Raw genomic sequence first — 138,181 nt, forward strand, 5'->3', positions numbered from 1 at the left:
CACCAGGGGGGCATCCACCTGCATTGCTGTCAGCTTGTCACCCAGTAGAGCTGGACGTATGGTGTTGAACGCACTAGAGAAGTCAAAAAACATGACCCTCACAGTGCTCACCGGCTTATCCAAATGGGCGTAGACACGGTTGAGGAGGTAGATGATGGCGTCCTCAACTCCAAGTCGGGGCTGATAGGCGAACTGGAGGTGGTCCAAAAGTGGCTTGACCATGGGCCGTAGCTGCCGGCCGGACATACAGTCCACTTTAATCTCAAGGAGGTTGGACCAGTAAAACCATTGCACAATAGCCTATAAATAACAAGACCTAGATATGTTTCCCCTTCTTTTAGTGTAAGGAAGTACATTTTGAAGATAGATCAACAATATGTCTCAGTTTTTCCACATTCAGTCTGTCGACTACTCACTGTCATTACATGTACATTTAGCCATACATTTCCACTCCTGTGTAGTAAATACTGGTGTCACCACACTAATCTACAGTGGAAGCTATTGAGGATGCAGGTTAAGTTAAATCATCCCCTGCCTTACAAACCATTTACAAATCTGAAATTTTTGCAGTGCCTCAGGGTTCCTCCAATAGTGTCCAACACAGATTCTTTTGTACTGAAGCTGCTGATCGATAACATTTTGCACAGTGTTCACTATCTATATATATATAGATATATATACTGGTCAGGGTGAGAAAGTGTCTGGAGCAGCTCCTGAAACCTGCCACCTCTAAGCTTGACAAGGGCATCAATATTAGATGTGCAAAGTCATGCAGTGGCTGGGATTGGACCCTTTGGCAGGCTGGTTCTGGCTTTGTGCTAGACTGCAGTACTATCATGCAACACTGTGCTAACTGTAATCACAACAAACAGATGAACAATGTTTGATAAACAGAAGAAGAACATTATTATATATACAGAAGATACAAAGGCTCTGTCCTTGCAGCAGCAGCAGCAGCCGTGGGTTTGATTCTAACATGTGGCCCTTTATTGCATGTTGTCCCCTCTCTGTCCCCTTTCACACTCAACCTGCTCTAGCTAATAAAGGCACAAAAACGATAAACAGAAGAAGACAAAGGTTTTTTTTTTTCTTCTGTCAGTCAAAAATGTGATCCACAGTTCTGCTTTAGCCCAGGCGAGCAGGAAGGAGGTTTGTCTTTGAAGTCAATTAACAGAACAGAGGGATGATGAAGCAGAACAAACACACAACTGCAAGTCTATTGCTGGTCCCAGCTGGTGCCTTAAGTAACTTAGTTGTGGTTTTATTTTAATTTACAGTACAAAAAATAAACCCTATACATGTTTTTTTTTATTTCAATTTGACACAGAGATGATAATTACAAGGATTAATTACTGGGCAGCTGGTCACAAAATCAGCACCACGCCACTGTTGTGAACCGTGAACACAACAGTCAGGTCAGGTCACGACCTGATGTGACTCTTTTCTTTCATACATTTATGACTACATTGTTGTATTGTCAAGTCGAACTGCTGGGGGAAACTGCAGCCTGTTGACTCACAAACAAAAAGACCACTAATGACATGTTTGTAAAAAAGCAACCGTACATTGGCTGAGAGAGCATAAAAACAGTGATGACACTCGGCTCCTGGCTTCCCTGTGGGGATCAGCAATGACTGAGTTTGCTTCTGTTTCTGCTCCTCACTCAGGAACAACAAAGATGTCGTGTGTTTCTTATTTGCTATGTGCACATCTTAAATGAATCAGGCAAAGGATGAAATATATTAAATCTTAACCATTTATTCAGGAATGCACAAAATATAGCCGTTAACATACATCTGGGTATACTTAATTCTTCAATTTTACAAACATTAGCAACAATATTCTTTTCATAAAGTATAAAATTTACACATGTTGTACTGTAACAATGGATTTGCATCGAAAAGCACCTTCAGACTGACATGACGCCACAACAGCAGGACACAGAGTCACACTGAAACTCAGGTCGTTTTACATACAAGGACATTTGATTGTGCTGACAAGGCTTCCACAGAAGAACATGTCCTTTATAATATCTGAAACACATCTCACCAAAAATGCACTTGTGCGCTCCCTCGGGTTCAATCGGACCAGAAAATGCTGATGTTAGCGATGAAGTTATTATTACATGATGAACTCACTGCTCACCAAAACACAGACCTTCACCGTAACTGCAAACCCTTTATAACTCACTGTTGTTAAGGAAAGATACATACTGTGTACAGTACACTTTGGCAACAGAGTTTGGAAACAACTGCATGAAGGGATTTTTTTTTTTTACAAAATAGACAAAATAAAGGCACACCAGCAACATTTGGGCTCACACACAAAATATGAATACAGTCCCGAAATATCTACATGGCAACGACAGAATGTGTTTCTGACTTTTCCAGCACTCAAACGCAGAGCGAGAAAATTAAACATGGCACATGGTTTAATATTACAGTATAATAAGAGCAAGCTAAAACTTTGATTTCCACCCATCCTTGTCAAAATGTTATCAGATGAATAAAATATTACAGAACAGGATTCAAGATTCTCTTAAGTGCTTTTCGTATTTAACAATCCCAGAGATTTATGGTAGGCAAAATGTACATGATGTCAAAACTCTGTGGTTTAACTTCAAACTGCATAAGTGAGGACTTCAACACACACTGTGTATGTAACCAGGTGAAACACAGGCAAACCCAAAGGCAACTTAAGTAATATTACTTACAGTTCATGTGCTGATGAAAGTAGATGTCAATCGAACAGAAGAATTGGCAGCAAGAAATATCTACAGGCCAGAAAACTAATACACTATGATCAGTTTAGGCACTCAATAGAGAGATTTGTCCTTTCTGAAGACTGTATCATCAACACAGTTAATTGTAGTGTAGATGCACTGTGCTTAAAGATCTGTGCTGTGTGCCCACATCGTCTTTCCCTTGGTTCCCAAGTTATTTCCTACAGTTTTGTGTTAAACTTGCTGTATAAAACAATAATGGAAATTCTTCGTCATAGAATAAATGCACACACATTTCAAAGAAGAGGATCAACACTTAAAAACTGATGAATCTTTAACCAATAAAACAAGCCTTTATTGTAAATCCTTAACCCTAAGTGACCCGCAGGACCACCAGCGATCGCAACCAATATTACTGTCTTAAAGAGGCTGTGGTGTGCTCATTTTGTAAGCTAGCATGAAAGTGCTATCATGTGAGACCAGACAACCTGAGGCATCTATTTGTACCAACCACGTCATGCTATCCTGCCGGGAATAAGGTTAAATAATGCTCCAATGTTAGGCTACATTTGGTGAGAAAAACCACAAGATATCAAATAAAAATGGGTTCTATGGGTACCCACGAGTCTCCCCTTTACAGACATGCCCACTTTATTCTAATTCTGTGTAGCTTTTGGCAAAAACCATGCAGTTTTTTGCATGCAGTATAAATGAGTTATATTTGCCTTTTCTAAAAATGTTGTATATGAATATCTCTGCATACCGGGACACCTAAACAGTCTTGGAATTGCATAAATTGGGTATGTGTGATGTTAGCCCCCATAGCAGCCATTTCATTGTGAGTTTTGAAACGATGTTTTGTGACCTCTAGGGTAATCACAGCCTTTAGGTTCCTAGCTTTCTAATGATGTATACCATTTTCATCATATACTGTTGACCTGCTATCTCCCCCTAAAGATCACTTGTACCCCTCTAAAATAGACAGAAAATGGGTCTATGCTGGGTCTCTAAGGGTTAACCAAAGATCAATAAATCTCCTTCAAAATAGTTAAAACACACCTCGTGATCACGTTGTGCTTCTTCAACTTCCATGACATGATCAACACTATGAATTATTATTGCTCTGGTTTCATATTTCCGTCTGAAAAGAGCAACCGTTCTGTGATTCAATTGTATTTTTCCAAAAACGTATGAGCTGTGAGAAAGAAACGGTTGACGTGTGCTTGAGTGTGATCATGTACAGTATTTACATCAATGTTGCTGTGAGAGTTTGATTAAAGGCCTCTTATTCTGTTCCCAGTTTGGCGATCAGTTCATCACAGATCTTCGTGAGCTCCTCGATCTCTTGATTCTGGGAGAGACAGAGAGAAAGAAGTTTAAATACTTTAGATGATGATGGATGATAAAGTAGCGATACAGATTCCCAATATGTGGTCAGTTTATCCAAATAATGCATGTGACTTCTTCGGAGATGTGAGAGCTGCTGACCAGCAATCAGTCATGAGATACTGTCATGTATATATAAGAGTGTCTGTTGCTAATGGCATACTTAATCACTGATTTAGTAGACATATGCAACATAAACAGAATGATTATGCAGTAGGCAGTACATTAGTAAGTGATTCTGAACACAGCGATTTCTACTTTTATTTCAGTAAAGGATCTGAGTACTCCCTCAATTACTGGCACTAACTCATCACAGAATGAGTCGGAAAGGACAACACTATTTTTGGGCCGATGCCCATCAACGAAATGAAAATAAGAACAAAATAGCAAAAAATAACAGTAATCATTTAAAAAAACAAACTTGGGTTTCTCTATTCAATTTTCATTTCTTATTTACTTGTTTATTTTCAAGGATTGATCTTGGAGTTCTGTGTCTACTTTTTCCCACCAGGCTCTGGTTTAAGGAAATGAAACACTGCTCCCTAGTGTTAGATGTGTACCAGTGTGTTGGCAGACATGCATTTATAAAATCTGTGCTGAATGCCTGCACATGATGAAGTACTTTACAGTGATTTTACAGATTGCTGTAAATAAAGCATTGATAAAATCACTGTAATGCAACATCATTAATCAGCATTTCATCACTGTAAGACACATGGGTGGGATTTTTCTATAAACACGTATTGAATCTAAATTGCTCAACACAAGAGAAGAAAGGAGAGCAAAACATTTTAGGGGGATTAAACAGGTAAAAAGCTGATGGGAAGACACATGTATATTTTTTTACTAAACTTAAAGAGAAAACCAGACTTGACAAAGAAAATGCAGACATTAAGGTCATCTTACCACTGCTGCGACATAAGACCTACAAATGATCTCAACTGTGATCTTATTTGATTAAAGTATTAATTCCATAATATTACATAGATGTTTAAACAGACCTTCTTTAGCACCTTTTACCAGACTTCCAACAAGAATAACACAAACTGAAAACTCTCCCACTGAAGAGGTTTTAACCTCAATTATCCAGAGTGTCTTTTCAGCATACCCTGCCCCGCACTCACACAGCATAACACTGTGAATCAATTTTAATCATATTTGCCATCATCCTACCTTTTGAAGGACAGCTCTTTCAAGTGACTCCACCCTCATCTGCTCCTTTCTCAGGCTGGCGCTCAGTGCGACACTCTCGGCGTTGGCCTTGGCACGTACCTGGGCTATGTCCTCATTAGCCCTGTTAGAGAGGAAGGAAAGGAGACAAGAGAGATTGTCAAAATGTTGTCTACCCTTGAAATGCAAACTTTTTCCAGTATTTAAAACCTGTCATGGCAGCTTACTTGTCCAGTTTCTCCTCGGCATGCAGCTTGAGGGTCTGGTATCGTTGCTCCTCCTGCTTGATCCGCATCAGGTAGTCCTGCGCACACTTTTTCAGCACCTCCTCATTCTGGAGAGACACATGTACAGAATATCTAGTGATCTAGGTGTGTGGTAGTGGGCTGGACAGCATCTCACGAGGTTCATACTGAAGCTCTACTGACCTTCTTGAAGCCCTCCAGGACTCCCTTCATGTTCTCATACCTCCTGAAGAGGTCAGCAAAGGAGCGCTCCACAGAGTTGAGGTCAGCAATGGCCTGATCTCTCTCCATGGTCAACTGCCTGACTGACTTGGTGCAGGACAAGGACTTCTGCTGCTGCTCGTCCTCTGCAACCAACAAAGGTAAGATATTAAGGAGGTAAGGGCAAGACGTATATCACATCTTTAAGTCAAACAGAAGCAGCACTGTCAAATGAAACCTTGAAGCGTATATGGGCACATCACCAGATGAATCACAACATTTCAGTGCATAATTCCACACTGTGTAGATGTTATATCAAATAACAGTGCAGTATAAGCTATCAGAGCAGTATTATGTTTTCCAGTGTTTGGAATTTGTAGGCTGATGACAGTTACTACAGTCTCACTCTGAAAGGAATGTAAACACTCTCAGTATAAAGAAAACAGATAACACCTTAACCTCATTGCCATGGTTTCATTTTAAATCCAATATGACAAAAATGCACAGTGCCGTCTGACTGCACTATACTATATGCATTTTAAATGCAATGAATCCTTAAAGGGACAGCTGGCCCTAGAATCAATATATATATTTCCTCTTACCTGTAGTACTATTTCTCAGTCTAGATTGTTTTGGTGTGAGTTGCAGTGTTGGAAATATCGGCCGCAGAGATGTCTACCGTCTGTCAAGTATAACGGAACTAGATGGCATCCTGCTTGTGGTGTTTAAAGCGCCAAAGGAAAAAAAAACATATGAAAATCTCAGCAGCAGTGTTTCTTTTTAGAAAAGTTACTCCATTTACTAGTGTGAGCAGTTTCACATAGGAACTAATTTCTTTCGACACACATCAACTGTATCGGAGCACATAAGGAAGTGTGCATCTACTGCTAGATCACCTAGCACCAGTGAACTAGCTATTGTTACAGCACAGTGGTGGAAGACACCATTAATGTTTACATCTCAAGCTCTTGCAAGCACGAGCCCCTCATCCATGAGTAGATGTAGTTTCCATCTGTGTGGCTGACAAGTTCAACAGTTGACAAGTGTAGTTTTGTAGAAAGAAAGTAGTTCCCTTATGAAACTGCTCACAACAAGGTCTGTGGATTATGTTGTGTAACTAGGTCAAGATTTCTGCAAAGAGACACTGCTGTTAAGTTTTTCAAATATATTTCTTTGATGCTTTGAGCACCACATCTAGTGCCACCTAGTTTCATTATATTCGAGGGAAGACAGACATCTCTACAGCTGGTGTATCCAACACTCAGCAACTCACACCAAAACAGTCTAGACTGAAAAATATCATTAGGTAAGAGGAGAAATATGTATTTTAGATTTTGGGGTGAACTGTCCCTTTATAATTTAATGACTCCTGAAAGTGTCATAATCCTGGGGGAGCAATCGTGAAAAACACATGCTACTTACTGTGTACTATTAACCACCACCAGGTGGCAGCAACTTACCAATCATCTGTGCAACTGTTTTCTCATACTCTGCAACTATTTTCCTGTCAAGATAAAATATAGAAAGCGCACCATTTGTCAGTGTTGTTACTCTAAATTAGTATCATTATTATTTTTTGCACCATAATTTTTTTTAAAATGTGAGGCGAGGTTCTAGAGAAACCGTGATGCTTCATACCTCATCTCCACAACCTCGGCTCTGCTCTCTTCATACTTTCTCTTCCACTCATTGACCTCAATCTCTTTAGTGATGATCTGATTGGAAGGCAGGGCATTAACAGAAAAATGTTCAGATCTAAGACATTAATCATTAGCAGGTTCACTTTATAAAAAGGAGCACTGTATTTCTGAGTGTGTGGCAGTGACGTACCTCTTCTCTGATCAGAGTGAGCACTGCGGCCTTGTCCATCTCACTCAGAGGTATGTTGTCCTGGGACAGGGCTGCTGTGTCTGTGACCTCACTGCTGGTCATCTTTGTTGTTGGGGTCATGGATATCTCGCTCTGTGGAACATGAGGAAAACATACTGTCTATCTGACAAGAACAGGGTGAGGGTTCTGGAGCACCTTCACTTACTTTCAAGGTGGCAGGAGAAGCGAGATAAATACATCGCAACACATTGGTCTTGTAATTAAGTTGTTCTAAATACTACAAATGTTGCTGGAGTTTCGATGACTGTCTGACAAGATCATCCATGACCTTAACATTTTCCAAGAAGATCCCATATGGCATGTCAGATCACATGATGTCTTTTCAAGGTGTGCTCTGGGAAAACTATTCACATGTGTGTTGATTTTATTAAGCAAACATTTGTATTCCCTCAAGGTGCAAGTTTGGTTATCTTAAACAAATACTGTGTGATTAAAAACAATCTAATTACTGTAGCAAAAATAGATACTGGGGCATAAGAAATCTACAAATTCCCAGTATGAAATTAATAAAGCAGGACTCTAATTATGGCTCTTCCCAATTGAGATAAAGAGCAGTTGGTGCAAAACAAGCCAGTCATGTTTAAATATTCATACTGCACACTCCCTGTGGTTCTATAGTCTACTTACAATATCTTCTTTCAGACTGCAGGTATCCTTCTCCTCCAGGTGATCTACAATCTTAGTCTCAGGATCTTTGAGGAGAAAGAAACAAAATGATTTAATGACAAATGTTGATTGCAGTAATTCCCTAAATATATCTAAGTTTCAAAAATAATGCACACAGTAGCCTTCCTGTGTTCAATGTCTCATTTACCTCAAGTTAAGCTTTAAGAATGTTTAAGAATTGTTTCTGTGATGAAATCATGGTGCGATACTTGCACCACTGACACAGACTTGTTTTAATGCACCACTGTGGGAAGCATTTGTTCCCTAGTGTAGCATTTTCAACTTTCTTGTATCCAGGACAGGGTTTTGCTGAGCATGCATGCTCCATTTTTTTCCTTCATAAAGCCTGACACATTCTCAGAGCTCTGCAGAGTCCAGTACTCCAACAGTAGTTAGAAAATTACATAACTGACCCGCTCTCTTTGTTCATGTTTTCCAATTCACCCTGGTGTTGGAACTGGCACCTTTCTGCTAGGCACACCTCCTGTTTTAACACCATGCCTGACGCATACACTTTTTATATGCCTTATAAAATACTATTAATCTAAATACATCACAAGTAAATTTCCAAGTTCCCAGCTTTCAGTTGATGTATACCACTTTCATCATATGGAAGCATATGAGTAGCATGACTGAGTAATTACCTTACAACTGTCTCTATCTGTGGAGCCAAAACGTCTTACTATATGTTATTGTTCGTTTTAACTTCAAACACTGCTTTAAATTCTTCACACAGCAGAGGATCCAAACATACCTTCCATGACAGATACGTCATTGACTGGCTGTTTCTTCACAGGTGCTTTGATGCATTCAGGCTCTCCTTTGTCCTCCTGGCTGTCTGTTGTCAGGTCCATGATGCCGGTGGAGGCGAGCTTCTCCTCATCAGTGGCATGATGAACTTGCTGAGTGATCTCTGGGGTCTGAGCCACCACCTCGTCCTCCTCCTGGAGACAAGGGAGGAAGACAGAATCCACACTGTACTGACATTTCATTTCATACTTAAATATCAAATATGAAGTAGAATTAATTAGAAATATAATATAGAACTCCTTACAGTAAGAAAACAATCATTTAGCTGTTTTAGTAAAAAACTTTTTTTTTTTACATAGGAAAGTGTATATGTACCATGTGGATTGCTAAAAGAAATGTTTGCTCCCTGTGTGTTTCAACCAAAATGTTTTGCACCGGTCAGGGATTACTTGGCTGAAAAAAAATTCAAAGGGGGAATATTACTAAAAAAAAGTCTGAGAAACACTGACTCATCACAGTCACAAAAATCCAATTCCGTTTCATGGGCTTTGACAAACTTTAGTACAATAAGTTATCACAGAGACACTTAGGCAGTAAACAATGTCTTGAGGAGATCTCTTGAGGACAGAGGAGGTGATATACTGAGGGCACATGGCAGCAGCAGACTAATATTTGACTGCAGAGTGATAAGTCACAGTTCTGTCACCATGCCAAGCCACCACTGCAGAGCTGGAGCCTCTTCTGATGCTCCTGTCAGCCAGTGTCAAAGTGTTTTTGTGTGCATGCATGAGTGTGTGTGTGTGAAGAGGAGAGGCCGAGAGGTGAGACAGCTGCTGAATAATGGACGCTGCAGTGTCACTGCAGTAAGGTGAACCATTTCAGCTGACAAAACACACATTACCTGATTGCACACGTCGAGCACCAGGGACTGGCTCTCATCATATTTCTGAACTTTACAGGAATTCCTACAAAACAAGCACATGATGACAACACACGTGTCAGAATACACAGATCCAAAAGCAGAGATCCTTAAAAAGTTTAACTTATCTTCCTCCTGTTCGTACAACCATAGAGATGAAAACATTTCGATGCCCTTTGACCTGATTGCATTGGCCCACAATACAGCTACATACATAGCTAGTATAGTTAGTACAATAATTCTAGGGCTGCTCAACTTCTGAAGGGATCACAAGACGGGACAAATTAACTTGATGATGTATGGCCTTGTGAGTTGAGGTGAAACCTTCACATGCTCCGTCAACAGTCAGTTCTGGCACAGCACATGCCACAATGAGAGTAAAATGGGAAGCCGGCATGCACGAAAGAAAGAGAGCGTCGATAGTGAGAGTACTTACAACAGAAAACAGAGAAACTTGGCCTGTTCAGATGTCCTGGAGCTAATAGAAGTGGACGAAAGCAGAGGTTGGAGAGGGGTTGCGTGACAGACAAGAGGAAGGAAGGATGAAGGATGAAGGAGAAATTGATTAAGGGAATGGAGAACAGATCAGGGAGGAGGAGACAAAGGAGAGCGTGTGAGTGACTGAAGGTGCTCAGCTCAGCATGTTAGATCGTTTAAAGGTTGTGCATAAACACGAGATGCCGACAGACCTGGAGAAGCTGAAATTAGTCCAAACCCCTGCTGCTATAAGCACTTTTAACAGCCTATATATAACCTGTGGGAATTGCATCAATGGCCAGTATGCAGTGTTAAGTGTTTGCCATGTGTTCAAAGCTTTGTTTGGTGGGTATCCAACTACTAGAGGATGTAAATGCTAACACATCCTGCCAAATACAGAGCAAGCTCAGTGGGGTGAAAGTATAAATTAAATAAACTGAAATCTGAATTTGTGTTGTTGGTGATAATGTTAAAACCTCAAAATTGCAAACTCCTGAGGCAAGGAAGACAGTAGACTTACGTGATTGTCCTTTCTTTGCTCTTCTTGGGGATCTGCCTCACTTTCTTCTCCCCGGCTGGCTGCCCTGCTTTCTGTTTGCCTCCGTCTTTTACTTTTTTCTCCGGCTGAGGGGCACTACTAGGGGCACTACTGGATGAGTCCTCCATGCCCAAGGTTTTGGAAGGTTTAAAAGGGTCCACAGAGTCATCGAAACTGTCTGGATCAAAACTGTAGGAGCCCTTAGGGAGCACTGGAGAGCTGCTCACCTTGCTATTGCTACCAAACGGATTGAAGTTCGGGTCGTCCCACTGATTGGGATCAAAGTTATATGTTCCCGACTTAGGAATAGGAATATCGTCAATGTTCAGAGGTGCAGTGGAGTCTGTGACTGGCAAAGCAGTTTCTGGAAGAGGATCTGAAACTGGTTCTGATGCTGGTTGAGAATCTGTTTCTAACACTGTGGGTTCTGGTGCTGGTTTGCAGGAAGCCGCTGATCCTTTGGCCTTTTGCTTCTTCGCTGCAAGTTTGCTAGTTGTCTTTTTACCACCTAATTTCCTTGGGGGTGGCTTGCTGACTGTCCCCTCGTCCAGACTGAACTCCAGCATAACAGGCTTCGCCTCTGACGATGGCTCCATCACCTCTGCTTCTGCTGGAGCTGCTGAACTGGCCTCACACACGGGCATGGAGCTACCAAGTGGCTCAAGTCTGGGGAGAGAGCTTGCCCCAAATGGTGGGGGAGAGTTCTGGATTTTGGATCCGCCGCTCATGAAGGGGTTAAAGCTGTCATCCAGCTGATCAGGGTCAAAATTGTAAGTGGCCTTGGGTACAGGAAGTTCTTGTTCCTCATTTGTTTGGGCAAGCTCATTCAGCGAGGCTTCCACCTTTAGGGGTGGAGGCTTAGACTTGCTGGTTTTAGTGTTTTGAGGAGGCTTTGTCTGGTCGAGGCCATTGCACTGTGGTTCTGGTTTCTGCTCTGGGGGCTCTGGAACTGGGCTGTCTGTAGGTTCACTGATATGAACTGAGTCTGGAGCAGGAGCAGAAACTGGAGCAGGAGTAGGAGCAGAAGCTTCAGCAGGAGCAAAAGCCTCAACAGGAACAGAAGCTTCAACAGGAGCAGAAGTTTCAGCAGGATCAGGGGGAGGAGCTGGAGTTGGAGCTGGGGCAGGAGCAGAAGCAGGGGCTGGGTCTGAGGCCAACTCCGGGACAGGATCTGAAACTAGGACGGGGACTGGGGCTTGGGGTGGCTCAGAAGGTGTTGCTGTGCATTCAACTTCTTCAGGCGCTTCCCTCACTGAGGATGAAGCAGGGACAGGCACAGAGTTCAAGGCTTCGGTATGATTCTCTGTTTGTTCTGCTTCCAGGGTCTGGATGTTTACTTCCAACGGGCCACCCACAGCGGCCGCAGGCTCATCCTGACCCATGTTGTGGCGGAGTAAAATATCCTGATCCCAAACAGGTGCAGTCACTATCAGCTGCTCCTCCTGATCCACATCTGAAGAATAAGAAAACACCAGAATTAACCATAAAACATATTCAAAATACAGAAATAAAACCACATGCACACATCTTTTTATGATTCCCTATCTCTCCAATCAAATCTGAACTCAGATGTAGGTGACATCTGATTGGTTCCTAGCCAGCCAACTGCTCCAATTGCTGCTGTTGCCATGGCAATGTCTTACTATGAGGGCCATGACATTTATAACCAAGTAGTGCATCAGAAGAAAAGAAAAAAGAAATAAGAGTTATATGATTGATTTCATGTAGCTGACAACGGGGACAGCGGCTGTTGAGGAGTAATTATTGTCTCCGGGGGGACATTTTGACACATCAACATGTTTCAGTGTGCCTGTCATGCTCGCCATATTCATGTAATATTATGTTGCTAGGATACTAGCACAGCCTGCTGTGTTTCTACCTACTTCCACTAGCATGTCGCCAGAGTGCCATTTTCAAAGTGCTCCTGCAATCAACATGCCCGTACAGACATCAGTATCAACATGCATATTCAGTAGAAAAGTATAAGAATCCCCATTTGTTCTCTCACTCTTGTGTTTATAAAGGCAGAACGTGTCGCAGCAGGGATGAATCTCACTCAGCTGTAGTGCCTGATTGTAATAATACGCAAAACATGGTCTAATTTGAATAGTAAAATGAATTGTTTTGCATTTGTTTACCAGTTTTTAACGATACACTTCATTGTTTTAGTATGAGTAAAAAAAATACCTGTGCATAGTAGCTGGTTTAAATCAAACACACCTATATTTTCTATATATTATTATTATTTTAGGGACTATCCTGAATTTCAGGCAGTTTTTTCAGTGTTTTGAAAAACCAAAACATTGCAGATAGTTTGATAATGAATTGCACATGTATTTTAACTCAAGTCGAATGTCAGTTTATCATGAATTGGATGGACTGATCGATGGATAGATCCATCCAGGAGAAATACAAAGCAACCCTCATGTATCCATCTGTTAATGTAAGCAAGCTAAAGGAGCTGTATGGAACATTCAGAACATTAATATAGCAGTAAACCACTACTTGCAATGTAAAGATATAGTCGAATAATGGCATCCTGAGCAGAAAATGGAGGTACGCTTTCCCTGTGTGTGTTCTTGTCCGAGCTTCTCTGTCCGTTGTTGTGGTAGCCTGTCCAGCTGAGCGTGCATGTTAGTGCATGTTTTGTATGTGTATCCTACTGTCTAGCTAATCAATGATACACCATCCCGACCTCCAGAGGTTGAACAGAGTCGTGGCAGAGGCATAACACCCACTCTCTGGTTTCACCCCACATTAACGCCATTAGCTCTCTCAGCACTGTTGCCGTTGTTAACACTATTGACTGAGTAAGCACCATTAGCTGCTAGCTGCCAGTTAAGCCACCTCCATACTGAGAGCTGTGAGCAGACAATCTCTGCTCAGACTGTGAACCATAGATATGCTCTGATTGTCACATGCGACCCCTTTACTGTTAGCTGCCTTTTTGGCTCTTCAGCTGTCTGTTAAATATTTATAAACCATCCTCATGTACAGAGTGACACTAATGAAGTAATGGAGGCTTTGGATGGGCACAGACAAACACAGCTATGAGCATGTTTATATTCAAAGAGGTTTCTAGAGGCACTTCAACTCCTGCCTGCCAGGATTCAAACTTCCTCATACACAGCTGCAGGGAGGGATGTTTGTGGTTGACACAAAAGTGAACTCCCTCCTCGCTCTATACTGGTCGACCTTCACAACGTACACTTTGGGAGATGTTGTCGGAGCTGTTTTACAGGAAGGATATATTCCAACCAAAACAGTAACAGCCTCCCATAAACACATGGTCTCCTAAAAACCTCCTTAAAAAGTCAGCTGTGTGATGGTTTCAGCCTGATAACAAGCTTTGTTTAATCACTCCCCTCATTGTGACCTCTATCAGTTACCAATACAAAACGGGGCGACTCAAAGCTTTTGTTGAACCTGTTGAATTCCAGAGCAAAGGCCATTCCCACACTCTGTTATAGGCTCCTCCTCTCAGTGATTCATATGACAGCGACAGCGCCATCATCACACTCAAAACCCACCCGAAACTCAGTGTGCATACCAGCTTACATACCAAGCATGCAGGACATGTTTCACTGCTGAGGTGTTAGTTACCTTAGGTACCTGTAATAAACTGCTGTGATTCAACACATTTGCTGCATGGTGCTTATAGTTAAAAAGGGCAGGTGAAGTACAATTTAAAGCTAAAATGCAGTAGGTTGGTACATTCCTGAAACAGTCAGACTGCATATGTATCCAATTACTCTGGCGCGGTGAACCTAATACGCCACGCACACAATTCAGACACAGTAGTGGAGTTCATATTTGCCCAGATGTGCTTATCATATAAAGATGACTTAGTTAGTTGATGCATTTTGGAAACATTTTTCTTATGCTGGTCCAAGACAAACACATGCACACACACGTGATGTCTGAACATTTCGAGCAACATCAAAAGACTCTTGTTTCCATGGCAACTTTAAGGAGGGACACTCTTTCTTTATTTGCTGTGTACTTGAAACTCCTGTGATCTTTCCTGTATTTGTAATGTTAATGAGAACCTTCAGCCACCCCGAGGTGTTAGTGCAGTGTGTTTACGTCTTGACCAGCATGTATGCCGACTCTGCTTCTGTTTCTCTCCCTCTGTGTTATTTGCTCAACAGTGGTCTCACCTGTTTGGTCTGCATCAGTGTTGTTGTTCTCCAGCTCTCCTGGGAAGGTCGGAGGGGCGCGGACAGGAGTTGCTGCCTCAGGAGTGTCGAAATGACCCTCTGAGTCGGAGCTGTGGAAGCAAGAGAGGGACAGGGAGAGAGCATGAACTTTCCAAACATTCAAAACATGAGAAAACAGGAGGACAGAATTATCCTTATGTAACTGAGGAGTAATGATCGAGTTATAAATACTGGAGCTGTGTACACTCAGAAGCAAAAGGCTGACTCAGCACTGTGAAAGAAGACTTGCGTAAACAGAACTGCATTAAAATGTGCAATATGTGCAAGAACAAAAGCAATTTACGCTTTCTATCCGCTCCGTCCTGTCGCATGACCCTTCATCATGATACTTCAACTTAAGAGTGATGTTCCCTTCTAATGACTTATTTGAATACTTTTTTTGAGGCCTTAAGGGGTACGACTATGTTTTTCTTTGGAATAAAAAAAGCAAAGATCAGACAATAGCATGGATGATACTACAAAAGTGCCAGCGCTGTTTTGGATATAAACCTGTAGTGTACTGAATATAATCATATACACATGTTGATACTTCTATTATTATGTATCATGCACAAAGAAAACTTTGATACACCTTTACCGGTCTCTACTTTCCTAAAATCCATCTATATTACACTTTCTCCTCTGATGTTATGCTTTGGCAGCGCTCAGCAGTGTCTGCACTCATCATTTGATTCATGGCAGTAACTGAGAGTAAGAGAAAGATTAAGTAAATGATAGAGGAAAAGAGGAAATAGGGCAACCCACTCTTTCCTGTCACATCTTCAGCACTACACAGAACGAGGTACTAGACTACACCACGCAAACTACATGTGTATTTTAAAATAAGATGTGAATACTACAACTAAAAACAACATTTAAATGTGATCTGATCACATCAAGAAGCCACATCACAGTCTGGTTAGACATTAATAAGACTCTGGTTAGATAACTGCTGTGATAGTGAACAAACATGGCTTTAGGCCTCGTGGTAGGGCAGTGATACATTATCTGCTCAAAGAAGTAGTTGTGAATCTTTACTTGGAACAATGGCCAAGATAATGTGGTCATCAAAGCAGACACGAGGAGCAAAGAGAGACAATAAGGCCCTAACGTCTCGAACATGTGTCATGTTTGTGAGCAATGATTACATCATTAAACTAGGTGCAGTGTGTGTTATTGCTGTGAGGCCACAGAAAGGAGGATGTAGTGTCATTTAGGCTGAGAAAAACATTCAGCTCAAACACCGTGCAACCCAAACCACAGACACACCAGAAATGTGTCACCACTGCGCGACAACATGACACATCTGACATTTCTGCATGTAAAAAATGCAGATAAGACATCAGGGTTTCCATCTAACTTTCATAATATTAGATTCCTCAACCTGACAGGTGGACACACACATGAACACATATGTGAAAATGCCCCCTCCTCCAGTCCAGACAGGGTGAATCACGGATTCAGAAGTCTCAGGGCTACAGCACAACACTTGCCTGCAGCCTTGAGATCTCTCCTCCTCCTCCTCCTCTCCTCTCTCTCCATGTTGCTCCCTCTCCTCGTTGGCCTCCTGCCCCTCTTCATCCTCCTCTCCCCCTCGCACTGCCGTCCACGTCCATTTGGCCCATGACACGGGTGACAGCCAAGACATCACTCCTCTTTCCACGAGGCTTCTTTCAACTCAAAGACTCACTGGACTGGTTTCCAGAGCCTCGCTGATCCTTTTCTGTGTGTTTCTTCCTCAGATTTCCACCCTGCCAACAGCTCTCACATCTTTCCACAGAGCCTCTCTCTTCACACGACTTCCCAGGTTCCCATGAAAGGACAGAGACATTTCTTTTCCACTCTTCTGTTTGTAAATTCTCCGTCTTAGAATCACAAAGACTGCAGCTGCTTTCTTTTATATTCTCTATTCTTTTTTCCAGTCACGCTCCCTCTCCCCCTGCCTCTGTGGCAGAATACCACTGCTCTGATCAGCTGGGTTTCAAAATGCTGTTCTCACTCTCTCCTCTGCTGAGCACCCCCTCCCAAACTCCCCTCCACCTCGAGACAGTCCACTCACAAAAACACAGGCGGGGGAGGCAGGAAGCTCAAAGCTCTTAAAAAGAATGCTGCTTCTAGTTACTCAACTACATGAGTTCCCCTGTGGTTGGAGAATGGTATGATCCTGTCAGGCCGCTCTTCCACTCTGAAGCAAAAGGAGGGAGTCAGAAAACAAACACAGAAGGTGGAGGAGGAGCTGGACTGTTGGGGCTCCACATTTTATAGCCTAGAGAGAAGTTAGGAATGTGGGGCTGGATTTTTAAGCCTCCTTTGCTCCCCGGGCTGCTAAACAGTTAACTGTTTCTCCCATCCAGTGGCAGGCATGCATGACCAGGGGAACCTGTTCTGTGTGATAGCCCCAGGATACCTACCTGGCTGGCTTCAATTTGTCTGCGCTATCAGTTCAGATAACTGAACAGACAGGGAACTACAACCCTAAATGCACTAATTAAAGGATGGTTAAAACCCATTGTTGTATATGACACCGGTATTGTTCAATGTCGTCAGGGAAAAGAAAGCATGACATAACCCATGACGTGTGTCTGAAATACCTCAACAGTACAAGAGACTGTTTTCTAAAATAACTAATGCTGCTTAAAAAAAGCCAACGCCATTCACTAATATCAACAGCGGGCTTTCCATGTAGACCAAGAGACCACTGACATAGAAAAGATAAACAGCTTCTGGAAAAAGACTCTAGTCTAGACTCAATCTATTACTAACAGCTGATGCTGGTGATTATGCTATTTAAATTTTACTTGATTACAGCTCTCCATTTAATACAGTTGATGGTGCGATTTTGTTTTATCACCATGATAAACGGGCCAGCCTCAAGTGTACAATCACACATGGTGGGAACTCCCTTTTTAGTGACACCTCTGACCAGTGGTGTTCCCCAGGGCTCCATCCCTGGCCCCCCGTTGTTCTATATACTTGCTCCCAGTGGTACATGTTATCCACAAACACAACATTCATTCTCCATTGTTGTAACATGGGTAAAACTCAGATCTTTATCCCAAACCAGTGAAGGCCAGTGATATAATCTAATGTCTTGTGCATCAGAAATCAAAACTGGATGTCCCCAGACTTCCTCCAGCTGGTCCTCCAAGGTCCTCACCCTCTCTACAGAATACTCTTGGCGCTCTGTCTACAATTTTATCCTAGTTATACTGCTGAATTGCTGCTCCCCTATAAGCCAGAGTGCAACCTCGGATTCTCAGGCAGCTCTCTGCTGGCTCAAAACTAAAGGTGACAGGGCTTTTGAGGTCAGGGCCACTCAGCTGTGGAACTTCCTGTCTGTGGATCTACATCTTGGAGAATCAGTAACATTATGAATAACTTCTTAAAACTCATCTTAATAATCAAACACAAAAACAATTTTATAAATGTCATCAATTTGTCACATTACTTCTAAAATGTTTTATTTGTTCTATTTGTTTATTTCACACTTTTATTATTTTACTATGTATTTCATTCTTTTTCTGTACTTTTAGTTGTGTGCTTATAGGGCTGAATTGTTTTGTCTTGATTTGTCCATGTATAGCACTTTGTAACTTTGTTTTGAAAAGTAAACTTATTATTAACAATTAGAATTTTAATATGTGAGTTTTCAAAGCCAAATGAAACACATATCAGAGCCTCAAAGCAGACACTGCTTCTGTTCTTTGGTAGATTTGATATTTTTATTTTGGGAGTCTTGTCATTTAACATGCCTGTGCATCCTATGTGTATTGTTTTCTAATACTGTACTCCCCCTCCAGTAACTCCTCCAAGGTTTGGTTTGGCAACGCAGCAGCTAAACTCCTCCCAAATTCCGATGGAGGAGCAGAGACACACGTGCCTCAGTCAGGCTCAGAGTTTCCACACTGGACCAGAAAGGGTGGAGTTTGTCCTCTGCCCACTTATTTACTGTCTGGGTCTGGTGGAGCTTGAGGCTGGGGTGAGGGTGAGGGGGATACCTGCTTGCATTGATAATATACATGTAGTCCAAAGAGAATATCACTTGAGCAAGAGGATCAATTTGTGCCTTTATTCTAGGGTCAGTATTGGTTTCTTGTCCGTAAAAGGTTAGCTCAAAAAAGCACTAGGCTCTCCAGTTTTTTAAGTCACGAAGCCACAGTGGAGACCCTCAGTACATCAGGCTTATTAGAGCAGAAGATTACTGTCTTTTCACACGTTATGAGCTGCAATCCTTGTCCACTGGACAACACTTAGGCAATATTTCATCAACAGACAGAGCTACAACACATGAGAAACACATGAGAATTAGGAAGGCATGATAGGGGAGTGTTTTCTTCATCTATCAAGCTTTTTTTTCCCCACAATAAATTAATGTTTGCAAGTGGAAAGAGCATTAAACTCTTTGTTTCCATGGATTCTCTGTTTATTCTAAATGGCTCACTGAATAAGTGGTGAGCAGTGAAGACTCATGGTAGCCAGGGATAAGTGGGTTACATAAGACAGGGCTCCTATTACCATCCCTAACATAAAGTCATAACAATTCTTTGCCAGTTTTCTTTTTACAAACATGCTAAAAAAAACTTAACTGAGCACCATTATCTTTTCCACTCCTTTAAAAACAAACCAGTCGTCCTCACAGATGACAGCGTTATGCATGTTTTCTAGTCTAAAAATGGCATCAATAAACATCAGTATGAGGCAGCTGTGTGTGTCTCCAGATAAAAGACCAACCCATTTTGCCATCACCACCATAGCTACAGCCACAAGAGGTCCTGCCAAGAAGTCTGACGCTCCACCAAAATCCAAACACAATCTCAAAGGAGCTCCGATTTCAAACACAGTGGGAGGAACCCAAAGGCATTTTTGAGAAAACAAAGTCCCTAAAACTAGAAGGAAAACAACTCTAGCCTTTTCTGAGTCAACACAACAACTCAAATTCTGCCTGTCTCTGCACAAATATGACTAACGACACAGTTATGTTTAGACTCCATGTCAGGCTTAACATCCAAAAACAATATTTTACCGACAAAGCTGCCCTGTAACTTCATGGCTCAAGTGTCTGAAAGAATGCAGAGGTACAAGCTGCACATAAGCACATGATATATTTACACTGTGTCTCCAGTATCATACTTTAAATAAACTCTCTCCATAAATAGAGACTGCATTTCATTTTTAGAGGACAATAGTGGAGCCACATCATTATGCTACAGCCCTTCCACTGGAGCCTGAAATAAGCGTAGACACAATGAGGAAGGAAGGCAATCAAAATGTGACCAGAAGAATAGTGATGTGTGTGTTTGAGGAACAGATGAGGAAGAGGAAGGACAAGTGGAACATGAGCCATTGACAGAGATGATTTGTGCAACAACTAGCCTATGTTAGCATAACTGTCCTGACTTTCCCCTGTGAGGGAACCAAACATCTCAGTGGCAAACTGAACAGTGTGAGATGAACATTCATCAACCAGCAGCAGCCAGATTTGACTTGAACTTATGACCACATCCTGCCAGATATGAGTAACTACCTTCTCAGGCCAGACAAGTACCCATACATCAAATATTTACCTCAGTTTCACTGTGAGCTGTCAAATCACAGACTCAGTGTGTTGCAGCAACATCTAGTGGTTTAAGTGCAAAGTGACATTTGAACAGTGCACCTCAGATGAAAAAAACATTGGTGAAAATGCTGTTTACATATCTGATAGCAATAAACATCATCAGTTTGAATACTTAGTTGACAAAGTTCATACACAAACCTAAAATTAGTATATGGCATCTATTATGTGGTACACCTTTATACAGTTCAAATTTCCCTCATAATTCAAGATGCTAACTGTTGCACACCAATAAACTGTATGAACGTGCACTGCGATGACATGTATAGTTTATGAGTTATATAAAGCACAATGCAAGTACACAGAGGCTCATTCATTTCCTTAACTCAGCATTCACACTTCATTCATAATGTTCATTAGTGCACATAAGTCGTTCATGATGGCATGTCAAGGCCATGAGTTATAAAATGTATAAAAGACTTTGGAGTAGAGCTGCAACAGTTAATCGATTGGTTGTCAACTATCAAATTAATCGCCAAGTTATTTCTGGAAATTGATTAATCAGTTTGAGTAATTTTAAAACAAACAAACGAAGTCAAAATTCTCTGATTCCAGGTCCTTAAATGTGAATATCTGGTTTCTTAACAGCTTTTTGACAGTAAATTGAGTATCTTTGGGTTGTGGACAAAACAAGACATTTGAGAACATCATGTTGGAGTTTGAGAAACACTGATCGACATTTTTCACCATTTTCTGACATTTTATAGACCGAACAACAAATTGATTAATCTAGAAAAAAATCAACACAATTGATTGACAATGAAAATAACCGTTAGCTACAGCCCTCCTTTGGAGCCCATTTCACTTGCAATGTATTTAAGCTACAACTCAGCCTCAACATACAGCACAAACTTCATTTAAATCTCAATTTTATTGTTTATTTAATTTGCATTGTCATGCTATGTCCACCATAAACAAGCAATTGGGCTAATGCCCTAACGTCTTTTCAGGCCATGATACGTAGTGTGTCATTAATTTAGGAATATGCAGCATGTAAGCACTAAATGGTCCCATTCAAGACCATCCTTGAAACTCATTGAATGTTATTCAATTTTGGGCTGTGGTGTTGCATATTCCCAAACAACTTTCCATTTTAATTAACACAACCTATTTGACCCACTGGAAGCCTAAAGCTTTCGAGACCTCTGGAGTACTGGGGCCCTGGCTTTTTCTTTACTGGTAATCAGGCTCTCTTCCATTTACTCCCCTTGAATTTGTAATTAGCAATCATTATACTACACTAAAATACATTCTTGCAAATTCACTGACAGATCTGACAAAAACACAATTTGATTGTTTTTCAGGGCTATAACTACATAACTAAAACAACTTTGTATTGTTACTATGAGAACAGTTAAAAGGGTGGTTTGCCAATTCAAACACAAAATAAAAGTGTAAGAAGAGATATTTTGAGGAATAACATACATCCCCAGTGCTTTGAATAATGTCAGTTGTTAGCTGTTAGCTTAGACTAACCTAGCTAAATGGTTAATTTTGGTGCAGGAGCCGTGGTAGTCTGTTAAAAACAGTTTTCGCCTCCTTCCACAACTTGACAGTGCCCTGTCACTCACTGCTTACAGGAGCTAATGATGCAAAGCTATTTCCACTATGTATAGTTAGCAGATGATCTCACAGTAAGGTTGAGCCCTTTGACAGATAAATGTAAATCTTGCGAAACATAAATAAACTACTTTGAGTACAAATGAATCAAGCTTGGGAACCCCTGAACATCATAAGCAACAACTACTAATTCAATTTAAAGTTATCTTTATTAATTGCAGTTCTAGTTGTGATGCACTATGTGTGTTAAGTCCTGCATGTCACTTCTCTCCCTCCTGGCATCTGTCACATCCCTGACATCAATCTTATGCAATGCTGCCCTCTGTTGGTAACAGTCACGCTTCTGATCAGCATTCCTCATAGTAGCTGCAGCATAAAAAATTTAGTATGTGCAAAGTTTAGCATGTAAATGTATGCACTATTTTTCTTTTGCCCAAAGAGCAAATCAACAGCAAAAAATGTGTGATATATTCTGTTTTGATTTGTCATGAAATGTTGATCTGTAATGGTGTGCAGAGTGTTAATACCTTGCATATCAATTTTAAAAAACATAGTGGTGCCATTATCACTGAAGGACTTTGCATTTTTTTTAACCTCTGTGCATGTCATCTTTGGTTCAAAGCAGTCAAATGTCACGTACATTCACACATGGGTAGGTCTTTTCCACAAACATGGCATTCATTTTATATTATATATTGTTTGTGGCATGTAAAATTGTCTCTGTATCCTGCCTAAAAAATATGTACGTATAAAGTGCTATGCATGACTGTCTGCAACAAAATTTGGACACAGGCACCTGCCGGTAGATGGTCCCAAACACCAGGTTTTTGGTCAGATGGACCTGTACAGCTCCACCCATAAAATGTTTCAATTTGAAATTAATAACAAATAAAAAACATCATTTTAAAGCAGCAGGGATGTCTGTCAGATTCAAACATCATCAGAAAAGCAGCCAAACATGATCTAACTGTGTTTGTTTGTTTTGCATCCTTCCTCCTTGCTTCCTCATCTTTCTCTTCAGTCATTTGATTCCATGTTAATATTCAAATAAGGTATTTTGCCAGACCTGCAGCTCTATGCAGAAGCACAAAAACCTGGTAGCTGCATCAAACTACAGTCCCCAGCAAACAAGCTCAAAGCAGCCAAAAGCAAGGTCATAAACACCAAATGGCAGATGGCACATATAACCCAGTGACTGCTCAAGAAAGTGTCACATTTGTGACACTGAAATGCCGCATGACAAAACCCTCTAAAATCTAAAAAAAACATTTGGAGGTCAAAGACTTTTAAAAAAAAAACCAAACCAACAGCATGCCAGTCCACTCCTTTGTATGTAACCTTAAAGTTAACATTTTAATTTTATTTAATTATTCAATTTAAAGCGGAGTGCCTTTGTGAGAAGTGAGAGCAGATGGAGCACTGTGTGCTGTTTGCTTCACTTACCGGGCTCCGGAGTAAAGAATGTTGTGGTCAACCTCATTAAACAGAGAAGTTAAAGAGCAGAGAAGTTGAGAACATGTTATTTGAAAAAAAGATAAGGTGAAAAATAAAATAAAAAGAACTGGATATACTAGTTTTTACTGGTACGCCATGAATATCGTCAATGGGCGGCAGTAAAGTTCCTCGCATTCTAAATGTGTGAAAGAGGAGAAGAAGTCCGCCAACCCTGAAGAAGAAGTACTTCCGTTGTGACGTAGACAATTATTAGTAAATGGCGGTTGCGAACAGGGTGGACAGTAAACATTACAACGGTTATAACTGTAACTGTCTAATTATCATCAAAACATGTACTGGAGTGTGTCGGAAATACAGAGTAGTTACAAAATGTTTATTCTCAACTTTCAGGTCGGTTCATGTGTCGTGCTGACAGGAAATTCACTGCCAAAGAGACGAAAACGACGTAAACGGTAGGAGCTAATGTTAACATAGCCAGGTTAGCACAGATAGGGATAGCTGTCATTAACACACGTGTATACACATTTATTTAGCAAAAGTGCTGTGTTGAAAAATGTATAGTTACTTAGACTTTCAATGACAGTTGTGCTATCTGCTGCCTTTGTATAAAGAATTATCTTCATCCTGAAACTGATAGCGTTAGAAGTGCTAACGTTAGCTTCTATGGCTGATATTTCCAGGCAGATGTAAGTTACAAGCTTGACTGTTGCTGTCTCCAGTTGAACTAATGGAGAACGAAGATGGAGAAAAGGACTCGAAGTCTGAAGAAGCAGAGCTCCGCCTGAAAGTAGAGTCTTTGAAGCAGGACCTCTATGAGTGCACAACAGAGCTGGCCAAGTTGCAGAAACAGCTGAGCCAGTCCGAAAGACTTCAGAGGAGCACAGAGAGCTACAACGAAGACCTGAGGAAACAGGTCAGTGCATAATAACACTGACCATTATGACCTTAGCACAGGTGGTCTTTATTTTAGACGAGGTAGTCTACATCTATTTAATTGATTATTTGCACCAAACAAGATTTGAAAATAGAGCCAGTTTCACTTGATGGCCACACTTAAAATATCTCTGTAAGGTTTTTGTATATTTTAAGGAGTATTTTATCAAGAGATGCTCACAGCCACTCAATCTTCACAGGAAACATGGTGGCCTCAGCAGATTTTAGACCTAGTGTACAAAACTATGATTGAGAAGATTTAAAGGGATAGTTCGGGATTTTTGAAGTTGGGCTGTATGAGGTTCTTATTTATAGTCAGAGTATTACATACAGTAGATGGTGTTTGGCAAGCCCCCAGTTTGGGATAACATGCAGGAGACCCAGCAGAGAAGCTTAGCAATACCTTGCTGTGGGTGAGGGTTGACATCAAAGTGTATTTTGGCCACCTTAAAAAAAAAACAACAATCAGTCTACATGGACACTATACTAAGGATTATTTCACCGCTTTACTTCCCCGTCAGATAGCCTTTTTATTTGGCACTACATTTTCTCAACTGCAAAACTTCTGTTTTACTGTGCTGACACTGCTGCGTACTATAGAATGTATTGCTGAGATATCCTGGTGCCTGGTACGGTCAGATAAATTATACATTTAAGAGAAAACTCATTAGAATTGGTTCAATGGTAGGTAAAATAGTTAGCATGCCACAAAAGCCCTTGACTCCACTCTTTACAGAGAGGAGTAGGAAGAAAGCGTGGAGTACCCTAGCAGATAACTCCCATCCTCTCGGGAGCCAGTTTGAGCTCTTAAGCTCCTGAAGGTGCTATAGTGTCCCTCTGGCCATTAAAGACATATTTAAGAAGCCCCTCATCCCTACCATCAGCATTCTTAACTTAACAAAATGACCGATGAGTTAACCACAGACACTGACATGAGTCAGATTTTGTGTTTCTAATGATATTATCAATATGTTTGCTTCACTAACTGCTCCTCTGTTTGATTGTTATATTAGTCTCCTGTGTTTGTGCGCCAAAGACAAATTTCCACCCTGGTGGGCAATAGGTGTATTCTGTCTGTTATAAAACACAGCAAAAAGCCCTGAATTAAAACAGTCTGAATTTGTAGATCATTGCAATCCTATTATCTAGTTATTACAGTGGTTATTAAAAGGATGTCAGCCAATTGAATTTATCTAAAATATATTGTTTCAGGTTGACAAGCTGAGCGCAGAGATTCATGAGCGGAAGAAGAGAGAAAAAGACAAAGTCGACAGTGAAACTCAGACAGAAGAATATGTATGGACAGAAACTGGTGTGTTAATTTTGTATTTACATGAAGTAAATTGATGATCATTTCAGTCAGTCAGAAAGTGAGTAAACTGTTTTTAATTTGCCTTTCCAGATTATTACAACTACTACTATGGAGGCTACTCTCAGAACCCAGAAGGTCCAGAAACTCAGGAAGGCCTCAACAAAGTAGCAGCAGTGGATGCAGCAGCAGTGGACACAGCAGCAGTGGACGCAGTTGATGGCAGTGAGGCAGCAGATGTTTCAACAACACCAAATGAAGCAGCAGATGCTGATGCCAATTTTAACCCTAACCCTGATGACAGTGTTGCAGTTACGACCGAGGTTTGTTTAATTAAAAAGATAGATTAAAAGATTCAAAGTTTTCTTTTTACATAACAAAGGTCTAAAACAATCATTATCAAATACAGAAATTAGGTGATGTTGATATGAATACATCAGATTAATTTATTAGGCAGCAGTAGCTCACTCTATAACGACTTGACTTGGGAACCAGAGGGTCACCGGTTTAAGTCTACGTAAGGACCAGGTGTGGAGTGTGGACTGGTACCTGGAGAGGTGCCAATTCATGCTCCTGGGCACTGTCCAGGTGCCCTTGAGCAAGGCACCGAACCTCCAATTGCTCGGGGCGCCTGTCCACTGGCAGCCCACTTGCTTTGACATCTCTCAATTTAATGCATGTGTATAGGCCCTGTTTGTGTATGTGTGTGTATATTTTGGGCCTGCGTATATGTAACATGTAAATAACAAGAGTGAAAAAATTGACTTTCCCCTCAGGGATTAGTAAAGTATGTCGTCGTCTTCTTAAATTGGAGTTTTTATGACCAATAAATGGTGCTGTCTCTTTCAGCAGGGCGATGCAGGATCCATAGCTGATATGTTGAGGGCCACTGCTGAAGAAGCTATGACACAGACTGGGTTTGTCTTTGATGAGACTACTGGGATGTACTATGACCACAGCACTGGCTTCTACTATGACTCGGTTTGTCAAACACCCTTTTCATTAACGTTATAGCAGAATTACTTTAGAAGCAATGCACTTTTCTTTCCTGATAGATTTTGTACCAGTATTCTGATCTTATACATGTTTTTCTCTTTCACAGGCCAGTCAGTTGTACTATGATGCCAACACAGGCATTTACTACTACTATGATGCAGAGAGTGGGCGATACCAGTTTCATTCCAGGATTGAGGTTGTTGCTGCACAAACTGCTGCAGAGCCTTGCCAAGACAAGAGCACTGGTGAAAAGAAGGGCAGAAAGTTAAAGAAAGGGTCTAAGAAAACCACCTGCCGGGATGATAAGGTATGTAACACCTGCACCTTTTTACTGATGCACTACATACATTATATACTTGGTGACTGACAGCTGGCTTTTGACTTTGTAGTTCCCCTTAAAATCTGTTGTTTCAAATACTCGTGACTTAATTGGTTTCAGTTTTCAAATGCTTTTTTTTTTTTCTTGTATAAATTTGAGGCTAGTCGACTAAAAAGATTATCCTCTGACCTAGGTGCAAGAGGTGACTAACTCATTGGCTAAAATGAAGATTTCTTCTTACCGGAATACTGCTCACCACAGAGGTACATCTTTAATATCAACATGTAAAGCAATTGAAAAGAATAGTTAAAAATGTTTTTAACATGGGCTTTAATTCAATAGTTTTGCCATCACAATAGGAGGAATACATACTGACAGATCAGCCATATAGTTCCAATGAAGGTGCCAGGTTCTGTTATTCACACAAAGCAACATCTTTAAAGTATTTGAATGTGATGTGATGATACACACAGTCTTGTGAAGGCATGTTCCCAACGACTAATTTCCCTGCATGATCTTAATAAAATATTGGGCCTCCCTGATAGATGATAGTGTAGCCTTTCCATGTCAAGTGTGCTAGTAAGTTTACCTAACCAGGCACTGCATCTTTGTTTCCTCTGGGTATCTAAATAATAAGTTAAATTCACTGGTATTTCTGATAATGACTACTAAGGGTAGCAATGTTAAATCAACTAGTTGACTCATGGCGCACATCTTTAGTCTTGTTTGGTTTATATATCAAGCTTTAAAGTAAGTGATGACATTTTGACAAAATCAATAATGTGATGGCCAAACTAGGAAAGTAAAGCCCAAGTGAAAGCGAGTTGGAATTTGATTCATAAAGTGTTATAGACCACAAATAACTCAAGGATTTGGCTGCCCGTGCTTATAAATCTGGGTGCAAAGTAATATTTACATCACTTGAAGATTTCCCTGGGAAAGTGAATTGTCTTTGAAGACTGAAACCATGTACAAAAACATTGCCAGACATGATGTTGTTATGGGGTCTACAAAGCCAGCTTGCCCTCTGTCAGCAAACATCACTGGATACAGTTACATCAGTGTTTACTGTCTGATGACAGGAACTCTTAAATGAAGAGGTAAAGATGGAAGAAGAAGAAACTGAGTGGGTCGAACGGCAAACGACAAAGAGGACCGAAGAATCACGAAAACTGAAGCGAAGGTCTCGCAGTCCAGATGTGGCTCCACATAAAAAAGACTCTTCTAAATACAGAGAGGAGAGTGACAAGTCTTCGTCAAAGAGGAAGAAGCAGAAAAGCAGTTCACACGATGATGACGATAAGAGTAGGTCGAGAAAGAAGAAGAAAAAATTGAAGTCAAAAAAGCGAAAGAAGAAAAAGAGCCCGACTCGTAGCGATGACTCTGAGGGGAACAGTGAACCAGAAGAGGGTGAAATCACAGAGTCGGAGAAAGAGGAGTGGGAGTCCACTCCTTCATTCTCATCATCTCCAAGCAGCTCCTCCTCCAAGGAAAGCCCAGAGTCAGAAATGGAGACTCAGAGTCATGAAGGTGAGAGTGAAAACAGGCTGAATTTAGAGCTTGTTCAGGGCACACCTCCTTCACAAGTAGTTGTTGGGCAAATTAGTGTAATCTGATAGTAACTTTATGCTAGTTAGATCATCGCCTGTCATTTGTTCCTAACACTAGCTTTGTTATTTTTCTTGCAGCCAGAGACATTTGGCCGCCCTGTGTGAGAGTGACAGTGGTCAGGTCTCCAGTGCTGCAGGTGGGCACTCTGTTTATCATCACAGCTGACTCTCCAGCCACCATTGGAAGGTTTGTGCTATTTTCTCTCTTGTATGAGTTACATATCAGTAAAAGGTTTAAAGAGGTCATACAGAGTGAGTGCATATTGTTTTAGGTTGCCACAGGGGAAATGTTAGTGCTGAAGCCGCAGTACCAAAAAAACAGAATAACTTTGATTTAAGTAAGAACTGAGAAATGACCCCCCTTTCAAGGCTGCAAGTAGTGTGTCATTTAGTGAAAATATGAGAAACTGACTTCTCTGTAAGTCATAAAGAAGACAATCTGCTGTCTTTGTGTTGCAGAGAGAAAGATATGGACCATGCCATCAGAATACCAGAAATGGGAGTCAGCAAGGTACCCATCTCCACTTCTGTTTTTGTCCAGGGATTTTCTTAATTCATTTGCAAATTTGATGTTTCAAACTGTGAACTGTGTTGTCTTTCCAGTTCCATGCAGAGGTGTACTTTGACCAGGAGCAGCAGAGCTACATGCTGGTGGACCAGGGAAGCCAGAATGGAACGGTCATTAATGGCAACAGGATCTTGCAGGTTAATATTTTGTCTTAGTTTGTTGCCTCAAAATAAAGCAGTAAAACGTGAACACAGCAGTGATGTTATCAACGCATCTTTCCCCTGCAGCCCAAAACCAAGTGTGAGCCACATGCACTGATGCACGGGGATGAGGTGAAGATGGGAGAGACTGTGCTGTCCTTCCATATCCACACGGGAACTGACACCTGCGATGGCTGTGAGCCCGGTCAGGTGATGGCTCACCTCAGCAAGTACAGGAGAGAGGAGAACACAGGTGAGCCAGCTCAACGCGAACAGTTTATATTCATGAAACAGCAGTGATATATTGAGTCTGTTGAGTCTTTAAGCCATTCCTCAAGTACTCACTAGTTGTGCTCGTTTACCATGTCATGAGAAGAAAATGATTTTAGAGTGAAAGATTCGGCTCTACTGTGTTTCCCTAAAGGCCCCACTCTAACCAAAGAGGATAAAGAAGCACTGAGACAAAAGGAGCTGAAGCAGATGAAGGCCAAGTATGGCCTGCAGGTGAGTGTTAGGACTAGCAGCCGCCAGTGTAAGTTTTAAACCCTCTTCTTCTCTTTATGCAGCCAGTCATCTCTGTGCTTTTCTGTATACAGAGCAGTGAATACGAGGAGGCCAAAGCCCTGAGGAACCCCAAATACACGGACCGAGCAGAGTCTCGACGACAGACGGTTGGCAGCGAGGGTGTTTTCCAACGAGATGATGCACCTGCTTCTGTTCATCAGTAAGCATATCGTCCTTAACTGTAACTGCTAAAGATGGAAAATAACGGATGACGTATGACGGATGTCTTATTTGTATTCTTAAAGGGAGATCAGTGAAGTCAATAAAGGACGGAAGATGCTGGAGAAGATGGGCTGGAAGAAAGGAGAAGGTCTGGGCAAAGGGGGGACTGGAATGAAAAACCCGGTAAGACAATCTGGTGATGTTCTGCTGGCAGATTCTATTTTGAATGAAAATGTATTGTGAAGCAACAAAATGATTCGATTTCCTTCTCATTCCTTTCTTTACAGATTGAACTGAAAATCAGAAAGTCGCAGTCAGGTTTGGGGGCCGGCGCTGCCATGTCTCTAGATGCCGTCTCCATGACCAAATCAAGGTCCCAGAAGAACTGGGAGAAAGCTCGGGAAAGATTTGCGGATTCGTGCCAGCCTGACATGCTGTCACCTAAAACACAGAACAAGTCACCCAAAGCCTGGGTCAAAGGGGAAGAGACTGAGACTACAAACACACCAGCAGGTGCTGATACAGACGGACAAAGTTAGGAATAACTGAGATACAGTATACTGTAGATTTAAACGCTCGGAGGTTTGATGCGTATGAGTTTCTCTACTTTCTGAGGAAATGTGATGCACTGTCTGTAAATTACAGTAAGCAATAACACTATTTTCATCATAAGGAAGTGTTATAGTGTTATATTACTCTCACGGCCCTCAGCATGAGGAAACATCGTTGAAGACTGCAGCAACCAACTGAATCTGAGCTGCTCTTGATAGAAAGAGAACAGAAGGGGACCGCAATCATGTCACACTGTCTGTCAACCAGTTGTCCAGTGCTGTGCATTAACAGAACCTGTAAATGTCAGTATCTGTGGTTTTAGAGTGTTTTTTCATCACCCACATCAGTGAACTGTGTGGAATGTTTACCCTCCAAAACACTCTGAGGAGCAGCAGTGTGTGCGTTTCACGGTCCAATGTGTCTGTAGTCCAACCTACAGGGAGTCGCCACTGTACCTCCCAGAACAAAGAGGACGTGAATTGCCTCAAGCAAATATTGACACGGCGAAGCTTTATTTCTCACAATGAGATCATGCTACGATGAGGTATCTGTGGATGTGTTTCGACAACTCTGTAACTGATCATGTTAAACCAGTCACAACTGCTAAAACAGAAATGTTGCACATAAAAATGTGAACTTGATCAGCCTTTTACTTCTGTTTGATTCTTTGCCTGTTGTTATTATTGTCATTAGTGTGTTTGCCCAGAAGCAAATGGGCACACATGCACATACACGTTTAACAGTCCGTGTGTATGCAGTCTTTATCTGTGGGTTCACTTTGAGGGTGTGTGAATATTTGCATGTGTGTGCGAGTGTACGCTTGAACAGAGGCCACTGTCACACCAAATGGAAAAAGAATGCAAATCCAAGTATAAGTTTTCACCGTAGTAAAATATAGTAGCATGTCTCATATTCTCAGTGCTACTGTATTACTTTAACTGCATACAACTTCACAAATAGTAACTAGTAATATGGGAGAGGTATAAAGCATCATTCATCACTGGTTCAGCCGTAGGGAATGCAAGTTTTAAAGCAGTGAATTCAGATGAAGCGACAGTCAATGTTTGCTGTAAAATAAGCATCAAACAGGTGATCTGACTCACGGGACGCTGTTGGAGTGACTCCTCAAGCTGGCTTGCTTGCTGCCTTTCCTCTGACTTACAGTGCCACCCATTTTGACCTTCCTTCTCGTCAGTCAGTAGATAGACTTTGCCACCAGTGTGTTTCCCTTAGCTTGCAGTCATACTCCCCTAAACTCCTCTGAGACCGTATCAGTGGTGCAACGCTTTCAGGTTTCGTCTCTCTTGACAGGTGGGCCCACCCTCAATCTCCTCCCTCCACTTCACTCCACTGACGAAGTAAACATTGAGCAGCTGATACTGTAGTGTAATAAAACTGGGAGGGATCAGCTTGTGTCCTGTTAGCCGCTTGTACTGGGTAGAAAGTCTCAGCCATAAAAAGATGTGGTGAGTCATGAGATAAAGTGGGAATTCATTCCTCTGTGAGGATGTGGCTCAAGGCTTTTGAGAGATCTGGCTTGACTAGTTCCTGACACTGCGAGAGCATTCAGAGGAACACTGCGCCACTGTTTCTTTCAAGTGCAGGCTCTTCATGATGTCATTTCGTCATAAGTTACACAAAGGGTGAAGTGATTTTAAGTAATTTAGGGCAAAATCAGCAGAATTTAGTTATTTTCATGGCCTGTTAAGTGAAAATGACCAGAATTTCTTCTGTTACTGAAGTGCATCTTTCCAGCTGTCAGCTGAAAACTGGAGTGCTGACACAAGTTGTGAAATCTGTGCAACAAAGATAGTGCCACTGCACATTCACCTTGCAGAGAGAATACACTTTCAATTGTATCACTGTGAGAAAATGTGACTATTCCTGAGGCAACTGTCGGGCAAGTGGGAACAAGTTCTCTTTTAGTTTGGAGGCGAAAGTGAATCAGGGTTATGTGACAGACTAGAAGTAGGTTACAACTGTTCAATACTAGCTTCAGGCTGAATAGCAATAAAACATATGTAAAATATAAAACATAAAATAAACAACTGGGGGTTAAGAGAGGGGAAAATGCTTTTACTATTTCACCACATCTGTATTTTAGGACCCAGAGTTTTAAAACTATTACTACTGTTTTTATAACCAACTGAAATTTTTACACAGTGGCTCAAACTTGCCACGGCAATGTCTGGCCCTCATAGTGACACCTTGTTTTCCACCCCTTCTAGCTTTGGGCTGCGAACAGGTCAGAGGTCAAGGAGCAAAGAAAGGTCATCCTCTTTTTTTCATACCACGTCACATAACATACATACATGCACTCCGTCACACACACCTGAGAAAAAAATCACTGTTGTGAGCTGCGTTTTAAAATAAGATCAAACAAAGGAGAGGGAGCGTCTCATGTCTGCAGATAACAGCGGTATGTTTTGACTGTGAATAGTGTTTCAGGTATTTAGATATTTACGTCCTCACTCGCAATCTTGATTGTTAAAATGAGTCAGAAGTTGTTAATGGAGGAAAAGCATTGTCTTGCTATAATTTGCACTTTCCATGTGAGGCTTAACATACAGTTCAAGATTCTTTACATTAAGTCTCAGGCCATTCTTAAAATAAAATGATAACGGTTATTATGATATGGTTACATTACACACTGTGTTGTGTCAGACTAATAAAGTGCACTAAAAGAGAGAAGACATTTAAATAACTAAACTGAATTATATTAAATAATTAAATAAAGTAAATTTAATCAACTAAAATATATTTAATTAAAGAAAATTATATTAAATTACACAAAATGGACTGAATTAAAATAAATCTACTGAATTAAAGTTAACTAAAATAATTAAATTAAATCAGATAAAATCAGACTTTATTTATGAAACAAAGTAAAATAGGTGGAACAGTGGTGCAGTGGTTAGCATTGTCACCTCACAGCAAGAGGGTTCCCAGTTTGAACCTGGGGTAGGGGAGCCCTTCTGTGCAGAGTTTGTTCTCCCCGTCTCAACGTGGGCTTTCTCTGGGTACTCCAGCTTCCTCCCACAGTCCAAAGACATGCAGGCTAGGTGAATATAGTAGTATAGCTGTGAATGGTTGTCTGTCTCTATGTGTCAGCCCTGTGATAGTCTGGTGACCTGTCCAGGGTGTACCCTGCCTCTCGCCCATTGTCAGCAGGGATAGTCTCCAGCCCATCGTGACCCCATCACGATAAGCGGTTACAGAAAATGGATGGATGGACAAAGTAAAATATCAGCTTTTTTGTGTGAGAAAATGTTCCTACCTCATCCTCTGATTATGTAATTATACATTTAGCCATACTCTTCAGATAATCAGTCTGTGGCAGTGAAACTTTATTCAGTTGGCGATTATTGGTCATTTAATATACACTTAATCAACTGTCAAATATGGTCTCTAAAATTCCTGTTTCTGAAGGAAGATTAACTCTTTGGTTGGGCGGCCCAGGGATCAGAAGTAGACTTTGTTCTGTTTTAAGGTGTCACGAACCAGAAGTTTGAAACTACAGTGTGACTGAATCATTTCTCACCCCGCTCTGCCACCCTGTGGAGGCTGGGAAGGAAAAGTTGTCCAGACATGCAGATGCCATCAGTTGAAGCCTGACATCAACTGGTAGACAGTGAACACTACTACTAGAGTCTGTGTGCTGTAGACTTTGCCTGCTGTGTGTCACCGTGACCACACAGTAATAGTAAGAGAGCGACTCCTTCATCAACATCATTCATAGTTTCCCTGCACGGGGCAGGATGTCATTCATTTCCATCATGGTCAACGGTTGGGCTAGGCTCACTGAGGTCTGTAATTTAGGAAAATGCACGTCATAAATACAGTTTAGTTAGAGACGGTTTCACTTTTTAAAGACTTGAATTGCAGTTGCGTGCGTTCAGAGCCTGTCTGGTGTGTTGCGTTGCTCGGTGCTGACCACAGCTTGTTGTACTTTGAATTGCCTGTCACAATGTGTTTATCAGAGCGAGTCAAACAGTTGTGTGGCAGAGTGAAGTTTTTGTGTTACATACAGTGTACACACAAACAGCCATGGGGTCATGTGAGCGATCACAGCCACTAAATGAAGACAATAGCTTTACAGACTCATGGGAGTCCTCTCTTTGTAGTCCACACCGCTGTAGTGTGTCATGTGTCACTACTGCCAAAAGGTTTAAATGTGCTGCATGGATCAGGAGGTGAAACAGGAAATACAATATACAGTGTGAAAAATCTGGATAAATGATATTCCAAATAAAGGACGACACATGCATGGTTTTGATTGTTAGGATGCCTCTGTGCTTTTTTACATGTTGCTATTGATGCAGTGCAATACAAATTCCACCATGAGGAACGTTACATAACAATATGTGTTTCAGTTACACATGTTTCCAGTGGTGGAATGTTACTAAGTACATTTACTTTAAAGTACATGTACTTTACTTGAGTATTTCTATTAGCCTATATGATGCTTTCTCCTTCTGTTCCACTACATTTCGGAGGCAAATATTGTACTTTTACTCCACAACATTTATTTCACAGCTTTAGTTACTTTGGAGATTTAGATTTTTAATACAAAATATAAATCAGATAATAAACTATGATATATATATATTATAAATGATACAATGGATTAATTATCCAGCAGTATATAAAGTAGCCTAATTTAGCCGCACCTTTTCCAGCTGCAACATCAACATGATGCACACATAAATGCATCACTAATTATGATAAAGTAATAAATTCTGATTGTGAAATGGGCCATTCTGTACAATGAGTAGGGGAGAGTGGGGTATGATGAGACAAATTTTACTTGTGTTGACCTCTTTGCAAGAAAAAAAATTAGACAGAAATACAGTGAAAATATCTACCTATATTTTAAAATGTGTCCTATCAACTGAAATTATAAGAATGCATCTATGACAGAGGGCCCTGAAAATATGACTTCCGTTCCTAAGGTAAAGGTGATCCAAGTCAGTGGGTACGTTGAACCATCTCGAGGTTAACTGACCATCTAACTTTGTAAGCATAATTAAAAAACCAAAAAAACAATTGACCTTTCCTTTTCCAAATAAGTCAGCCAGGTTTAAGTCAGCTTTAAGAAATAAGCTGACTTAAACCACATAAAACCAACCAAATAATGTTTAATATTCCAGATCTTTTAATGTGTGCCATTAGTGAAATAATCTTAAAAACATGCTAAATGATGGTAGTCGTCAAGATTAAAAGGGAAGCTACTGTAGTTTTGATGGGCAAAAAAGTAAATTATTTAATTTAAAAAATCTTGACAAAATGATGTAAGAGTCACATATAAAAAATGAAATGTTTGGCAGAAAAAATTGACACGGATAGATTGTGGTGTGTCATGAACACCTATGAGAATATAATATAATTCATTCTACACAAGATAAGTGAGCATTTGCTGACTCACTGAAACATGTTTCCTGCACACCCTACCTGCTAAAGCCCAGTTGTCTTTGACAGGAATGTTTGTTTCTGACATTGCAAATGCCAGTTCATGGCATTTCCTTGGACTAAGGCAAAGAAAAAAGTCAGCCTTTTTGATGAGGTCTGCAAACTCCTTCTCTGCAGCACCTCCTCTGTGAAGATCCACTTCCGCTGTTCCACTGTACCTCACTGTTTTTACTCCATTTACCTCCTTTTTAATGTACCTCTGCAGGGTTGACCTGTCAGTACTTTTGTCCTCTGTCACTGATGTGATATTCCAGCCTTGACATCAATGGCTGCTCTCTCCGTCTCTACAAGGGGTGTTGAGCCCCATTTGGTTCTTCTAATGTAGGTACTTGGCGTGATAGCTTTTCTACAATGTTTAACATATAATAAATCAAAGCAGCTGTGCAATACAATATTGAAATACCATTTTATACTTCAGCAACTGTATTTAACTTTAGTGCCTTAGCAAGACTAAGTTTGATCACTGGATTGATTTACTCCACAGCATTTGGCTCACTTTGCCCCATAGCTGCCATTTTGGAAAAAAATACCCAGTTTTGCAGTTCTTAGCTAATCTCTGGCTAAAAGATTCAAGTGGTTCTTTATGATGGCCAATCACCAACATGTATAATACACATCTATAGACCTGGATAAATTTGCTTTAACAAAACAGTCATTATACCTCACATGCTGAAATGTTTTTTCAACAAGCACAAACAGGTTTTTTGTGTGTAAATTCCTACCTATAATAATCCCATGTGCATCTCTTCATCACAGCCAGATCATGGATGTATTAGGAGACCTGGATACAGCATTGGCAGCAGGGGTCCTTTCATTCCTATAAAAGTTGCTCAGGGGCGCATGAAGCCAAAATCGCGCAATGTCCATGTTAGGAAATTACCCAGATGATCAACGCTGCTTCTACATTGTTCTGCTCATGGAGCAGGTTCACTAGAGACTTATGGCCATCCATCGTGGCCGGAAAGGCCAAGTTCCACCGGTCAAGTGGTTGTCTTCCTGTTTAGTGTTCCGCTAACTTGAATGGGAATAAAATAATTAAATTTTGTGGCTCTTCTAAACTTTCCAAATGTTACTGGACCAAATGGATTAAATCTTGATAGTAGGATGGATCATTTCACTGGGGTTGTGACACTCAAAAAATGTATCCATTGATTTATAGATGTCTTTATCCGAGTGTAAGTCTCTGGAAAAAAACATTTTTGGGCCCAGTGGCATCATGTGATGGACCACGGAAATTGCAGTATCACTGTTTGGCCACTATGAAAATTGGCTTCAAAGTCCGGCACACCTCCTAGGGGCCTGAGCCAGAATTAAATGACGAGTACTTCCTAAATTTATGGTCACATGACAACAAATGTGCACAGTAGCCTAGAAAAAGTGGTACAGTTTAACAACTAGCTTATTTTACCCCACTCTCCCCTACTTTTACTGTTCATACTTTAAAGGTCTAGTGTGTAGGATTTAGTGGCATCTAGTGGTGAGATTGCAGATTGCATCCAACTGAAACTTCTCCCATGTCCCAAGCGTGTAGGACAACTATGGTGGCTGATAGATAAAATGTGAATACAGAGTTTGGTTTGTCCACTCTGGGCTACTGTAGAACAACATGGTGGACTCTATTGAAGAGGACCTGCTCGTATGTAGATTTAAATGGTAACTTAAATACAGCAATTCATATTTTCAGACGATATCCCCTGGACCTTTAACTATATTTTGATGCTAATATTTTTGTACTTCTGGGTAAGAGTTTGAATGCAGGACTTTAATTTGTAACAGAGGTTTTCGTTTTACACTGTAGTATTGCTTTGGTAAAAGATCTGAGTACTTCTTCCGCCACTGCTTGTCATTTCCTCCCAGCCAGACTCAACACACTTTCATTTCATTTTAGCCAGACCATGTCTGTCTGTCTGCCTGGGCCTGCAACTCTGTGTTATCGCAATCTCAGTCTGTGCCCGTGATCCCATTGAGAGGCATGAGACCAGAAGCGACACAAGTCTGAGAAACAGTCCTGTGTTGACTCAACTTCCCCCCACACTCCACTTCCGGCTCAGCCAGCCCTCCCAGCCACGTCCGTCCACACTGGTGCCTGAGCCTCTATAAATCAGAACAGAGCACACAGGCACAAAACACACACGATTGCACTATTTCAAACTTTGTTTGTGATTCTTGGAAGGCAGTCAAAAAAGATTCGAGCACAAAGAATGCACTTGTTGAGTGTGAATGCTCACGTGAGGAGAGGGGAAGTGAGGAAGTGGGGGGTTTAAATGCTTCCAAGAGTTCACAGGTCGTCCAGCATGATCTGTTTGGCTGAGAGGAAATTATCCTCATTCCAACTACATTCCAGCCTTAATATATTTTAATCATTAAGCCCCCTCTTTCAAAGTGGTCCTCTATATGTTAGAAAATTAGATTACACTGTTTAGAAAAAGAGGCCTCTTGACAAATAAAAATAAAGCTCATTATGTAATCCTAGTAAAGCTGTCATAAGGCTTCTGTTTGTGTATTTGAGGGGAATGTGACCCTTCCCATGTACGTCACACCATGTGTCTCAGTATAAATACCACATCCAGACCAAACTTCTTGTGCTCCAAACAGAATGGAAATTCCAACGAAACTATGGCTTCCTCCCGGCAAGTGACTCAGTCAGAGCTGCTGTTGAATGTCTTCCACCCTTGGCCTTTCCTGCTCGCAGCCCGGGTCCTCTGGGTGTGTCTCCCTGTGACCTCATCTTCTCAGAAAATCCTCTAGAAACCTCAGCAGCACGGTCGCTCACATCATGCAGCCTCCATGCAAGTTGTCCATAACAACAAACCGGTCAGTTTATAGACTAAACATCTTACTTTGCTAATGACAACAACAGCACCGGTGGTTGTGCCGGTGCCTGTTCATTCAACCAGAGCATCATCCAGAGTGTGTTAATGTGTGTGTGTGTGTGTGTGTAGACGAGCATCCTGTTTACAGCCTGTTACTGTTGACAACTAAAACAAACCAAACTTTCAGTCTCAATCTCATTCTTCTTGCCAAAAGTTCTTTCCATTCAAATATTTATGACTCATTCTTCCTCCAGGATAAAACTCTTCCAGTAACCTGCCTGTGACTGTACGTCTCCACAAGAGCACACAAGCACTGAGCAGCTCCACACATCACACCCACCACAAACTGCTGGGTCGACTAGCAAGGGGAATTATAGATTTGTGAAAAGAGGCTTTGTGTTCATGCAAAAGACAATAGCTCCCACATGGCAGCAGGACTTTTAAACCAGACACAGCACATTCAGTGAGTCATCTGGCGTACTGTACAGAAAGTCAGCAGATCAATACCAGAAAACACACGGTGAACTAAAGCAAACACACATTGTACTCAGAGCACACAGTGGTACAAGTAACGGGGCACCTGACAGGCAGGAAGGCTGGCTGTCACACTTTGAGTTTCAGAGTGTAAATCATACCTCGGCTTCTCTGAGGGGACTGACGGGCTGTGACGGATCTGCTGAGTGGTTTGCGTCCTTCACAACACAGTGGATGGAAAAGTCCTTGGTCAGTGACAGCGGTCCTTTAAGGGAGTCTGTGCTCTGACTGCTGTCGGAGTTGCCGCTCTCTGAGTGAAAATACTTGTTCTCTCTGCGTGGCGGGGCTTAGTCCATGTGGCTGGATGGGAAATGGGAAATGAACTTTCTGGGCAAAGAGCCAAGAGCAGAGTGGGTTTTAAAGACACAGCAGTTTCAGTGCTATATAAGGTTTAGTCATACTTTACTCTGTGTAAGGCCCAAGGAAAGACATTTTCAGCTGCTGTATTTATCAGCTCCATGCATACTGCTGAGTTCATTTCCACTGTTACTTATGCATAATTATTTTACTTATGCTTCAAGGAGCACTTAGCATTTCAATAGTCATATTATTTAAATTCAAACCAATATCACAGCTTCAAACTAATGATTTTAATGGCTGAAATCTACTTTAATCACAAAACTCACGCAAACACCTACAGAGTTTCCCTTTTCCAATGGTGGGAAGTAACTACAGTACAATTTTAAAGTGTGTCACAAACCGGCCTAAAGTCAGTGACAAAAACTGTGAATTACACATGAGATAAACTTAAAGGGTAACTTTGGTATTTTTCAACCTGGACCCTGTTTTTTTTAAACTGGCCCAGTATTGAGCGGATGGGCAGCAGGCTGCACGAGTGAAACAGGTGGCAATATAATCACTTGGGGAACTGCACACCCTCAATGTACGTCCACTAAAAATGCTAATTCCCTTCTTTTTTTTAGGTGTATGACAGCAGTATGGAAATGATTCTTAGAGATAGACCTCTGTGTTAAAGAGTAAGATCCTTTTTGTGTGACCGGAAACAGCACTGAAATTGCTATCGCTAAACCTACCAGACTTTTAACATGTATAGAGGCAGCATATTTTCACATCTAATTAGATGCATACGGGTTTATTTCAACCAAACCAGAGTTGGTAATTGTTGGAACAGAGAAAAGACAAACCAAGATGGCTTTTGTGAGTTTTATTTTATTTCTGTGGACTTTTAATGAAGTGTGTTTTACGATGATAAAATGGCTGTTTATTTCAATGTAGTCTGGTGGGTTTGGTGATGATGATTTCTAGGCTGTTTCTAGTTGAACAACAAGGATCTTACTCTTAAAGAAAAAGGTTTGTCTCTGTAGGGACCCTTTCCATTATGTTGCCAGACACTTAGAATAACAATCTGAGCCTCTCAGTGGCAAAAACAAACACTTTTAGTGGACGTATATCGACATTGCACAATTGCCCCAAGTGGTTACATTGCAGCCTGTTTCGCTACTGCCAGCTGTAGTGTTCTTACTCAATACTGGACCAATTTCAAAAACCGTTGTTGCCATTAGTTACTTGGACACAAACACATGAGAAAATTGAAATATACTGAAGTTACCCTTTAAAACCAAATTAAGTTTATTGTGACAAAATAATCACAATACTTGCGTTAATCAGGCAGGTCAGCAATGAATGCAGTATTTACTTCACTTTATTATGATTATTTTTATTTGACCAAATTTCAACTTATTTTTTACTTTCTTATTTATTTACAATTATTATAAATTGTATTTTTTTCCACTTAAAAATTGGATTTATATATCATATATATCATATATATTTATATATCATGCTTATGTTATGGTATGGTCTTTGTCTTTTATCTTTATTATATGGTTAAGTGAGTTTGTATCATGGAGAACAAAGTACATGTGTATGAAATGATTCAATAAATAAAAAGTAGTTAAAAGAAGAATGCAGCATCTGGAGTGCAATGTGTGACTGATACAAACAAGACACAACATCTTAACAGAACCAGCTGGTGGAGGCCTGGGAGGAAGAGCGAAGAGAGAATTTAGAGATGAAGGCACTTAAAATAGGCCTGGTTTACTCAGGTGCAGGCAGTTTCCTGCTGTCCGTCTCTACTTTGCCCACCAACTCCTGAGTCAGGCAGCCAAACCAACCAGCAACAGGCAGGGCGGAGGGACATCACAGGTACTTTACTTGCGTATTTCCATTTACAGCTACTTTGTACTTCTACTCTACTACAATCCACAGGCAAATATTATAAGTTTTACTTTACTATATTTAGTTACTAGCTATTTTACTGCAAATTCAGATTATTACTAAAAATACACATTATCATAAGACAAGACTAACAAGTGACCAAACAGTATATAAAGTATTCAATTCAGCCCCATCTTTACCAGCTGCAACATTAAAATGGTGTACTGATAATCCAATAATATAATATACATAATTCTGAAAGGGGTATTCTGCACATTGAGTACTATTACTTACGTTAAAGGGGAACACCACCTAAATTAAGAATTCCAGTATGTTATTTCCATGGCAGAAAGGATCAATCAATATTTGTGAATATGAGCATCTCTCTCCCAAAGCCAAAGTCTCAAACTTTTCATGTCATCAAGTATAAAGTCTGGAGCTGCTCCATAGACAGTGAATGATGATGTGGACCCAAAGAAAGTTTGTTTTCTGGTTTATACCCAAATGAGCTTTATTCTATTGTAGTGCTCTCACTGCTGAAGCAGCAGATGTACCCATATATTGCTGCTCTCAGTGTCATAGTTATATCTTTCCCAATTTATTGTCGAGGAGCAGCTCCCGACTTTATACCCTATTACATCACAAAGTTGACTTAAAGCACTCTATTTTTTGGATTTGGGAGAGAGTTGTTCATGTTTACTAATATTTTTGGACTGTCTTAGACTGTAGGAATCACATGTATGAATGAATTTTTGAACTGGTCATAATGCCAATACTTTTTTACTTTTACTTAAGCAACAGTTTAAATGCAGAGCTTTTACTTGTAATAGAGTACTTCTTCACTGTTACTGCTATGTTATGTGAGAGTACTTTTTCCACCCTCTTCGGTGATCTCTTCACTCATCATAGCTACTCTGAAACGGCACAAACTCAGTGGGTGATCTGTGATTTTAGTAACTAATAAAAAATCTCAATGAAAATGAGATTTAAATGTGCATAATAAATCAAATTAAAAATGAAAATGAGATTTAAATGTGCATAATAAATCAAATTAAAGGAAACATCTGTTCAGTTGTCACGGATCAGTTGTCACTGTTGAGCTGTCTTTTTGTAGTGCCTGTTTAAAGTTTGGTAGTTTGGTAACATAAATTTTAGAGTTTTGTCCATTACAGTGATGGTTATGACCACATACTTACACAAGAATAATTACACTATACATAACAAAAGCAGTCAAGAGCTGTAAATAAGTGAGCTGGTGTCTCCCTCTAGTGGTTGATCCTGAGAAGACAACTGCAGCAAGTGGCTCTGCTACACATCTGCCTGCTGCTGCTACCAGAAACTCTGTGCATCATATAGTGTACCATTGAAAAATAAATACAATAAGAAACAGGTTTTCTTTATCATATAGGATCATCTGTTTTTTAATGTAATTTTAAGCGAACAGTGTGTAAGATGTAGGAGGACTTAGTGGCATCTATTGGAGAGGATTGCAGATTGCAATCAGCTGAAACTTCTCCAGGTTATAATTCCTTCAGTGTTCACTGTTCAGGAGGTTTTTACCTGGAGCTGAATTATCCATTGAGGTCTCCTCCTCTCCAAAACAAACGGATCTGGTAATATAAATTACTAAAAACACAGAATAAAGCAGTTTCATGTTACAAATCAGTGTCATGTTAAAAAAAACAGCATCTACATGAGAATAATATCTAAAAGAAACGAGGGAAACTTCTCAGAGGCTGTTTGTATCATTAATCATCATTATGTGTTTGCTTTCAGGAAACACATGACATCACCTCTCCGGCCCCAGGGAGGCAAATCTGATAATGACTTTGTACCAAAAACTCATCACATACTCAGACAAACCAGCAGCGAGCAGCATCACACAGAGGCACTGCAGCTGTCATAGCCACCAGGTCAATTTAACAGTCCACCAAAGAACTGTGTGGTTTCCATCTCAATATGTGATGAGATCATTTTCTCTTCTGCTGCTTCCTTTTCACTATGGATTAACAGGCTGGACTTGATCATTTATGCATCCTCTCCAAACCTCCTTTCATTCCCACTGTAGCCTGGCAACAGGCTACTGGATAATATGCACAGACACAGCTTCATTTCACCACTTCAAGGTGCATGATGAGGTGATACAAAGGGCTTAGTCAAATCTAAATGTCATGTGTTTCTCACAGTGATTGTGTACCGATGGTAGGTGGTGTGTTTGTTAATAACTCAAGGTGAATTCTCGAATATCTACCCTGCGTGTTAGTCTGATGGATCTCAGCCTTTTTGAAGATCCAAGGTTCATTATCACAGTCACATAGTTTCATTCATGGTGTGATGTTTTTTCTCTTTGTTCATAAACTACAGACCAAATCTGATACATGGACATGTACACATTTTGTCTACAAAGTCACAGCTGTGTAAAATCAGTGAAAGGACAACATACAATAACTACACAACCAATTAATAAGGGGCTAAGCCTAGTTTCTCCATCAGCTTTTCTCTGAGTGATGGGATCCTGAACATGCTAAATTCTGCCAGAGTCAGAACAGTTTTGGTTGTCTCACTTGAGAGATTTCTGTTTTGCCTTGTTTTTCTCCGAGCTCCTCTCACTGGTTCGAGGTGGGTGGATTTAGTGCTCTCTCTCAGGAAAGTCTTCACTGCATGCTGATAAACAGAGGAGACACTCAGCTTTACTCTGCAAAAATGACGAGAAAGAGGCTGCTGAACTGAATGCACTGCCAAGAGGTGCGCTCCAAATCCACGCACAACAAGTACCCATAGGAGTCCAAAACAAACAAAGAAATGAAACGTGCTGAATTAAAAAACCTGCAAATACCCAGATCAATCATGTTACAGGTGTTATTGACAGAACACTGGGTCAGATCCATCGTACAGGGCAGAGTCGTGTTCACACACTTACACAAAAATGTATTTTTACAAACATTTAAAGTGGCATTAGACAAGGTTTTGCTTTGCACAGTGTAATGGCTATAGAATAATGACACCATCAGCATTTAGACTGGTTTCCTGTAAGCTTCACCTTAACTACACACGATCTCCCAGGAAAATGAAGGCTTTCAGTATGGTAAAAAGGAAGTGTGTCAATCATTGCACAACCAAAACAGGAAGAGGATAGTGCTTTTGTTTTCACCAGCACCTATCCGCAGTTAGCAATTAGTAGAAATGGCAGATGGTTGACTAACAGAAGTAACCGTGGAAACTCTACCCCACAAAAAAAAGACCCCCATTGCTAGGAGGAATACAGAAAGTGATCTGGTTGTCTTTGGGATGGTGGCGCCATTAGATTTTATGTAGGTGTTTATGTGTTTGCAGTATTAGAAAAAGGTGATGACACATATTCTGTGACAGCTGGTGGTATGTTGGGTTACTGTCAGTTAAATCAGATCAAACCACACTCACACTGTCCTGATGCCGCAGCAAAAACCAAATTGCAGTATGCAAAACATGCAGATCAAAGATTTCTGACATAGATGCAACAATTTCCAAGTTCTCTGACATTTGAAGTTGCACAAAGAACAGTAAGTTGAGGCAAATAGTTAGCAATGCTCAGCTAGCATTAGCTTAGCAGCTAAGTAACTTTTTCACGAACTTGTTTTAACAAATGAATGCATATTTAAAAAAGCATTCATGATTTGTGACTTGATTGGGACTCGAAAATCAAAGTTTAGCATTTGGGACCATAAACTGTAAAAATAATGGACGTACCTATTGTGACATCACCCGCTGCTCTGTGAACTCCTGGAGCCTGGAGTTCAGCATTTGGTGTATTGGACATCACTGACCATTCACAGCAAACAACACTGGTATATTTTTATCTATAAAGCAATAACTTCCGGCGTACCTCTGCTCACTTCTGGTGTCAGCTCTGGTAGTTAACAGCTACGCTCCTCCAAGTGGTTGCTTTTTAATGTACCTCTGGGTTTTAACAGATCTTGGGAAAACTGCATTCTCCTACTCTGCATCTTTAACATGGAGCAATCTCCAAAAAGATCTAAAGTTTGAAACACTTATATCCATCGATGAATTTAAGGGCATCATAAAGAATGTGCTTGTTTTTCTTGAGAGGCCACTATGTTTGAATAGTGTTTAATTGTAGATTTTTGTATTATATGTTGTATTTGTTGCATTTTAAACATGTTTTGATTGGCTGCTACCTTGGCCAGGTCTCTCAGTGGGACTTCCAGGTTAAATAAAGGTTATAGAAATATAATAAAAATTTTGGTTGTAGCCATCTTGGTGTTTTGGTGCCAGAAGTGACCATATTTGGATGAGACGGTGGAGCTGTGGATGAGTGAGGAGTGGATTTGACTGAGAAGCGTGGAGCTGTGGATGAGTGAGGAGTGGATTTGACTGAGAAGCAGCCCGCCCTTAATTATGCATAACTTTAAGCCTTGATAAAAATGTAAACAGGTTAGTTATAGAAATATATACAATATAACGCTACAACCATTTCATTGTATATTGTATATATTTCAGATTGTCTACTATTTTATTATTTATTTTTATTTTATTGTCTACTTTAATATTTTATTTTATTTTATTTTAATGTCTACTTTAATATTTTATTTTATTTTATTTTAATGTCTAATATTTTATTTTATTTATTTCATTGTCTATTTTAGTATTTTATTTATATCTTCATCTTTATCTCTTGTTTCCATTCATGCTGTATTTCTATTTCTACTTTGCACGGAGCATTGGAACAAAAACAGTTTCCCCCCGGGGATTAACAAAGTATTCTGAATCTGAATCTGAATCTGAATGAGTTATGTAAGAATTCACCCACTGTACACAGCTGTCATGAATGTTGAAATTAGTTAAAGAGATCAACCCTTTTTTTTGTACCAGGTTGTAAACATGTTTATTTCTGCTGTAGAGTTGCACATTTGAACATTGGGGTCTATGGGGATTGACTATCTTCTGGAGCCAACCTCTAGTGGCCATTGAAAGAACTGCAGTTTTTGGCACTTCAGTTTTTCAGCCCCAGAGGTTGCCACATGCTTGGGACTTGACTTGGGATTTGTCAGTCTTGACTTGGGAATTTAGTGCAAGGACTTAAGACTTACTTGTGACTTGCAAAACAATGACTTGGTCCCACCTCTGGCTCAAACTCACCCTTAAACCCCAGAGGAGCTGCAGATTCTGGTGATAATTTTTGTTGGTTCATCACTCCCAGCGACTCCTTTCACTCTGTCACATTGTTTTCACATTCTCATTAGATATATTATTCTAAAAATATAAATTATAGCCACTTTAAGATTTGAAGCCAAGTGTTCATGACCGTTAAGTAGCCTGTCACCAACCACCCATACACACTAAATCAATATTCTTACCAGAAAACTAATTTTAAATGCGTAATTGTTTATTTTGCACCGGGCACATTATGTACTGTGGAGAGATGAACGCTCCGCTTTTGCATTAATGATGAAAAAAAAAACCTTTTCAAAATTTAACCTGGATTACCTTCATCACAATATAAAACACTTTGTATCCAGATTGTAACCCTAAATCTCAGCTGGTAATGGGCTCCAGCTCCTGGGTTTCCTGCCACTGATCGGATGTGTATGGATGGATGTGATGAGGATGTTACATCACTTGCAGTGCAGCCAGACGCCAGCAGCAGCATCCAGCTCGGAGGTAAAGCGGCGCACAAACCCAGCTGGCCATATTGTGCACCAGCTCTCCGCAAACCGGCTGCGTCACACCTAAAAAAAAATCCAAAACGTACAGCAGCGCTGGAGCAATAAAGTCCCCACATCAGGAGAAATACGCTGTTGTCAAAACGCTACTCGGCTGAGCTGGTAAGTGTATGGATGCGGTACAGCATATGTATTTTTTTCATGGTGATGCATCGGTCCCATTATGTCGAAGCCTTGCGTGTCCTCTCCTGCGCTTTTGTGGATAAGAGGCTGTCTCGTGGCCCACAAAGCGCCTCGCATCGTTTTGTTAGATCTGTGCTGCTGTTTGCATGCGTTAAAAGACACAAGTCTTAATATGATTCCTTGAATGATTTATGTAATCACACAGGAGCACAGATTAATCCTTAATGTCTCTCGTTTAGGACTGATACGCGCTTGTTTACCCCCCTCAGGTTGGTGTGTTTTTTGTGCAGGGAAAATGGTTAAACTGGGGAATAATTTCAGCGAGAAAAATAATGGGAAGGTGGTTTCTGAAGACGGATTTGACACCATCCCCCTAATAACACCATTAGATGCCAGTCAGCTGCAGTTTCCTCCACCAGATAAGGTAAGATTTTTTTGTGTGTGTGATTTTTCTTTGCCATTTTTGGAGAGTCACAGTGAGGGCCTTCATTTCTGTATTTCTATCATTCCAATTAGTCCAATTAAGCTGCTGAAAATGAAGGGAACATATATTTTGTGCAACATTCATCCTTTCAGACTTGAATATGTGGAACAATAGAAACATTTTTACCCATCCTGCCTCTGTGAACTCTCATTTTCTACCTGAAGCTGTAACTGCAAGCTGATCGGATCTCCTCTCATGTACATGTGTGTGTGTTTCTACCAGGTGGTGGTGAAGACAAAGGCAGACTATGACGGTGACAGCAAGAAAGGAAAGCTACGGTCTCCCAAAATCGCAGAGTTCTCAATAAGCATCATCGAAGGCGTATCTGAGCGACTCAAAGTAAGAGCGATGCCTCTGCCCTCGCCTGCCTTTCATACATCATCCCATTTCCAGTATCTCTCACACTTGTATTACACATGCATATGCCCAGCAGGGAGCAGACAGCTGTCTCCCTGCAGCTCAGGACATTTGTCACCGCCGTCTCAATATTCTTCCACCGAACTGAGTCTTAGCTCAGGCCACCTTCATGTCCTGTGTCCTGTGCCTGTCATCTTGTCGGGCTACACAGGGAGACATAATGCACAATGATTCACTTAACCCCGCCCTGAAACTCTCATTAATTCAGCTGCTGCCATGGCGATGGCCTCCAAACGGCAGCATCTCTCAGCCCACCCTCAGTGTTCCCCTGGCTGGCAGATGTGTGACACTGTATAGAATGATTAAAGCGTGCTTTTGTAGAAGAAAAGGTCAAAACATAATCCTAGGTCACTGGAGAGTTCCTTGCATACTTCCAAATTCATTATTCTCTCCCTCCATGTTCAAAATCAACAGATGGAACCGTCCCTGTGAGGTGTGTCACGCTTCCTTCAATAATAGAGCTTTAATTCTCCAACATCAGAAAAGCAAGGAGGCACATCACTGTCTCAGAGAACACAGCTCGCATCCTCTGATCGCTGCTTTGAAATGCTGCAGGCAGCCCTTTCATCGCAGATAGTCTTTTTCATAATCTCCTGTTGCTTTGCTTTGTACATGTCCTGCCGTCTGCTCTGCTGTGTTAACTGCAGGATTCATACAGACAGATGAAAAGAATATCCTTTTATTCACACTGATACATGCTGTTAACACTCTCATCAAACTTGTGCCAAACACACCGGGCGCAAAAAGTGCTTGGATGCACGACACCCTGTTCCCAATCCAAAAAAAAAAAATCCCCAAGAACATGTCAGAAAATCAACATTTGCATGTCATTGTTTTAATATCTGTGCTGTTGCTGAAATAATCCAATTCTCCCCTGAGCAAAATAACATATCGCCTCATAAAAATAGCTCGCACACACCTTAGGGCTCAACATCTTTGGCGATAATGAGGCGATTTCTCCCACACCTTGTCTTATCCCCCTCCCACTTCCTAGAAACACCAGTAGCTGTTACGTAACTCCCCTGAGAGGTGAGAGCTGGGCTGTACAGATGGTCACACAAGCCATTTTCCTGTCGAGTTACTGTATGCAGAACATCCTGTCAGCCTGACTGGCTGTTAGTTACTGTGACATACACACCCTCAAAGATATACTATAACTTGGTGTACACCTCACCTACACCAGCGTGCAACTCATCTGTGGATTTTTTTTAAACGTCAATACTGCAGCCTTGGACAGCTGTTTGAGAAATAAAATCTGTTGTTCCAATCTGCCCACTCTTTCCTTTCATGATGACATACACAGCACATCTGTCCTTTAGCAGTGCTGTCAATTACAGTAGGTCTGATGATGTGTATTTCCTGTAGGTGACCTTGCTGGTGATCTGTGCCCTGGCCTTCCTTGTGTGTGTGGTGTTTCTGGTCGTCTACAAGGTCTACCAGTACGAGCAGCCTTGCCCCGACAGCTTCGTGTACACGGTAAACACTTGTTTATGATCCTGCCTGACTGCAGTATCATTTCGTTGTTACCTGGGTTAATCAATGTTCCTTGATTTGTAAAGCCTTTTTAGCAGAGAGTGATGGCCTTCATAAATTGGGTTTATTATACAGTAAGTATGCCAGATAGACAGCCAGGCTGTCATAATGGATGTCACAATGAAGCTAAGCATTTGCAGACTTATCTTTCCCTGAATTACTGAGATTCTCTTTTCACTGTTAAAGACATTTATGACATTCTGACATTCATTTGATAGTGTTAGAACAATTTTGTGGTTTTCTGTTCGTAGGTATGGTCTGCAGGAGAATCTTTTTCCATGTGAAGCATTTTGATATGGATGTCATTAGAGAAGTTATTTCAAGTGATTCTGGATGAATGATTCTGTCTTTTAAAGGAGCTCAAAGGTCCAGTGTGCAGAATTCAGGGGCATCTGTTGGCAGAGATGGTATATAACATCCATAGCTATGTTTTTATTAGTTTATAATCACCTGAAACTAAGAATAGTTGTGTTTTTGTTACCTTAGAATGAGCCGCTTATATCCACAAGTTTATAACACTGGCTATAGATAGGGCCATTGGCATTGTCTCGTCGTCGCGTCGGTCACTGTAGTTGTCCTACATGCTTGGTGTATGGGAGAAGTTTCAGTTCTACAACCTCACCACTAGATGTCACTAAATCCTACACACTGGACCTTTAAAGCAAGACTAACTTTCAAGATTAGTAATAACACAATCTTCCTCTTACAAATGAAATGATATAGCCTTTATCTGGTGTGACTATATGGTGGCTAATGCTAGCTAATGTAAGCTAACTTTAGATAAATACTGATGTGTAATTGACTTTATTGAGCTATCTTTGTGTTTGACTCTTGCGTTACAGTAGCTTAGCATTTAGCTGAAGGCCAAACACTAGCATACAGCATTATCCGCAGCTGTGACTCTTAGCCCCGGTGGTTGTTCAGCAAAAGCTATACAGTCTTGCTGTAAAACCTGTGGGGCAGTGGAGTAAAGATTACTGAGTGTTGACTCATTTCTTGTATAAGCCTAATCAATTTTCAGGCAACAGTATAGAGATGGGAATAATGACTTTAAAGGGAGCGGGATGTTATGGCTTCAGTCCTCCCTGAGAGCCGTTCAATAAAATGGCTTGTTGATCTTTTTTTTTTTTTTTTTTTTTTTAAGGGGGCATGGGTTTATCTGTGAAATAATCACTTGGATTATTATAGAGTAAGATCTGGATCGGATTAAAAACATCAAACACTATTACAGATGTGCAAGACATTGAAATATTAGGTTATATTGATGGTTAAAAAGTGGGACATGTCAGGAATAACTATCCGAGTTGTAGGCTAAAACGAAAATGACAATATTTATGAAATAGTGTTCACACATACCTGTATTTTAAGATTGTGTAATGTGTTAATATAATGAAACTAAAATATTTCTGCTCTGTTAAAAAATGTTTTGTGTTCGTTGTCATGCACTTCTTCTACGGCCGTTTCAATATGCGCTCTGAGAGGGTGGTGAGCGACCAGTGCAATGTACAAAACTCTGCTTGGCTCTTATTGAGATGTTTTTGGGTTGTATTTAACAAATACGTCATGGGATCATCCTGTTATTCTGTCTTGTATTAGATTAAGAAAAAACAAACAACCCTCCCCACCCCCCCAAAAAAGAGAACAGGCTGATGTGATGAACAATTGGATGGGACTTGGCTCCTGTGGCTCATTTAAAGAGCCGACTTGTTTGCGACCAACAGATCACTATACCAGCGTGGATAACTTAACGCAGATCAATTTGTGTTGAGATGTTTTTCTAGTCTGTTTTTCATTTAAATGTGATGTTTAGCTCTGGTACAAATAATGCAGCTCTGTTTTGTCTCAGTCTTCTAACCTTTTTTTCCTCCTTTAGCTGTGAATCACAGTTTGTTACTTAGAATTCCATTATACTTTGCTGAATCATAGTTTTGTAACCTTGGGTCTTTTTTTCCTTTTCACTCGTCTCGTCTCGGTTTTATTAATCTTGTTCCCTCTCTCTCTTTTTTTGAGCAGCAAGGTCGCTGCATGCCGGCTGGGATGTATGGCAACTACCCCCCTCAGGGCCCTGGGGGCCGCGGGCGCCTCTTTACCCTCATCAACCACTACAACATAGCCAAGCAGACCATCACCCGGTCAGTATCACCATGGATGACCATTATGTCTGAGGAAAAGGTCACCCAGCAGGAGACGGAGACTGCCCAGAAACTGGCTTAACCAACCTGGGATCAGGAGGTGACCTCACCTGCTGCGGATATAAATAAATAATACGGTTGTGCCATTCAAGCAAACCTCAGAGTCCCGTGGCTTTCTGTGGGTGAAAAATCATCTTCTCTTGCCTGAGGTGCTCTGCTGCCTTGTTGATGTAGTTTGGTCAGCTGATGTGTACTGTAGCAGGAAATCTGTGGAAATTTTGAACATGTTTTCAGCAAAGCAAGCCTCCCCCATTGGGTGGATTCAAGGTTTGTTTGAATTGCATATGTTGTTATTTATTTATTTACACTTCAAAACAGAGTGGCAAACGTGTAGAAGAAGCCACAGGAATACAAACACAGACACACACTCACTGTCTTTGTACATACACATATGTAACAGAACTCACTTTAGTACTCACATTGTGAAACGACTGTGAACCATCTCGTGTCTGCGTCGCTCGTTTTAACGCACATGCACGCACGACTCTAAAAACAAACAGTTTGATTTGAACCTCTTTCTCAAATACATCAAGTACTGATAGCGCATGTCGGACCTTGTGAGGTCCAGCAAGTGGTAAATCTCTCATGAAGCGACATTTGAAGCATATTTGCCACTGAGGTCATCTGTGTCAAAATATTTTACTGTCATGATATTGTGAATAAATGAGGCTTGACCTGGAGGAAACCTTTTAACCAGCGAAAAAATATAACTATTTTAATCGTGTTGTTTTGACGCAGCCCATACTGCTCTCTGCATTTAGTGCTGTTAAGGAGTTTTTAGTATTTGATGCATCAATTCTTTTTAACCAGCATTAATGATTGTCTCCATTCATTTGAACTCTTTGTGAACACCATGTGCTTTTCTTTGCTGACCACTTAATGGTTACTTTTCATAGCATACATTTTATGCTACTGTACTGAATGTTTTTGCATTGCTAGTGAAGACACTGTATTGTGCAATGCTTTGCATTGATTAATGTCACCACCGATGGCCGTTGGCAGCCATCACAGATACTAGACTTAGGTTGTTGTAGTGGAACAATCTGAAAGTAGTCGCTTGTCCTGTTGCTTTTTTCTGTATTTGTCATTTAACTTAAACCTGTCACAAATTATGTACCTTTTTCAAACAATGTAATGATTACCATTGAAGTGCATTTGCTACATAAAAATGTTCAATGAAAAACTGAAATAAAGTGCCCACATTTCACACCAACGTCCACGTGGAATGCATATATGAATAAGAACGTTTTTTTTTTTTCATGAACTATTTCAAGAGCAAATCTTGTCAGTAATGCTGAAACTCCCACAGTGCAGAAAATAAATACAGTTAACAGCCCCAGCTCCCTTGAGTTAAGATCAAAGAAAAATCTCTAAGCGCTATAATGCTTTAACTAGGATATAGGTTAATCCTAATAAACAGATTAGCGGAAATATCAGGAGGCTGTGTGAATCAAATCTCCTGTCGGCAGCTTCTCTTCTTTGGCTGACACGAACCAAGGCAGGCTGTGCCTTTCTGGCTTTCCGCTGCTCTTGATGTTATCTGAGAGCTTGACATAAATATGAAATATATCAACTGTTACACAATGATATCCAGAAGTAAAGACAGAAGACACAGAAATTAATTAAGACTATTGTTTAGTTTTACTAAATGTGAGTGGTGTGTCAGGACAGTTTTGCCGTGATAGATATCAAATAAATTGCTCTGTTGCTCATAATTGCCTGGAAATCACAAGTCAACAGCATCTGACAGTGAAGCATAATTCATATGTCATTGAGGTACACAAGTTTATAACCTATTTAAATTATCTACGTGAGACAGCGAGTGAATGTGATGTCAGCCTGTACAGTATCCTCTGTCTGTTTCAACAGAGTTTTTTTCAGTCAGCCAGACAAGAAAAGTTACTGCCAATCAAACCTGCTTTTAGCGGTGGAGAGAAACTCACTGTCCAACCATACACACACGTGAAGTGGATACAGTGCTGCACACAAAGCTCGCCTCCATAGAAGTGCTTTTACACATTGAAGCTGCCCTGGACAAACATTAATAGACAGTTAGCATCAGGCAAGACCGGAACGCCATCTTCACTTCAACACAGAATCTTCACGAAGAACACTTTGTACACCAGGTCCAGCGCGGTTAACTGCACAGACAGTCTTAGTGTTGCCATCACGTCCTTATGAGATAACCAATATGAGCCAGAGCCAGACGGTTTCCTGTTGTTTATATAGAGAGTCAGTGCCGGCTAGTTGTGTTAGCTGTCGTACCAGTCCAGGAAGAGGAGGGAGAAGGAGCACATGACCAGGAAGAACAGGATCCATACGCGGAAGCCAGCATTGTTTTTGATTGCCTGGTAAAAGAAGTAAACAAAATGACATGCCACTGATCAGGGGTCTGTTCCAGATAGCAGGTTTAACAAGCTCTAAGTCTAAAACCCTGAACTCTGAGCTGATGAACCCTGAGATGGAAAACAGCTGATCAGGTCAGTTCAATCAACTCTGAGTCTGTTCACTTTGAGTTAAGGTTGCGTGCAGGAAATGAAGAAAGCAATTATCAATGGAGCTCTGATGATTCCATTCACCATGGCAACAGGTCAACAAAAGGCAGAGCCTCCATTTTAATCTGATGGATGTATATTAATAACTGGGATTGTGGGCTCCTCCGCCAGAGTTTGGCAGGATTATAATAAATTTGACATGTATTTGTAGGTCTGGATGCAGACTGTGCAGGTTTATCTTTAAAAAAATAAAAAATAAAAAAATAGCCTGAGTCAGAGCGGGAAGAAGTGTCAATACACAATAAAGTTTTATTCAGTGTTGTCCATTATTAGAACATAAGCTACATTACATTTTAAATATATTTGTTCAGCTTAAGTCTGATAGGGACAAAACACAGGAGCCAGCAACTGAAGATGAAAAATATAGTTAAAGATTTAAACAATATAATAATCTAAGACAAAAAGACATGACTATAATAGAATCCAGTAATAATGTGGTTGATAATTTGCCCTTGAGTAGAGTCATAAGCTCCAGTAGATCATTCTGCTACTTCAACAAACGGTGCCTATTAAATTCAAAGATTTTAAATAAAAAGCTTATAAGACACGTTCAGACTATAGACAGACTATTTAAAACAAACTCATTCACATTCTGCTGCGGCACCACAATCCTGCTCACTCAGAATCACTCACTCATAATCTCCAGTATTAGAGGATAATGTTCCATCAGTGCGGCCAATTTACATTGTAAGTGATGGGGATAACTATTCATGGATCTTACGTGCCTAAAGCTTCATACTGATTTTTATATATCTTCAGTGTTACATGCAGAGGTTTGATTCTCAGCCTCAAGCTGTGTGATATTTGAATGTGAGGGCAAAAATTACTGTTCAAAGAAATGACTGACAGCGCATAAAAGTAAAAGTGGTAACGTTAGACAGTCCGGAGTAACAAATTAATATCCAGCCAGGGTTCTGATTCTGACAGTAAACCGCTGCTAATTAATGCGCTTCAATATGTTCTTTGAATCAGTCTGAGTCAATGAGATAATTAAACAGTGAGAGGAGATGCAGTGAAGCTCAGGGTTTGTTGAAAAAACCTGCCAGCAAGCACGTTAGGTTTACAGAGTCAGTAACCACAGTAACTGACCCAGAGTTTAAGTTATCTCTCTTTCCCTCATCTCATGATTAAGTTACTCAGAGTTTTGAGTAACCCAGCTTTCTGGAAAACAATATAGATTTGTGAACATAAGCCAAAGGGGAACACAATATTAAATATGAACAGCACATGCAGAATAGATCAGTGAATGTTACCTCTCGTATATCCTCATTGCCTTCTTTGACATTTTCTGTGGCGCCAACAACCAGCTGATGAATACTGTCTATCTCTGTTTCCTGTCACGAAAAGAGAGACAGATGATGAGTTTGTGTACAACTTCTTTTCAAAATGAAGTGTCACAGTAAATAAAATGGGAGGAACTCAGCTCACTTGTTGCAGGACTTTCTCAGCAAAGATCTCCTGCAGTCGAGAGATCTCAACCACCTTCCCCTCGATTTGCCTGATGTGCACAAAAGTAACACATTAACATGTGGTGTGAAAATAGTGTGCCTTGAATATTCAGTTCATCCCAAATAGAAAATACAATTTTTCCTCTTACCGGTAGTGCTGTGTATCAAACTAGATTGTTTTGGTGTGAGGTGCAGAGTGTTGGAGATATTGGCTGTAGAGATGTCTGCCTTTTCTCAAAAGTAGACGGCATTCGGCTCAAAGAGCCAAAAAATACATTTGAAAAACTCAACAGCAATGTCTTCTTTTGTGAGCAGTTTCATGTAGGAACTATTTTCTTTTGACATAACTTAACAAAGCTTTCCTCTGCACAGTAATACGGTTGGTGGGTGTCGTTGGTAGAAAGAAAATAGTTCCTATATGAAACTTCTCACAACAAGGTCTGTGGATTATCTTGAGTAGTCAGGTCATGATTTCTGAAAAGAGCCTTTTTTTGTTGAGTTTTTCAAATGAATTTTTTTTGGTGCTTCGAACACCACAAGCTGAGTGCCATTTAGTTCCTTTATATTCGAGAGAAGGCAGACATTCCTACGGCCGATATCACCAGCACTCAGCAACTTTCACAAATATCTATTTTTGATTTTGGGATGCAACATCCCTTTATGCCCCTCTAGACAAAATCAGTGTTACAGGGGCAGGTCATTTTCACCTCAGGACTGCTTCTGTTCCATCTGAAACAAACATGTCGCTGATTTTCTCTGGCTACCAGGGTAAAAAAAACATCTCTAAACACCTATGTCCTTGGGTCATTTTAATCCCGTCTGGATGGAGATCTGGTTTTCCACGTAACTGTTGTCTTGCTCACCTGTTATTTCAGTCACTAGGGCGGTGTAATTTAGTGGGAGGGGGAGTAACATTGTGTGACACATTCACAGTAGAGCGTCACTGGCTTACCACAGTTCCCCGGTAAATTATTTTTCTGTTAACTTCAGTGTTCACATTACTGAAGTGTAAACAAAATGAAATTACAGACATCCTCTGCTAATAGTTGCTGTTCAGAATATACATAATAAAAAGGGACAGTAACATGTGTGCTGAGCGTGACTCACCTCACTTCATCCACCAGGTTGTTCATCTCACTCACCAACCTCTGGTTCTCCTGTTCAAACTGGACATAACACACAATAATAAAACATCATCAATGACGCTATGCAGATGTCAGACGCTAATTCTGTGTAACTAGAAGTTGGGATATGCTGTATTGTCTGAGCCACAAACCCTCAAAGAGGTCTATCTAGCAAAAAGGCAGAATTAACTCAACTATGTACTTTTGTGAAAATATACGTACTTGACTGACTGAGAGTATTTTTTATACTGACAAATAACTCAGAAATCCAATTGAGTCTGTTAATTGCACCCCTAAGAGTAATTTCCCTAAAAACCTCTTCAGTAAAGCAATGAGTGTGTGCTTCACTGAGCCCCTGTGCATTCAGATGTCATCTATGTATAGCTGCACTTTCATGAGACACGCATGAATCATACAAATCTACATACTGTATAACATGAATAATGAATAATGATGTATGAGGTGCCCACCATCTGGATCTCCTCTGGAGAGAGCTCGTCCTCCACCCTGCCCTCCTCCCACAGGTTGATGTGGTTGTTCGGGACCTCTGACACACTCTTCTCTGCAGGAAGGAAAAGTAAAAACTCTTCATCTATCTGCAAACCTCACAAATCTACACATATCTTCAATATCACGGACATGTCTATTTGTCCCCCGGTGCTCGGCTTGTGGCGCTCAAAGCTCCAAAAAATACATTTGAAAAACTCAACAGCAATGTCTATTTCCAGAAATTATGACCTGATTACTCGAGAAAATCCAGAGACTTTGTTGTGAGCAGTTCCATATAGGAACTACTTTCTTTCTGCCAAACTACACCTGCCAACTGTATCAGCGCGCAGAAGGAGGCGTGCGTCTACTGCTAGCTCACCTAGCACCACTCAGCTAGCTAATGTTACAGCTCATCTCAGAAGGATGCCACTAATGGTTACTTCTCATGCTGTCATGAGATCAAGCCTTTCGTCCATAAACAGATGCTCAAAATAAAAAAGTGTAATGCTAAGACTGCCAGTAATGTTGGAATTAAATTGACAACACACTTGCAACAAACGTGATTTTTGGGTGAAGATATGGTCCTGAGAACTTAAAGTGATTTATGTTAAGATTTGTCACAGTAAACAGTGAAGTGCATCCCTACATTTTTACAGTTCCCTTCCTACCTGGTGGTTTGGATTTTATGAACCTGCAGAATTACAAGTTAATGGCTGTGATTTAATCAAAGTACCCATGATGAATCATCAGGCATAATTAGGCTGCGGCACGGCGCTTTTTAAATTAGAGGCTGCAGATGAAACACAAAGATCAGTCCTGCTGCCTTCAGATGGCTGTAGAAATGTAAACGATGAAGCATTTTATACAATGTAAAGAGAGATAATGTACACGTAATAATCATGCTTTCATCAGACATTCTTGCTATAGTCCCTTTAAAACTGTATTCTTGACCAAATGTATCTACTTGTTTAAGAATGTTTAACCCAAGTGTTTCTTTACTCTGCATTTCTGTCTCTGTCCCATATTTTCTTGTTCTGCACTAAATGCAAGGAGAAGTGCACTTACTGGGCACAGAAACAGCTAAATACACAAAAATACCAAGCCAACAGACAACATGTCATGGTCAGTAAAGCATGAACATGTAGTAGCAGGGTTGCTCATCCCAGTCTCTGTTCTGCCATAGAAATAGAGTCCAGTGTCTCAGTGGACTCACTAACTTACCAGAACTCTCCTCCTTGACAGTTTTCTCCTCCGTGGGCTCCACCTCTGGTGTTTTCTCCACCTTACTGTGGTGCTCCGGTGCCAGTCTTGACCTGAAACCACAGAGCACAGTGTCATGGAAATCAGGAGCAAGTTTCTAAAGTATTATAAAGTAATTAATGAATGATGTGAATGAGGTATACATAGAGGCTGATTTTTGCAGTTACTCACAGCCTCTTCTTGTCCACCATCCTCTTGACTCTGATTGCTCTCTGCTCAGAGTACAGCTTACACACTCCTTAAAACAATCAAGATACACACAATGTTACCATGCAGTCCTGTTTGCTAAAATATTGGCTCAGTGATTTCAGGTATTCAGTATGTGTACATCTGCTCATGTTGAAACCAATGCTACCAGCCCTCTGGGCTCATACACACTACTCACCAAGCCAGTGAATATCCTAAAGGCAAACAAATGGATGCATACACAACTGTCCACAGAGAACAAGGTGGTTTACAATGAGTTGCATGAGCTCACCTTTCAGATATGTTTCAATGAGGTCCAGTACTGCCCCTCTGTGCTCCTTCACCTGGACTGATGTCACCTGCTTCTCAGCTATGGTGAGAAAAATACCACATCCACTTATTTAAGAAAAACTCTATTTCTGTTTCCACTGACAGCATAATCTTTAATGTATGCTGCATAATGCAAGACAAAATTTGAATCACCCAAGAGCATGTTTTTTATGTTTACAATAGTATTTGTGGACTAGTTCATGTGCTGCACAGTAAAACAAGCACACACCTTCATTGCGTAGCTGCTTGATGGCCTCAGAGCAGGTCCTCATGAAGATCTGAGCATCCTGGTCTATCTGGTCTCGTTCATTGTCCGTCATCCGGGTAAGATCTGATGAGATGAGACTGTAAAACACACAAGAACAATCATAGTGAGTTTAAATACTTTGTAGGCATCTATCAAAAGATGAATATTTGATTGATATCCAAACAAAGACTCGTTAGAGCTCAGCATTATTACAAGTGGGCAACATACTGACAGATGCCTTCCTTCTCCCTAATATTCATGTCTACCTTCAACCACTTTCTGAACTCTACATGTATCCCTATTCAGCATTTTGTCGGGCAGAGACCTGTCCCATCGTGCCCTGGGCACAAAATGGCAGGGTCTCTGGATGATCACAGTTCAATCACTTAAAGAAACTGAAAGATTCAAAATTTTAAGATCTTTGCCTTATTGGAGGATGTCTAAATTCCTGAAATGCATCTTTAGCAGAGAGGAGGCTTGCTGGAGGAGCTTTGAGCGAGGATGTGCACAGGTGCATCTTTTGCGAGAGTCTTTTCGGCACCCATGATGGATATAACAGGCCTGACACACAGCTGCCACATTGTGAATTGAATTAAAATTAAATATAGGCTGTCATAAACACTTTCGTGCTCATCTGACAGAGATCATAAAACACAATGGTAGGCTATAATAAAACAATGGACAGCTGATGCAGCTGTGCCAGACATCTTTTTTAATTAACGTTGCTTGAAATGATGGCTCATCTCCTCTCTCAAGCAAAGAAGAGACACAAAGCTTGCGTCTCTTCTTTGCCTCCTCCGCTTGCATCTCAGGTGGGAAGGACTAAGATGTGAGGAGAAGAGGTGAGGAAAGGAATCAAGGATGTACAAAGGGCACAACTGTGACTCAAATATAGGACCCTCTAGTTGTCAGGCGGTGATGTGTAGCTGAGACTTACTGTCTCCCTCTAGTGGACTTCTGAGACACAATGACACTCCTTAGATAAGTACATACATGCTCAGTATACATACATAAGACATGTAAAAGGCTGGTGATGATTCTATTCTGGTGTTAAAGTGGATTTTGATGGGTTAGATTGAATTTTGAATAAGCCTGATTGGTTTAATCAGATTCTTGCGAAAGGCTTTAACATGTAATTGAAATTAATATATAATAAAACTACAGCTGTAATGATGAGTCATTTGACAAAAACATTAATCAGCAGTATGTCATTAATTCATCAATCTTCTTCGTCATTGTTAAAGCAAAAATGCCAAACTGCATGTCTTTGGACTGTGGGAGGAAGCCGGAGTATTGGTAGAAATCCCACGCTGACACAGGGAGAACATACAAACTCCGCACAGAGGGGCCCTCCCACTCGAGATTTGAACCCCCAACCCTGGATTTGAACCAGGAACCCTCTAACTGTGAGGCCACAATGCTGGCCACTGCACCACCGTGCAGTAGGTGATTTGTGCGTTTGTGATAGATGTTGAGATGAGGCATAGGCTGCTGGATTTGAACTGTAACTCACTCACGAGTCACAAGGCTTACTAGAATGCACGTATCTGATTGGCTGAGTAGCATCCCATGAGATGATTTAACACATGCAATCGGTCTGTAAGGTTTTGGGCCACGAAACCAGTGCTACAAATTCTGCCACGCCACATTAAATGAAAAACGCTTCGTCAATCTGTAATAATTCTTAATAATTCATTAATCACAGGTCAGGGCCTGCGTCTGGGTCCGCACCTGGGGGATGGAGAGGGATGGCAGGTTAACAAAGGGATCACATTTGGTCATTTTGCTGACAAGGGGGATGGGGTTTCCTCTTGTTCCCCCTCTGACTGCCTACTGATTATATTCTAATCGACTCAAGGGCAGCACCAAAAAAGCTTTAACTTTAATCCTAGGCATTGGTCTGAAACAATGATTAGTTACACATACTTTATAAACATTTGGAAGTGAATTCAATACCAACCACAGTCCATAATTATTCTGTCAGCCAAAATCAAAGTGTGGAGGAAAAAGGAAGCTGATAAGATAATTGGAATGACGAGGCTGACGGTAGACGAGGCTTGCGCACATACCCCTGATGGCTTCTTGATGGATTTTCCCACCACTAAATACTGCTGCACTCCACCCATTGACATCTCTAATGTTCAGTTAATGTATTCTGCTGAGGCTTTATCAACAAACCTAACAAAACATAGGCTACTCCACACACCCACACCTACAGAACACAGAGGGGGCCTTGAAGGGAGGAAGGCCTGGATTAGTCCCAGGGCGTGATTTGTTCTTCACTTGGTTGCAGCTCAATTATTCCAGACAATTAGACTGGAGCCTGCCGCTACAGACCACCCTACTCGCTGCTGACCTTGTGCCAGCAGACAGACCCTGCAGCACATACACACTGACTGGAGACATATTTGACAGTACCTTTGAGTAGCCCTGACTCTTGACCTCTTCTAAATATTGTCAGAATCAAAGCGTTCGTCTCTTCTCTGGCCTCCCCTGCAGCCTTGAAGGGTTTTACCGCTGCTGTTGTTGATTGTAGTGGATTACTGTGACTGTTTGGTGAGGCTTACCTTCCGGCGCTCACATAATCTTTCCTGTGTTGTAGCAGAAAGTCTTTGAGCTTGGTGATGTTCGTGATCTGCCAAGATAAAGTGAGAAGAAGCATTACTTGATTACCTTCATGTCAATGAGTCTCTTTAAATGCTACGCCTCAGTTGCTCAAATACGTTAACCGTGTCAACACAGCTTAAGAAAGAGTTTTTTGATGTATACCAGGAAACTATTTTCTCCAGACTACATTTAGACAGAGCCAGAGCAAATGTATAATTTTGCAGTTATTGGATGTGACAGGCGACCAATGCCTGTCTATCTCTGTGAATTCTCAATATTTGCTTTTGACAATTCATCAAGTCTGGGACATACAAAAATCAAACCTGCAATTTCCTCGTCAAACAGTCCTCGTAAATATAACCATGAGCAGCTGCATACAGAGCACTGACAGAGCCATCCCTAATAAGCTTTAAATTCATGATGTGTTACTATTTATCACCGAGAAAATGTCCAAGTGTATGTGTGCACAGGCAAACCAGAGGAAACTTGGTTCAATCCAATATTTGCTCCTGTAATTCGGTCAAATATTAAAAAAGACCAAATTGCTTCCCTGTCTACAGAGCTCTGCTGGCAGGGTACAAGTGGGTGTGAATGCGCACACAGCGGGCTCTGTTAGATCCCGAAGAAGACAGAACTCGGACAGGCTAAGGATTGAAAAATGACACAATGACTTTGACTGTGACAGCGACCCCAGAGCGTGGGAGATTATTTTCATAGCATAACGACGCTGTCTTCAGCCTTCAGCCTTTTTTCACTCTAACAACCTCAATTATCAAATTGCCTTGGCTGTAAGGGGTAACCTGGCACCACCAGTCTAATAATGTCTCTAAACATTCATTCTGAGCGTCACAGTGACCTGAAGCAGTGTTTTATTCAAGCTGACATTTTAAAAAATGACAAGTTTTTCGACGCAGAAAGAAGGTGTCAAGATAAACAGCGCTGGGCAATTTGTTAGAAACCTAGAAGTCCTTCTTTGCTTTAGAAGGTAATTCAGTGACGTATGACACTGCTGTGGGGCAATAACTCAGGCGAGGGCTGTTGAGGCAAGCCGACCCTTGTAATAATACAATTATTTGAGGTCAAGAGTTAATTGTTGTTCAGAGTAGTTAAAGGGGGGTTCAGAGAGAAGAGAACCTTTCTTATGGTTCAAAGTCTTTTAAAACATTGTCCGCTGTGTAGTGTCTCAGTGAATGAGGAGACTTTGAAGTGAGCTGCTGCGGGATTGATAGGATTTTCCAAAAATACAGCCATAAAACCTCCAATGAATAAGCTGCCTTTTATAAAGTCCTGGGTCATCCTGTTGGTTGGAAAGTATAGGCTATCTTTTCTTTTTTTTTTTTTTTTTTAAACAAAGCTAGTAATAGGGTGACGGTATATGATCTGAAGTCCTCTGATTTCTGTTTATTGGCGGAATAGTACTGACCAACCACATTAGCAGGAATGGCAGGCAAACAGTATGTGTGGAGAGCTGTAACGCATTCTTTATTTATTTTTTAAAAATTTCTGTATTCATATGTAAATATCTGCTTAAAGAGACTAGTCAAAACGAACAACGCATGGAAGAAAAAGTCAGCGAAGATATCTGCTGGCTACTCTGGATCAGTCCGAAATATTGGCCCTTGGCCCCAGAGCCTTATTATCATCAGATGATAGCTAGTGGGTTCCGAGATTGGCAAATACATAATTTTTCAATCAACATTGCAATGTCAACTTGCATGATTGGGAAACGTTGGGAAACACAGTGATATTGCTCCCTGGGATTTTTTAAGTTAATTAAAAGAGGTTATCAGTGGAAAACTACACTTTAAAATGTGACTATCTTTCCATTTTTATATAAAGGGGCCTGTGTTCAGTTCAATGTTAAATTTGCTGAATAAAACAATGTTGGAACACAAATTTTCTTTCATTTTGTTTAGTTCGACAAGCAGTTATTCAATTTTAGCAGTACATTGAAAACAGCAGGAAGACAGAACTAATAAAATGATTTAATGTGTTTATTTTTTGCAAATATTATCATTATGATATATTTAACAACGTTATCACATATTTTCCTCATATTGTGCAGCCCTGATTAGCAATAATGCAATTACACGATGCATTCAGCCATTCCAATACGTCTCTTACCGTAGAGAAAATAACAAATTTGTTGTAGGGTTTTTCATTCAAAATTGTTGTTTGTTGTGACATCTAAGCAAGTACTTAATTTTAAGTCTTTGGTGTTCAGTTTGACTGGTGTTTTATCTACCTCACTCCCTAGATGAAACGCTCAAGTCTAATGTGAAGTACTTACTCTGGTCTAGAGCGGAAACAACTACTCAACTACTCAGTTATTCAATTTACCAAATATTCATGGGTAACTATACTGATAATAAGTAATTATTTAAAGAAAAAACTCTCTGGCTTCTTTTCAAAAGTGAGTATTTTGTGGTTTTCTTAGTCTTCTACAATCGCGAACTAAATATTTTGGCCTGTGCATCGGAGAAAACAAGATTTTTTTTTATGACACTCTGGGTACTTGTGATGGCGTGACGTTTTTGTTATTTTCTAAGATTCTATAAACAATCAGTGGATTAAATGAGACAATAATCTGTACATTAATGGATGATGCTTCTTTAATTTTGACATTCTGTTTCGTTTGTTGTATGCAAGACTAAAAGATGGCTATGAAATAACTTTATCTTTAAGTCCAATGTTGGATGGGCCTATAAAGGCATGACACTGAAATAAAAATGAAAGAATGAATGACAATGAAAATAACCATTAACTACTGCCCTATTGTCATCTTGAAAAACTCTGGTTAATATTTTTATTTGATCTTTAAAGGAGACAAAATTTGTCCAGACACTAAAGATGTGGCAGACTGGTGATCACCATAACGTGATCTCATTAAGCCTCTGCCTTCCCCATCTCAAATAAAACCCGCTCTGGTGGTAAAATGGTTATTTATAGCCCCGAAAACCGCCATGGAAGCACATTTTTGAGTTTCAGTAATTCTCAGTTTTTGAGGCTACCATAGGCTGCCACAAAGTGGAGAATATAACCTCTTACATGGCATGACTAATTTATCTTTTTACCATAAACTATATTTTCTGCTTGCAATTAGCACTTGGCTTCAGACTTTTATTTATGTACAAACTATATCTGTCGACGGTGCTGCACCTCTTTGACCAGCAGGCAGTGCTAAATCCACAGAATTGAAACATGCCGAATCAGACGACAAATGAATGGGAGGTGTGTGTGTGTGTGTGTGTGTTGTGGGGGTGCCGGGGAGTGTCAAGAGTGCTGCTCTGGGGGTTGAGCTGTCTCCCGTGTGTATACATTGGAGCTCGGATTCCCAGCACAACCTCGAGGGTTTGCAGGGGGTCAGGGGGATCAATTGCTCTTGTAACTTAAGAACCTAAAGAGCAAGTAATTCCTCAACAATGAGGAAGGGGGTGGCCTTGTGCATGTGGCTCACCGTATATGTGTGTATGTAGCTATATGTGAGTTTGTGTGTGTGCATATGTGTAACTGCAATAGGTGTGTGCGAGGCAGAGCTCGCAGCGAAGGCAGAAGGAGACAGTCTGCCGGGCTACATCTAATCTCGTCATCATCAAAGACCCCCACTTTACCTCCTCACTTTCTCCTTCCCCCTGTTTCCCTCCAGCCCAGATTGAGCCCAAACAAACCATCAGGGGGGATTATTATGAGGAAGAAAAGAGAAAAGGCTTAGCTAGCAGATTTCTAAAGAGCTTGGATGGCTCTTTGTTTTGTTAAATCCAGGTAACTGACAGAATTTGATGATGACTGCCCTGCTTTGGTTTAAGTCCCTGTGTGTCCTGACCGAGGGCTATCCACGCTGACGCCAAGCTATGTTGTGTTTAGGTATGAGGGCCTGATACAGAGAGGATGCTTCACTGGAGAAGACTCTGCCACATGCTGATTTTATTATCATGTTTATGTCTGACTCTAATGGGTTCAGTTTTGTCTTCTTATGTCTATTCGCAGTAAGAACGCTTTAGTCAGCTCTATAAACAAACAAAAAAAGTGCCATCAAAGAAAACTATTTATGAACAAGGTCTTTGACCTTTTTTGATATGTCCTAAACTTGTGTTACAGTTTTGATTTTTACTGGATAATTGAAAGCCGAGTAAGCAGCGCCTGTATACAGGGTCGGTTTGTTCATTTTTGATCATGCAGGTCAGACCATGCACGGATACAAAATGTCAAGTTAAAACAAACACTGAGGCACATCACTGGAGACAGTGTACGCTGTAAAGAGACGCTGACAGAACAACGTAACCGGCATTGTGTTGTAAGACAGTGTCACATCACCAGAGGCCCTACGATACAATTTTATCCTGATACTTAAGTCACGATACATTATCATTGCAAATATATATTTTGCAATATGTTGAGTAAACTGTGATGTACTGAAGTGTATTATCTTTTTTCAACTGCAAATTATTTCCCAAAAGCAAAACTATGTCAATATGATAAAGTTTTCAGTGTTCAGCTCACTTCAATCATTTCTATAGCAGCAAAATCTATCTTGTGACCTAAAAAAGGAATTGATTGTATTCTTATAATAGAATACCAAAAGATTAACTCTTATTTGCAATATTATTAATTTATATTTTAAAAAATCAATACTTGGCATCCATATATAGATACACTATTGCCATGCAAAATGTCATTACACTATGCTGTAGCGATTTTTCCCCCCACACCTACTAATTGAAAGTATTTAAGAAGCAAGAGGTTGCTGAGATTGACTGTAGATGACATCACCATATGACAGCTCTTTTAGTCAATGGAAAACATGCTGCTGATTTTGAAACAACTAAATCACGTTTCAACAATCAATTTAATAAGAAATAGATGTATCAGCTGCGGCTGTAACATTTAACTCACAAATAACCTGGACATCACAGTAGACAAAATAAATGAATATAAACAGAGATGTGTGGCATGTGTGTCATCAAGTGACATGTTGCATTCAAACAGACAGAGCCAGTATGATGAAATGATACTGTGGGTTGTAGTGTCTGTATTGCGGTGATATTGTCTTTAGTCTATCAGGTAAATCAACATGTTACCTTCCTCTTTCTTAGTGTTTCAATCTAGATAGTACTGAATCAGATTCACCAGCATGCTGGATGTATTACTGCAACATACAATAACTGATGTGCTCTGAAAGCACTATACTCATATAAAGCCTCACTTCCTCTTTTAAAGTGTAAAATCTGAGAATGTCCACACCTTTAACTTACACTAGGAAAGCGCCTCTTTAAGTGCAGCCAGTGCATCACCAAGTGATTTGAACTGAGTGTGCACGCAAGTGAACGGGTTGTTTCAGGTCAGCAGTTTCAGCTTTGTTTTATCTACTTTGAACATAGCAAACATTAAAAATTATTACACCCTCTCAATAGGCAAATTCATATATGCAGATATTGTACTCATGATGGCAATATGGGAAACGCCAGACGTGGATAACTGTCAGATCTGTAACTAAACTGTACCATTATTGTCACCATTGAGAATCACCTAATAACAATTCATGATGATGAGCATATAAACTAATGCTAGAAAAAAAGTGCTTCAAAAAGTAGCTTTAATTAAAAATCCCACATCATGCTGTGGATTACAAAGTGTGCAAAATTCTGAGTAAACAGCAGAGGTGACATCTTTCCTTCTGGTAAATGGCTGAATTAGTAGATGGACTTCTGAATAGGAAAACACTCTTATTCTCTCGACTCTAAATTTCAAATCTAGTCTCAAAAAGCGAAGGCAGATGTTAGACAACAGCTGTAAAGACAAAAAACAGAGTAATTGCGCATGTAAAACGATGTTGATCGGCATCTGATACAGCAGGATTGAATTGAATAAAGCCATATAATTTGAGCAATAGAGAAAGCAACGTTCAGCAAAGTGTGGAAACAGCAGAAATTTCAGCTGTGTGGATGACAAACTGTTATGGTACTGAGCTACTCAACAAACAAATAAACACAGAAACAGGACTTATAGAGTTGCACCTCTGAGGCAGAACCAGAGTAACTCAGCCCGACTTTGAAAACTATCTTCTTCTGTTGACCTTTGCCTGAAACAACGCCTTTCATCTGCGGCAGATGAATGTTGACCACGACTGGATGGTAAACAATATGTTTACTGTTAGTTAAACAACATTATCTGCTTGAGTTTCACTCAATGCATTCAATATTAATGTGAAATGACGATACATAATTACTACCCCATGTCTTATTGTACTAACATCTTAATCTAGAGCAAAAAACCTTGCTAGTCTCCACGTAGAGGAGCGCACATCTGTTGTAGTTTCATGGTTCAGAGTCTCTGTGTTTTGAAGTGTCAGGGTCAAGTATGCAGCCTGCTGTCATCTGCATCAGTCGTATTTCAGTGATTGTAAATCACAGTAAATAGGATTGTCTAATGACAACGCTTGACAGCATTCTCCAAAAAGCGACAATAGCTGCTGCTTTAGTCTTGATACATGTTTAAATGCTTAAATTGAGCCTCGTCTATTGAGCTAAACATTACTTTTGTTCCGCTTAAACTATTTAGTCTGCAGAGTATCTGGTGTCCATCTCATGATTTAGAGTTTGACATACATCTGTAAATCTGTATTTCACCACTTTTTCCTCTTTTATTTTCGTTTTCATGAATCATGCAAAAGCTTTTTTGTTGCACGCAGTGAAACAAAATCAAGATTGTGCTGAGGCCTGACAGCAGATGCCTCAAAATTCAATTTGCCTGGCTCTCATGGAAAAACAGTGCAGAGATTAGGCCAGCTGGTAAAGAGACCATTTAGCAGCACGTTCATCTCAGGGTGATCCCTGCAAATCACTTCCCTATGGCTGAAGTCCTGACTGGGTAGAGTCCCGGCTGTGACTGCTGTATGTGAGCGTGCATTTACCTGTGAGCCAACATGTTTGTTACTTGTTGAGTGTGGTAATGAATGAGGGAAAGTTTTTAAGCATCTGGGTGTTCAGAAGATTTTTCTGCATTTACCAGTTCAGCTTAACATTATGTGTAACACTGATTTTAATATCGTATTGGCCAATATTTGCCTTTTTGAGTGTCATAAGCCTATCAGCAAACTAAAATTAAATCCATCGATGGCAGTGGCTGATGTTTTTCTGTTGTGTCAAAGTTTGCACAGGCTTAAAAGCATGGTTTAAGACGTTCTGTTATTCCAGGGACAATAGAAAACGGATTTGGGACCAACAGAGATCTTCCCTTGCACATCTTCTGGATGAAAGGACGCAGAAACTCACTATCAGTGGACACACCCAGTTGTCTCCCTGATAATGCTATACTGTGAACAACGGATCCCTGTTGACATCTGCAGGAGTAGAGCTGGTTAACGTTAAAGGCTGCACTGAGTTACATTATGAAGCGTTTAATTTCTATTCAGTAAAAATGAGTATTGGGCGAAGGTGAATTATAATGTCATGTGCTCAAATGTAATCTCGTAACATTTGTTTTTTGGCAAGAAACTTACACACTTCATATACATACAGCTGTCTGAAAAAGAAATCTGTTGATGTTTTCACAGCAAAATAAAACAGATATCAGAGAGGGAATTATGGTAGTTATATGTATTGAAAAAAAGACTTCTGAAGCAGTTATTTAAAACAACAAATGGTTGTTTTGTAAATTTTTGTGATTGAATTTGTGTTCAAACAGTGATAAATGATAAATGTTTCTTTTTTAAAAACAGTTTTTTATTATTATTATTATCGGGAAAATGTCTTTGTTTCCCTGGCACAAACGTTGAAATAACTAACAACATAAACAAAATAAACAACAACATAGAAAACACTGGTATCGGCTATTGCGGGAATTGATATTTTAAGACATTTTAAGACAATATCATATTAAAGTCAGGATTTAACCTTTTACTTTTTACACTTTTTTTTATGTGACTGATCGTTTTTTTGCTCTCTAATATACGTATTCAATCTGTGTGAGGCTATTTTGTGAATATTGCAGTGGGCCAATTTCAGCTACACAACCCAGGCTTTGTGCTTCCACCATAAATGTTTTATAACTTTGTTACTTGTTTGACAATAGCTTTAATTTTAAGAAGGGGCCTGGCAAAGTATTCAAGACAAAAGTGCACTTTATTCTCTGAATGACTGACATTAATGCCATCTCATAAACGTCACTGCTGTGTGCCATCTGCTGCTGTGGCTGTGCAACATGTCCAACACGACCTATTAAATGCAAAGGATCTGCTAATATGCTCCATCTGAATGACAGCACTGACAGAATCATAAAAATGATGCTACAAACCATTTCAAAGTTTGGTCTCCATCTTTAAGTGCACCCTAACTGATTTAACATATCCCAGTGTATTTCACTGGGAAAACATTTTACTTTAATGTTCATAATCAGACATTATTTGGGCTGATACAGTCCAGAGTATCCCCAAAACAACTTTGATGAAATTCCAAATGTTTGAAAAACATTTTGGACTTGGAAACTTGAACATCACTAACAAAAATATGGAGTAAATCGGATTCGAGACTAAATGTTTTGAGAGTATCCGAGCGTACTATTTCAATGTGAAAGTTATCATAAGGAAGAGCCCCCCTCCTCTGACAGCACAACATACTTTTAAGTGCTTGGCTGATGGCCACACTTTTCAGGGTTTCTAAGAAAACACTGTGAGAAGGAGCCAATTTTGGAATACCAATACTAAAAGCCCAGTAGGGAGCCAAGTGCTATTTTCTACACACAATTTAACAATTTTAAAGTGACCTCCTCCATTTAAACTCGAGAAGGGCAGCATGCTGCGGAGAGACGAGGTGAGCGGTGAAATAAAGATCACAGTGCCCCAAACCGACCCCTATGAGGTAAAAGATTCCCCTGACCGAACCCCACCCTGTAAACACTGGCCCTCTTATTAGTCAATCAAGCCTTTTTTTCATTGCCTTGAAAGAAGCTACATTTCCTTTCTCATTGAGCTGCTCTGTGAGTGGGAAAAAGCCTCATAGGACCACTGTGTATTTGTCAACTTTGATGTTTTCCTTCTATTTTTGTGAAGCTTCAGTGGGAACTTGGAGAGTTATGCATGTCTTGAAGGGCACCCACATCTGTTGTGCATTAGGTGCCGGCCGTCAACATTGTTACTGGGGACCTAATTTAATATTTTCTCTGTTTTGATCTTCCACCTTTAATCACTGGCTCTTGGGAGGATCGGCTTTCCCCAAGAAATTGTTCGAGAGCCGAAAGAAAATGTTATTGCAGCATGTTTATGGAATCATACATGTGAAGAGGGGACTTGCACAAAAAAATGCTGTCTATGTCAGGCCGTACAGAGAAGAATGGATAGTTGAGTTGTGGGTAAAAAACCGCGACATAACTGTAAGCAGTCAGGACATTCCAAACTCGCAATTTCAATTTCTACAAAAGCTGCTTCACCGAGATGGTTTGAGATTATATCTGCAGCGCGAGGGAGACAGCGGTAGGGGGGGAGGAGAGCAGAGGGCAGGCACCACAGGATAGGTTTGGGTTTCTTTGAATCAGCACCACTGCTTTTATTAAACCACCATTTCTAATATCAATGTAACAGAACATAACAAAAACCTGGTTGTGCAGAGCTGCTCATGTTTGCCTCAGACCGATGGCTGGAGACATCAGGTACAACTTAAAGTCCCGACTCCCCGAGGGAAACGTAAAGTGGTTTTTCAAGGTGCCTTTGAAGAGGTTTGTGTTCACGATATTCATGTCAGGCCATGGACTTCTGGCTCTACTAGAAGCAACAGTCATGACACGGAGCGAAGCCTCTTAGCTGCCAATGATCCATCTCCTACTGCCAACCATTGATGATGTCTGCGTACCTCAATGGAAGAATAAAATTTGAGATATTTTGTGAGGTTTCCTGAACTAATTAAACGCCAATGCTGCCTCTCCTTCTGCCAAGTTTTTAAAGTCAGTGTCCCATGACAAGAGATTCAAAACAACTTTTCTTCACCAGTATATTTAAAGCTATGTGAATTTTCCCCAGTTAAATCAAGATTAGGACACAGTGAGTCTTTCAACAGAGGTACTGAATTCAAAATTTGAAATTGAAGATTTGTCTGAGATTGAACTGTTTTAATAAGTTCAGTACATTATAAGAAAATGTGCCATGACTTTTCAATCTAAATAAGGTGAGAAGAATGGTCTCCACTATTTTTATAAGTAATGTTTCGGCTTCCTCAGCCTCAAGTCTAGATTGCATTAGGCAATTTTCCGGGTCGGTTCAAAGCCCAGAACCCAGGCCTGTCAGTGTTGGAGGAGCAGCGGCACTCGGATCTGACAGCTGGCACCAAATGTTCTGGGCTCAAAACTGCAGAGTCTGGCCAGTTGGCCAAAGGTGATTTTTTTTCCCCCCAAACAATTTAGCTTTTGTCTTCCCAAATCTCAAGCAGAGCAATCATTATTCTTTTTTTTTTAGACTGCTCTGCTTTTTAAAATGTCTTTTCTTCAAGTAAAAAAATGTGTTTTTTGTAAGTGCTATGTTATTTAAGTAATATTTATTTCCCTGTGTACAGTACATGACATTGTTGGAAACGTTAAGTTGTTGTAATGTTCTCTTCAGTCTTTAGTCCACAGAGTATTTATGTATGTCTACTTGGAAAAACTTATTGATAATAATTGCTGGCGATGATTAGCTCACATTTTGCATATAATGGTAAAGCTGTTGTGGAACAAAGTAAGCTAACAGGCCAGAAAGCAACACTGCAATTTCTGAAACAGACAATTTAATTTGAACTGTGTCGCAATATCAGTGCCTCAGTGCTTTGTGAGTGGGTCCAGAGAAGGGTCACACAGACAAGCAGCATTGTACAAAAAACACATGTGATATATAAATCACATTTGCCAAAGATATATAAATATTTGCCAAAAGTGGTGACATTAGATTAACTGCCAAAACCAAATTCCAACAGGTGTATGATTTTTAGTCTCAAGACATGCCCTGTTTGCTATACCTTGACGCCTAAACACTGGGCACTGTGCAAGATAAGTTGGAGAGACAGACAGAATGAATTAAAAGCAGATATAATGCTCATATCTAACTGGAAGAATGATGCAGTGAAAGACAGACAGGGAAGGCCTTTGTATAAGTACATTAATGGCTATGTGGAAAGCTTCTTTGTTTTGAATACATGCAATGACAGTGCATGGCATGCTGTATAGATATGAAACTGAATGAAAATTTCACATCACGATTATGGTGACCAAAATTATCATGATAATCGTATCATCACTGTGTTGTTAAAATGTGTTGAAAATGTCCAAAATGTACTGATACACACACTGAAATGATTTCACCAAGTTTTCTATCAAAAACACAAATAAATAAGCAGCTCTATGCACGTAATGTTTGCATAAATAATGACACAGCCAATACCTCATTTAAACAAAACCATATGAATTTGAATTGCTTGCTCGAGTGTCTGTGTCACTGTACATGAGGACAAAGGATCAGTAGCATCACTTGGTTTGCCTGCAGCACACTGTCTCTGTAAACAAACCAAGATCAAAACAAACCCACGTTGCATGGTCTGTGCACCTGCATTTGGGAGACTTCTGCTAACGTTGGTTGATGCCAGACAGTATTTACTGTGAGTCTCTCAAAGCGCGAATCAAACACTGTTTTAATGACAAGTAATATTGGATATGGTAATAACAACCACTGGAAATTTTACCACGGTTTATCATAAAACTGGTAACTGTTTCATACCTAATCCTGTAAGCTGTAAAATACAGGAAACTAGTCAAAATCACCAACCCACTTGAAAATTAATTTCCTTTCTCTGTAAATAACATATTCACATGGAGAAAATAAAACTCTGACTCACTGAGTATGATTATGGTTTCTGGCTGGTATTTTTCCTGAAATTATTTTTTGGAAATGAATAAGATCATAAAAGTCATACTCTGTTGGCTTTCACAAGGCCAAAAGTGATTGAACTTTAGTTTATTGCATTTGACAACCCCCCTGAATACACTAACCATCTTACAGCAAATAAAAAGATTCACTCAATTTATTTTAGCACCTCAAACATGACATTATTGGGGAAATATATGCAGTTATTTATATTCTCCATGTATGATATGGCTAGATAACAGGATCTAAATTGGAGGCTGCTATCCTCAGAACAGCACAATCAGGAGAGTAAGATATAATAGATCTGACACATGTATCAAAACATCAGCTCCAGCAGTTTCCAGGATGAATCCCATTAGGTTTGACCAATATCATGATATCTACTTTAAAATTATATGAATGTGTAAACTGTCAGAGGTTTTGCTACATCCTTTTTTAACCAAGGCAGCTATCCCTTTAATATCTCTGGGTGTGTTTAGGAGCTGTAAGAAATCAATGAGCATGGCTGCAATGTAATGAAGAGCCTTGATTTGTCAGATATTGAATTAATGAATTATATTGCATTCAGTAAAGTTGTGTAAAGATATACAACATTAAACAGCTGACAGAGGCCGTGCTAACTGTGAACAGCTGGTGCACATGGACTGAACCCAAGCATTGAGTTTCAGATTCAACACCAAGCATGCCGGAGAGTTCCCTAACTTACTGTACACATTTTATGGGCTTACTGTTATTTCTACAAACCATCGTTAGCGTCAATGCCACTAAAACAGTTCAGTATTTAGCTGTCATTACACGTAAAGTCAGTTTGTGTCGATGCTAGCCCAGTTAGCTAAAGTTAGCTCGAGAAAACACTCACCACTTCTTTCGCCTTCGGAGAGAAGCCACTCTTGGGTCTGCTCCTCTTGAATATCTCATCTTTGGTGGAGTCAAAGCCTATTCCTATCGCCTTGTTCCTCGTTTTCACTGTCTTGACACTGGCTTTGAAAAGTAAAGTGATATCCACAGCCATGTCTGTGCAGCTGCAGCGCAGGGAGGACCGCTGTAAACAAACTGACACGTCACCAGGTGACAACGTCATCATCCTGCGACGCCGGGGATTTTCCCTGAGACCGAGAAGAAAGCCTTACATTTCACCTTAAGGTTTTATCGGTAAATATTTACTATAGCGTGTACTGTACCTGACAGTATTTACATTCTTCAAAGGTCTGACCTGCTGTGAAATTACTCTTCGCCTTGACTGACCTCCAGGTAGCGAAAATCTTAACATTTCAAAAATCTCTTAAATATAATAACTTAAGTTTTTAAAGACTTAAGTGGAAGGCTTAACCTCCCAGTTGGATTATCATGTTTTATAGTATATTTAAATCTCGTTGTGTTATTTTTTTTGCACTGTATGCATGTGCTGTAAGGATGTAAAAGGGACCAAATATACACACAGAAAATCAATCTCAGCCTCTGTCTCTGTCACAGAAAAATGCCCTTACAACTTGAGGGGATGTCCAGCAGGAAGAGGAGACCTAACTGGACAGACCAGGAGTGTCTTCTTCTTACACAGCTAATGCAAGAGAGAAAGGACATAATCAGAGGGAAGTGCAGCACTGGGGTTTCAATACAGGATAAGAGACAAGCTTGGGAGGAAATAGCCCAAGCCATCAACAATGCCTTTCCACAGATGCAGCGTACAGTTTCTGACTGTAACAAGAAGTGGGAAAATCTGCTGGCAAAGGCCAGGGAGGAGATCAAACGGCTGAGAAGGCAAGCAGGCACAGGTGAGGAAAAACCTGCTGTTTGGTAATAATAAAAAGTGTTTACAATTACTGTCATTAAATCTACAATCTAAGACTGGTGAAATAAGTCAAGACCCTCGGAGTGGGTATGGTGGATGTTCACATCATCCCTGTTTGTATTGAATTTATAGTATTGTATTTATCACTATTAAATGCATGACATATTTTTTCATCCACAGATAGCCTGACCCTTGAACAGTTAAGTACTGTGACTCAAGTAGTGATTTCTGTGATGAACCTCTCAGAGATGCTGCAGAAAGACTCTTCAATCTCAGACATGGTGGAAACTCAACAAAACAGGTACATTTATCTAACTGTTGACTATTTTTAGTGCCTAGACTGAATCAAAGCAAAACTCAACTCTCATAGGGGTCTGTTTATCCCAGTTACAAAACAAGCATACAACATTTTCCCACTTACTCCCACCTAATGTCTCAGTTACATTTAGATCATCCACAGACCTCACTCTTAACACTTTTCAGTGGAAATAAATAGCCCCTATGAAAACTGTACACAGTGAGGTCTGTGGATTATTAAGAGTAGCAGCAATCACAGAAGTTGGACAAATTAAACCAAACCTAGATACCACTATTTTTATTTTTTTTGCCATTTGGATGAACCGACCATTAACCTTAAAGGAGCTGTATGTGACTGTCAAAAGTTGGCTCTTGGGCCATGACAAATTCAGGAGACACACCATTTTAAGGGATGAAGCAGAGTAATTTTATTTAACAAAAGTAATTGAATTTGCAGTCATGTGGAACAGAACATACAGGGTGGGGTGTGAATGTCAGTGGGATCACTAATGAAGTGAGTGCATGTGTGATCACTGTAGTGTGGGAATGTTGTAGAGTGAACGACATAAGCAAAATGGAACCAAGGATGAACTAAAGCTGATACATCACCAAGGGGATGGTGCCTGTCAGGAAGAGAGAGGGAGAGAGAATGAGTTTCAGAGCCAGCATTTATAATCTGGGAGGACCAGGCCCATGTGCGACCAGAAAGGCCTCATTACTGGCCAGTCCCACACTCAAACCAGTTCAATAAACACTGACACTGCTGAACAACAGCAGGTGGCGCAATATCGATATTCAGAACATTGAAAAGGGAGCAAACCTTTCTATTTAAGGTTTAGTGGAGTAATTGCATCATGAGCAGAGAATGAAGTCACTTTACCTCTGTCTGTGCTGTAATACAAGCTTCTTTGTTCTTTATTGTGCCAGCTGTGTGTGCATTTTTAGCACAAGTGAGACCCTGTGAGTGTATTCCACTGGATAGCTAATCGCAGCTGTTCTGCGTAGTGCCCACCTTCCCACCTTGACCAATGTTAAGGCCCAGACACATCAAACTGGCATCAAAGAGCTAGTGGTGACAAAGGCCGCCTGGTGCATCGCCTCACACAGCCTGTGTCTCGGCCAAAAACCTGCACCTAAACGGACCACAAAGACTATAGCTGATGGCCAACTAGCACACACGTTTTGCACCTGCCTGAGAGGAAATTACTCGCCATACCAGCAGGTGGCAGTATTCTGTTTTTGTTATTCAAAAATGGAAACCAGAAGATTGATAGGATAAATTGAAGACGCTAGTTAGCCGGTTAGCACATTAACAACACAAACCCATGTTAAAAGAACAGAGGATATTTACTGTGTGCTAGAGAATATTAATAATAATAATAATAATAATAATGAACCGTTTTTGCTACAGAGCTCAATGGTCGTTTTGGTCTCACACTGTCTTTACTTTAGTCATTTGTTTACTTTCCTCACTTTTGTTTCTCTACTCATGCACTGAGCGGAACTGCCAGTCAGAGTGATTTCATTCATAGACGGGCTCTGCCATTTCCATCACCAACTCAACATACTAACTGACTAGTGCCAATGATACCGGACGCAGTGCAGAAACTAGAGCGAGACGCTCACCGATGGCCTGACATTGACTGACGGCTGACCGGCGGCTTGGTGTGTCAGGACCCTTAGCTCTGTTAGCACTGCTGCTGTTGTTAGCGCTGTTTAATCAGTTAGCACTATTAGCTGCTAGCAGCCAGTTCAGCCACCTTAATGTTGAGAACTGTGTACAGATTATTCCCAGATTCTGAATCATAGATATGCTTTGAATGTCAAATACAGCTCCTTTAAAGATGAAATACAAATTCTTGTCAAAACATATCACTGACAAGCTTTATTTCCCCAGCTGTGACGAGGATGGACATGAGCACACGATGGATGAAACATTCTCAGACAAACTTCCAGTGAGACAGATTGAGCTTCCTACATATCCAGATCAATCCTCCTCTCCAGCTGACCAAAAAATGGCAGTATTCACTAACGTCCCGAAAGCACTTGCAGTGAATTTTAGTCCTCATCGCGCTGCCGACTTTTCTGCCTCTGCAGAGCACCTAGATACTCTCTGCTCTACTACCCCACCCTCAGTACAGTGCACTACTTTGCAAGAGCGAATGGATCTGGAGATGTCTGTGCTGAGAAGACAAGAGGCAGTCCTCAAGCTGCAAGAGGAGTATTACACACTAAAAATTAAGCTGATGAAAAAGCAAATGGGAGAGCCACTTTCAAAGAACTGAAGTAGCTGTAGAAAACAACCAGTTGCACTTATTGGTAGCTTGTGCTTGCCTGTGAAATGTGTATATTCACGTGAATGAATATTCATAACCTCGAAATACTTTCCCAGGTGAATGCCATGTACCATATTACTGTGGAATTACAACTATTACACTTTAAAATTCTAAATCCAAATTATTCTATGTAGGAAGTATGAATGAGTTTAGTTTATGTGGCAGGGAAGCCCAGCTCTTATGTATAGTTTTACACCGAGAAATGTTTATTTGCAGATTCATGCCATTTACTCCTAAGTGCGAATTTGGAAGCTGTAAATGTTTGACCTATACCAATATACATATTTATGAAAATTGAACCTAGTCTTGCCAATGTAAGTAAAGCTACAATAATGTCCTGTCTAGACAAATGTAGTAATTTGTGCGTAATATTTCTCATAAATCCGTTTATTTGTAAGTGACGGGGGTTGGCACCCAGATGTAAGCACTGGAGCCCAGAGTGTTGAATAAAAGTCTGTTATTTGCTGTGTGGTTTGCTCATTTCCTTTGTTAGTGTTGTGCCAGACTGTGTTACAACTGAGTGCTGTGACTGTCTCTCCTTTTCTGCCGCCTCAGCATTAACTCCTCGTCATTTTTTTTTTTTTCATTCACTCTTTTAGCTTTGGCTGTGGAAAGAGAGCAGCTTTTCAAGGACCTAGGTTATGGGCACAAAAAGGCACGGCTGCATTTATGACATTTAATGTGTTGATATGAAGAGTCTAACGGAGCATTAAAGTTTCCTAACTTTTATCTTACCATGGGATAAAATGCACTAATTGAGCTCGCTGCAAGCAAGCGTAAGCAAGCATAAGAAAAGATGACAGGCTGCTACTTAACAGCTGATTTTATCTAAATTTGTTTCATAAAGTCACAGCGCATTCAGTCAAAAGCCATCTTTTATAACATCATGCTTATTATCCAATACAGTGGTTCTCAGCCTTTTTTGTCAGATTCAGCCTTTTCACATAAAGTAAGGCAATCCTTCACCTGCACCACTCATATGTTCTCATGAATGGAATATAATCTGGATGCTACTTAATTCTCTGAAAATTCATAGTGTTAAAAAAAGTTCACACAGCCAATATGAAACCATTTATTTTAATTTCTTTCAGGAAGTATATGGTAGCATAAATTGGAATTAAAGTACCTGTAAATATATCCCTAATTTATAATCCTATTTGGCTCTTTATTTTCCTCTTCATTACAAATGTGGATGTTTTTAAACCAAACCACCTTTTTATTCTCAATGAAGTTAGATTATCTTCCTACATGCCCTCTGACAACTGCAGAGGTACCCAACTGGGTACAGGTACTCAGGTTTGGGAATCAGTGCTCTAAGTCTTTTTCTTGTGCTTCACTCAGTTCTGTTGTCAGTCTATGGATATGGTCTGCTCTTTGACCTTTGCACTATAAACCATTTCATTTCCATTCCGTTTCAAGGGCAACAGCTTTGGCCACTGTTTACTTCCTGTCAGCTACTGCATTAACAAACATTCAAACAGGAAATACACTTGGACCTATTTAGGATGTTTATGTTGTATAGTTTGAAATGGTCTATAGTTTGTTTGCTTGAAAGAAAGGGGTTATCTCCGGGTCTGAAGAGTGAGGCCAATGCAAAAGTGCCTTAAACCTGCTTTCTTCCTGTTAGCCAGCACAGAGAGACCCCACTGACTGCAAAAAGAAGTCTGATTGTATACAGGTATATCAGTAACATCAGTGTTGGGGCAGTGCGTTACAGTAATAAATGACATTTTAGCAGTAACAAGGTAATATAACGCATTACCACCCAAAAGAAACTGTTTATTGTTTTAATTTTTCATTTATCCCCACCGCGCCACTTGGGCCAGTGTGCCACCAGGAAAAAATATCCCCTTTAGGTTTTTGTGTATTGTCATGTCATAGAATGGTGCTGGTGAGCGACACACCTGGTTGATGTTGTGCTGTGTGTTAGCATGTACAATGGCACACCATCCCCGTCTTATACATAAATCTCTCTCCGGTAGCCTACTGTTGGAGCTTACTGGCACACCACCAGCCAGCGGGTCTTCAAGCTCCGCCCCAAGAATGAGTCCTAAAAACCAGGAAATGAGTTCGCGTTTTACCACTCACAGTTCCCTTGTCCTAAAGTCAATGGGTTTTTTGAATGGGTTATTGGTTAGATGCCTGAAATTAGGTCTGTGGTTAACACAAACTGAGGAGACTTTCACATTTTGTTCTATAACATAAAATGCATCAGTAAATACTCCACTCATAAACTTTGAAGCTTCTATGTATCTTAAAAAAGGTTGTTGCTGACAAGTAGCTAAATGAGACTACAGAACGTCATCACGCAGACACAGACACAGCCTTACAGTCTTATTATGGCATTGATGTTAGGTTATGCGACCATAGTGTAGTTCGTTTATAGCCTAACATTAGCTTTTTACATCTGGTGATTGCATTTAGGCTTCAAAAATCATGAAAGTGGTGGTAATTTGTGAAGATTATCTTGCTGAACAAAACGTGTAAGTATCATAGACGTTTGTTTGCCACAGAGCTTATTTTTGACAATAATCCAAAACGCAATGGAAAAATCTTTTTCTATCTATTTGTGCTTGTCGCAGTGACTTACTCGCTCACCAATCCATTTGTTGGGCTAACCTCAACATTTGTTCATTTTGTTAAATACAATAGGCCTGCAAATATTTAATTATATGTCAGAATTAATCAGACTTCTGCCAGCCCATCCCTGTCTCCATGGCTTTTCATTTATTTAAAAAGGTCTAGGCTATTTAATTGTTCTATATCATCATGCTATCATTAATATAAGCAGAGGATTTTAAAACCAAGTGGTAACCGCTGTATGTGAATGCATGAATGGGCCAGACCATACGCTCTGGAGGAGAGCCTTCATTAAGCTAACAATATTGCCCACCACTGGATTTTAAATGAACTTTAATAAACTTCTGTGCTTTGATTACCTGCTGTGAAACACCTAGTTGTACATTTGAGTTATCCTTTTCAAATGAAGGTAACTAGTAATATGTAATGTATTAAGTTATGAGAGTAACTTGCCCAACACTTGTAAACATTTTCCTAGTAAGATGCTGGACTCATGTTCCAAGTCTTCCTCAATACAGCATGATGCTCATTTTGTAATTATGGTTCCATTTAGACTAAAATAGATGATAAAGCAGGCTGTGCTTCAGGGCATGGCTACCCTGTGATTGACAAGTCATCACCACAGAGGTGTTTTGGCTCACAATTACATCTACCCCTTGCTCCTCCACAGCTCCACCCTCTCATCCAAATATGGGCACTTCTGGCTCCAAATAAAACAAGATGGTGATGACAAAATGCCAAACTTGAGGCTTCAGAACGGTTGTCCACAAACAAATTGGTGATGTCACATCTACTTCAGTCTATTCTTGGAAGCTGTTTTTTGTTTTTTTTTTGCTCATTCGGCTGTTCCATTTATTGTATTTCTTTTAATCCTTTAATTAGCTAAATGTTTAAAACATAACGTAAGATGCAAACATGCTGATTAAACCACTGATGATACCCAAAAATCTGAACAGCATTCTTTATAGGAATTCCTAGATACTATCAGTCCTGTGGATGAAGCGTCAGTGATGGTATCCATTCCTCCCGCCCCTGACAGATGAGCCATGTTTTGGAGTGTCCTCTGGGCAGTCCACTTAACTGCCTGAAAAGGAACCCCTTAATCTCCACTTTCTCTTTGTTTGGACTATTATCAGACCTGTCAGTCCTGGCTGCTTCATCTTCACAGGACTCATCTACTGGCTGTTTGACGTTGGCTTAATTCTATCAAAGGCCCTAATCTCTGCTTTGCCTGAGGATGCATCCTTCCTCTGACTCGCTAGAACGGTCCCAGCTCTGATAAGTGAAAGTCTTATTGGGGTTAAATAACACTGTTTTGTTTGAGGGATTTTTTAAATGAATATTGCTGGCATATTAGCTTTATGTGTCCCTGCTGTATTTTGCTTGGTTGAGACCCTCAGTGGGCTGTATTTTATGTTTGCATTGTTTATTATTGGGGTGTAGTCTGAAACCTGAGCTAACGATGCAGTGATATCCCATCAACCACCACTGATCCAGATCGGAGATAGTCTCTTTTGATGGCGGTTAACTCTCTGTCTTTTGGCAGCAGTCACTTGAAACAGTCTGTAGGAATGTCATGCAGCTTGATCTGATGAAGAGCAATTACATGGGAGGGAGCTGTTGCCTTTGAGGTGGAAGCTTACCTGCCACACCCTGCAGGCTTACAAATAAGCCTCTGGACACGTCCCAAATGTGTGAGAATGGTCCCTTTTCTTCGCGTCCTTCTCCTGATGACATATGGTCTGACAGGATTTGACAGGTGGGGGTGGAGAGGGAAGCTTTGGCCAAGTTGGTGAATTAACTCTTCTGGTTTGCTTTGGTTGGCATTATGTCAGTAAGACAAATAGAAGAAGCCTTTTCAGAGGCCAGAAGAAAAGATATTTGGAGTTGGTCCCAGATAGATGTTTAATGTAGTTGTCTTAGGTCTTTACATTTGAGTTTCTTTTTTTGCTCCATGATGTCATGTAAATCTAATTATCAATAACAATAAATGCATATAATAATAATAAATATTCCTATTCATTGTTAAACAAATGGTAGTTAAGCAAATAACCTGTAATTATTTTTAATAGGCTGGATGATACTGTGCATATGTAGGACTGTTTGCACGTGAGCCTTTGAGAAAAGGATACAGTTCTTGTATGCATATACAGTATCTCTGAGTTCTGCACTCTGTGCACGGGTTTGCATGTCTTTGAATATTTAGATGTTAATTCTTTTTTACCACCATAATGACCAGGACCCAGTTTTCGCATATGAATCATAAGCATTGCATGCAAGGTCATGTACATGTAAGTTTCCTGGAAAACTAATCATGGAAAAGACATGCAGCTTAGCTGCTTGGACCAACAAAGAGCTACCCATAGGTTAAGTACAGATGTTGCAATCACAAATTGGATTTTCCATAATGCAGTCGCTGTTACAAACGCTTAACTTTATTTAGATTAGAAAGGGCATTGCCCATTACCAACAGGCTTCAGGCACAATGTCTCTGCTCCAGGGATTAACCACAATTTATGCTTTTATTTTGTTGGCGTGGTGACAGCCAAGAAAGGGAAACTTTCTGAAAAGACACGGTTACAGGGCAAATTACCCTTTACCCACTTATTTTATTTTGTCTTAGCCTTCACCACAAGCACAAACAAAATGGTTATTAAAGAAACTACTTTTTGGACACTGAGTGATTGGACTACAGCCATCAGTGTTATCATTGTGTCGTGTTTGGCACAAAAACGTCTCTTGGTTCTTAGTTACCATCAGTTTGGAGGTCGTTTTACTGAGACTGTGGATATGTGAGGTTCAAATATGATATAATCATGCCACGGCCACACTAAGACAGTCCAGATTTAAGCATTCTGGATATGCTTGACTTGATCATTTTCCACAATGGTCTTCAGAAATGGACAGCAATTGCCCCACCAATGAAAGGGGATCCTCTTTGTAATTAAAGCCAGTAGAAAATTGGATCATTTTTTGCCTGGACAGCTTTCACATTCCAGCCTAATATGGCATTGGAAGCTTTTGAAGTTGCTGTCTTGGCAGTCCCAAATTATACCTTTCATCAGCCAATCATAAGAAAATGGCAACCTGACATCCCCAATCGCAACTTACTTTTGAGCTGGAGTCCGTGTAATCAAGGGGGAGTGCATGATACCCACTGACAAATCGACTATGAATACTAGAATTACAATTTCTCTATTATAACTCATGGAATCTTTTATTTTTAAGATCAAAGACACATTTTAACTTGATCCACCAAAAGTCAAATGTATGTAATTATCCCTTTACGTCTTATTGGTTCAAATGATTACTTTTTCGCTGAACCATGCGTAATGCTACTTATTGTAATCTTGTGTGATGTAAACTGTCAGTTTCATCACTATACTACTATTTATAACCATCACTGACCATTGGGGCATTCGGTCCAAGATGACACTGCAACATAAAAGGTTCACGTTCAGCAGGGGACCTTTGAAAAGAATAATGTATATTTTCTTTTAAGAAGCTTCTCTCCTCTCCCTCTTGGTTGTGGTTGAACTGGAATTTAGTCTTTTGCTTTTTCTTTTGTGACCATAATACTAAAGGGATAATCTGCCCATTTTCAACCAGCTTTGTGTCACAACAGTGTGTAGTATGTGTAAATAAATTGTAGTAAACTTCCCGCCATCTTACCAGAGCTCAGATCTCTCTGCTCATCTCTCAGCTGAAATCTGCTGGAGTCAGTCGATTCTCACTGGCTCCAAGCCTCCAGGAGCAGTGCAAGGCATCGAAGCCATCTTACACGTTGGCCAAAAATTTAATTGCAACCTCTTGGTTCGTCATGTGGCCATTGGGCCCAAAAAGACTTTTTCCCGTAGACATCTGTTAATCAGTGGGTATATTTTTTTAGCGTCACAACCTCTGCAAAATGACTCTTATCACTGTCGGGACTTGGTCTATTTGGTTGATAATATTCTGAAAGACCAAAAGAGCTGCAAATTTAATTAGTTTTTATCCTCATTCAAGCTAGCGGAGGGCTAAACCGGAAGTTAGCCACTTGGCAGCTGTAAGTCTCTAGTGTGCTTGCACTATGGGCCCCACATTGCAGAAGATAATTTCGGTAATTTCATACCATGGAAATTAAACTTTTTTGGCTTCATGCACCACTGAGCAACTCATAGGAATGATTAGGACCCTGGCTCCAATGCTATATCCAGTTCTTTTTATACATCCATGGCTGGCTCTAGGGCTGTTGCTCAAACTATGGATTGTACTTCCACATTTTTGTATGCTCGCCACCACGGGCACAAAGAGTATAAAAGTGGATCAAGAGAAACCCGCCCCTCTTTTTCTCTTTCAAACTCAGACCAAACTCCCATCAAACATAAAAACCAAGCAGTGTTGATCAAATCTAAACCAAGATTCTGTTACTCTATTGCCCGTTTCTCGCCTAAAATGTTTTCAGAAACATATTTTAGTGTACTGTTTGGCTGTAATTTCAGATTGTTTTTTTTTCAGCCAGCTGCCATATTGTCTCCTGTCAAAACCATAGATGTATGGGAAAGATGGTCAAGCTCGCATCACTTCACCCACCAGCAGAAGTGTTTAATGGTGTGATGCGGCACGGCGCAGTGCATTCTGGTAGTTGTAGGCTATGCAGGTAAATGTCACAGCCCTTTTTCTCTGTTTTCTTTGGCTATGTAGCACCAATTTCAGGAGTATTAGCATCTTTCTACTGTATAGACAGCCTAGTTTTATGAAAAGACCATCTTTTCAGCAGTGACATACTTCTTTAATACATGGGCAATAATTCTATGATTTCATGGTCATTCATACAACCAAATGATTGTGTTTATTTTCCTGTCAACCAAGGAAAAAACACCTTGGCTGGACTAAGAAGTCACATCCTGTTACTGTAAAAATATGTGAGTCTTACCAAATATATAAACAGGCTTAGTGTAATACAAAGTCAGCAAGTTGTGCAGGTCAGAATTAATCATGTTGCTTCGTCATCACTGTAATGGACAGTTATGTTGCTTCGCCCTCTGAGCTGAAGTTAAACACATTTGTTGGGGATTCACTGAATAATTTCTTCTGCACGGTCACCCAATTACCACTTGACAGAGCTGACGCAGACGAGTACATTCACACTGTCACAATGGTCTTTGAGGGGTAAAAAGCTCCATGGAAGCATTTACAGAGCAGGTCACTGGTCGCCCCATTGCCTCATCCTCACTGGACAGCTGTAATGTTGAAAATGTAATGCTGAGTTTGAAATGACTGAGAGTTATGGGCGTTAGCACAAGTCAGCGGGTTCACTGAGAAAATCTATTTTATAGGAAGAAAGTTATACTGTGGTGGCATAGGTAACATACTGCAATTTTCTCCTCCATCAATATAACAGTCTGTAATTTTTGTATAACCTTTGTCGACCCACAATGTACAAAAGAGAAAGCTCTTCCAGGACGACAATTGGCCAGTTGAGGTCAATTAAACTTGTGCTCTTCTGCTGAGAGACTGCTGGCTGACCAACGTAACCCGAAAACAATGGCCGCTATTATGCATCCTCAGGCACGTCTACTGTACAGGCACGTACTTCTGCCCCAGAACAAACCAACCTCCTCAGAGACACTGGAATGAAACATGAACTAATTTGTGTCTTGGTGGTTTCTCCCATTCTTAACCCCAGCCTCTGGCCAAGGCCAGGACGTCGCGAACGGCTTCATGTATTTATAAATAGGCAGAGAGAAAAAGGGGAAAGAGAGAAATGAGCCCAACAGATGACTGAAACCATATGGAACTGGTGGAGAGTAACTCATCTTGTGACAACATAGCACGCAGCTCCCCCCCCAACCTCCCCAGCCTCTCACCACCCCCCCAACTCAAGTCCCACTCTGTCTCATGTCACAGCCATTCAGGAAAGACTGCAACTGGAGAAGGTCAATCGGTGGCTGGGGCCAAGAACAAAGTGATCGTGATTTTCAAAAAGTACATGCGGGATCTGAGGAGGAAATGGTTTTGCCGCCAAACACTCAATTACATGTAATTACAATAATTCAACCTTGGAGGATGGTTTATTCCATTTTATTATGAGGTTCGCTCTTTCATGTCTTTTGATGGGAAGGAGGAGGGGGGAGCGTTATGAACAGCGAGCGACAGGGACCATGTGAAACAGATATTTGGTCCTTCATCTGAATGCTTTCATTTTTTCCCCCTTTTGATGTCCTGCAGGAGTTGAGGCCATAGACAGTTATTTTTTCCTCAAGATCTGATAGATCAATCTTCACACGTACTCAGTGTGACTTGCCTGTCATGATCTTTAAGGCTAGGCGTCCTAAATATCTGAAATAACTAATACAGCCATACAGAGCAAAGAGATTAGTGTGGAAACACTTAGTGAGTTTATGAAAGCCATCATGCCAAACATTTGCTGCTTTCTGCTTTGAGCATTTTCTGATTTTGTTTGTGTAAATTAAATATCTTTGGGTTGATGCCTGTCTGTGAGACAAAAGATGTGATTTGAAGATGTTGCTCTGGTAATGTAGATGATGATTTCTCTCTCTGATATTTTGTAGTTAGGAAATTTACCTGAATAGATTAATTCAACTAATGATCACCAGAGTACTCAATAAATAAAATAATTTATAGTTGCAGCCCATAGAGTTTGATGCAAATTTAAAGGGGTAGTAACATTTTCTTGTATTGCACTTCAATCTAGTTTGCGGGTCCACAAGAGACAAATAAAAGAATAAAGTTCAAGAAATCAAAGCTGCAGAGTCTGAGATAATCTGATTCTTAATATGGATTAAGGTCCAAAAACATTTGATCCTGCATCTCTCACAATGCAACTCAGAATTGTCTTTCATTAGACACTCCCTGCCTCCTAAATGCTCAGTACTTTGAAATCTAACCCATTAAAAGTTATTTAAAAGTCTCATGCCCAAGCCCATACATATCTTTTTTGTTAAATGTATGATTTATTTGTGCAGTTTAAAACCATAAAAACTCCAACAACAATACATAAACCCTTGCGTGTGTGACTGAAAAAATGAAATAAAATAAAACATTCCGAAGAATGAGGTAAACCTTGGCAGAGGTCGTAATGATACTGAGACAATAGGGTAGTATCAACAATACAACCACAAGAAAAAAACACAACATAAAGATACAGTATACAAGACATTCTGGTGAAATAAACATACCAGACATTTTGTGTGCTGCTTGCAGGGGGGGAAACAGGACTCAGCCAGGAGGTGCAGGATTTTGGTGCAGTTTAGGGGGTCACTAGGGAGTCAGTGGGGACAGCATCCAGCTGGGTGGACAGGATTGGGCATCCTTTTTCCGATGGATATGAGATGGGGGATGAGGACTTTTCCACTGCATCAGAATAACACGGCTCGCTAGCTAAATGAGATGGTCAGGGAGTAGGACACCAAACCGACTAACTTAAGGTGAGGGGGTGGATGTTAGCAGATGTGATAGCTGAGAGCTGGTCAAAGACAGACTTACCAAATAGAAATAGGGTGGGATATTTCCAAAACATGTCAGTGGGATGAGCTGGTTCTATTTATCACACTCTGGATCAGTGCCAGGATAGATACAACCTAGTCTGCTTTTACATCTGTGAGCTACTTTGCATTGCCACACCGAGTCAACGGTTGGGCTGTCAGTGAGCATCTGTCGCCTAGGGTTCACACCCACACATGGTTTAAAGCCTGCGACTCTGCACCAGAACTGAAGAAGCCTCTTGGAGGAGAGGTGAAAAGTCTTCAAGAAACTCAACGATATAGCACTAAAGATTACCATGACCTGCATGACTGAGAATCTTCACCGACACGTCTGTCGCCCAGTTTTGCAGTGTGTCATGCACCGTCTGCAATAGTCGGCCAGTGTCTTATTTCGGCTGATTCAGCATGTTGAATGCATAAAAATCAAAACAAACTTATAATATCAGGTAACTTTATTTTTTTCAAATCATTGATTTTTTTTTTTTGCAGAAACTGTAATTTTGTGTGTAAGTTTGTGTGTGCAGTGAGTTCAAGTGCAACTTTTTGGCCGAGACACAGGTGACGTGAAGCGACACAATAGTTGGCCTTCGTTGCCGCTAGTTCTTTGATATCAATTTGGTGTGTCTGGGCTTTAAGCGCCAGTGACGGCACAAACAAATGATGTGTGGACATGTTTCAAAACTTAGTGCCAAACCTCACTCTTTATCTCTATATTTAGATCCACAGAACGAGGAGTGTGTAGATTATGAGGCTGAAATTTGGCACGTGAGGAGAGTGTTGTGTAGCTTTGAAATCGTTCCCTCGAGATAAGGGTTAATATTAAAATTGTGTCAGCGCAGGCAGAGGGAGGAAAAATAGGGATATAAAAAAAAGTGATTATGAACAAAATCTTGGATTTGTAAGTTTCAGAGGTATTGGGTCATTGGTAAATTGAATGCATGAGTTAACTGATCTAAAGATTCAAAAGTTCCATCAATGTAAAAAGCCGAGATAACCCTGATGACGACATTTCAACTACAATTTACACCAGCTGTCTAGTGCATCTCATGACGAGTCAATTGAATTTAATATGTAAAACTGTTGGTATGACCCTTTAAAATCGAATCTGGAGAAATTATACATTTCTTTGCGCATGTGAGCGATGTGCATTTACGAGATTCTGGCTGGATAAGACTGTCTGAAAGCCTCACCACAGCTGAAAAAAGTGTTTTTCTTCCAGCGTCAACAAATCAAAACAATATTTCAAATAAGATGCAAGCAATCATGTCTGCCTGTTGCATATTGTCAATATCTGATCCTGGATCACTTTCAGCTTCAACTCAAAAAGCATCTTCCTCGGTGCAAAAGCTCTGACTCACGTCATGTTCATTTGATTTGGGTGTTTTTCATTCGACAGAGTAGTGATTGTGCATTTCCACCGAAGCATCCTCACAGAGGACAAAGACCCACTCACTGTCGAAGCGACCGAGCCTCGTGGCTCTCTTGCGTGAAAAGACTTTAAAATTTCCCCGTCTCACTGTAAATTCAGCCGTCTCCTCCAAAAACACACTCAAATATCAACCCACTCAGTGTTGCAGGGTTACACCGCTGAATGTCCAGGTCCGCGTCGCCACACCCCAAATGGAAGACTGAGAACTCTGTGTGATTGAGAGTCACTTTTAATTTTGCTTCACGTTTTATGTGTGTTTCACCGCTGAAATATAGGCCTCTTAACAAGACCGAATCACAGACGTGGGCAGAGGGGAGGCTTTGAAATGCGGCAACCCCTGAACCAGAAAATAATCAAGGGGACTTAGGCATGGCACTGCGGCCGGAAATTCACTGTGAATACTGGTTTCAACCATGACCATTTGAGAGCCCAACTTTTTGGCTTTCGCATTGATTTCGAGCTCCCCCTCCTCCCCCCTTCTCCTGTCTCCTTCTCGGCTGTATGTCACACACTCAATTTGGGCTCCCTCTGACCTAAAAGTTGATGAGTAGCGTCTCTGTTTTCGGGGCAGCTCTTGTCAGCAAAAAACGAACCGATGCATGCCTTTGGGCCACTTGTGACACACACAAACGTGCACACGTGGGCCCTCCCCCCCGTTCACACACACAAATATACAGTGCGTCTCTTTTAGACCTGCGGCTTGCCTCCGTTCTTTACAACACATCACAGGGATGGCTACTTTTCTGCTCGTCCAGCAAAAACCGTTCGCTCACCGTTCCCCCCTCTGTTATTCCTCCTGGCCTTCTTCCACTGCGGAGGAAGAAATTGCGGTTGTGAGTTTAGGCCAAGTCTCCCCACAGCTTGTCCTGATTACTAAGTAGACAAGTACCCATGGTTAGACGGAACCAGGTCTCCCTGGTCCTCGTTTCCCCTCCTTCATATTTCGGAGTGACGGTCTCTGAGGTTTCTGTGAAGGACAAGGGACCCCAGTGGATTGTGGATGGTCCTAAAATAAACCTGCTTCTAATCATTCCCCACTGCGGTGGTTAATATGTGTTATGTAGACATTATAATTGTACACAAAGTCACTGATAAAGTGGGTCATGACCTCATTCAGCATGTGGGAATATACAGAGTATAATTTAGTTTTGAATAAACAAGGTTTGACCGCATGTCACCGTCTGGCATGTCCTTATAATCTTAATGTTCTCATCAGCCCTCAGAAGGCCAACCAACCATGCAAATTTTTTTAATCTGCAGTTTCCACTCCTCCTTTCCTTTTTTCCTCTCCGTCTCCTCCTCTGATCACTGTTTTCCCTCTGAATTGTATCAGCAGCTTACTGCCTTCCAGCCAATTAGTAAAGGCAAACACAACAACAATCAGTCTCTTGGCTTAATGCACTCCACCTCTTCAGCAGTAAATACCAACTGATTCCTCAAAGTATTGTCATTCAGAAGGGCCCCGCTGGCTCTGGTCTTTGTCGGGGAAGAGAGGGCCCCCTTTGAAATGGCAGGCCATGCCGAAAACACAACTTGTTTGAGGGGGAGACAAAGGCTAAAGGGAGTATCGTAATAGCTGATGGGGCCTGATAAAGGCAGATTACAGTTAACTGGCCATTTTGTCAACCAAGCGGGTTGTGTTTTATTGTGTAACAAGGACGGGTCGTGACACAGGCTGCTTGACCTGTCTGGTGTCTTTAAAGGGGTTTACTGGAATACATGAAATTTGACGTAGCAGTAGGATCTAAAATAAAACAATAGGATGCAAACAACAGAGCTGACGGGATGAAAGATAGCAGCAAGAGAATGTGAGATTTGAGCATTATGGAAACAGTGGAAAATAATGGCAATTATTCAAAATAGATGAATTACCAGTGGCACATCATCTTGTTTTTTTACATTATCATGCCATCATTTAGCTCCAGTTTGTGCCTCACATGAGTTCTCTTCGTGTAAAACACACAAAAAAATATTTACACAGTGTTTTGCATGAAAACAGAGGGTTTGGAATGAAACAATTGGAGCAAGCACATTTGTCTTCTCTGGCTACCATCTTTGTTTGGATTAGGAAAAAGAAACCCAACTTGGGAAACATGTAAAAATGTTTTTAATTGAGCAACAGATGTCATATTTTTCTCTAAGGATCTTGGAAATAGCTTTAGAGCAGCATTAAGAGCTGTGTTTTTAAAATATGATACAAAGCTCTGTGACTCGAGTGTAAAAAAAATAATATTTATATATATTCATGATTTTTCAGTAATTCATTATGTTTCTATCAGCAACCAAGACATCTGATTTTGTTAAATATGTCGACTTTTTTTTAAAAAAAATTATAGGCTAGAATCTATCATTGGCTTCTGTATACAAAGTTTCTTATAATATCATCACTTGTGCAATCACTAAAAGTGACCAGCTCTGATTTACTCCGTAGAAGCAGTATTGTGGCCCTGGAGAGTAAATTGACTTTACTGCCTGCTGACAAAGTCAGAGGTAAAGGGTGACAGAGCTTCATCACAATAACAAAGAAAAGGTAATCAAGAGACAGTACCAAAGAGCATGACAAAAGGAGCATGCAGTAAAAAGAAAAATGCTTTGTATGTAAATCATTTGAGTTTCCCTGGTGTCATGTGAAAGCATGCAAGACAGTGCAAAGAATCCCAGGCATGTTGCTGGTATGGGAAGGCCCTGACGCCAGACCGAGTGGCGGTGCCATTGTCAATTTGTCCATCAGAAACACAGAGAAAGAGGGAGGGATGGGAACAAAGGGAAGGGACGGGTAGACAGACTGGGGACCAAAAAAAGGATGAAAGGAAGGAGAGTAGGATGTAAGGAGAGAAAAGATGGAGAGAGGAGCTTCGGAACAAACCATCGGGGGGAGACAGGTGCCTGGAGGCTACAGTGGAGACGAAGAGGGGTGAGGAGGAGGCGAGCCAGGAAGATGGATGAAACGGACCCCTGCTGAGTGTCCGTCTCAGACTCCTGTCTCGGACCCCTCTGCGCTCCTGTGAGCACAGTGGGACAGACTGAGGAGTACAGCAGCTCCTCATCATCACATCCTTTCTTATTCGTCTGCATTTCTCTTACATTACTTTCTCCTTCATATTAACAGGTAGACACGCAATCCTCACACATATACACTCTCATGCTATCCCCCATCTTCCCTACCTCTCTCCTCTGCTTTCTCTCTCCCTCTCTTGCGCTCATTAGGGGCCATTTTCACTTCAAAGCCCCTCCATTATCTGCCATCTCTGAGGGCAATTAGGAATGGGGTGACTTTGAGCGGCAGGCACGGCCACGGCTTTATAACTACTCATCCTCTGTCATGAGGGCCTTTGTGGGGGCCGTAGACATTGATGGAGAGGATACTGGGGGCCCCATACCCCCAGTCCAACTCCCTCCCCACCCCTCCTCATACCCCCAGCCGGCCCCTCCTTTTGACTGGTAAACTGTGGAGTAAAACGGTGTGTAATTAAGTGGCAGTCAAAGCAGGTCCTGTTTGGCTGTGTGACGGGCTTGGCAGGGGAGAGTTGGGGTTGAGGCGGCAGTTTGGGATGAATGAGAATGGCCAGAACACAATAGCGAGGCTATGAAGCGCAGGAGGGGAAAAACCCACTTTGGATGAAATAAAGCCAATGTTTACTCACCTACAGTTACTCTGTGTCAAAAAAGGGAGGGAGAGTTGTAAAAGTGACTCACTGCTTACATGAATGAGTGCAAATGTGTGCAAACAAACACGAATAACGCATCAATCCTTTTTTTAGGATAGAAAAACAACATCCTTAAATACACCCGCCCCACAGAAAGCTCAATCTGAGAGTTACTGCCTCTAAAATCAAAGTACTGTCCATGTTCACGACTTCCATTTTGTCATTTACGCCATCTCTTTATATGCGTGTGAAACAGATGCACAGTGAGTGAAGCTGTCACCAAATAAATGTCTCATTATATTCCCTTTTCCTTTCTGCAACAACTTTTACTGCTCCTCACTGGTGGAAGTATGCGTACACGCACAGGGCCCCTCGGTGTGTGCGCTGAGTGGTATATGGGATTTTCTTAGTATGGCGGTTACTGTGTTACTGCTGCCAAAGTAATGAAAAGAGCCAACAGTAAACTACAAAGTAAAGACAGCTGTACTGTTACACACAGCATTGTTAAGGAGAGATACATGTATGTGTTGCAAAATGTATCGCGGGCTGAAAATTATGAGCACGTTAAAGAAGAAAATCAGAGATAAAACTGAAAAATGTAAGGAGAGAAGCTCGTCTGCTGCTAGTTTTACAACCAGAGACGCTCGAATCTTATCTGCAGTTGTGCATTTTTTGTGTTGGCGAGTCTACAAAGCGCATACTCCCTTTCATATCTGCACCTTGGAGGAATGCGGTGACTGCGCCGCGGTGGAAGGGAGCTGATTTAGCCGCTCTTTGATGCTCCCACTAGTTAGCCATCTCCCACTGAGCACTGACATCCTGTCAGCATGAAACCTCTTCTCATCCCCCGGGTTAGTCACTACATGACCACAAGATGTGTGTGTGTTTGTGTGTGCATGTATGTGTGTGTGTGTGTGTGTGTGTGTGTGTGAGAGAGAGAGAGACAGAAAAGGAGTTCGTACACAGAAGGAAGGAGGAACAGTGAAAACAGACGAAAGAAAAGGCGACACATTTCCTGTGTTTAGCTCCTTAGTTATATCATAAGTCAGATTTTTAGGGAGCCGCAGTAAAACCGAACTTCCGTGTTCGGTTCCAAAATAAGAAAACCTCATTCAAAATCCCATTTACATTTGTAATAACTTGTAAAACTACTAACAAACCAACCAATATAAACATTCTCAGCTGTATGTCGTGTGGCGAACTTTTGAACTTTTGGTGGTCTTTAACGAACACCAGTTCCCAAAAGTCCTAGACCAACATGTGACAAGGCTCAGAAACTTGACAGAGACAGTGAGTCCAAGGGTGAGAGGAGTGGCTGTGGCTAGAGATGTGTACATGTTTTATACAGTAGAGATTAGAGCTAAAAAAAAGAGCATTGGTGGATAGTACATGTGCTGCTATGTTGGTAAATCTTCACGGGAGCTGTAGTTTTTGTGTGCTCATCAAATTAAGTATTATTAAAATCATGAAAAATGTAACCATCTCAGAGTATGTTCTGTAGAAGATGCTTATTTATCTTAGAATAAAATAATAAACCCTGGGACCATGTGTAATTTCTTCAGGAAGGCAGATGAAAAATGCACAAGGAAATTTTCCATTGCGTAAAGGCCTTTACACACCAGGGGTGTTTTTATTTTTTCATGCGATGAATTTGCACATTGATGTATTTTTCTGTTGTCCGTTTTGTCATCAGTGCTTTTACACAGAATGCAAATATTACGCGGCAAAAAGGGGTGGAATTTTTCTCCAGAGTGAGGTTGACTTTTCTGAGCTTTTGCACCATCAGTAAAGGCATCAACCAATCACACTGTGTGGAACAGATGTCAAGTTAAAACGTCATGACAATAGGGGATCTGTTGCAACTGTCGCAAATTTGCTTCGCTGCCAGTATGAATAGTTTAAGAATAATTGCATGCGAGTATTTCACATGTTTGTGAAGTTTAGTAGTCACACCCCTGGTGTGTAAAGCCCTTATGAAGCTAGTGGAACAGCAGCTAGCTCAGCGCTTCTACCACTTGGGTCTTATGTTTGTAGTTTTGGTCATCATCCCTGTTGCTAATAATACCTTTATAATCACCAACTTAATTTCTGAGGTCTGGGATTGCAGTGAAATCCCTAAAAATGCTGAACAGGGCAAGAAACATTAAAAGCCAGATGATTAGAGAGGTTATAAAATAAGCCCCAGGTTAGCCAAAAGTATTTGAAAGAGAAAATGAAGGTAAACACCAAATGATTTAACTGTCAGTTAAACATCCATTACAGTTTACAGACTGACTTTTGTGTTCACCTCTGACCTACGCTGGAGAAATCCTGGTGACCTGAACAACCTACTTTTAACCTGCTGGTATGGCCTCTGCCTGTCATCACACAAAAATGGTCACATGATTGTAAGTACATGTCAGCACAACTTTTAGAAACTTTAAGTTAGCATGTGTAGTGCTCAATGTAGAGCACTGTGTTGGAAAAAATGGACAGTGTGTGTGAAAGAGAAAAGAAGAGAAGGAGAAAAGCCGCAGATGAAAGTGCAGCCACATGCAGGCAATAGACAATGTGTTAAATAATGAATAAATAGATAAATAAACATGCTAGCCAGGCATCCCTCAGCATGTCATAACTACTTTTGCTGAGTCGATTCTATGTATAAAAAAATGAATAACTGGCATCAACACTTAATCATTCTGTCTAAGCATTCATATGCACGGGAAGAAATTAGAATAATTAAAATAAAGACCTGTATATTCCTGTCAGGTAGAGGTACTTTGGCTTACCCACAGCTTTATGAAGATCAATGGATGTCCAGTCAAAGCTATGATGAAATGCAAAACACTCTAAAAAATACATTTAAATCATATATATGAATATATATTTAAGTGCATTTGACAGACTTGAAAATGAGCCCACACTTGACTATTTCTTTAAATATTTTCAATGTCTTTTGAAGCAGCTTTTGTTGTAAAACTAGAGATACTGGCATGAACTGATTAATCATTTCGACAAAACAGTCACAGTATATTGTATGTGTACAAATTGTGAATGTGTGGAGATTGGGCTGACGTTAAATTCCCGGCCTGAATTATTACCCCAGTTTGGCCCTTCTTGTTATAGTTGTGCGTGGACACAGTTTTACAGGCATTTTTTTGCGCACTCATTTAAGGTTATACTCCCAAATAAAGTAATTTTGTTGTAATAGCCATAATGGATGGGTAAATAGGTATAAATGCAGAGGATATCACGAAAAACAAACTGTTCACCAAGGGTCACAGCCACACATCCTATTGTTTGTCATTCCTTTAAACATAAATTCAAGGACTCTTCCTTCCAACTTTCCAGCATTCACACTACTTTATAGGCAATCAGAGCCTAAACACCTCAGCCTTTAGCTGAAACACCTAACTGGTAATATCCTGCAGGCTGGGTGGAATTAGTTGCAATTACTTTTTCAGGTAATTATAAATCCTCAGCCATCCAATAAAGCCATTCACACAACCCTCAAGGGCCCTCGACGCTGTCATCTAAATGCGGTGTGGAATTAGTGTGAAGCAAACCCAGGTCTCACGCTACCTTAATTGTACGGTGCAGGAGCCTGTGGGTGGTTGAGGTTTCAGATAGCTTTAATTGATGCTGAGGTAACAAACAGGTAACAGAATCGCTGGGAGAGGACTGCCAGCGGGTTAACGATGAAGAAGGGTGAAAGAGTGTCAGTGTCAGAACTTTGTTCACCAGCACAAGGCCTGAAAAGGCAGCGGAAGAACATCTGAACCAATTTAATTGTTGTCCATTTAGGACAATTCATACTTTTACTTGTGAGCATATCATGAACATTTTGTCCTTTTTTTTATTCCTCATTTCTCTGTTCTTTGTCCCTCACACATACACCACTCAGTTAACCCCCTCTTCTTTCTTCTGTGTGTTTGAGCAGGGGAAATCACGCCTTGAGACTCCCCCCGTCCACACACACATTCTCCCTCTACCCCCACATCTCCAAACACCAAACTGTGAAGTCCTAATGAGTAATAATCCCTATTCTCGCCCCGGCTAAAAAGGGAGAGTCAAGCAGCGTCATTGACCCTGCTTTTCGACAGCACGTTCCAAAGATTAAGCAAACACTGGTAATTGCCCCCGAGATCAGGTTCTGTTTTGACTGTTTGTCGTCCTCGTGCCGCCTGATGTGTGTTTGATCTGCAGTGGGATGGCAGCAGTGCTCCTCGTTCACTCCTCACATCCCAGCTCCATGCAGAGAGACGGCAAACCACCAGGCAAGCAGGGAGCCTGGGTTCATACACACACAAACACACACACACAGTGGTAAAATGTAAATTAGCAGCCACTTACAGCACAATGTATACATGCAGTGTGCTGACCAAGTCGTAATGATGTCAGGATTTCTTCCAGAGTTTCTTCCAAAAGTGGCTGAAAATCCTGCGCAAACAAACAAATAGATCGTGCCTGTGCTCGCATGCAATGAGCACATAAACAGACTTGATCAAAGTCAAATATTTACTCATACACTAAAACAACAAAATATATCTCTAATAAAGTGCAATTCAGTTTCATTATCTCATCCTGGGGTGATTTTGGAGGCCTCGGTGGAAAAAAGACATAAAATTTCATGCTTCCATGGTGGATAACATGGTCATTAAAAACAAACAATTCCTGCGCGCTTTTATTGGTGCAAACAAATCATGTCCAGACGACCACAATAAGCACCACTAACTAGTCACGTTTCTTCGCTTGAATAAGTCACATGGTGTCGGTTAGAGATCCAATCCCAGAGATGAAAGAATATTAAAGTAAAAGAGCAGATTGAATATTTGTAAACTGTAGTCACCTCCCTGTCTTTTCTTTTAAGTCAAAGTATGTTTTAATTAACCAACAAATTAAAATGCTTACAAATGGAACCATTTCCGTAATTTCTAAAAACAATTTGTTAGGATTATAAAAATGTTCTGCCAACAAAAGACTAGCAAACATCATTTTTAGTGATTTTTTTTTGGCCCTTTTTCAACCAACCCTCACATCTGAGCACCCTGACATGCTGACAAATGATTGCCCAGATGAGTCAGGAGCGCTCTGCAGTCAGTCATGACAACCTCTCAGCCAGTTACAGCTGACCTTGTCATCAGGCCCGGATCAAACCAGTCAGGAGCACGACTGTTTCGGTAGCCGGGCCTGACCCGAGGAGATCAAACCAGAGGTGGGGTTAATGCCTGCTGGAACAATCAATCTGCTTTTCATTTTCAACCTGCTGGATCATCTCAGCCCCGTTAAAAGGTCTGTGTCAAGGAAAAAAAAAAAAACGTCAATTTTTGCGAGTAATTTTGACATGTCAATTATTGGGGATTTACTGTTATTAGGATGATTGCTCCGATGAATCCACCCAGTGAGCTGCCGGGATTAAAGGAGCATTTGACATTTCTTCTGGGATGTTTGACAAGGGAAACCTGCAAATATTTTTGTCACTCCATCTCTGTGAAAGAGCACATTAGGTACACATAATTTGATTTTAAATCCGTCTTTGCTATTTGTGGTAATTCTTGTGTTTTTTGTAAATAAAACCAGTGACAGTGACGTGATTTTGATTTTTTTCCTATATGGGAAAATTAGAGCAACTTTTTCTGGTATAAGAAACATAAAAAAAAAATCCCTCACTATGTTCTCATTATAATATATTTAGTGGCTTGTTTTAAGACTGTCGATTGGATCAATTAGTCAGTAATATTAAACTGGCGTTATTAATTTGATGATTAAGTAGTTAGTGGTTAACAATATTCTCTAACAGTTATGACCTGTCAGCCACGGAAAGGGTTCAGGCTCTAAATGAGGCATAATGACAGCCTGCAGGCAGAGCTAATACTAATAAAACCGCCTGACAACGCTACAGGAATGTTGCCACAATTAATGAAACCTACCGGCCTCTCTTCTGTCTGGTGCCAAGGCACATGTGGAACCTCTAAAAGCCCATGTTTCTGGTGGAGTGAATTACCCCCTCAAACCAGTCACACCAGGATATCAGGATGCAGCTCTGACTGAAGTTAAAAGGCCCAACGCAGGGCCCAATCCCCTAAAAGCATTATTGTATACACGCAAGCTCACGGGGATGACTTGTATACGCTTAAACACAAATACTCAGACAGGAACTTGGTTTACTGGCAGATCAGTGAAAGAGTAAACACTGAGTTAAGGGAGATGGTTGAAAAGGTTGATGATGGACTCGGGGGTTAACAGCTCTCTCTTTTAAATCTTCTCTGGAACTGCGAAGATGCCATGTTTGGAGAAAATAGGACTGTGCACAGAATATTATGTCATGCTTTGTGTTCGCCGTTGGTTAATGTTGGAGTGAAATGTGAAGGAGAAAACAAAATGAGAGAAGAGGTAAGCGAGAGGGTGAGGAAGAGCAGCAGAGGGAGGGTGCGAGGGAGGAAGATGGACGAGGGGATCCTCCTGTAATTGCTGGAGCGACATGGGGGCCGATTCAAGGCCTTGGGCTGATATTAAAGTGACCTGAGAGACTCCAGACACAACAGGCCTCTAAACAGTCCTGGCACCACTGTGGAATGAGCCTCCCACACTGGCCTACCCACTTCACAAACACCACTGTCCCGCTGGTTATTACCAGGTTGGCTGACTAACGTCTTCACTGCTGATGTGTCATGAAGCATCCCAGGTTGGCTAAAAGGAATGAAATACACAAATTATTAACGTTTGCGATGGATGGCAGGTTGCAGCTTTGGGTATGACTTACCAAATGTCATTTTAATCTGTTTAAATCATCTCCACAGAGTCAGACAGGTGGTCCAACCGCGGCACCAGAAAAACATCGGGTTCTTGATTAAACTAAAACTCCTTGTAATGATAAATGAAACAACATGCTGGTGTGGTTATTGTGATGAGCAACCGATAATTACATAATGAATTACAATATACCGTAATGACTGTCATTAAGCAGAATTCTAATTAAGCTTAATTTCCAGTTTTTATATAAACAGGCAAGACTGCACCTGATTTATAATTAATGGGAAGCGAAGCAGTTTGGCTGCTGGCTATAACAAGGAAAGCCAGGGAGTTGTTTTTTTTTTTTTTTTTTTACTTTAGTCGTCTAACAATGTCATAATATAAAAATGTCACAACACATCTTAGAAAATGTTCTATCTAAAACAAAGCATGGCAAATCAGTGATAACTCTGAATACAGCAACAGGACATGGCTGTAAACAAACTGTAAACATGCCAAACCCAAGACGGTCAGATGCTGTATAGGCGGTGTGTAAACATTGTGATATTCTTCAGTCTTTAGTTTGGCGTGTCTAACACACACATGCACACACTGATCATACAAAATGACTGCAATACCCGACATCAAGCTTAAACTGTTTGACTCTCCTGCAGTGCTTCAGAGGATTTCCCACAGTGTTTCGCTGCAGAGACGGGCCACCTCACCTGAAACAAAGACCACCTTTGTTAACATCAAATAGAATTTATTCACTTTTGTTTAAGCCATCATAACTAAATCAGTTAATCACGAGGCAGGTTCCATCAGGATCTGACCGGTTCCTCCTGGGGATGAATTATTTAATCTTTTAATTATGTAAAGATAGCAATACTGTCATAGAAAAATACTCCATCACATGGAAATGTTGAAAGTAAAAGTACTTCCGACTTCCTGTGAGTGTTATACCATTACATATTATATATATATTTATATGCATACTGCATAAGTAGCAGTTACATACACACTTTTGTGTAGTTTTATATATAACATTATACAACAGTTAGTTCCGGCCCTGCAATCTGATTGGTCGAGAGACAGTAAAACCGTGATGATATTGGAGTACAACATCACGGTTATTTCACTGNAGTCGACTGTGCCTGTGAAGCGACAGTCCACCATACAGTCACCACAGAATTATTTCACCAGCTGCACAATTAATGGAAATGTGCAGATAAATGTGTGTAAAGAGTAAGTGCCTGGCGCACCATGTCTGCGTTACATAGCAACGGTGACAGCGGAGTCCTTAAGGAACTATTTTTGTTGGTGGAAGACAAATAAAATGCTTAAATTATCTATTTTGTCCTCATTTTTCAACATTTCTTAATCAGTCTTGCTTATTTAACTGTTGAACTGTTGTATAAAAGCCTGCGGCCTCGTGCCTACGACCGAATCACAGCCGTGACGATATCACAGTATAACATCACTCCCTCTCGTGTGATATTGCTTAAGTGCAACATATTTTATAAGCACATTGTATGTTTTGTATGTGCAATCTTGATAACTCTTTACCTAAGTTATCAAATAAATGTAGTGGCATAAGAAGTACATATTTTCCTCTGAATTGGAAATACTCAAGTACAAGTACCTCATATACTTGTACTTAAAGGAATACTTCACCTGTAAAATGATCATTTGTATATCACTTGCTCATCGTGTGTTACGTTAAATTCGTGAGGAAAACACAGTTTTTCTCACACACCTCCATGGTGAACGTCAAATCCAAAAAAGGCAAATATCATTCATGAACTGAAGTCATTGGGGACCATGTTTAACAAGTATTTTAAAACATGTTTGCAAACACTCACACACCTCATGCAGTATAGTCCAAGTCTCATTTATTGGGTCCACCATGCTCAGTACTTCCCAAACACATGCATTTTCACTAAAATGTTACAATATAAAGCACTTCTGCGTATGAGGAGCACGCCCTGAACGTGCACTATAATGCATATGAGCTCCGCTAGAGCTGAGTTCCATTGCACGCACAGGCCAAGGCACGCTACTTGACCGTGTATTAGACTGCTTGTATTGACGTGTTTTAAATTGCATGTGTTTGGGGAGTAGTGAGCAAACGGACTGTGTTAATGGATTTTTTGATATACTGTAGTTTTACTGTTGTTAAACATGAACTCCTTTTACTTCAATTCATGAAAAAAATGTCCGCCTTTTTTGAGTTATTTGTGCACCATGGAGGCATTCGAGAAAAACCTTGTTATGTTAATGAATTCAGGGTAACGTAGAGCGAGTAATTGATAAACATTGACAAATGGTCATTTTGTGAGTGAAGTGTTCCTTTAAGGACAGTACTTGAGTAAATGTTAGATTTATTCTATTACTGCTGGCACCCACATTAGCACCATTATTCTCTCATGACACTCAGGTCATGGAGTCTTTCAAAGGCCATCTTTTGTCTTTGTTATGTTGTAATAAAAGTGTGTGTTCATGTTGTTGTGACTATGATGATGAACAAGCCTGTGTGTGTGTGTGTGTCTGTGTGTGTGTTTACTGCTGTGAGGTCCAGCGGTGGCTGACTGATGCCTACCTTGGTCTAACACCATAGTTAACACAGTCGCTCTGGCTCCACAGTGGGTGGAGTCGCCAGACAACATAACTGGGCCCTGCAGTCCACTGTAATTAGCCTTATTGAAGCTGTCACTCAATGAGCCGCCCCGATCCGGTCCCAGAGCGGCCTGGTGCTAACATCAAGGAGAAGGTGCTAGGGGCGAGGCCCTGGAGCCGCTGGCTGTGCGATGCTAAGAGCAGCTATCTGTTACTGCCTTAATAATACTCCTGACAGTCCCTTCTGTTTTCAGCCATTCTTTCCCTCACTAGCTTTTCTCATCCCCTCTCTCTGAGCCCGGAGATGTGTTTTGACAAACTGATTGTTCGTTGGCATGACGTGATGTAACGAGGGACACATGTTGCCGGGGAGGAGGAAGCATATGAATGTAACATCAAAGGGAGGAAAATCAGATCTCAGGCAGGACCCAAATGTAGAGCGAAATAGGCCTTTTGAATATGTTTATGTATCTCAATGAAGATGTTTCCAATTGAGGGAAATGTAGAGCTCAGATATAAGGGCATGCTTGAGTGTGGTTTTGATAGAATTAAGTCCACATGAAATAAAACATGCTGTGTCTAATAGGCTCACGGCCTTAAGAGATTTCTGTTGTTCCTCTTAAACTCACAAGTGGTTTCCCCTCACCGTTACTGCGGCTCTGACATCTGCGTATTAATACTCCATGTCAGGGAAATACAAAATGCCCAGTAATTTTCACAAACAAGCACACACCCACGCTAAACAAAAGGCCATACACACACCCAAACACACACACGCTGCTACTTGGGAATTTCATTCACTGTTTCGTAAATTCAGTCGAGTTGCTGTTTTCACACGAGTGCTGAGGCCTAAACAGCAAAGTTTAAACTGTGTCCAAATATCCCGAGGGTGATATGGATGGTACGCTAGAGCTTTATTTTCATTGTAACCTCCTGATATCCAGCAGACATAACAAACTGTGTGTGTAACACAGTCAGTGCAAACATATGATGTTTATGCTGCAACAACTGTTCAGGAACATTAAAAAAAGCTTGTGTTATCGCAGGTCACGTTCACTGAATGTGCAGTTGCACATCTGGCGTCTTAGACTTCTAAAGTAACTCCTTCATTCTTTTAATCAACATTGAGTGATTTTTAGCTTTGAAAAGATTTTTTACAGAGTATTACTGCACGATCTAAATATGTTTTATGACATTACCTTATGTGGAAGTTTAAAGGGTTCATAGACCAACAGAAGAGAAACAGATGAACAATTTTACAGATCGTCGGTAGTACTGCTTTGTAAAAAAATATATAATTTATAAAGTCTTTTTTTTGCCCCAGAGGAAGCTACATGAAGTCAAGTGATGTCACCTGAGTCAGAGTCAGGTAAGAAATCAGGTTGTGTGGAGTTAGAAACCAATATCTGCATATGAACGCAGAATGTGTAGGCAACATGACAAGATTTTGGTATCTAAAGAGTTCTAGTTTCTGTTTGTAGTCTGAGTAGTATTGACCAATTGCATTTCAGTGGGCTTTAATTGTGTGCAGGTTAACAGTTGTGTAGAGAGCCAAAGAAGTGGAGTGCATTGGCTGAAATGAAGTCTTGGAACCCATCGGCTGTTATCTGACAACTATTAAGCTTTTAATTAGCTTTCTTGTAATTGATCTGCATTCATATGCAGATATGTGTTTATAGAGATTATCAAACAATGATGGGAGTGTGACAGAGGAAGTCTTGGCCTGGATATCTGCTATCCACATGCTATACTGGAGCCTTGGAAATATTGGTCATTGTCCCCAGAGGCTAAATCATCATCAGGCTGATAGCTGATGGGTTCTGAGACTGGAAACAAGTGAACTTAGTAGACCTCTATAGCTCCTCGAAGCTAGTGCCTCAAGGCTACATTAGCTGCTATTAACGAAACACACCCGAATCTCTGAGCTGTTTGAGGCTGTGTTGCATTGTGGGTAATGTAGGCCATAGGTTTTGACAAAAAATATGATTAAAAAAGACAATATCTCCAGGTCCACTACATCAGCTTGATTCATTAAATTGTGATCCAGTCTAATACATAGATAATAAACACACACACATGATGCTGTTGATGCTACAGTTTTTTTCTATTGTGAATATCAACATTCATTCTTTTTTTCTTAGGTTCTAAGTGTATTGCAATGAACAGTACCTAAACTAGAAGACACTTGAACTCTTGTGCAAAATAATGTTTTAAAACAAGTTTTGGCGCAGACAGAGACTCAATAGTCCAAGGCTGGAGCAGGTTTTGGCAGTGTGTGCTGCAGGAGGGCGCATGAGCCTGCCCAAGCACACAAACAAACGCATGTTCAACCACCTGTTAAAGTTCTATTCAGTGATGGTCTTGGCCTCCTGGTTGCCCTGAGTCAGTGCAAGTTTCGGTCTGAGTTGAGGTGATTTTAGATTTAATCAGATTACATTAGAATGACTTATTGCCATTCGCACAGGTGCAGGACAGTACCGGCACAGTGGATATTCTGTGAGAATCTCTCAGTTAACTTGTCAGAAAAAGAGGCAGAGAAAGGCAGTTAAAAAAATCTGTAAAAACAAAAAGATGCACACAGTACCTCATAAAGGTACACACACACTATAAATTACATAGAAATACACTGCAGAATATACAGAAGCTCATGATGAAGTCAGCTGGATGCATGATGATATACAAAATATTGGGGATGACTTTCTGATACTGAGTTTTGGTGTCTCTTACATTATCCATATTTCAATTTTGTGAAAGCTTAAAAATCCCTCTTCTAAGTAACTGCACTTCTTCTCCTCTGCATTGCCTCCTTAATGACTGGTACTGATTCAGTAAGTGAAATCACTAACATGGGCATATCTACATTTAACTGTTTTTGTCAGAGAGAGAAAAGGACATGGTGAGCGTAACTGTAACAAATGAAGGAAACTATGATTCTTACACCGTGACACTACACTGATGTGTAATGGAAGAGCTGCATAAGCCTAATTCTTCTGTTTATGGAGACTTAAAATCATTATAGTATCTAAATCAGTAATATCTGAGGACTGGGAAACAAATATGCAACCAGATACAATGTCATGTTGTGCTGTGCATGAATGATTCCAGAGTCATTCCCTGCCAAAGCTCTTGCGTTGACCACTTAGTGTTAAGCAAAGTACTTGCATGCTGCTAAAGGCAGTAAAACAGCTTTGTTACAAAAGCCGGAGGTATTTGTGGGCTTAATTACATTCATTTCACTCTTGGCATTTTGATGGTAAAACACTTAGCTTAGGAATTTTCATTCCCTTTGTAGGCCATTGTAATGAACACAAACCCATAATTGTTTCTCACCCATAGGCACTAACTGGGCTTTTTAATTTTCCATCGCTTGCTGAGTGGCTGTGCCAAGTTTTCTTCAGGTGATGTTGAAACTCTGACTCACCAGGGTGCAGGCTGTGAGAGCCGGGCCAGCTTTGAATGGAGCTAAATATATACTATGTTCATAAATGCTTCCTGGGATTTGTTATACAAGCTGACTCTACCCAATGAACCTTTTAAGGAGGGCACAGCAGAATCACATGTGCTGCTTTTTTGTAATTAGAATTGCTATTTAATTATGTCTTCCCTTAACAGCATCATTGTGTTTTGTTCAAGGAAAGCAATCACTCAAAGTTTAATTAAAGACTAAACTCCAATTCTGAAGCAGCCACATCCATCACAGCTGCACTTTAATGATGAAAATACTGTGTCGGTCTCATAATTATTGCTTTAGTACTGTCACAAAAGAAACACTGAGTAATATCTTATGTGGACTGTAACTGAAGGGAAAGGGCAGGACAAAGGCTTAGAAAAAAAAGGGCATCATGAGCAGAGAAAGTGGCCTATTGGCACGAAATGAGTGTTATTACCTTGTTGCTTAACTCTGAGTCACTTCCTGACATCTCAGTACGATTAGCCGCACGTACCACCACAGAAGAACCAAAATCACAGCATATCTATCTGAGCTCTGTGACAGTGACAGTGATTACAAACAAATGTTAATTTGAATAATCATTCATTGCTCAGGACCAACGTTTGTCAGTTTTATATTTGAGCAGAAGTGAGTTGTGCCACAAAACAAAATCACAGTATTTTTTAATTTTATATGAAACTCAAAAATCAAAATATCTTCTATTTTGGGCCTTAGATGGCTTTAAAGACATATTCCAGTTAAGTGCTAAATGCAGCTTAGTCTGAATGTTGAAAAGGGATCCCGCAGATAGAAGAAAGTCTTCAGGGTATTTTTGCCAAGGCGATGGGTATCATAAGTGGAGATTTCAGAGGGGATGCAGGGGACACATCCCTGTCAATCATCAGCATCACCCATCCCCACCCTCCAATCAAAACATGAAAGCTGCAAAGGACTTTAACTTTGACAAACTTAAATAAATTTACACTATGAAGTGATACAGAAAAGGCACAAATTGGTGCATAAAAATTCAGTGTTGATGCTCAAATCTTTCTTGCAGATGACCTCCAAAACCCTCATTTCATATGTGGCCCCCACATTAATCTGGGATTTTAATGGCTTCAGAATGTTGAGCAACTTTTCTGCAACTTAGCTCTTTAAATGCCCCATATAACCTATCACTGCATGCTGGTGTGGCTGTTCTCATCATATCAACTCGCTGCTTAAAACTATTCGTGCATGTAAAGTTTGTGCTGAGACTAAATCAATCTCAACAAAAAGGAGCACTGATGAGTCTGTGGCAGCATGCTGATGTGTGTTTTGGCATATGGGAAGCATCAAGCTTCTCCCGAGTGCCATTGTCAGCACAGAGCAGAGAGGCTGCATTCCTCGGGTTGAACACTGGGGAGAGCCCGTCTGCTCGGCGTGAGCCCGGCTCTCTGCGCACCTCCCCTTCGAGGTGCAGCAGCAGTCTCTGTCCTCCAAGTTGTGGTTTCGTTTGTTTGTTTTGACAAGAGAATTAACTTGAAATCACACCTTTAAAAAGCGTGGGATCCTTTGGAAGCCAACACAGGCAGCGTCATGAGAAATTAATAATGTTGACAGATGTTAAAATCTGTTACCACATTGTGAACTCTTGTATGTGAGACGATAAATCACTTTTCTGAACTTATGAAACAAATACGATGCCTGAAGTTATTGCCACGGTTCCTCATCAAGCCCTTACTGTATTTATTGTCATTCATTTTTTTCTCAGTGGTGATCTTCACAGACATCAAGTGCAAACGGAGACCATGCAAAGAGAGAGCGTCAAACTGTCTGCCCCATAATGAGCATCCCTTTTCTTATTTTACATGTGTGATTGCTCAGTTTGGGTGGTCCTGCCATCGCATTCTCTTATTTAGGTGTACAAACACGAGAAACGTTGGGAAACCTAATCAAGACGCAAAGATAATGACGTGCTATGTACATAAACACGTACTTTACACAGTAGACGTTCCCCAAACAAATTTCAAGTCTACTTAAATCATGTTTGGTTCCTGAGGCCCTGCGGGAAACGTCATCACAGACATTGTGATGGATTCCGATTTTGTCTGTTTTTGACAAATGGAAATGGATTACATGTCAAGAACATGGAGGGAGAAAAAAAGACAGGGGAGCACTCGATCACACACAAACATGACAATACACGTGCAGCATGCAGATCTGCACGAAAGTGTGTGCAGGAGAGTGGAAACACACACACACACACACACACACACACACACGCTCAAATCCGCAACAACTGTTTAGTTTCTGAGTCATCGCCATGTGAACAGTGTGACAGATTGCTGAGAGACAGGGTGGTGCAAATAAAACACTAATGACAATATAATGGCTCATTAGCTTATGATGTGGGTAGCATTGTGTGCATGCAGACATTTGAGTGTGTGAGCATGTTGTGTGTGTGCGTGCGTGCGTGTGTGTGTGTGAGAGAGAGAGAGAGAGTGGAAGAAATGCTTGTAGTATGAGTGTGTTCCCAGGCTAACCTGACTAGGTGAGACTCTCTGGCACCAGCCTCTCAGTGCAGCCCCGGGGGGAGCCGCACAGTGCTGCAGCCTACGAACTGTGGTATGCACACACACACACGCACACACGCACACAAGAAACACATGCATAAGAAAAGGCAGAGGTTGTTCTGTCCTTGTATCTTGTCTCTGCTTCAGCACAGCCTCTCTCAAAGCCACAGATGCCAAATACACTCTGATATAACATGCTGTAAATACATGTTTCACATGCTGTGCGTAACTGATTATCGACGCATTAAACTTCTTTTATAACCTGCAAGAAAGCTACATCCTTTAACTATTTATATTCCCATTACCACAGTGTTACACTTAACACTCGGGTGCAAAGGTAACCTTCTGCTCGCTGTGGTGATGGGTGAGTTTCGGGGTCAGGTCTCTTCATGTGTTTGACATTATTAGCAGAGCTACCATGTAATCCAGACTCAATCCTCAGGCCAATGAGACTTTATTGGGGGTAAAGGGTGATGGTTATGGAAGCTATTAGACAATAATGGAATAAACTCCCCTCCTTTAACTTATTCAGTCCCTGGAGGATTGTCCCTCTCCACCGAAGTTCCTTATCGCTCTGTATTTAGACAGAATTGATGACATACCTTAAAAGGTTCATGGAGCTCTCATTTAAAAGCTAATCTCTGAGTCTGATAATCCCTGTTTTGAGTTTTGATTTAAAGTATGGTAATCTCAGAGAGTGCTTTCCCAGGGTTGGAACAGAGGGGGGAGAGATGAGTTAAGGAGATACGATCAGTAACTAAACTGTGAGGATGTTGGACTTTCTCTTTTGGTAAAAATGATCAACCTTCTCAGCTTTATTTAATCATAACTGCTGCTTGTTTGTGTGCTAATTCAAGCAGAGAGTGCTGTGTGACTCACCGCAGAGAGAAAGAATTAAAAGCGTCTCTCAGTCAACCATCACTGCTATGAATTACTCTTTAAAAACAACAAAAACGCAACACATTCCTGCTGAGTGTAAAGTCACATCAGAAACGCTTAAAAGGCCCGATTATGATGAGTCGTCTCTCTCTCTCTCTCTCTCTCTTTCTCTGTGTGTTATTATCCGTCATTAGCGTCTATTACACCCTAAGTTGTTGCACTGATCATTGTCTTTGAAGGGGCCGTGATTACAGGGGAGGTTGCCAAAAAAGGTTTTGAAATGTCTGAGACAATATGGCCTGACGAAGACAAATTCGCTGCAGGTTGCCTCCACTTACTGGAGCCTGTCAGTGATTTTTTAAAAAGGAGAATGGTGCTTCAAAATAGTCCAGACAGGCCAGCCAGCTGCCCCCAGCATACACTGTATAGTTTTTGCTTCTTTATTCTGCTACATATTGTTGATTTTTTAAATTTGGGAAAAAGTAAAAACCTGGAAATGTAACATTCCTGCATTTATAAGTTCACCTTTCATTTCAAAATAAAATCCCAGTGATAGGACACATCTGTCCTTATCCCACCGCTCATTCATCCTCAGAGCAGAAGAAAGCTGAAGTGCTCAGTCTAACCTGTGTGGGTCCCTGGGAGCCTGCGGTGGGGCATTTGGCTCTGTGAGAACGCGGCGTGGAGGCTAAGCCCCCTGGTCCACTGGAACGTGTTTTCCTTTCTCCATGTTTGGACACACAGCAGACAAGTGGAGGTTAGGACAACACTCCGCTAGGAGCCAAAAGACTTACCCGACAAGTAATTAGGAGCGGGGTCAAGTTGAGAGAACTAAGCCCCGTAATTCCCCCTCCAATGCCACGGGTGAGGTAAGGCCCGACTGGAGATCCTTTTCCTCCTGAGAGGGCCCTCTAACAGCTGAGAGACAGAGACAGTTAGGATTGGGAGAGACGGATGAGGCAGTAAAACAGATAGAATTTGAAGTGGAGAGGAAACAAGATGAAAGAAATTCCTAAAAATGTCTGTTTTTACATTAATAAAAAACCTGTCTGTGTTCATTCCCCTGTGCTCTCTATTACATATTTATCTCATCAGTCACACATTTATATTTTGTCATTCTTATTTTTAGCGTATAACTTTGAGCACATTATTTTCTAAAGGGATTTAAAATTCAACACATTTTTATCATTATGCAGGGAGATACTGAGAGAGCGTACGATCTTGAATCAGCGTTACTGGTCAGATTGGCTAATCACTGTGAACACAGAGCAGTTTAATGTCTCAGGGCGTCCTGAGATAAGACAGCAGTGAACATTGCTGTAACAAAGTTAGTATTGGCTTTTGTTTGTTCACTTGAAACGTTGAAAATGGGATTAATTTTCTAAAGGAAATTGTAGCTCGGATGCCCAGTGGCTTAGTGGGCAGAGCTATGTCCTTGCCACACCAGCGACAGGTTTGATTCCAGCCTGCAACCCTTTGCTGCATGTCATCTCCTTTTTCTCATCCTTTTGCGCTTAGTCTGTCCTATCTAATAAAGGCAAAAGGCCCAAAAAAAAAAAAAAAATTCTTTAGAAATTGTAGTTGGCCATGTCATCGTGCTTTAATGTTATTTCTTAATAAATTATATTTTCATGTAATTTTTCACAGAGACTAATGTAAGATTCAGAATAATTGCAGATTCATGTTACAGCCATGTGGTGAACATCTACTGTATATTTCATTACACACGCACACGCACGCATGCACGCACACACACACACACACACACACACACACACACACACACACACACAGACATGCAATTTGACAGCTGCATCATCCTCTTACAGTGGAGGAGAGTGACTTCATTTACTGACGTACAAGGCTTGAGCACAAATTTCAGGTATTTGTATTAAATATTTTCACTTAATTCTACTTCATACTCTTACTACAATACATTTCATTGTAAATATGTACTTCTTTCTTATTAAGATTTCATGTGCAAAACACAGACGGACTAATAACATAGATGGATAGATACATGGTCATACATTAAACCTCCCTGCAGCAGCCTAAACACTACCGATTACAACAGCAAAATGCAGCGTACACATTAATGCATCACTAATAATCAAAAAACTCTAATAATCTAATAATCATAAAGCGCTCAAAAGAGTTCTTTAAATTCTTTCAGTCACCTTCCTTTTGCTAATAAAACTGCTGTACTTTTACTTATGTAAGAATCTGAATGCAGGGTTACTTGAATACTTCTCCCACCACTGTTTACATTTATCTGACAATTTATTACTCACTCTGTAGATTAAAATTTTGTAATGATCTCAATAAAGTAACTTAAAAGTTAAAATTTGACATCTGAAAATTCTGATTAAAATATGTTCATATGTCATTATCCAGTGGTATCATGCTGACGAAACACTTTGAAAGGGTTATCTGCATTACGTTTTCTTTTTCTATTGACACTTTAAGCAAATTCTAATACTTTTGTACTTTTATTTGAGTTAAACTTTAATTGCAGGACTTCATCTATACTCCTAAACAACAGGTAAAGAACCAAAAAATGCGGCAATGACTGATAAGATATTTTCAGATTGGCTTCTTCACTGTGCCAAAGACACACAGTCACACCATGGATTGTATTTCTGCTTTAAGGTGCATGTGAAAATTGCCCGGTGATGAAAAACCCTATTTACATTTTTTGGGCAAACTCTCCTTTTGATGGTGGCACTGCAGAATGCGTGGTCTGTCCTTGAAGCCCAGCATGTTCGTGTGAGCCCTGGCGAGAAAACACCCATGATGTTTTCATAGCCACAGTGGGCCTGCGCTATTGACCTTCACCTCGGCTTTCATGTGGCCCAATCCTGGAGCAAACCTCAGAACCCACAACATGTTCATAAATCAGTCGCTCATGGACAGATGTGGGGATGATCATTCAGTTTTGAAGCCACATAAAGAAGAAAATATGGCAGAAATAAAGACATTCCTGGGGATGTTTTGCAATTTAAATCAGTTGCTCTATGGGCTGTTATTTTGGTGCCAGTGATTTCTCTTCTCTGTGCTGGGAGACTACAGATTCCTCTCTGTAAATATTGTTTCGTTGAATGCTGCATTAAAAGATCATTTTCAGAAGTGCTTTCATCTTCCAAGGTATCTGTTTAGCTCTTCTGGCTCTGCCACAAAAGCCCTCTTATCCATTTAGACAAATTCAGTCACAAAAAGCTAAGAGGCAGCTTCATGTCTGTAGATATGACGGTAACTTGGGCTTTTGTTTATGTATCATATTAATACCAGAAGATTATTACGATGGGAAAATATGGAATAAGTACTTTAAACTTTAGTCTATAAGAAAAAATGCCAGCCTTTTTGCATTTTATGTAAGTTGACAAGGGGAACTAGCCTTAAGAGGAAATTTAAAGAAATCCTATTACTGTTTATACATACCATGTGTTGTGAACGGCTACATGTTAGCGAGCATGGCCTCTGTATTTGGACATGCCTACATGTTGTTTGTTGTCTTCACTTTGCAGCGGGCGGTGGAGGATGTTACGGAAGGACGGATCAGCCATCCCAGCGACGGATTAGATCGGACTCGGAGGCTCTGGAGGGAAATAGGGCCTTCATTTGAAAAATGGGAAATAGACCTCTGTTTCATAAAGAGCCATTAGCGTTTATTGATGAGACTAATGTGTGTGTTTAAAGTAAATTAGAAGGAGAGAGGCCATGCTTTAGGGGAGCTGGTGATGAAAGGCTTGCATTAATGTAAATGGTGGAGGGACTGCTGTTTTCCATTTGAACTAACCGCTTCCCCTCTGCTCAATACACCAAACCGCACACACACGCACGCACAAACACATATACCTGCTTAGTTACTGTACATACTGACACTCTCTCTCTCTCTCTCACACACACACACACGCACACGCACACACACACACACACACACACACACACACACATACACCAGTCCTCCTTCTCAGCAGCCTACACATGTAAGTCATATACTAACCAGAGTAGGCCTGGCGCCCGGGGAGAGTAGCCTGGAATTGCCCCTAAGAAACCAAATCCACTTTATCAAACTGCCAGATGTCACTACCAATCCTCTTCCACTGGACGCTGCTTTCACCAGGCAGCAACACGGAGACACGGAGCCTGCTGGAGCCAGCCCGGTGACATGGACACAAAATAAAGACTGAAAGTTGCACATTTTATACATTACCTCTAACCTCGACTTTCAGTGATGAACTTATATATTCACAGTGAAAGACATATACCTTACCACGTATACCATAATTGAGAATGATTTAATTCTGACACTCATATGCACCTTCACACCTTTAACTAATACATGCACAGTCATGCACACCAGACATTCACACAGTTTGTGTGTAGTCTTGTGTTTTATCCCACATTTAAAGCCCAATCAGGTAAATTAGCTTCAACTGGACCTGCAATATATAATTCCCCCCTATGTTAATTGTTCCTAACTTAAAAACTAATAAATAAATGGATAAAATGTGTTATTATAGTCACATTTTCTTCTTTATTCAGTTACAGTACTGCATAATTATATGTTAAATAAAGATAGAAGAGCATGAAACATTTTAAAACATTTCCCTTCTGTTAAAAAAGATCATTTTCAGGACTAAATCTCACAAGTGCCATTTCAATTTACCCGTTAACATTACTGGATCTGCTCCATGCACCGTTGGGATGTTGCTGTTGTCAATAAGGCATGCACCAAAATGATCCAAAATGGTAAATTATTCTTCATCACAGCAGGGTCACGGTTACCGGAGATGCCAAGCTAAGCAAACACTTTTCAAAGTCCAACAGCTCCCTTGACGGCTCGAGTGCCCACTCAGATTGAACAGGAAGTGAGCGGTAATTTGCCGTGAGTTCTGTCCAGCCTCAGAACTCCCAGACATTGTGTCGTCCAATTAGAGCCGAGTCGCGTGGTTACAGAGACCCAGAGCCAACGGGTCAAGAAGTTGAAATGGATTCCTACCGTCCCCAGACGGTTGTTGATTGAGTTCCTGGTAATCTGTATGCTGAAATTACTCTTTCCCGTTGTCATTTTTTCAGCCATGAGCGTGTGTGCATGTGTTTTACATAAATGAGCAGGCCTCATGAATCTGAAAAATCAACTGCAAATGGGACGGCCAGAGAGAACGGTAAATATCTTTTGAAAACAAAATACTGTATTACGGGTGCTTTGAGGAATGGAAATGGGAAATGGGGACATGCAATGTGAACAATGTGGTTTGAATTAAGTCAACCTCATTTTGCCATGATTATGCAACTAATTACATTTCAGGCTTTTCCATTCTGAAAATGGATGTTGTCTTCAGTGGTAGAGAGACATTTTAACGCATTTCCATGCCATAATTAATTAGTTCCACTTAATAGCTTGGAAAAGGCCCCTGATTGTTCTAACAACATGCTATCTTTCCTCCATCGCTTCCAGGCCCAATCAATTGTTGATTGGTCTTCACAGAAGAATCATAGTGGTCTGCGTTGTTAGGGGGCAAAATCTACTTGAAAGTTACATTTTTATTTCAAAATGCTGAATCTATAATACGAAGGACAAATGATTTTATCCATATTTTCCCAATTTAATCTTGAATCGATACCAGAACTGAGCTTATTATGGTGCTCTGTTCTGAAAGTGAGTTTCCTGACTGGATCCACACAGGAATGAAATGAAGCACAGAATTTCTCCCCATCTGTTTCCGTACAAATAGACCAAATGTTTGAAGGAGCAAAGGTCTCTACAGTAAGCTACTGATGCTTACAACAAAGCATTTTCACCAGCTATTACAATAAAGATACAAATGTGCAGGGAGAAAGAATAAACTCTGTATTACTGCTTCCTGTATGCATTAAAGGAACAGTTCAACATTTTGTTATATGTCCAGTGGCATTCCTACAGAGTGAGATGAGAAGACTAATACCACTCTTGTGTGTAAATATGAATCTACCAGCAGTGCTAGGGTCATGATTGTGAGGTCGCCAGGTAACCAGTGGCAACTGGGAGACCCCAGAAAATCACTGCACATGGCAAATACGCCGACACATAACCCACTGTGAGAACACAACGTGATGTTTTTACACTTAAGTTTTTGATTGGACAAAGCAAACATGCAATAACTTGTTAATGTTAGCACTGAGCGTTAAAGGCTCTGACACACAGAGAGAGTCGATAGTCAGCTGTTAGTCAGCGTCAGGCTGTCAGTGAGCATCTGTCGCCCTACTTTCGACAGTGTGTCTTTAAGGTGTTCTCATTCCAAGTTCTCCAGGTAACCTCCTTTGTCTGATGTTGTCGTTCCAGGACACCGGGTCAATTCACATTTGTTATATGCATTATGTCTTTTCAAAATCAACTTCCATTATTACAGGAAATGTGCAGTTGCTGCTTGACAGATGCAGTCTTTTACAAAATAAACTCAACATCTTTACATTTATTTCCTTCTGCAATAAACACATGTGGTTAGGTTTAAAAAACACCCATCAAGGTTTGGCTCAACATTCACACAGGATGCGAACAGTGGGCTCCTGGGTTAAAGTCTCATACCGATGCTGCCCAGCGGCGTATCATGCCACTGCAAAGGGTGCAAAGGTGCCTTTTTGCGTTGGTGCCTGACACTGAAATTACTAACAAAATGACAATATTTGATGACTTTGGAATAAGAACGGGCTGGTGTCCAGCACCATTGGCACTTGTCGGCCCTTGTTAGTCCTTGCTGGCCCTTGTCAGTGTCAAAGATGGCAGAGCCTTTTAGTGAATAGAATCACAGTTTGCATCAGTGCACAAGAAGAGAAATGGAGTGAAGAAAGCAAACAGCTAAAATCAAGAGGGCAAAACTCGTTATGTCAAGCAAGATTATTTTTTAGCCATTGAGCTCTTTTGGAGAAATGGTTTGTAATTGTTTATGTTATTATATATTAGTGTATGCTAAATAAATAAATATCCTCTGTTCTTTCAGCAATCGATTGCGATGTTAATGTCTTCTGGTTTCCCTTTTTAAATGAAAAAAAACAGACTACCACCACCTGCTGATATGGAGAGTTATTCTGTCTCACTTAAGCACTGAACATACGTGCATGTTGGCCCTTGGCTGTAGTCTTTTTGGTGTGTTTAGTGCATCTTTTTGGCTGAGACACAGGCAACATGAGGCAACGCAACAGTCGGTCTTCATCACCACTACTTCTTTGATGTTGGTTTGGTGTGTCTAGGCCTTTAGAGGTGCAGAGCCAGGCGAGCTATTTCCCTGTTTCCAGTCTTATGCTAGGTTAAGCTACAGTAACCGGCAACTGGATGTAGCCTTACCATACACATGATAGTAGTATCGAGCTTCTCATCTAATTTATGGCAACATGAATGAGTGTATTACCCAAAGTGTCTACTTTTCCTTCAGGAAAAACTCATGTGCCTGCACACGGAGCAGCACCGGCAATTAACTCATGTACCTACCCTTGCATCTTCACAAACATAGTATACACACACACACACACACACACACACACACACACACACACACACACACACACACACACACACAGAGTCCTCAGTCGGTCCAGACACCAACAGTGAACTTATGCAATTTTCCCATCATACACAGGAAGTGGTTTCTCAACCATCATCATTCCCGAGTTGCCAACATGGTGTTTCCTTACCACCTCTCCGCCGTCTTCATCTTTATCCCCTTTCTCTCCCTTGTTTGTTTGTTTCCCTGATGTTTTTATTTAAGGCATCAAAAGACACCCCCCACCCGCTCCCTCCCTCGTGACGTCCCCCCCAAGCCCCAGAGCAGTCAGGATGATTTGTAAACTTCAAACGACTAAGAGCCCCAGCCTGGTCTCCTCTGCTCATTTAGGTAATTCAATAAGCCAGGGGGGACAAGCGCAGCGGCGCACTGCTTCCCCCTCTTGCCCTCTGCGCCCTCGCTCTTCTGACTGAAGCCTCTGTGGACTATCTGCAACAAATGTCAGTCTGCAGTGGAAGGAGCTTCCGCTGTGGAAACATCCACTGTACAGAAAAATGCGTTGTTCGCATATTTTAACTTCTAACATGAAGCATCTATTAAAGAATAAAGGCTGTCCCTATGCTGACCTGTTGAAATTCAAATTCATTTAATCAAAACAACAAAAATGGAAGTTACGTTCAAGAATACATTCATTACACTGGAATTGTGTCTTTAAAAAATTGCATTACTTCAAAATTGCTCCTGCTTTCTTCATCCACAGAAGAAGAGGTGTGATGGATCTGAGGTTTCATTTTCCAACACTCCTACTGGCCCATGAATGTGAATGAGGCCATCATGATTAACCCTGATATCAATGTCTGTGTTTGATCTGATAACCTTAGAATAGACAGTCGTCTGACAGAGACACCCTGGGGAAATCCTCTCTGCAGCTGTCACATCTTCACCTCTTCATGGTAAATGCTTTATCAGCAGTCATTGTATGCATGTGACAAGTCACCAAACCACCGGTCTATCACTGTTTGGCCCTCAGTTGGCATGACGGGGTTGATAGAGTGGAGGAGGTGGGATACGAGGGAAGGGAGCGGTTAACAAAATCCGCCTCCCTCCCAGCTTGTCGAGACAGAGGTGGCGGCAGGTCTGAGTAGGCATCGCCACAATGGCCCAGACTCATAAACGCTGGAAGAGCATAAATCTCTATCTTTATCAAAACCACACAGAGACATTGGTGGCCACTCCCCACTGTGGCTGCCTTAACCCACCAAATCTGCATCTGATAAACTCCCCTCCCTCCCTACTCCACTGCTCCACATCACACACAGCTAATAATGCCACACAAAACCTGGTGGGAGAGTAAAGTGCTACTTACACCGACACCACAGTCCACAAAAAATAATTTGACTTGTTGCAGCTCATGTTGAAACATAAATCAATCAGTCTCAACACTCCCATTATGAATCAGTTTTTAATGTAAATAGCAATTAAATAAAACACCAAAGAAATGTGGTGCAGCCTTTCCTGGTATTACTGAGACAGTTTGTGATTTTATCTACTTGGATCTGCTCTGACTGACAAGCTTTTTTTAATTCAGGGACAATTTTCTGTTCATGAAACAAAGTAAACAAGGGATCATCTACCCTCCTATTTCTGACCCACTTGCTCAGATCACACTCAGCTTCCATCTTGGCCCTTCATTGCGATCTCAACGACACATCGGTAAATTCTCTTGACTGCATCTTGCATGATTATGACACTTTTGCAGTGACAGAATCAGATGTACTTGCAGAGTGAGCACACCTCACGTTCTTGCTGCATTCTGGTACAGGCAGCTGCGGATCCCAGACCCAGGGAAAGTCTGAATGAGATGGAGGCCACTTCCCAGAAGAAGAGAGACTTTGCCCTATCAGGCTCTGCGATAGCATTATCTTCTGCCTTCTGCCTAGAATTGGTGAACTTACACACAGCAACAGCTCACAGCAACTTATTACGATATAAGGCTCTTCTTTCATATCTAGTGTCTGCCAAAAAATGTCGCACATATCCGATCTGTCATTGGCATACTTAGCAAGCATTAGTTCAGAGTGCTAACTTGGCTCGTTTATTATATTACTTGAACTTCCTGCTTAACACCGTCCAAACTTTCATACTCTATATTAATAAAGTTGATTATTTATACGGAACTACCAAATCCGATTTGACTGACATAACTCTGAATCGGGTCGAGCCCTAATAAACACCTGACAAAATCCCCAAAGCGGCTTCTGTGGTAGTTCTTGCTGTCACCAGGACCAGATTTTGCCATGATAACCCACACACACAGACTCAGGGTAAAAAGACAAAAGGACATTACATATATAAATATATATTTGATATACACTATATATAGGATGTAAGTTCTTACATAACTGACATTATATTTTACATAACAACAACATGATAAGCTTGTTTCATATTGTTTTGTCTGCACTGAGTGTTTCTACTTTTTGGTGCATAAAGTACAGTTTGGCAATAATACTTATCTAAGTAACATTTTAAATTCAAGGCTTTTACTTGAAATGTTGTATTTTTTAAAGTGTGCTATGGCTAGTAAAAGATCCGAACACTTCCTTCACCACTGGCAGGTTAAACCAGGCTACATCTGGCCGAAAAAGTTTCAAGTCTTTAAGATATGCCCAGAAGTCTTTCACTGTTTGGACACCTGCATGTTTACTAGGAGACAGCTATAGAAAGTTTCATTCTTCATCCTAATCCAGCTGAGTGCTACTCCGTCATAATGGCGAATTCATGCTCACTGTGTGTTGAGCTGTTTCAGAGCGTCCTGCAGTGGTTTTGAAAACTGTACTCTGGGAGGCTAAGGCCGTTTCCCCAGCAGTAGCCGGGGTAACTGTATGGGAACTGTGGGAAGGACTCAGTCCCGCTCTTAACCCAGTGGACCTGTCCCTCTGGAGTTTGAGTGGCTGCCTACAGCAGAGTGCAAAGATGACAGGCCAGTCTTCAGTGCTGCCAGGAGACAGGAAGTCTGCCAGTCTGCCTCAGAGCTCCCTCCAGACTTCCGGCGTATGTGATGTAGGATGCTGTGGTAAAATATGCAAACCAAACTCCACCAGCTCCACCAATCTGACCTGTAACTTTGGAGTCTAATTGAACTTTTACTGTCAAAAATCAACTTTTCAGGTTGTCTCAGGATGGTGTCACTATATCTTTAGCTGATTTTTAAACATCTTAGTTATTTGGCATAGTAACATATTGTTAAGAAGAAGGAGACGATTATAGATGAATCTTTATTTAAAGGTTTTGTTATGTTATTTATTACAATTGTTATGTTGTAACTTAAATTATTTCAAATTTATGTATTGTTACAGTGGTCCACCACTCAGGGGAGATACCTCAGAACAGAAAGAAACGGTATATGGGGTTGGAGTGGTTAGAGAGTGGAGATACTGATCATTTTTTCATGAAATGGACCTTGTTTACATGTTGCAATAAATTGTATAGCCTACAGGCTTTTTCTCATAAAATGCAGTCATTCTATAAAACTGTAGCTTTACTCTAGCATCCATGCCCCACACACTGAATGTGGTGAGTGAGGTGGAGGCACTCCTGACATATGTAACACATGCCACTGGAAGCTGTGGTGTGAGGAGGGCTGTTTAGTTTTCAGTCTGCAACTGTGTGTAAAAAGTCTTAATATCTACAAGTTGACTGACATCAGCAACAGCGTCCTTTGGTTTCCTTGTGGACAGGAGTGATTTCATCTGTTTCTTATTGTGACTCACAACTGCTGTGGCAGAAAAGTCTGCAGAACCTGCAAAAACAAGCCTAATTATATGATTTAATATGATCAATTTTTCAATCAAGATAAATATATATACCACCAAATACTGATCCACATTATCAGTCTGTCTTTGACTTTCTCAATTAATTGTATCAAAGGGTCAAAAATAATGAAAATATCCACTAAATTCCCCAGGACACAATACATGACATTCTCAAATAATTTGTTTTATTTAAACTCCCCCTCCAGAAACATTTGTAAAAGTATGTAAAAATAATATTTTGTTTAACATGGTTTTCCCACAAGTAAAAAAAAAACATTATGAAAAGGGGAGCAGATCTACTCTTTCTCTCTCATCACAAATTATGTCACATAAGTAACGCATAGCTGCAGAGGTTAGGTTTGGGAAAAGAAACATGTTGAGGACGTACTGTAAAATGACATAGATTTCAATCAAGGTTTACATGGTTTTGAACACCAGTCTCTTACAGAAAGTCCATGGGGAAATTCCTGTGTTTTGTGACTCATCCAACACGCCAACCTGCCTCCCATCTGGACCGCTCGGAACCATTTCCCTCTTGCTTCTTCCTTCTTTACTCCCGTCAGCGAATTGGTCACGTAATTGCAGCGTGGGTGATCATTACATGGCGTTTGTACAAATTATTAGTGCATTACCTTTCCTAGGAAATGTAGGAACAATGCAAGAGAAAAACCTGCCCTCATTGAAAAGTTTTGGCCTGTTTGCGGTCGGTTTCGCTTTCGCCTTCTGTTTTCTTGGTGTTTGGGGGTTCAATGGCCCCTTCCCCGGTTTCTACCCCCTATGCCCAGACTACCACTTATGGTCGAATTGCACACCTGTAAAATTTCATGACTGCATCTCGCCTCTTGTGATGCTATTGCAGTGACAAAATCTGTCCACAATCAGACAGACAGGCAAACATAACACCTGGCATGGTACTCAAAATGGCTTTTGTCGAAGTTCCCGCTACAAAAGATGCCACCAGGACCACATTTTGCCATGACACACACAAGCACAGACTCACCAGGCACTGAAAGGCGTGCTCAAAAGCATTGAAAAGGAGAAGCCCAGCATCCTGTTCCCCAGGCCTGCAGCGTCTCCCTCTCCCAGCCTGAGCCCACCCCCAAAGGAGGCAGTAAATGGTCCATTTTATCTCTTTTCTGTCAACCATGACCGCAAGAGCACCAGATAGTAATCTGGTGGAGAAAAAAAGGAGTAAAAACAATTTAATTGCCCCCGCAATTTTATTTTACAGTCGTCCAAAAACCTTTCAAAGCAAATTATGATTGGGATGAAATTGCAGAGTCTCTTCCGCAGGAAGGAAAAGCTGACTAATCACCTCGTCATTAATGCTGAAGCTCATCAGGGCCTTGCCGCCTGCTGGCACTGCCCACACGGCCACGCTGACTTGCTGCTGTCAGAGCGAGGCTGGCAGATGATTTGCTCCAAAGCGAAAAACAGCTTTCAGGGAATATTTGGATTGTGCTGTTCAAATATTTGGAGCGCCCTGACACGGCTGCCGCCATCCAGAGCTGGCAAGGCAGAGACTGCCTGTAATTGATTTAATTAACAGTAATTACCCAACTGTTTTTGTGTACGCTCTGTAGTCCTGGGTTGGGGAGGAGAACGGAGGGAGGAAAGGTGGGGGGGAATCTGAGTTAATGATGTGTTTCCATCTTATTTAACGCTGTGGTCCAGTCTGGTTAAAGCACAGGCATACAGACACATGTAGATGTAATTTTGTGGAGACTGACACAGATCGACGCTGAGGGTGGCAGTCTCACATGAGATGAAATGGGTGAAATGAAAATGCTGACAGGTAGAGAAATGAAATAAGAGGTGTTACTTTGAAGGTTCAAAACCCTGCAACCTTTTCTTGTAGGTCACCACCTCTCTATAAACATCAAACAACAAGGCTGAACATGAGGATATAACTCATAAAAACGCAGTGACTTGGCATTTTGATAGCATTTACAACAAACGCAATGTGTGTGTGTTGCACGTGAGCTCCTGCATAATATGTGTCTGAGAGCCAGGGTGGGGGGAGCTGTTAGAAGTCTTGAGTTCTAGCCTGTAAATGTCATGTTTGGTCGAAGATTTCCGTTTTTGCCTTCTAATTGGTGTCGGGGGATTTTGGTTTTTAAAAGGAAGGTGGAAAAAAGAGAGTGAGGAAAGCAGGGAGGGGGGAAAAATAAGTCCACAGAACTGCAGAGTTGCACTGAACCCAAACTGTGTTTTAATGGTTTCTTCTCCGGGAGAGCATAGCTCGGGTCATTAAGACGGGAAAATGGGGTCGCGCTAGAATAATAATCCCTCGCTTTTATTTGACAGCACAAGAAAAATATTGTGTCAACACATAAAAGAGGTTAGTGGTGATCATAAACTACGTTCACTGTTCAAAATGTGAGGAGGGGGGGAAGCGTTACTGGATTGACAAGTCCAATACAGGCACATAATGTTTTTGAAGTTGTGGCAGGTTTTGCAGAAGGTGTGATTCGCAAACATCTGACATTTGAGTTTGCAGAAGAACTCTTCTCTGTTCAAATAGAGGTACCTCTCCTGGTGGAACTTCAAAGGTGATGGTGAGCTGTTGTCATCATCTGTGCATATAAATCTGTGAGCATTACTCTTTCACACACTCTATGTTTCATCTGCAACCACCCTCCATCCCTCTAACACCCCATGTCTCCTCTCTCTCCCCTCTGGTCTCGGTCTCGACAGTGAGTGGGTTACTCTACTGTTTACAATATTTCAAATTCCCTCTCAAGTGTTTGGCTTGGCAGGTTGTCTGGCCTTTTCCCTAGCAATTACAGGCTTGCGGGGTTTCTCAAATGGGGCTTTTGAAGAAATAACACTTTTCTCCCCCAGCTCAAGGGAAAAAACGGAGACATTTGGCCAGCGGCTCATACAGTCAATCACACAGACCGAGCTCAAGCTCTGTCTGACGCACTTGGCTACTAAAATATCCTCATACCTTGTGAGTGTGGAGGCACACAGACGCACGCACACACACTTTTCGGTACTGAGTTGGGAGTCAGTCAGAAATCTACTGTCACTAATGTAATATGAGGATTTGATGCAAAAACTTGTAATTGATTTAATTTTGTAAGCAAGCTTTAAGATGTAGTAATAGCCGAACAAATTAGGAGGAAGAGGAAGTAGTAATTATGCCCTAAATAAGTGTGTGATCATATGGTGAGAATGTCACATTCATGTGGAACAGTTGTTTGTCACATGTGGAACTGTCATGTATTTTCAGAGTTCGATGACCACTTGGAAAACACAAGGTCAGGTGCTGGGCACTGCTGTTGTGCCTTCTCTTGCACCAACTTTCAAGTGGCGCAGAAGCAGGTTGCGCTTTGCTAAGCAATCATAACCTACTTACCTGTAATCCAGAGATCGGCGCTGACCATCCAGGCCTTATTTTAAGTGTGTATTAAAATATTGTTTGTGGGAAAGGAAGACAGGAAAGATATCTGCTAACATTCATTGGTTGTTGCTCGTCACGACATGCAGCCGCATCATTCCAAAAGTTAACCTATGTTTGAGGGCAGAGCCTTCGGGCCTGGAAAAATAGGCGCTTGTGAATGCATATGTGCATGATGGCAAAAACACGACATGTGTCCGAGCCCTGAGACTTAACAGCCATGCTAACAGTTCTGTGAGGCTGCACATAGGCACATAGCAGTGCATTGGGTTAAATGCTAACATTAGCATGCTAACATGCTTACAATGACAATACTAACATGCTGATGTTAAGCAGGTATAATGCTACCATGGTAAAATCATCTTTGTTTAGCATGTTAGCATGCTAAGCTTAGCTAATTAGCAATAAAAACAAAGTGCAGGTTAGGCTGATGGTGGCGCTATATGAAAAGATGAAGAAGACTAATCGGAATTCATCATGAGGGGGACATAAATGTCTGTACCAAAAGTCACGGCAATGTATTCAGTAGTTGTTGAGAAAAAACACAAATATCAAACTCATGGATGCATTAGTGGAAAAATCAGGGGATTACCAGAGTCATAGGGATTCATCCTCAAGGCACCATGAATGTCAGTACCAAACTTTACGGCAATCCATCCAATAGTTGTTAAGATATTTCAGTTTGGACCAAATTGGTGGACCAGACAACAGACCAATGAAATTCCATTGAAAGCCCCGCAGTCATGCCACCAGCATAACTAAAAAAAAAGTTCTTATTAGAAAAATAAACAATAGTATTCTTCACATCACTGTTTTGATGTGTTCCTCTGTACCACTGACTCAAAGCAAGCTGACGACTGAGACTCCTGTTTTAAGACAGGGCAGATAACAGCGAGCATGGGAGGAGGGGGAGTAGATGGGGCTCAGAGATAGATTTTAATTGTTTATTTGTCCCTAATTGGCAAAGATCAACTTCTTCAGGTTCTGCTTTATCTCCCAGAACACAACAAAATAAGATATGATGTGTGAGGCTGTCAGTGAGAGAGAAAGAACGGGGAAGAAAGACAGACAGAGAGAGAATGTGTTTGTGTGTGTGTGAACAAGTGCAGATGAGGGCACATTTTAAGGACATAAGTCATTGCCGCGTCCCATTCTGGTAATTACAATAAATGTAATTGTTCAATTGCTCTGCTAAACTTTCTCTGTGAAGATTATGATGCCGAGCTCAGATGAAAGGCCCAGTAACATCAACAAAGTTGGCCTTGCATTGTCAGCGGGCGGAGAGAGGGGCTGGGGGGGTTAAAGGAGGAGCAGGAGGGGAGGTGGAGGGAGGGTCTTGAGTTCCTTACCCTGAGGCTAAGAATCTCCCCTCCCTCTGCTCTTCCACCTCCCCTCGCCCTTCCACCCACACAAGGGAGTTAAAAATCCCATTTACTCTGACTGGAGCCAGGAGTTGGCTTGAAAAGGCCGGGGACAAAAAGCGATTTTCCACGGAACAAAACCATTACAATGGTCCTGCTTTGATCTGAGCCCACCCCCCCTCTCCCCACTCCTACCAGTGCCAATTGAACTTTGTCACCATGCAACTGTCATCCGCGAAGGGAAAGCCCTTCTACACTGAATGAAGCGGTCCACAGCAATTTACTCCAGACAGCGCTTTGAAGTGTCAGGGAGAAGTCCAGCTCCTAGACTGCACTTTTTGGACAGCTCACCCTCTCTCCTCTCCTTCCCTCGTTCTCTTTCTTTCCCTTGCCAATTTCAAATGGCCAGCAGGACAGTGTGGATAGTCCAGCAGGGCAGCAAAAGAAGAGAGAGAACATAAAACGTCCAAGCATCTTTGCTTTCTCTCTCTTCCCCTCCCTCCCTCTCGTCTAAGTAACAGAGGCATGCAGCGCTGGCATGTGGATAATCAGCCATGGGGCCCCGCGACATCAAAAGCTTGGAGAGCCCCTAAGAATACAAATGTGAGGCCTAATGGTACACTTCATTAATGTCCTCCCCATCAAAGGCCACTTTACTGACTTGGGAGATTGACTAATTTACACATTGTGGGAAATTGCTCCCAGCCATGCGTAAAACTGCCAAGCATTTATATAGAGAGTCAGAGAGAGAGGTTGGGGGGAGGTAAGTGGAAGGGACAGCCTCTGTTCTCTTCTCGAGTGCTTTCTTTAACTGTTGGAAGTGGCTGAAGGCCAAGCCACACTATCACACATACGAACACCGGGGAGTGCACGCCTTTGTGTCTCATAAGGATTATTACTTTAGGCATTTCAGCGCTCTATCGCTTTCCTCCCCCTCCCTCTCTTTCTCATCCTCTCCTCTTCCCTCCTTGCTGGATCCACTTTTTCCCAGCTTTCTTTTTATAAAGGAGTAGTTCAGCATTTTGGGGAATTTGCTCATTTGCCCTTATTTGAGAGTGAGATTTGAGGAAATCAGTATCAATCACCGTTTATCTGTTTAGTACGGAGTTGGAGCAAACACCCGGGAACAGCTTTGGGCTGTTCCCGGGTGATTTTGGTGAGGTGGACACAGTTGGAATTGCAGGTCACATGGTGTCCAGAAGTCCAAAAAGACTTTTCCCCACACACAGTCATGGCAAAAGGATGAATCAATTTTCATCAGAAAAAGAAAACACAACGATTCTTATATATTCAGGCAATTACACACTAAAGAAAACACACTTATTTTATTCCATTTCTGCCAACATATCCCCCTGAATCCTACACACTGAACCTTTGAATGACTCTTTGAAATGTTAATTTATTACACCCAATAAAAATTAAAAAGTCTCGAAGAGCCACATCAGTACATTTTGTAGCATACTTAATGTGTGTGTAGAGCCAATGGGAAGTCTCCTGGCTTGGTAGGAGACTTTCATTGGAAAGAATGGGAACCATCTTGAAACACAGTATCCAGTCATCTCAATGACCTGGGGTTAGGGTGTGTTAAACCTAGCTTAGCATGCAGGCAGCTGCCCAACTGAAGAACATATCCAGCAATAATTCTAAGGCTACATTCACAGCAATACGTTTTTACTTAAAAATGCTGTTTTAAAATGAAAATGTTTTAGGACCGCTTCAGAAATAAACTCTGACCACACTAACATGTCTGATAATGCAAATCACATGACCATTCCCATACACTGGGCATGTGCATGCCGGTGTAAACAGGAAGCAGATTTTCTGTGGTTGGTTACTTAGTTCTAGAAATATGGAAGAAGCCCAGCAATTGTGAAAAGTAAGACCAGAAATTTTCTTTGACCGACGATGAGGTTACTTACATTGCTAAGGTAATACAGACAGACTGATAACACCCAGTCAGGAAACAAATGTACATGTCTGTGTCATCATTTTTAACAGTCTCTCTTTCCGTGTGTCCAGACTAAAATGCAATCCCAGAGTTTTCAAACCAAAATGGGGTCGGCAGCGTTTTTAAAATCTGTTATCCATCAACCAAATACTTTTTATGCAGTGTCTCCAGCTACACTGCAGGTTGCTAGATCCGTTTGGTAGGCACAGGTCTGGTACAGAGATCTGCACAGGCCGAATTACACCATACCTGGCTTTGGGATGCAGTGCCGATTGTGGCTGGCCAAGAAATAGTTACAGCATGTAACGCCCCCGAAAACTACAGATCATTACTACATTTCTGTTAATGTACAACAAAACTGTCTCAGTTTCACCTCATAGCGTTGGTTCATCAGGTGGGCACAAAATGACACTATGTTAATGCTAATGTTGCTCTGTGTCTGCATGTATTTGCTAACTTTTTTATAGCTTTTTTCTGCTGTCCTCATAAAGCTGTTTTAGGAGGTTTAATAAGGTTTGTATCGATTTCCTCATTTTACTCTCCAAAAACGCAAATGAGTTTATTTCTATTTCTATTTAAACTATTTCTCCAGAACACAAATGCATCGACTAATCCCCTACAATCCAAGTCTTCATCCTTTCCTTTGCACTGACACGTGTATGTACATTTTTCACAATCACACACATCATCTACAAGGGCACACACACAAACTCATATTACTGTCATCACCAGTTATTACAAGCTGGAGCCATGTGCAGACCAGCATGTTTTACAACCACGTTAACCATGCTATGGGGACTTAAGTGACTGCTCGAGATATTTTTTGTAGCCGTCCTACATACATGTAAACGTGAGCATGCACCGTGTGTGTGTGCGTGTGTGTGTGTGTGTGTGTGTGTGTGTTTGGGGGGCTGGAGGGAGTTAACGCCTGCTTTGGGCCCTGACACCTGCGATACAGAGCGAGTCTTTCAGCAGGCAAATTATATGGCTTTAATTTGTCCTCTTGAAACAGTGTAGCCGGCCGCAGACACTGATGCCAAGTGCTGCTCGACTGTAGCATTGAGGAGAATGTTAAAAGTGTGTTGAGTGTCTGTATATGTAAGCACAGCCCTGACATAAGTAAATACACTGCCTTGGGTGGAACACCTGTTTATGTTGGAGTCTAGGGGAGCTGACAGATATTATAAAGGAGTTTTCAATGTTTTCCATGTAGCGAGAAAGTAGCAATGAAACTTTTTCAAGGAGCCGCACTGGCAAAAGTGCTGTGCCACTGGACTGGGGTTTGCTGGCAGGAAGGGAAAGCCCTAATGTGTCTCGTTTGCAATCTGGACAGAGTTCTGTGGTTGGCCCAGCCTACAGTAGTGCACACTTCAGTCATTGGCTGGTCAACAGAGGCGATTTGAATATCGTGACTAATTCGACCAATTAAACTGTCAAAGGCCTTTTTTCAATGGGCCTTTTTCACAGGCTGCTCATCCATAATGCTCTCCTCTGTTACCCCGGGGTTTGACTTTAACTCTCTCTATTCACAGTGAAGTGGCGCAATGAGCTAGATCACAGAGTATGTAAAAGCATAGCCAGAGGCACTACTGGGCCAAGCCACAGATGAGGGGGGATCTTTACAAATTGAACAATGAGGTCAGTATAAACAGTTTGAGACACTGTTATTTGGCTGCTTTCAAATCAGAAGCGGTCAGGGTGGTCAAAACAAAATTTACTGGAATTATATGGAAGTCTTGAAATACAATTTACTGCTTACAAACATAAAGAGAAACTCATAGCATCTCTAATGTGATAGCTGTATCTCCACTCGTTTCCAGTATGTATATGTGACTGTGTGCTACTTGTTTTACTTACATGGAACTGATTTTATTTTGATACAGTTAAGCCCCCGCGTCCACCTTAGCATTTTTTCCCAGCTGAAAATTTTCAGCACTCCTCAGGAAATGCCTAGCTGAGAGCGCTTGAGAGTGCGTTGGAGGCACAACGTTTTTTCAGCTGAGGTGCTTTGGTTGCATCTGGTTGCTATGAAACAGACTGAAAATGTCAGCGCAAGGTAGAGTACCTGCTCGGGCCCTTGCTCTGGATGAAGGGAAGGCTGAAGCATGTATGTACATCTAAGATCTGACAGTTGGTCTTTGTGGTTTTCGTCCCGCCTCTTCTCCACTGTGATTGGACAGCTGGGTAAAAAGTAACAGTGTGGAGTGCATCATTTCACCCACAGGTTAACATTTTTCAACTCTCAGTGCCAGACGTGCAGCGCTCAGTGCAGAATAGATGCTCAGAGCCCCATCACGCTTCGATGGACATGGCCCTATAACAAAGAGAATAGATAGACAGAGAGGAATTTGCACAGAGGTAGTCGTGGTTCAAATTTGTTTTACAGCTGTTACTAACTCACAGTTCTATTGAAAAACACAAGTAATCCTGATACTCAGCTATTTCACTACTGTCTTTTTGAGCACGACAGACTGCTGATTTATAGCACGACAAAAAATAACTAGTTTTTACAATATATCATTTGACCACATCTAAAGGCAAAAGCAAGGTGAGACATGATGACTCTTAAACCCTTTTCAACCCAAATTAGTGTGTGTATTCAGGTTTTTTAAACACAGGAAAACCTGTTGAAAATGGGCAATAAATTCCTTTCCCACTGCCAATAGATGCAACCCGATCTCACTCAGAAGTCACTTGGGCAGTGACTTGCAGTGTCAGACACAGACGATAAAAGCTGTCCTTTAATGTAGGCGTGATACGCGGCCAGTCGCTGTTACAGTTTAATGGCAGCCGGCAGTATCACAGGGAAACGTGGCAGGACAAGAACAAAAGTTAAGGCGGTGAAAGTCTAAGGGGGTGGGTGGGAGTGGTGGTGGATGGGTCCAACAAACATTGACTTTCACCTGGGAGAGCAGTGTTTGCATCTCTTAAGATTATAAAGCCAAATCTTTTTCTTTTTTGCCTAAACCTAATCACATGCTTTTGTTGCCTAAACCCAGTCACATGTTGGAGGAAAAAAAAAGTCAATTCGCGTTGTTGTACCAATGTAGTGTGTTTATTTTGAAAGAGATTGTATGTAAGTAATAAATTTACCAGTGAAAGTGTATTTTGAAAGAAGACATGCATGTTAGAGGCAGAACTCACGGTGTCTCAAAACGTCAACGACCAACGCACCCAGGGTCCCTTGCATGTTGTATCTGGAAGTGGAAACCACATGACCAAATGTCGATATGTGACGAGGTTGGGGTGAGAATGTGTTGGTAGACCAGAGCCGTGTAGATTAGATTAGTTTTTTTCCCCCTAATGTATCACATTTGAAGTCACAGGCAGGCTTGAAAACAAGTTAGCAAACAGTAGAAAGCAGCATGGAGGCTAATGTTACAGTGGTTACTTTTTCTTATATCTCTAGCTTATACAGCGATGGACAGTGAGTTGTGGTGGCCCGTCACTGCATTGTGCTGGCAAAGGGGCTAAAATTAGTGCACCCACCTGGGTGTTATAATTCCATCCCAGCCAATCAGAGCTGATGGGAGCCAGAGATGGAGCCGGAGCTGGAGCCGATAAATACCTCTGACTACAGCAGTGTCATTTGTCCCAGGAGTGACTGTCGATTGTAACCTTTCCCATTAAATACAAAAGCCAGATGTTAGTAGGTGTTTGTGAGTTTTATATCCAGTGGGAAAAGCGCTGCACAAACAGAGATAACTGAAAACATTTTTGGACAGAGTTTCCTCAAAACCTGTCATGGGGTTGCACTCAGTTGTATACACTCAGAGTGTCAAGTAGTTGTGTGGAAAATGAAAACAAGCTTGAGTGAACTTTAAGTACTCAATATACCTGGCAACCACCGTGTGGGGGGAGTTCAGACTGTCTGTTTTGGAGAGTTAGAAAACATTGTCAGACAATACCATGTCAGGAGGGTGTTTGTGTTTCAAATGTTGATAGATGATCTGACAAACACATGAACTAAAGCACAGGCCTGTAGGTCATGTTCAGACACACAAGTGCACTGTGTGAAAATGTGGCCTCCTCATTCATTTCAGTGAGTACATGTAAATGTTAATGAAATGTCATCCAGCAAAATTATTACAAATAAATGAGACTGAAAGTGCAGAAGGCTGATAAAGGTTGGCATGGCTACCATCACCGCAGGGCAGGCCCATGTACCGCAGTGTGTGTTTACATGTTTTTCCTGTTCTTTTTCATTTCATTTTCTCTCTACCTCCAAGGCATCTGTTATGGCAGTACATTTCCAACATAGATTCCTTAGCTCTGCAGAATGGCAGCACCATAGCGCTCATTGTATAACCTTGCAAAACTTGTTTTATCGTTGACTGTAAATTACTCTGCAATTAAATTTTTCTATCGTCCAAAACAAACACAGCGTTGACGCCGTCGAGCACAAAGCAAAAGGAGGTTATGACCGAGATCAAGGCGACAGACTGACAGATAATTGTGGGAAAGTTAACACACCTTCAGTCAGTTGAACATGCCACTGTTGTACACACTGAGTCACTCCATCAATATGATTCAATTTGTTTTCATTGTTCTCATAACCGAAGTACAACCAAACTGTTACAAAGCTCGTCTGAGACACAGCAGTGATGGCCAACCAATGGAGACATTTTGGGAGACTGAGGGGAGACTTGACATCAATAGACCAGAGTCTGGTCTCGTGAACCTCAAAGGGAGCGCTTGAATTCACCTTTTGTCCGTCCCTAAACGAGACGCTGGGGAGACCGCAGCAATCTAGTCCACAGATCTCAAAGAAAGGGAGAGCCACGCTTGGATTTAAGTAATGCGGTGCTCCTTGTTGAACAAATTCACCATTGTGACTCGTTAGCCTGATACTATCCACATACCTGCTTTTGGGGAATGCATGTGAAAAGGCGGTCTGGAGTCTCTGCCAAGAGGAGGGATGGAGTGGTGAGGAAAGAGGAGGGGCTCTACTTAATGGGTCACAAATTCACATTGAGAGGAGCCACATCTGCATTTTATCAGCAGGGCCCAGATAGTGTTACAGGGGACGATTGTCTGCAGATTGGCCATTGGGCCTTTTAAAGTGGTAAATTGTTGAGGAAAAGCAGAGCTGCACACAGGATGACGTAGCATGGTGCCACCTGCCACTCACGGAAGCTGTCAGGCTAGCACCATTGAAAAAGGCTTAAAGGGAACCTATTATACTCATTTTCAGGTTTCTGCTTGTATTTTGGGTTTCTACTAGAACATGTATTCATGCTGTAATGGTCAAAAACACTTTTTTCTCTCATACTGTCTTTGCCAGAACACCTGTATTCACCCTTCGTCTGAATCGCTCCACTTTAGCGCCTGTCTCTTTAAATCCTTCTCCTGAAAAAGCCCAGTCTGCTCTGATTGGTCAGCATTACCAGGTCTTTCACATCTGCGATTTTGGCATCTTTGCACTGTCATTGCAGCCAGGGGAATGACTATAACTGAGTATAGCAGCACTTTCTACCATGAAAAATGACAAATATAAGCTTCTACACCAAAATCTTCACAACCGGACATGTTCCAGCAGGAATATATCCCAAAATTGGAGAGAAATTAACAACATCTGCAACCAAGGCCATGTCCACACCAATATGTTTTCAATTCAAAACGGGGTATTGAAACCAAAACAACCTCCGTACACATGAGCATTTTAGCATTGTTTCAGTAATAATCTCCGTCCAAACTAACACATCTGACAAAGCATCTCACATGATCATTCATCCACGCTGGACATGCACATGCCAATGTAAGCAGGAAGCAGATTGTCTACTCTATGGCTGGTTGATTAGTTACATTAACGAAAAAGACCAGCGATTTCGGTGCTTGAAATGATGACTAGGTGGAAATGTTACTGAATGTCACATGAGTATATAGCAGTCAAGGCGGCTGAAAACAGATTGAGAGTCGTTGCAAAGCAAATACAGTGACAAATTAGAGCGGTATCGGCCGGGAACATTATTCATTGCTGGAAAATGGCAATGGAAAAGGAGTAACATTATCCACTCAAGAAGGAGGAAATCACCAAAGGTATGTAGGCCTAGCTATAATCTTTTGGCTTGACCTGCCATGACTGTTATGAGCCAATTGGGAAGCAAATGTGAGTGTCTGTGTCATCGTTTCCACCTGTCCGGACAACAATTTAACCTCAGAGTTTTCAAACGAAGACAGGGTCAGCAGCGTTTTTAAAGGTCTATGTTTTTGGGGCTTCAAAAACACCAGAGTAGTGTGGAAACTAAGCGTAAATGTAGCAATAGCTATGCTTTTCAAAACAGAAATATATATTAGTGTATATGTAGCCCAAGTTTACATATTTGCCTGACGTTAGCATGTAGCTAGATGTAGCAGTGTAATTAATGTAAACACTTGCAGTAGTGTGCCTTGGGCAGACGACCATATAAAGAAATTCAGATTCAGTCAAATTCAGACCATTTTAACTCACCCAGACTAGTTTCTAGTCCTTGGTTCAAGCTACTTCTCTTTTTATTTACACTCCCCAACATCAAAAGCATCAGCGGTAATTTGGCAGAAAGCCGTTATCTGCTCAGACATGGTCTCTTCCCATGGCTGACCCAGAACATCCTCTGACACATCTTCTCCACAGGGAGCTGTGGACGTGGGGGCCAGCGTGGTCTGACAGCGAAACAAGTCCCGGGAGGCGTCAGAGTCCCTGCAGGGACCTCTTGTCTCTTCCCTCCGCTTCATTACCATCTTCCCCCTTTTTTTCTCCCCTTTCATCTGCAGTCTATCGCTGGCTCCAGGCCGCTCGCATCCGGGAATATGGTGAATAGGGGTGGGAGGCAATAGACGGAGCGGGAGCGGATATGGGAAAAGGCAGAATAAACATTACAAAGAAAGGGGATTTTCATTTCAGTTTTAAAGCCTCTTGTTTTAACAATGGAAATTATTTCTCTTCTCTGTTACAGCTCAGGTGATTTTAAACAACAGAGTGGTTCATTTTTCTGCTCATATCAACTTTCTCTGCCTGTGACAGGGTCAACTGGGAACTGGACTTCATCATATGTAGAACATGTAATTAGACATGACAGGCCAATAGCATGTTAGTGGACTAAATGAAGTGCACAAATAGAAAATTTATAAACAGGGATAAAAGCATGAAGGGTAGAATGTATCACAGAAAAGCAGTTTCACATTGATGCTGCTGGAGTTGATTTTCAGGTTTCTGATGATTATATATTGCTCATTAGAACTTCCCCACATGCATAAAAACTTTTGCGATTGAACCTGATTTTATTGTTGCAATTTATCTTTCCTCTGGAGGAGATTTGGATTGTTCCCTGTATGACAACAAAACCCAGCAAATGAATAAATCAGCGAGCCGCATTGCACAGCTCAGCAGAATCAGCTGCACAAAAGAGACAAGGGAAAGTTATTCTATCAGTTTCAAAGCGGTCAAGGCCAATAAAGATGTTCTGCAGAATCTCTTCACTTTATCTTAATTGTCTGAGCAAATGGGAGGGAGAGCCATTCCAGTTTATGATCACCTATTTGCCCTCTAATGGTGTTTATAAAAAGGACAGGAATACACAAATTAGGGCAGATGGTCAGGATAAGACACACACACACACACACACACACACACACACACACACACACGCACAGCTTTTCCACTCAAAGTTTAGAGGCATTACTCAAAGTCAAACTGAAATTTGGAATTCTCATTGTATTGTGTTGGGAAATATAAACTACAGTATAATAATGATACCACAGCTATTGCACACAATTTTCCATTTCTTAAAATGATGTTTTAAAACTTTGTTTGTGGAAAACTTGTAAAAGCTTTGAGCCTTTGAGTGGGCGTTTCCCATGGCAGTGGTTGACATTTGAGAGCCAGCTATGCTAGAGGACACCTTCTCAGCTTCTGTACTGTGCCACTAACTGGAGCACATGATAGCCCTGTATGGCTATTTCTGCTTTTTTCCCCCCCATTCTCAACAAACATAACATTAGTTATGAACCATTGGCGATTTAAGACATATGTCCACATTTGGGGAGACCCATCTCGCCGGTAAGTTTGTATTTCTCTTGGAAAGTGGAAGCTAACTAGCATAGTCCACAATTTCCACTGATTTCCATCAGATCATTGATACTAAAAGTGCATCCTTCAAGCCAATGGCAACTCTCAGAGACATGTTGTGCCCCCCCCCCCCAACTGGGACATAAAATGCATGCATTATATTTTAATCATCTGTGGTCCTATACAAGACTTTTACTTTAAATAGCTGACATTGGATACACTACTCAGCTACAGCGTTAAATTACTGTTACTAATCAAAATATTGGTCATTACAAAGCAGTTACATCCAAATATTTTCTTTTTTGTAAAATGTTGATTTGTAGAATATAAAATTCATTCTGTTGCTTTGCATCATTTCACTGTGCAGGAATGCCTTCTTTTGACAGAGCCTTTTTACAGACATTTCTCAGCTTTATTGCCCAGATTAAAACATTTTTTAGAGAAGTAATCAAAAAGTGATCAAATCTAATAAGTCACATTTGATGAAGTAATCAAAATATTTAGATTAATTATTACATTTTCAATAAGATAATTAGAATTCTGTAACCTATTACAGTACATTTTAAAAGCAACCTTCGCAACACTGGTAGGAAGGTTGAATGGCAGCTAGAGGGTTGAGGTAATTATGTTCTGTCATCAGTGATAGTGCTGTTAGCTAAAGTTTTCATTTTGGTGGACAGCTCTGCAGTTTAATGTAGGGCTGAGGTGTGTGCATTTTTCCTATGCTGGCACCCTAACTTTGAGTAAACGCTGAGAACCTCTGTTAGCTTCCATTTTACGAAATGGTGAGTTACAACATATAGTAATGAATGAACAAAGTCATAACACAGCGTTGTAACATAGGTGAGTGGAGATGGCACAAAATAACAGCTGACAACGCTGATCCCCCGGCTGGTTAACTGCCTGTGTGGCCGTTGAAAATACCATTTTATATTGGTTAATCCAATTACCTGTATATTGTAAGTCATAACCAAACATTCATGTCCTTAGGAAAACATTGATTTAGTTGGTGCTATCAGGGCAGAAAAATAAATAAAAGTAACATTTCTTTTTTTAGTTTATCAGAATTTTGATCAAATAAGTAACTTAAACAAACACCAAGGATAGATATACATGGATTCATTATTAGAAATACATTTTTGAATTCTGAGAAAACTGGTTAGGAGTAAAACTAATAAATAAATAAATGTAAATGCTGTGTACATTTAACTACACCAATGTTTCAAGTTTCAGAAGATACTACAAAATTCATAGGACAAATATTATCTTCCAGTATTAAGCAAAAGAGTCTGTTTCATAAAGTGTCACAATACTGTGATAATGCAGTCGTTTCCATTGATATATTTCACACATTTTATTGACAATAAAAAAAGGGAATATGCACTGATTCTCTGGCCAGATATTTGAAACCAATTCAGCACTTTCACTCGACAAGCATTTTAGGTAACTGAGGCTAATTTATTGCTTTATTGGGGGCCAGCTTTGAAACACATTTTCCCATGACTCTCCACTTTGATTTCCCTGACCTCTGACAGACACACCTTCCCTAAATGCACACATAAATCCATGTCTACCCACACACATACAAGGAAACATACACACACACGCTAACCTTTGTTTATGTGCATTTCTTCTGCAATTCTCTCTCTCACACACACACACACACTCTGCAAGTTGCCTTATCGCCAGACTCTCATGCGTCCCCAGACTCCACTAATCAAGACAAACTCCAGCCATTCCCCTCACCCCCTAAAACCCACCCTATCATATCCTTCTCTCATTCCTGCCCCCCCCCCCCCCCCCCCCCCCCCTTTCTCCCCCCCCCCCTCTCCCCCCTC

At 40.9% G+C, this 138,181-nt stretch overlaps 5 protein-coding genes across 14 annotated transcripts; 3 read left to right on the forward strand and 2 right to left on the reverse strand.

Annotated features, from left to right (window-relative positions):
- Window positions 1–1,740: 1,740 nt before the first annotated feature.
- Window positions 1,741–40,043, reverse strand: tacc1 (transforming, acidic coiled-coil containing protein 1). Of its 3 annotated transcripts, none has more exons than XM_050037455.1 (13): window positions 39,863–40,043; window positions 15,125–15,234; window positions 10,947–12,417; window positions 9,932–9,995; window positions 9,035–9,224; window positions 8,242–8,306; window positions 7,555–7,686; window positions 7,363–7,439; window positions 7,185–7,228; window positions 5,707–5,870; window positions 5,506–5,612; window positions 5,282–5,402; window positions 1,741–4,073 (listed from the first exon to the last, which is right to left on the reverse strand). In XM_050037455.1, the coding sequence occupies exons 3-13, from the start codon at window positions 12,344–12,346 to the stop codon at window positions 4,008–4,010; spliced, it is 2,430 nt and encodes an 809-aa protein (XP_049893412.1). In that variant the 5' UTR covers window positions 12,347–12,417; window positions 15,125–15,234; window positions 39,863–40,043; the 3' UTR covers window positions 1,741–4,007. The 3 variants fall into 3 exon arrangements, with proteins under 3 accessions (XP_049893412.1, XP_049893411.1, XP_049893410.1); XM_050037454.1 differs by lacking the exon at window positions 39,863–40,043 and adding an exon at window positions 32,049–32,203; XM_050037453.1 differs by lacking the exon at window positions 39,863–40,043 and adding an exon at window positions 16,657–17,156.
- Window positions 24,033–31,586, forward strand: aggf1 (angiogenic factor with G patch and FHA domains 1). Of its 7 annotated transcripts, none has more exons than XM_050037457.1 (16): window positions 24,033–24,097; window positions 24,183–24,244; window positions 24,473–24,705; window positions 25,938–26,037; window positions 26,128–26,357; window positions 26,884–27,015; window positions 27,137–27,337; window positions 28,432–28,879; window positions 29,038–29,146; window positions 29,419–29,470; window positions 29,563–29,664; window positions 29,755–29,920; window positions 30,092–30,171; window positions 30,264–30,391; window positions 30,477–30,576; window positions 30,681–31,586. In XM_050037457.1, the coding sequence occupies exons 3-16, from the start codon at window positions 24,520–24,522 to the stop codon at window positions 30,930–30,932; spliced, it is 2,286 nt and encodes a 761-aa protein (XP_049893414.1). In that variant the 5' UTR covers window positions 24,033–24,097; window positions 24,183–24,244; window positions 24,473–24,519; the 3' UTR covers window positions 30,933–31,586. The 7 variants fall into 7 exon arrangements, with proteins under 7 accessions (XP_049893414.1, XP_049893416.1, XP_049893420.1 ...); XM_050037459.1 differs by having other exon boundaries at window positions 24,512–24,705; XM_050037461.1 differs by having other exon boundaries at window positions 24,041–24,088; window positions 24,512–24,705.
- A 7,502-nt stretch (window positions 40,044–47,545) lies between the features above and the next one.
- On the forward strand, window positions 47,546–53,621 carry LOC126386023 (neuronal vesicle trafficking-associated protein 1-like). 2 transcript variants are annotated; one of them, XM_050038104.1, is made up of 5 exons: window positions 47,546–47,761; window positions 48,052–48,206; window positions 48,489–48,605; window positions 50,049–50,159; window positions 52,230–53,621. In XM_050038104.1, the coding sequence occupies exons 2-5, from the start codon at window positions 48,078–48,080 to the stop codon at window positions 52,428–52,430; spliced, it is 558 nt and encodes a 185-aa protein (XP_049894061.1). In that variant the 5' UTR covers window positions 47,546–47,761; window positions 48,052–48,077; the 3' UTR covers window positions 52,431–53,621. The 2 variants fall into 2 exon arrangements, with proteins under 2 accessions (XP_049894061.1, XP_049894060.1); XM_050038103.1 differs by having other exon boundaries at window positions 48,073–48,206.
- Window positions 53,622–54,025: 404 nt separating this feature from the next.
- On the reverse strand, window positions 54,026–75,600 carry stx18 (syntaxin 18). Its single transcript, XM_050038101.1, has 11 exons — window positions 75,392–75,600; window positions 62,615–62,682; window positions 60,030–60,145; window positions 59,763–59,840; window positions 59,456–59,522; window positions 59,246–59,337; window positions 58,006–58,097; window positions 57,519–57,577; window positions 56,392–56,461; window positions 56,217–56,297; window positions 54,026–54,756 (listed from the first exon to the last, which is right to left on the reverse strand). The coding sequence occupies exons 1-11, from the start codon at window positions 75,542–75,544 to the stop codon at window positions 54,661–54,663; spliced, it is 972 nt and encodes a 323-aa protein (XP_049894058.1). The 5' UTR covers window positions 75,545–75,600; the 3' UTR covers window positions 54,026–54,660.
- A 15-nt stretch (window positions 75,601–75,615) lies between these two features.
- Window positions 75,616–79,419, forward strand: LOC126386021 (myb-related transcription factor, partner of profilin-like). Its single transcript, XM_050038102.1, has 4 exons — window positions 75,616–75,783; window positions 76,006–76,304; window positions 76,502–76,622; window positions 78,516–79,419. Exons 2-4 carry the CDS (start codon window positions 76,010–76,012, stop codon window positions 78,901–78,903), a joined length of 804 nt encoding a protein of 267 aa, XP_049894059.1. The 5' UTR covers window positions 75,616–75,783; window positions 76,006–76,009; the 3' UTR covers window positions 78,904–79,419.
- The last annotated feature ends 58,762 nt before the right edge of the window (window positions 79,420–138,181 follow it).

This window comes from Epinephelus moara, chromosome 24, assembly GCF_006386435.1.
Source record: "Epinephelus moara isolate mb chromosome 24, YSFRI_EMoa_1.0, whole genome shotgun sequence".
NCBI lineage: Eukaryota > Metazoa > Chordata > Actinopteri > Perciformes > Serranidae > Epinephelus > Epinephelus moara.

Excerpts from the sequence above, each read along its gene's own strand:
- tacc1 (XM_050037453.1), bottom strand. The coding sequence starts at position 16,811 with ATGTCTTGGCTGTCACCCGTGTCATGGGCCAAATGGACGTGGACGGCA. Across the intron at positions 12,418-15,124 it reads CACTGATGCAGACCAAACAG|ATGTGGATCAGGAGGAGCAG; the intron begins GTGAGACCACTG and ends CTTATTCTTCAG. Across the intron at positions 7,229-7,362 it reads GCCGAGGTTGTGGAGATGAG|GAAAATAGTTGCAGAGTATG; the intron begins GTATGAAGCATC and ends TTATCTTGACAG.
- aggf1 (XM_050037457.1), top strand. The coding sequence starts at position 24,520 with ATGGAGAACGAAGATGGAGAAAAGGACTCGAAGTCTGAAGAAGCAGAG. Across the intron at positions 24,706-25,937 it reads ACGAAGACCTGAGGAAACAG|GTTGACAAGCTGAGCGCAGA; the intron begins GTCAGTGCATAA and ends ATATTGTTTCAG. Across the intron at positions 28,880-29,037 it reads GGAGACTCAGAGTCATGAAG|CCAGAGACATTTGGCCGCCC; the intron begins GTGAGAGTGAAA and ends TTTTTCTTGCAG.
- LOC126386023 (XM_050038104.1), top strand. The coding sequence starts at position 48,078 with ATGGTTAAACTGGGGAATAATTTCAGCGAGAAAAATAATGGGAAGGTG. Across the intron at positions 48,207-48,488 it reads AGTTTCCTCCACCAGATAAG|GTGGTGGTGAAGACAAAGGC; the intron begins GTAAGATTTTTT and ends TGTTTCTACCAG. Across the intron at positions 48,606-50,048 it reads GCGTATCTGAGCGACTCAAA|GTGACCTTGCTGGTGATCTG; the intron begins GTAAGAGCGATG and ends TATTTCCTGTAG.
- stx18 (XM_050038101.1), bottom strand. The coding sequence starts at position 75,544 with ATGGCTGTGGATATCACTTTACTTTTCAAAGCCAGTGTCAAGACAGTG. Across the intron at positions 60,146-62,614 it reads GATTATGTGAGCGCCGGAAG|TCTCATCTCATCAGATCTTA; the intron begins GTAAGCCTCACC and ends TGTGTTTTACAG. Across the intron at positions 58,098-59,245 it reads TGTCAAGGAGGAGAGTTCTG|AGAAGAGTGTGTCAGAGGTC; the intron begins GTAAGTTAGTGA and ends TCCTTCCTGCAG.
- LOC126386021 (XM_050038102.1), top strand. The coding sequence starts at position 76,010 with ATGCCCTTACAACTTGAGGGGATGTCCAGCAGGAAGAGGAGACCTAAC. Across the intron at positions 76,305-76,501 it reads GAGAAGGCAAGCAGGCACAG|ATAGCCTGACCCTTGAACAG; the intron begins GTGAGGAAAAAC and ends TTTCATCCACAG. Across the intron at positions 76,623-78,515 it reads GTGGAAACTCAACAAAACAG|CTGTGACGAGGATGGACATG; the intron begins GTACATTTATCT and ends TTATTTCCCCAG.